Source organism: Salvelinus alpinus, chromosome 21, assembly GCF_045679555.1.
Source record: "Salvelinus alpinus chromosome 21, SLU_Salpinus.1, whole genome shotgun sequence".
Taxonomy (NCBI): domain Eukaryota; kingdom Metazoa; phylum Chordata; class Actinopteri; order Salmoniformes; family Salmonidae; genus Salvelinus; species Salvelinus alpinus.
Window position 1 is genome coordinate 9732690 of NC_092106.1, and position 125166 is coordinate 9857855.

The window sequence follows — 125166 nt, forward strand, 5'->3', positions numbered from 1 at the left end:
AGTTGGTTTAGGTATGGGATGATAGTCTGGTTTAACCAATCATTGGTTTGTTTGGTTATGGGAAGCTTGATTGGGATGGTCTGACAACGCACAGGAAGCAAACCACCTCCCTCATTTGGATAGATAACCAGAGGTGTGTTCCATATTTGCCTCATCAGTGAATCACAGTACATCAGCGGGTCCATCAGAGTCAACATTGTCAAAGAGTCATGTACTCCATTGCTTCCTCCCTGCTCTCGATGAGCACTGAATTCAGATAATAAAAAAGAATAATGCATTCCACCTATTTTCCTCCAGGGCAGAAACTGCAACAAAAAAAGAGGTACCCTGGCCCGTCACGATCTGTTTCAGAGGAGAGTGTGGCTCAAACCTAATTACACAGATTAATGTACTGTGGAAAGTGCCATTACCTAAATGGACCCAAAAAGAGAGTGGAGGACTGCGCACATCAAAACCCAAACAACCCAGACAAAATTGAATCGCAATTCAACAGCTCAGACACAAGGGGTATGTGGCAGGGTCTACAGTCTATCACGGATTACAAAAAGAAAAGCAGCCCCGTCGCGGATCAGGATGTCTTGCTCCCAGACAGGCTAAATACCTTTTTTGCCCGCTTTGAGGATAATACAGTGCCACTGACACGGCCAACTACCAAAACCTGCGGGCTCTCCTTCACTGCAGCCGAGGTGAGTAAAACATTTAAACGTGTTAACCCTCGCAAGGCTGCAGGCCCAGACGGCATTCCCAGCCGCGTCCTCAGAGCATGCGCAGACCAGCTGGCTGGTGTGTTTACGGACATATTCAATCAATCCTTAGCCCAGTCTGCTGTTCCCACATGCTTCAAGTGGGCCACCATTGTTCCTGTTCCCAAGAAAGCTAAGGTAACTGAGCTAAACGACTACCGCCCCGTAGCACTCACTTCCGTCATCATGAAGTGCTTTGAGAGACTAGTCAAGGACCATATCACCTCCACCCTACCGGACACCCTAGACCCACTCCAATTTGCTTACCGACCCAATAGGTCCACAGACGACGCAATCGCAACCACACTGCACACTGCCCTAACCCATCTGGACAAGAGGAATACCTATGTGAGAATGCTGTTCATCGACTACAGCTCAGCATTTAACACCATAGTACCCTCCAAACTCGTCATCAAGCTCGAGACCCTGGGCCTCGACCCCGCCCTGTGCAACTGGGTCCTGGACTTCCTGACGGGCCGCCCCCAGGTGGTGAGGGTAGGTAACAACATCTCCACCCCGCTGATCCTCAACACTGGGGCCCCACAAGGGTGCGTTCTGAGCCCTCTCCTGTACTCCCTGTTCACCCACGACTGCGTGGCCATGCACGCCTCCAACTCAATCATCAAGTTTGCGGACGACACTACAGTGGTAGGCTTGATTACCAACAACGACGAGACGGCCTACAGGGAGGAGGTGAGGGCCCTCGGAGTGTGGTGTCAGGAAAATAACCTCACACTCAACGTCAACAAAACAAAGGAGATGATTGTGGACTTCAGGAAACAGCAGAGGGAGCTCCCCCCTATCCACATCGACGGGTCAGTAGTGGAGAAGGTGGAAAGTTTTAAGTTCCTCGGTGTACACATCACGGACAAACTGAATTGGTCCACCCACACAGACAGCGTTGTGAAGAAGGCGCAGCAGCGCCTCTTCAACCTCAGGAGGCTGAAGAAATTCGGCTTGTCACCAAAAGCACTCACAAACTTCTACAGATGCACAATCGAGAGCATCCTGTCGGGCTGTATCACCGCCTGGTACGGCAACTGCTCCGCACACAACCGTAAGGCTCTCCAGAGGGTAGTGAGGTCGGCAGAACGCATCACCCGGCGCAAACTACCTGCCCTCCAGGACACCTACACCACCCGATGTCACAGGAAGGCCATAAAGATCATCAAGGACAACAACCACCCAAGCCACTACCTGTTCACCCCGCTATCATCCAGAAGGCGAGGTCAGTACAGGTGCATCCAAGCAGGGACCGAGAGACTGAAAAACAGCTTCTATCTCAAGGCCATCAGACTGTTAAACAGCCACCACTAACATTTAGCGGCCGCTGCCAACAAACTGACTCAGCTCCAGCCACCTTAAAAATGGGAATTGATGGAAATTATGTAAAAATGTACCACCTGCCACTTTAAACAATGCCACCTAATATAATGTTTACATACCCTACATTACACATCTCTTATGTATATGTATATACTGTACTCTATATCATCTACTGCATCTTGCCATCTTATGTAATACATGGACCACTAGCCACTTTAAACTATGCCACTTTATGTTTACATACCCTACAGTACTCATCTCATAGGTATATACCGTACTCTATACCATCTACTGCACCTTGCCTATGCCGTCTGTACCATCACTCATTCATATATCTTTATGTACATATTCTTTATCCCTTTACACTTGCGTGTATAAGGTAGTAGTTGCGGAATTGTTAGGTTAGATTACTTGTTGTTATTACTGCATTGTCGGAACTAGAAGCACAAGCATTTCGCTACACTCGCATTAACATCTGCTAACCATGTGTATGTGACTAATAAATTTGATTTGATTTGAAACATTTTCGGTCTAAATGCTAATGGCTGTCTCAAATCGGCCAGATGAAAACACATATCTTTGCACTGCCTTGCTCTCTCCTAAGATGGATACGATTTTGAGCCCTCTTTCATTCCAGTTCCTAGGCTACTTCAGTTGACAATGACTGTTAGCCCAGATAAATTCCCCCTCCCTATCGCCTCCACTCTGTTTTAATTCGTCTGAATGGATGTCTTATGAGAAATACTTGGGGGCGGACCGAGGCATGCATTGAAAAGTACCCCCCCCCTCCTCTTTTTAACCCTGACTCCTCCTCCATGGTCTTCCTATTGTTCGTCATTGTTTCTGCAGTCCACATTGATTAAATGGAAGGCTTAATCCTTCTAACACCATACATTTATAGACAGTGATGTCGGCTTATTGTAAATCTATTTGCAGTAAATGAAGGGGCTGCAGATACAATTCGATTGGCTGCCAGCGCCTCCGAGCCAGTGTGTTTACGGCTGGGTGTCAGAGCACGTGCTGGTCATCAGGCTGCAGAAACCGGCTTCTCAAAATAAGACCTTGTCGCCCTGGACAAGAGAGCGGGAAATGGAGTTGACAGGTAGTGTGAGCCTGACACACATGCACACGCTGTCGCCAGGCGTTAGTGAGGCTTCACTTAAATGTGTTCACACTGAAATCCCTCCGCTTGGGGGACATTTGTTTTTATGTTTCAGTCCCTGTAGGGACTCTGCTGGCTGTGGGATGTCTGGGTCTGAGAGCAGACAGACATCCAATACAGAATTCCAAAAACTAAAGCCATTACTTTTTGACACTGTTCAAAGCTCCCATCCCTTGTAGGTTGGAACTTAATTTGTACTGACTGTTATGGTGACAGGTAGCTTAGCGGTTAAGAGCTTTAGGCCAGTAACCGAAAGGTTGATGGTTCGAATCCCTGAGCTGACTAGGTGAAAAATCTGTCGGTGTGCCCTTGAGTGAGGCACTTAACCCTAATTACTCCTGTAAATCACTCTGGATAAGAGTGTCTGCTAAATGACTGAAATGTAGTGGTGCATCTGAATGGGTGTTATTTATGATCAAGCCCTTGAATGGAAAATATGTCATTACCCTACACACACGTCACCAGAGGCGGCGAGAGCCTCTCCAGGCACAGACAACTTTCCCTCTGCCTGTCTGCGACATCCAAATGACATTGGGATTTGCTCACTCGGATAGCGGCTGAAAATAATGTATTCTCTGATTGGATCAGCCAGTGATGGAGGAATGATGAAATATTTCAGGCACGTTGGCTCCAACCTGCCTAAGCTGGTCAGAGGCATAGGAGAGCCAGCAGTTCTAGTGGGTGATCCCACACAAAAGACAAACACCCCACTCGGGAGATAAATGACCACCCCCAAAAGAACAGCTAACTGTGGGTTACTGGGGAGAGCCCACTGTGTGTTGTTGTTGAGGAAGCAAAGATGGTAGAAACTCCACCTACTGTAACAGAGGTTCCATCCTCCACCCTACCAAGCCATGCCCACCAAATAATTTATTGAGCCAAACTTTGGTAACATTCTATTCTAACATTCTTCAGTTAATGTCTGCACCTTTCTTAAACCCTTTGATGCACCATGCAACATCCCATATAAGGAGAGGATTTCACATGGAGCCATGCATGACACGGGGCTGGCTCGGCTGCACCATGCCCTCCTGTACCCTTAACCATTAAATGGATGCCTTGCTGACTCAAAGCCAGCAGTGTAGCCTAGCCTGCACAGATAGACACTCTGGCATCCTCCACAAGGAAATGAAGGCTCAGGGAACGAAAGAGACCAAGTCCTCGCAGATGTACTGTCTTATAAAATATGAATCACGCAGCAATGCTTTTCCAGTGCAGCGCACAATTTACTCTATCCAGGGGACAAATGTTGTCCAATATTAAAACGGATAGGCACAGACAGATATGATGGCATCCGTACAGACTCCCTGAGCACACGGCACAATGTTCCACTGAATCCTCCCTCTGCTCGGGTGCCCCAGGCCCACTGATGGAATTTCTGTGATTGGCTATTTCTCTCCATACACCTTCGTTTGTCTTCTGTTTTGCAGTCTCACTGTATGGCAAGCAAATGGCCACTTGGTTCTCCAACATGGCTGAACAATGCTGATTGGTGAGGTCGAAGGCTGATACATAGTGTGGAATCAAGAGATGGTTTCCAGAAGAAGAAAAAACATGTAATAAAAGGGCTTTTACTCTGTGTTTCATTGGTGGTGGACATTGTGATTGATTAAATAAATTGACATTTCATCCACTCTAGGTGTCAATTGTGCTTCATGTGCTTGAAGGGCCATTGTTCCCAAGTCACATGAGTTCAAGACGACGATACAAAGCAACGGTTGGCTGCACACCAAAATTATGGGAATGGGAGCACATGGGAGGATAACCTGTCTCAAGATTACGTGATTTTGCGCTTTAAATCGCACAATTTTACATCATATCAAATGCACGTGGCTCTTCGCTCTAACTGGGCAAATTACTGAGGGAAACAAATCCGAACCGTAATCTAACCCTCTTGCCTAGTTAAATAAAGGTTAAATTACTCAAATTAACCCGCTTAGTAGTGGGGGTGGGGTGGGTGATCTCCGTGGTTGCTAAGGGCAACGGGTGAGATAGATGGTCTGTATTTGCGGAGCCGCAGCTGCGCGTCTGTTAATACCAACGCGACCCTCACGTCCCCGCGCAATTCTCCACACTGGGTTGGCTGCTTCAAGGCATGAGGATGCGAGCAGGGATTTAGTGTGTGTCTTTTCCCGTCTGGATCAGTTTATTACCTTTCTCCAGCACACAGAAACGGATTTAGCCACACGAAACAAGGTTTGCAGAGATTATTCGTTTTTTTTTATTGTAGCCTAGCCTCTTTGTTAAATAAGCTATTAAATGCATATGATGATTAACTTATGCGATTTCCATTTACCGTTTAATTAACCTTTTATAGTCATACAATATGGCTATTGATGAAGCTCTTGGATGGGCAGCACAGTTTGGTTTTTGTTGGATGATCTCAACGTTGAGGGACTATGAACAGGCTGTTGGTGGTTGATACGTGCGCGCTCGGTGCATCTCAACTCTGGATAGCCTACATAAAATGAAATGTTTGTCATTTTCTGGCATTGCTTTGGTTCCATAGCCACTTGTTTGGGAAGACAATTGTGCGCTCCAAAACGTACTTTGGTGCCTGAGAACCTGAGGCTCCTCATTAAATCAATTTCCACTCCCATTCGCCAGACTGCCACGTTATAATTTAAAGGCATTCAAGTGTGAATTTAAACGGGGCCAAGTAGGACCTCAATTCCATTTTACAAATGGGATCTCTCACGAGAGGGAAAACATAAGAGAATGTGTAGAGGTTTCGAGAATGTGTAGCCTAGTCTATGAGCTTCACAATAGACAAGCGCTGGATTTGTTGGGAATGTGGCGCTGTTGTTTTTATCAGTGAGGATTTCATATTACTAATCACGCATGTGTTGATTCCAGGATTATATGAATGTAATATTGCCTCATTCATCGAAAAGATGGCTACAAAGCATTTTTTCCCTCGGCATGACTTTTGCCAATGATGTTGCATTTACGCGTTATAACGCGGAACAGCTTTGTCAATAGGCCAGGCCATCTATTGTTCGGAATGCGTCTTGGCTACAACTTGGAAATCATGTCTGTTGTTGTGGTTAAATTAACGGGTTGAATTCCCTTACATAGGCTATAGCCCAAACATTTCAAGAGGAAAACATAAGTAAAAAAATTCGGTAGACGTTTATTTTAGGCTAGCCTACACAAAACTGGGCTTGTGGCTTTGTTACATTAGCAATGCAAATGAGCGTTTGAAAAGCACGGGCACCTGCTGTCTCAAGCATATGCATTGGCTTTTTCAGCAGTGTGTCGTGAAAAACATTAGCGTGAGCAACAACAGTGGAGTCGGCGGTTTTCTTTCAAAATAAAAGTCCCCTAATTGAAATGTATACAAATAGTGGAATCCTGCCACAAATGGACTACATACAACTATTATGCCCTGTACAGCTTAATCTATGGATTGTGCACCCATGAAATGGGGTATCAGCATACCCAGTGACACCCACAGAACATAAATCTGTAGATTTTACACAAATATTATCATCTTAGCTCTTATTGCGGGACTTTGACTGTGGAAAATCAACTCTCAACTTGGCTTGTATTGCGCGTAATAGACTAAGACGCTAATATGTGTGTAAACTCTACAGATTTTTGTTCTGTGGGTGTCACTGAGTAGGCTGAATCATTTTATGGGTGCACAATCCATAGGTTAGGCCAGGGTTTCCCAAACTCGGTCCTCAGGATCTCAATGGGTGCACGTTTTGGTTTTTGCCGTAGCACTACACAGCCGATTCAACTAATCATGAAGCTTTGATAATTTGAATCAGCTGTCTAGTGTTAGGGCCAAAACCAAGAGGTGCACCTTTTGGGTTACTGAGTTTGGGAAACGCTGGGTTAGGCTGTAGAGTGCAATATGAGTTTCAATACGCATGATAGACTAACTGGGGAGGTGATTTTCCCCAGTCAAAGTCCTGCAATAAGAGCAAGACGCTAATATTTGTGTAAACTCTACAGAGTTGTGTTCTGTGTGTGTCACTGGGTAGGCCGATCCCCAATTTCATGGGTGCAGAATCCATAGGTTGTACAGTGCAGTGCATATATAAGTATCAGTGGTGGGAAAACGACAAAATTGTCATACTTGAGTAAAATTCCTTATATCCTGAACAAAAATGTAAATGCAACATGCAACGATTTCAAGTGTTTTACTGAGTTACGGGGCTGTGCATTGGATTTAGGAGCAGGGTTGCTTGTTTTGTACCTAATGAGTAGCCTTGGGTTACATTTAGCTTTTTTGCATTGTTTATGCTTGGGTTACTTTTAGCTTTTTTTGCATTGATTATGCAAGTCAGTCAATTTAAATAAATTCATTAGGCCTTATCGTGAGGATTTCACATGACTGGGAATACAGATATGCATCTGTTGGACGGTGCCTTAAAAAGGTAGGGGGTGTGGATAAAAAATTATTGTGTGACCCCCATTTGCTTCATGCAGCGTAACACATTTGGCTGTGCAAAGTTGATGGATATTGGCTGGAACTGGAACACGCTGTCGTACACGTTGATCCAGAGCATACCAAACCTGCTCAATGGGTGATATGTCTGGTGAGTATGCAGGCTATGGAAGAACTGGGACATTTTCAGCTTCCAGGAATTGTGTATGGATCCTTGTGACATGGGGCCGTGCATTATCATGCTGAAACATGAGGCGGATGAATGGCATGACAATGAGCCTCAGGATCTTGTCGAGGTGTCTCTGTGCATTCAAATTGCCATCGATAAAATGCAATTGTGTTCGTTGTCCTTGGTTTATGCCTGCCCATACCCTAACCCCACCGCCACCATGGGTCACTCTGTTCAAAATGTTGACATCAGCAAACCGCTCATCCACACGAATGCATACACGCTGTCTGCCATCTGCCCAGTACAGTTGAACATGGGATTAATCCGTGAAGAGCGCACTTCTCCAAAGGTGAGATTTGCCCATTGAAGTCAGCCCATTGAGCTTCCCTGAGACGGTTTCTGACAGATCATGCAGAAATTCTTCGGTTGTGCAAACCCACAGTTTCATCAGCTGTCCGGGTGGCTGATCTCAGACGATCCAGCAGATGAAGAAGCCGAATGTGGAGGTCCTGGGCTGGCATGGTTACACTTGGTCTGCTGTTGTGAGGCCGGTTGGGCGTACTGCCAAATTCTCAAAAACAACCTTTGGTAGAGGAATGCACACTTAAATTATCTGGCAACAGCTCTTGAGGACATTACTGCAGTCAGCATGCCAATTGCACGCTCCCTCAACTTGTGGCATTGTGTTGTGTGACAAAACTTCACATTTTAGAGTGGCCTTTTATTGTCCCCCAGCACAAGCTGCAGTTGTGTAATTATCATGCTGTTTAATCAGATTCTTGATATACCACACCTGTCAGGTGGATAGATTATCTTGGCAAATGAGAAATGCTCACTAACAGGGATGTAAACAGATTTGTTCCCAAAATGTGAGAGAAATACGCTTTTTGTGCGTATGGAAAATGTATTCTATCTTATTTCAGCTCATGGAACATGGGACCAACACTTTACATGTTGCGTTTATATTTTTGTTCAGTATATTAAGCAAACCATCCGGCAGAAATGGCTTGTTTTTTATTTTATTTACGGACATACAAGGGCACACTCCAACACTCAGACATCATTTACAAACATAGTATTTGGTGTCAGGGAAAATACATGGGAGTGCAAAGTACATGTTTTCTTTAGGAATATAGTGGACTAAAAGTAAATAGTAGGGATGCATGATATATCGGTGAGCATATCGGAATCGGTCCGATATTCGCTAAAAATGCGAACATCGACATTGGCCAATTGTCTAGTTTAACACCGATGTGCAAAACCGATGTCGATGCTGACGTGCATACCTATATAACGTAGGTAGATGACGTAATGACGCCACGAAAAATACAGAGCTACACAGAACAAAAGCAGAAAATTACTAAGCGCGCACTTCCAACAACTAAATAAGTTCAAGTCGAACAGTCATTTGAAAGAGTAAAAAAATTCAGCGGGACAACTCAAAGGCGAAATCCATTGTCAAGATGATGGATTTTCATTGCCCTTGACAATCAACTGTTCTCCGTCGGGGATGATGTTGGCTTTCGCCGACTGGTCGAGCACCTCTAGCCCCAGTACACACTACCAAGTAGTCACTATTTTTCAGATGTTGTCCTACCGGAGTTACACAGTATTGTTGAAATTAGAGGTCGACGATTATGATTTTTCAAAAACGATACCGATTTATTGGAGGACCAAAAAAAGCCGATACCGATTAATCGGCCGATATTTATATCTATATTTTTGTAATAATGACAATTACAACAATACTGAATGAACGCTTTTATTTTAACTTAATACATCAATAAAATCTAGTCATAAATAATGAAACATGTTCAATTTGGTTTAAATAATGCAAAAACAAAGTGTTGGAGAAGAAAGTAAAAGTGCGATATTTGCCATGTAAAAAAGCTAACGTTTAAGTTCCTTGCTCAGAACATGAGAACATATGAAAGCTGGTGGTTCCTTTTAACATGAGTCTTCAATATTCCCAGGTAAGAAGTTCTAGGTTGTAGTTATTATAGGAATTATAGGACTATTTCTCTCTATACCATTTGTATTTCATATACCTTTGACTATTGGATGTTCTTATAGGCACTATAGTATTGCCAGCCTAATCTCGGGAGTTGATAGGCTTGAAGTCATAAACAGCGCAATGCTTGAAGTACAGTGAAGAGCTGCTGGTTAATGCAGGAAAGTGCTGTTTGAATGAATGCTTATGAGCCTACTGCTGCCTACCACCACTCAGTCAGACTGTTCTATCAAATATCAAATCATAGACCTAATTATAATATAACACACAGAAATACTTAGGTCATTAATATGGTAAAATCCGGAAGCTATCATTTCGAAAACAAAACGTTTATTCTTTCAGTGAAATACGGAAGCGTTCCGTATTTTATCTAACGGGTGGCATCCCGAAGTCTACATATTGCTGTTACATTGTACCATCTTCAACGTTATGTCATAATTATGTACAATTCCGGCAAATTAATTGCGGTCTTTGTTAGGAAGAAATGGTCTTCACACAGTTCGCAACGAGCCAGGCGGCCCAAACTGCTGCATATACCCTGACTCTGCTTGCACAGAACGCAAGAGAAGTGACACAATTTCCCTAGTTAAAAGAAATTCATGTTAGCAGGCAATATTAACTAAATATGCAGGTTTAAAAAATATATACATGTGTATTGATTTTAAGAAAGGCATTGATGTTTATGGGTAGGTACACATTGGTGCAACGACAGTGCTTTTTTCGCGAATGTGCTTGTTAAATCATCACCCGTTTGGCGAAGTAGGCTTTGATTCGAGGATAAATCAACAGGTACCGCATCGATTATATGCAACGCAGGACAAGCTGATAAAGTAGTAATATCATCAACCATGTGTAGTTAACTAGTGATTATGTTAAGATTGATTGTTTTTTATAAGATAAGTTTAATGCTAGCTGGCAACTTACCTTGGCTCTTGCTGCACTCGTGTAAAAGGTAGTCAGCCTGCCAAGCAGTCTCCTCGTGGAGTGCAATATAATCGGCCATAATCGGTGTCCCAAAATGCCGATTACCGATTGTTATGAAAACTTGAAATCGGCCCTAATTAATCGGCCATTCCGATTAATCGGTCGCCCTCTAGTTAAAATGCACATCTGTGTGCTACTTGCCAAAATAACTATATCGGTATCGGCCAAAAAATGTAATATCGGTGCAACTCTAGTAAATAGTAAAGTACAAAGATCTCAACACCTACATGGGGCGGCGGGTGGCCTGGAGGGTAGGAGTGTTGGGCCAGTAACCGAAAGGTTGCTGCATCGAATCCCCGAGCTGATAAGGTAAAAACATTCTGTTCTGCTCCTGAACAGGGCAGTTAACCTAACCCACTGTCACCCAAGCTTCGTGGATGTCGATTTAAGGCAGCCCCTGCACCTCTCTGATTCAGAGGGGTTGGGTTAAATGCGGAAGACACATTTCAGTTGAATGCATTTAGTTGTACAACTGACTAGGTATCCCTCTTTCCCTACTTAAAGTGTCACTATAAAGAAATCGCTCTGCCATTTCCTGGTTGCTAAAACTCTTAACAGTTCACCTAATTTGAGTTTACGTGACAAAATGTTAAGAATCATTGTACCATCTGTGAAATACTTTTTCCATAACAAAAAAAAACATTTTTGTTTGAGCCATTTGAAGCTGGTGTACAAAACCGAAAGTAAAATATGCAAAAACAAAACTTGAAAACGGGAAGCATAGAAATAGCACACATAGAACAAATCTACCGCTTCTTAAACTTGCCTTCAAGTCGAATGATAGATCTATAACTCACATTTCTATGTCAATCCGGTCAGGTCGCCCAAAAAAGTTAAATTCTGCCACTAAGTAGTACCTCAATTTTTTTTTACCTAAGTACTTTACACCATTGATAAGTAGGCTGTGCAGTGCAATTTCAAGATATATATTTTTTGGGGTGGGGGGGTTAAACTAATAATTGTCCTTTATTGACTTTATATAACAACATTCCCCACACAAATATTGTCCAGTTGTGGCATGATTCCACTATTTTGCATTCGTTTCAATGGGGCACTTTTATTTTGAATGCGAACTGCCGAGGCCCCTATTGTTGCTCGCGCTGTTGTTCACGACACACTGATGAACCCGCCCACCCTTCATTTCTCCCGGTCTCTCCCTCATTAAAATGATGTTCTATTTCTGCAGCGCATGATTGGAGCTCACAGCTAAACTCAATCGCAGGGGCATCTTAAACCCCCTCGCTCTCACTGCCGGTTTAACATAACAAAGGGGAATAGAGTACTCTGATGAAAACCTGACAAAAAGGCTAAAGCGCGCGATTGTCCTTGTGGCAGGACATGCAAGCGTGGTCTCCACTCCCTCCACAGGCGCACATTTGAACCTAACCGGGAAATCAGATTAAAATGTGTTATTGGTATCGTGCTCCTTTCTCGAAATAGAAGAAAATTGTATTACAATGTATGTTGCTGTAATCATTTTACGTCACATGCAGTCACAGGGACCGTTTGAATAATCGAATATGCCAAAGTATGACTAGCCTACATCATAAGGTGCACCTCTGGTGTTTTAGATTGGAGAGAGAATTTATTTCAAATTTTCAGATGGATGATTTGGAGAGAACGTGAAATCGGTATTAATCTATAAAGATAGCTTAACCATGGATGACATTGCTACGTTGCAAAATAACCCAATGCCGACTGGAAAACAAGGGCAGTGCTTCACAACACGATAGGAGATAAAGGGGTTGTCTGTGGGTGAAGAGATGTCTATAATAAAGGGGGTCGAGTCTATAGAAAATCATGGCCAGAGAAAATAGTGCATTTGTTAGTTTCTGTTTTGCCTATAACCTTTAATGATGTTATGATGCAATTATAAACATTTCCCCAGATAAAAATTATCAAGGTGGCTTTTGCTTTGGAAGCAGACATTTTATGTCTTAAAGCATAGACATTTTAAAATTAGCTAAGCCTTTTTCTTTGTCATTTTCCATTATGGAGATTTGCTGAAGATTTTAGATTTTCACTCGCCTCTGCTGTCATTGGATGTTATTGTTTAAGCTTACTATCTAGAATGTCAGCTTGTTTTTCCTGGATACTAAAGCCCAGACATAAACCCTTCAAATGGTGCTGAATACTAAACAAAACCACTGATCCACTTTTCTAAACAGCAATGCTCTCTAGCATCTAGGTGACAGGAGTCAGACCCTTGTGGCAACATGAGATTATCTGGAGCATGTTATGCCCTGTGTTTATTTCCTTCTGACTGCTCTGGGCCACACATGTCATTTCCCCATTCTTCAAAATACCCATCACTTCTCACGTAGAATTTGTCACGTTACATTATGTTGGTTTGTGGTTGGATGCATTGGCTTTAAATCGTTTTGAGCAGAGCTTTGCTGTTGTAGAGCTGCAGTGCGTGTTGCATCTGCTGTGTCTGGAGTACCCTAGACTAAGTCATGGACTGTCTGTGTTGTTGATTTATACATTGAATCCTTTCTCATTTCATTTCCACCAGGTTCGTGGCCCCCATTCTCACCGCGGAATATGATGCAGAGGCCCTCCTCTCCGAAGGGAAGTTGAATGGGAATACTGGCATACGTGTCAGCTCGTGATCAATGAACTCAGTCCATTCAAGCACAAAAGGAACTAACCTGAACTACTGAAGAAAAAGAGGGGATATAACGACACAGACACCTTTTTGCGGATATGGCGGCGACAGATGCCTGTGCAGCACCTGTACAGGAAGAAGGCACTACCACCACCGAGACCAAAACAGAGGTGGAGCCCACAAACTCAGAGACTGTCACAGAGGCTGTCACGTCTCCACCCGAAGAGGTACAACCTGCCGGAGAGACCACAGAGAGCACAGAGCAGCCGGCCGATGGCAAAGCTAAACAGGCCTCTGAGAATATTTTCTCTTCCTTCCTGAATAAGAGTGGACTGGGAAAAGTCATGGGAGGGAAGAAGAAGAAGGAGCAGAGCACTGAGGCTGTGGAGGCTAATGGAGAGGGCAACACAGAGCAGAAAAAGGCCTCTGACCAAACAGAAGAGCCGGCAGCCAATGGTACAGAGGCAGCGGCAGAGGACCAGGCCATTGAGAAAGCGCCGGAGAACCAGGTGAAGGTCCGATCCAAGTCCTTGGACAGGTTAGAGGACCCTGAGGCCCTCAGTGCCACAGTGGACACACTGGAAGATGCCCCGGCAGCAGAAGAGTCAGAGAAGCCTGCCTCCAGTGCAGCGACCAAACACATGAAACGCTGGCATTCCTTTAAGAAGCTTATGGCCCAGAAGAGTCACAAGAAGAGCACAGAAGATTCTAAGGAGGCTGAGGGCAGCGAGGGTGCATCTGGGGGAACACCTGGTGACACAAGTACACTGGACTCCAAGGCTTCAGAATCCAGTGGCCAGAAACGGTGGAAACTGAAAAGGTCATGGACATTCCAGGGGCTGAAGAGAGACCCGTCAGTCGTAGGCATCAGCAAAGCCGCTAAGAGCGAGAAGGCGGAAGGGGAGGAAAACGCCGCAGAGAACGATGAAGCGGCTGCGCCTGAAACAGACGAAGCCAAGGCACAGGTAGACGGCGAAACACAGGAGAAGACCAACACAGACGGAGAGGAGGAAAAAGGAGCCACCGCCGCCCCACACAAATCAATGAACCAACACGCAGATGAGATCTGGACCTCCTTCAAGAAACGCGTGATGTCCAAGCGGGCAGCAGACACGGTGGCTGCCAGCGGGGAGGAGGAAGGTGCTGCAGCATCTGAACTGGCCGAGCAGACGGAAGAGGCAGGCAAAGAGCAGGCCAAGTCGGCCAAGACCAAGCGAACGCACTTCAACCGCGCCGTTTCGCTGAAAAACTTCATCATGCGAAAGGGGAAAAGCACCAGCGTGGACCAGGGAGACGGAGCTCCGAAAGAGGGTGAGGAGGCAGAAGACGGGGAGGCGAAGGACACAGAGGGCGTGGCTGCCCCAGCTGGCACGTCTGACAGCCAGCAGGGAGAAGCAGATGCTGCCCAGGGCGAGAGCAACGACAAAGGAGAGGTTCAGGTGGTCAATGAGCACACAGCCGCTGATGGAGAGGCAAAGGAGCCCGCAACGAGCACACTGTCTGGTCCTGAGCCAGAGACGGCCAACACAGCTAAGACCGTAGCACCAGCAGAGCCCGTGGCAGAGGTGAAAATCAACGGTGAGAATGGGTGCTCGAACGGCACGCCCGAAGAAGACGCCATACACAATCATGAAACGACGCCGAAGAAAGACGGACCAACAGACGAGGCCAAACAAGAAAACACCAACTCCACGAAGGACGCGAAGATGCTGAACCTCGGCACAGGAAATGCAGTTGCCCAAATCGGTGAGTTTGCAGTAGAAATAGACTATGGTGATGATGACCTCCAGCAAAATGGAGCTAACATGATGACACAGGTCAAATTAGAACTAGGGACTAGCTTTGAGGGTGGGGTGGGGGGGGCTTCTCAAAATGGAAGGTCCCATTCTGAGTCAGGGGAGGCCAACGCTGAGCCACGTGACCAAGAGGAAGCGCGGTAGAGGATGTTCTATGAGGCTGCTGCATCCATCGTACAGACAATTATGTCAGCGGCCACTGAACAGTTAGAAAATGAGAAGAGCTTTCTGGACAATGGTCAAAAGTGTTCTCATTATGCCAATAGTGGGAACACTTTTGACCGTTGTCCAGAAATGTTCTAACTGTTCAAGAAAAGGTAAGGTGGTATTAACATCAGTTTTTGTCATTGAGGGTTTACAAATATGATGCTGGGTGAAGCTTTAAGTGGAAGCGTAGTGTAGTTATGTGATACTGAAAGCCGTTCACCTACTTTGATGCAGCGCTTTGAAATCCCTTTAAGGACACTCAACGCTGCAGTAGGTAACATGAAACATGTAAATAGTCCGGGAAAGAACCCCTGAACTTAAGGATTACTCATCGGTATCCATGTCACAGCACACAATAGAAAGGTCACTGTGTATAACAGGGCCACTTCATTATTGTAGGGAAAGAGGGTCAAAGGACATCAATAATGTTTAGTCAATCAAAGGATTAGTAGTTAAATCAAAGTGTCACTTGGGCTGTCTAGGAACAAGATTAAGCACCTTTCTCCCTGGGGTACCAGTTTATCGATGAAAGTAGTTTTTCCTGCATGTTTGGTTCACAGTTTTCAGTCAGGGCCCATGTCTACAATATTGTGATTCACCCTAAGGAGTAAGTCGAATGTGCTGTGAATCTGTCCCAATAGTCTTGAGTAATACTAACACTTCACAAAGATCTAAGACTATCAGTCAGCACCATGTCTACTACTAATTAAAATGTTTTCTATGAATGTTCTGATTTTAAATATATATTTAAATATATTTCATTTTTTCTGTTATCATTCACCAGACAAAAAGGCGGGAAACGTGTGACGACACACAAAGAGGATTAGATCAGCATGGGATTCGTTCAGCAAGGAGCTTTGACCCCCCCCCCAAACGGAGTAATCACATGTTTTTCGCCACAATTCTTCATGGTGAGAGCGATGCAATCCATATAGATGAAAAAATACTCAAAAGCAATAATTCAGTCATCAATCAGCGCAGTTCTTGCTTACCATTCCATGATCAATGTAAATGTTTTTCTTGTCCTCTACTAGTGAGATTTTATATTGTCAACAGAAGGGAAGACATTCCATCCTTGTCAAATGTTAATCTCTATGATCTCTCATTCCAGGATCAAAAATACTTAGTTTTATATCAATTGCCATTTTGTTTGTAGTTTTGTCAATAGATATTCCAAAGTGCACATTTGAAATGATTGCCCTAAAGACTGCCCCCCCCCCCTGTGGATTCCTTAAGTAATGTGTTCTAATCTCTTTCTGTGTTAATGTTTTTAGACTGTTGTGTACATGAATGAACCACCATAAAATATGAAGTCAAAATGTTTTTTTTCTAAACACATCTTCTCACTGTAACGCAGATTGATCTGCCGTTGATATGTTTTGTTGATCAATGATGTCACGTGTTCGCTAGGAAATTGTCAAAAACTAGAACAATAAAGATTCAAATCGAACAATTTAAAAAAACATAATTGTGGAGGCTATTTATGCATAAAATGTTGATGTACTGTATGTAGGAAGGCATTATGGAAATGCTATTGGTCATTAATCTCTATTTTGATAATCCTACATCCTTTTACATAATGGCAGATTTGTGCAGTATGCATTAGCTGGAGTACTTCAATTTCACAATGAATTGCATCAAGCGGTGAGCTCATTCAGAGTAAATTACATCATGTTTCAGATAAACATGTCTGCTATAGTCAGTGTCAATGCCTTGGCAGTTGAGGGACATGTCTGTTACCATTCTGGTAAATACGCTTGATACAGCACTATACATGAAATCATCACAATACTGTTGTCTGTTAAAACTAAATCTCTGGGATTAAGTTATTATAGAGATGACAGACAGTAAGAGCATATTATAACAGATATATGTTATGTAAAGTTATAGGCTAGCTAAAAAAAAGACAAAATGGGCATGAAGTGATAACCTGCAGTGACAGACAAATACAGGGCGGCATCACTGAAATGGGATGTTACCCACAAGCCACAGCCATCCCTGGAATGTGGACTTCATTCATCTAAAGGTGTTCATGATCATTACATAGTCATTACATTCCTGTTGTTCTCTGACAAATCAATCAAGTAGGACAAATAAAGGTGATATTGTTTTCGTATGTGTGTTAGCAGTTCATTTTTTTAACAAACAAACGCTCACAATATGACTTAAAGGTATTTTTTTGGGCATAACACAACTATACTACAATATTGTTGGAAATACTAGGTGGTAGCTGTAAGAAAAACACCCCAGGGGTCTCATTGTTGGATGTGTTGACCAGATAGTTGGTGGTTATCGGTGGGAACAGACACAAAGAATCGATTCTGGCCCACGCAGTCCTGCAGTGATGGTGCTCTGCCCTCAGGCAGGTCACTGTATATTGACTATAATGTCTGGAGCGTTTCATCCGCTTAGATAAACAGTCTCTCTTTAAAAGGTGAGTATGATACACAGATCAGTGAAATGTCACTAATGGCCACTTTTGTAGAACACTGAAAGGGGTGAACCGGGGACTGTAGTGCTGTGTGCGTGTATAACAGTGAGTGAGAGAAAGCGAGAGGGACAGTCAGAGATCAAAAGAAAAATAACAAGTCTGTGTGTGGGGAAAGTTGTAGGGGAGTGTGTATGATTGTGCTGGGCCAAGTGCAAGACTGCATACTGGACAAAAAACACATTTAATCACATTCTGCACTTTAGCTATGTAAACAGTGAAAGGCATGATACCATTTGTAGTAAAGAATCTAAAAAAATAAACCAGATATCCACAAAAATATAAATAAGCAGGCATTCTAAAATAAAAGTAGTCAGCTCATTACGTCATAGTTTATCCCATCGTATTTACAACCGCTGTTTACAAAGCTTACAAGGACGGGATAACATCCTTCATGTACAGCCATAGGGTTGTCTGTCTGCAGTGCACATCGTCTCCCTCAGTCTATTCCATTTTAGACATCTCAAAATTGATTGTCGTGGTCTCCTGTGGGGAAATAAAAGCATAGTTGGGATGACTTTCCAAAGGTACGTGGTGGACTGAAAAACAAAGATGGACATTGAAGTCAATCGATCTTTACAAAAGCTTTAATAGAAAAGATACATGCGATCTGATCTACCGACTACCCTTTCCATCCAAGTATATTCACATTTTGAAGTATTACACTTTATCTTCGCCAAAAATGTGAAAGTAATACAAAAATATATATCTTAAAGACATCCCTTGCATTGACAATCCTAATGGCTTTATTTGATGTGGGGTTAAAAAATTTAAAAAGATACACAACCACACCACTCTTCCGCACCCTCTCATTGTTCAAGCCAGCAAGAAAACAGGGAGGGATAAACAGGCTGATGTAAACCTGACTAGCTACTGCTCTTTAATAAGCATGGAGCTGGCACCACCTGCTGTTCACGCCAGGAATAACACCTCGTCTTAACTCGTCAGAGTCCAGTAGGGGCAGTGCACTGGGACAGAAAGGAAAACGTGTTAGATTGATTTACAGCTGTCTTCTCGTCAGAAAAATCAACTATCCTTTCTGTGCTTGTTTCACACATCACAGAGTGTAAACTGATTTAATTAAGTTGAGAGTTTCGATGTTCTTATTACTATGTAATAACCACCCTGTAATACATTTCTAGTCAAAGTGATTATATTATCACTGTCAATCATGGTTAATGTTCCTAACGTTTCTACAACTTCAATTTGTTCGCACTTACACATCTGCCATTGAAGATGGGATATTCTCTTCGACCCATTTCAGATCCTCATCCTGGGAAAAAACAATTTCCTATCACCAAGACAACTTCTCTGAGCCAGAAAATGTAGTTCATAGCCTATATTCTTAGTATGGGTGGTATCGCTGTGCTATGGAGAAGGCTCTCTTGTTCGGTTTGGCTGTTCCATTTGTCTCGGACTTCAGACCCCTCATCTTCACGCCCTCTGGAAGTACACTAAATAGGACACGATCAGAATCACAGATTTGATTACTGTATGTTGGCTGAGTCAATTGCGTTCTATCAAAAATGGCTGCTTGGAGAGAGAACCAAGGTACATTCATCCCATAGACTATCAATACACTATGGACGTGTCACAACTAGGCCAAAGAGGTCTAGCTACCTATCAAGACCGGGTATGATACTGTATTTCATCCTCCAGTGAACCATATGCAGTATCAACCTGTGTTCCTATGACTGAAATACCAAAACAGCAGTGACTCTTACCAAATGTATCATTCATCAGCTGTTCCTTTGCCCCGTCGTCACGCTCCTCGTCCTCTAGGGGGCTGAAGGCGTATCTAAAGGGAACAGGACATGACATCACAGATCAGGGGCACGTTCAACATGACACATTGTTGTGGAACGTTCAGATAGCATATTTCTATGTAGAACTGGATGTCATAAGGTGAATGCACCAATTTGTAAGTCGCTCTGGATAAGAGCGTCTGCTAAATGACTTAAATGTAAATGATAAATGTAAATGTAGAACAAGCAATCTTCTCTGACATACAGACTAAGCGATCACGCCGGCTCTATTCATGGGATTCCTATCGGCAACGGTCGACAACATTTGGCTACTGAACATGGCCCACTTGGGCTCAGCACCATCTCAATTCAATTTGAGTTGACTTGGACATGGGATTTCTCCATACAAGTGCAATTTTATGTTCTGAATTGACCCTAACTTTGCCACAGATTTCTCTGTTGACATACTGAAGGATCCTAGCCAGTAACCCAATCCCTAGATTAAAAATCAAACATGACTTTGGTTGAGAGGGTTTTGGCCTTGTGTTGAACTGTTTAGCCGTGACCTCTTACCTCTGGTTGTTGGCAGACGGCCTCCACAGAAACATGATGACCAGAAGGATGGAGGAGAAGAGGAACCTTCCAGAAAGCATCGTCTATCCACAGCTCCCTCCAGTCCTAGAGAGATACAAAGAGAGTGAATAAGAGAGAGACGGGAGAGGAAGAGAATGTGAAAGATAATATATCTAATGCCAAATACCAGTTCACTAGAGGTCAACTGTGTGTGTGTGTGTGTGTGTGTGTGTGTGTGTGTGTGTGTGTGTGTGTGTGTGTGTGTGTGTGTGTGTGTGTGTGTGTGTGTGTGTGTGTGTGTGTGTGTGTGTGTGTGTGTGTGTGTGTGTGTGCTCAAAATTGGTTATATTTCCTCACCGTCAAAATTGTCAAGAAAATATTATTTTCGATGCTCCCTGACTTTCTAGCTTTCATTTCGGTGATTTCTTAGCGCGCTGGACACAGTCAATAAACTATGAATGTAGGTCCATTATCATTTCTACAGTTTCGATTTGGTTTTAGACATTTTAAAGTATATTGAGTTCGATTATTATTGTTTTTACTCAAACCACCCGCATGTGTTTGGACACCCGTGGCTTAAAAAGTTACGTAACGTAGTAAACAAACACTACTCACCGACTGGCACTTTGAAACCTTGAAGGTCTTTATCATCCAGATAATGAAAATGACTGAGGCTGCAGAGTAGAACAGTGACAGGCCAAATATATTAGATTAGTGAATGCTTGTAATCATGGGCACACCAGTGTGTATAGTACACTATGTATGAAATGTCTCTGTTAAGTGGTTGCAGTAGCACAGCCGCAGACAGCTCCTCACCAATAACGGCGAATATGAGGGTGTTGGTAAAGTGGCGATACAGGGAGAGCTTGACCACGTTTCTTCGTAGGCGAAGGAGCTTCATGGTCTGGGCCAGGCTGATAAAGATGTGATTGGCTGTCAAGGACTCCAACATAACCCCAGCACACACCCGGCTAACAAACAGCCCACCTTTGAAATACAATTCTCAACAGAAACAGTTTACCCAATAATACCAGTCTTCTTCCATTGACTGTCAACATAACCAACACAGAAGAGTTTGCCTACCTTGTCAACTGAGCTGATATACCTGAACGCAAACCCAAGCTAATCAGGGTGTAAGTGTCTAAGGGTTTTTAGCCATTTTCTCATCACTCAGGAGGAGTTGAGCTCCCCTCTGCCCTCCATGGCCAGGTTAAGCACGTCTGGAAAACCTGGTATGGACTTAGTCATCACTATACTAACTGGTTTTCTGGCTAATTGGTTAACTAACTGAATCCACAAAAAATACTGTCCTGTCAAACTGCAGGAGAAAAAAAATGTGTCCGTCCGTGAGAATAAAATAATGCATTTGTCAAAAGTCAGCAGTGCCTCCGAGCTCTTCTAAATGAAGTTATTGATCGCCTTGATATAAGTGTCCCTGTAATTAAACATTTAATTAATCCATGTGACTATGGCTCCCTCTGATGTCTAAATTCATTTTTGTGAGGCCAGAGGATATTTTCTGGAAATATTCCCTTCTGGGTTATTCCCTTCTCTGAGACAAAGGCGAAGGCAGGCGGAAATAGAGGGAGATGTGCCAACACCAACCACCACCAAGGCACTGTCGCACACAGGGATTTCAGGAAGTGAGAGCGTTGGAAGAGGAAGTCGGAGGGGGGGGGGGGGGGGGTACGAGAGGGAGAGAAAGAGAGATGTGAAGGGAGGTACAGTACAGGATATCCACCCGCAGAGGGTAGAGTCGAGCACAGACAAAGGAATGGCAGCAAGCGGCACCAGATCATCTTCAGCCTGAAAGGGACAGAGAGGGGAACGGACACACACACAGGGGGGCAGCAGAAAGGGAGGGAGTGACAGAGGGAGCGAGGGAACACTATCACATACTCTTCAGGCAGCCATGCAGATAGATACACACCAAGAGGACCCGTGTAGAACCAAACTGCCACTCAAAGAGGGTTGGAATCAAACTTGTTGGAGAAGTTATGAGAGACACTGGGAAAAGGGATGAGGAGATCTGAGTAAGCTTTTGAAACACAGCCCAAGACAAACATGCCCAGAGGGAGAAAGAAAAGAGTCTGTAAAAAAAAAGAAGAGGTCTTAATACTGACAGACTAACTGCATACAGTGACTACTAGATTAATACGCTGACTGACAGACAGGCAGACTGACGGCCTCTGGTAATGTCTGACCACTCCAAAAGGATATCCACCACACAATGCACGAGTCAGTGAACGCCAGAATAATGTCACACAGTAGTCTGCTACTGCCCACTTGACCCTGTGAGAAAGACAGGCAAACACTGACTGTGGAATGACAATACTACTACACACACAAGATTCCTGACATCCTTTGACCAAAGATAAAGATATTCAACAAAGGGCATCATGGCATTGTTTGGTTTAGTTCCATATCAAAAACGTATCAACATGTTTTAAAAGTCTAGTTAGGTGGACAATATATTTTGGGGAATACCGAGGTAGTATATTGATCAGAAGGGAGAGGACAGAGAGACCAGACTTACCGAATTGACCCTTAGGATTCCCTCGACAACGGAGAATATACGGTAAAAATAAAGGTAAAAATAAAAATGAAATGAGCAGTTCCACCCCAACCACCCTGTGTAACAATGCGCCGAGCCTTGGCCTACAGTGAGAGAGAGACAGGCAGGCAGCGAGAGACAGGCAGGCAGAGAGAGAGAGAGAGAATTGGAAATAGAGTTTAACACTCTCCACTGTCTTAACAATGTGACCTCTTATGAAGGGACTGACTCACTTGACAATTCCATAACCAAGACTAGCGATGATGACGAGCACACGGGCCAGGGTCCTCTTCACTGCTGAAAGGATCTCCGCAAACACTACTGCCCCCTGGACTTTTGGAGGACACAGCACACAAATAAAGCTTATTTATGGAGTACAACAGCACATTTAGCACCACACTAGGATCAATTATATCTTACCCAATTCCAACCTTGCCCACCAGGAAGATTTAGATAGAAAAACAATATTGGCTAAAAATGTGTGTTTAGGGGTGTCCACCAAGAATGACCACTTCAACCCCATGTTGATTCCCTTAAAAGACCAATTACAGACAAAAACGTGTTTCTCAAGTGATCACGTGAATTTCAAGTGATCACATGTGAAGTGTTCCAAAAACACCTGTTTTCACATGTGAAATTTCATATGTGAAATCAAGTGGCTTTTCTGTAAGGTTCTTGTCTCTCCCCCTCCTGACAGGAGAGGCCGTCGTAGCGGATGCTCTGGAACTCGGCGTAGTACACGGCCTTCTCCAGCATGCTCAGGAAGACGACCCCGCCGATCCAGAACTGGATCCTGAGCAGCTCTCTCCAGTAGCAGGCTGACAGCAACACATAGATGACACACATCACCAGAACTGCAAAAGGGACAGTTTGGTGAGCTGGCAAGGAACTAGAGAGTCTGTATTGTCTGATAAGCTAGAGAGCATGTCCTACAGGACCACACCTTAGAAGCTACTTGTGTTTATTATGCTACATGCAATGAAGCTGTAGTGTAGAGTGTTCTCCATGTAGACAACTTATCATGGCAGAATTGACTTACGATCATAAGAGGTCATTCTGAAGCTGAGATGTAGTCATGGGTTCCTGTTCATACTGACTTCCACTGCAGGGGGTGAAGGACATAACAGTAATATTAGCCTATTAGCTAATGTAGTTTTAATGTATTGGACTCAGGTTTCATGTGATTGGTGGACCTCTTTATGTTGGATGTCCCAGTTCTGTGGTGGGACAGAGTCAGTGGCAGCGCTGCTATTCTCCTTGATCTCTTTGATGTGGATGATGAATATGTAAGGCCATCCTCCCAGGTCTGAGCCATTGCATCAAAGTGATGCTGGGGAGTCTAGGGGCATAGAGCTACATTATAGGATCTCTATGTCTAAGACAGCCAGGCATTAGGAAATAGCTAGCTGAACAAATGTTTTCCCTGCGGTAAAGAAATTAAGAACGGCAAATAAAGAAATAGTGTGTTAGTGTATCTAAATCACACTGTTTGTTTAGCCAATGTGTATGTACACCATACATACAGTTGAAGTCGGAAGTTTACATACACTTAGGTTGGAGTCATTAAAACTTGTTTTTCAACCACTCCGCAAATTTCTTGTTAACAAACTATGGTTTTGGCAAGTCGGTTAGGACATCTACTTTGTGCATGACAAGTATTTTTTCGAACAATTGTTTACAGACAGATTATTTCACTTCTAATTCACTGTATCACAAATCCTAAGTTGACTGTGCCTTTAAACAGCTTGGAAAATTCCAGATAATTATGTCATGGCTTTAGAAGCTTCTGTTAGGCTAATTGACATAATTTGAGTCAATTGGAGGTGTACCTGTGGATGTATTTCAAGGCCTACCTTCAAACTCAGTGCCTCTTTGCTTAACATCATGGGAAAATCAAAAGAAATCAGCCAAGACCTCAGAAAAAAATTGTAGACCTCCACAAGTCTGGTTCATCCTTGGGAGCAATTTCCAAACGCCTGAAGGTACCACGTTCATCTGTACAAACAATTGTATGCAAGCATAAACACCATGGGACCACACAGCCGTCATACCGTTCAGGAAGGAGACGCGTTCTGTCTCCTAGAGATGAACGTACTTTGGTGAGCGAAAAGTGCAAATCAATCCCAGAACAACAGCAAAGGACCTTGTGAAGATGCTGGAGGAAACAGGTACAAAAGTATCTATATCCACAGTAAAACAAGTCCTATATCGACATAACCTGAAAGGCCGCTCAGCAAGGAAGAAGCCACTGCTCCAAAACCGCCATAAAAAAGCCAGACTACGGTTTGCAACTGCACATGGGGACAAAGATCATACTTTTTGGAGAAATGTCCTCTGATCTGATGAAACAAAAATAGAACTGTTTGGCCATTGTGATCATCGTTATGTTTGGAAGAAAAAGGGGGATGCTTGCAAGCTGAAGAACACCATCCCAACAGTGAAGCACGAGGGTGGCTTGTTGTGTGCTTTGCTGCAGGAGGGACTTGTGCACTTCACAAAATAGATGGCATCATGAGGTGGGAAATGATGTGGATATATTGAAGCAACATCTCAAGACATCAGTCAGAAAGTTAAACCTTGGTTGCAAATGGGTCTTCCAAATGGACAATGACCCCAAGCATACTTCCAAAGTTGTAGCAAAATGGCTTAAGGACAACAAAGTCAAGGTATTGGAGTGGCCATCACAAAGCCCTGACCTCAATCCTATAGAAAATTTGTGGGCAGAACTGAAAACGCGTGTGCGAGCAAGGAGGTCTACAAACCTGACCCAGTTACACCAGCTCTGTCAGGAGGAATGGGCCAAAATTCACCCAACTTATTGTGGGAAGCTGGTGGAAGGCTACCCGAAACGTTTGACCCAAGTTAAACAATTTAAAGGCAATGCTACCAAATACTAATTGAGTGTATGTAAACTTCTGACCCACTGGGAATGTGATGAAAGAAATAAAAGCTGAAATAAATCATTCTCTACTATTATTCTGACATTTCACATTCTTAAAATAAAGTGGTGATCCTAACTGACCTAAAACAGGGAATTGTTACTAGGATTAAATATCAGGAATTGTGAAAAACTGAGTTTAAATATATTTGGCTAAGGTGTATGCAAACTTCCGACTTCAACTGTATCTTCATTCTGGCATGGTTCTTAGGGGACAAGGAAACACTCACCACTTCTTTCTTTGCAACGGGGGCTGGAGCTTTGCCTGTGGCCACAGCTGCCTCTGCTTTGACAGCAACTGCCTAAAAGAGAGAAAATATAATGATTAAGCTGATTTCCCTGGCCTGTTGCTAGGCTGGGAATCACAGGACCCAATCGCCTTATTCACATACATCTACATTTCCATACACTTAGCATATATTTGATTATGATATCAGAGGGTGTTTGAGTTGTTGATTTACCTCCTTTGGATCCTCAGCGCTCCTTTTCCTCATCCCTTTGTCCTTGACAGTGACAGGCTAAAACAGGGGGATAAAGAGACAGTCATTCCAATGACACCTAGGTGAATTACTGTGTTACTATTAGGGTTGCAAAGGGTCGCAAATTTTCCGGTACATTTCAGGAATTTTCCATGGGAAGTCAGGCCCGGGAATTCGGAGTATTTTGCTTAAATTTTGCAAAAAAGTTAGCTTATAACAGTGAACCTTTTTTGTTGGATACACATAAGGCGTTCTAGGTCTTGTGGCATATTTTGGTTAAACTATCCCCAATTCAATGGAATTGCAATCCTCTGCATGCACAGTGCACTCTTCCATCACATGTACAGCTGATTCTCAAGATCTTACACACTAATGAGATGCTATTGAGCCCACACTACTACACTGTCTGACCCAAGGACAGTAATCAAGTAATCAAGTTTTGATTACAATACTGGGTGGGGTGAATATATTTTATATGACATACATTATTTTTTGTTAACTAGTAAATAGTAGCCTACTGCAAAGTGTTTCAATCATTTCTAACTTGTTTACAATTTCTGCTAGTTAGTTTTTGCTAACATGTGGGTTTTAGCTTGCTTGAGCCTGCTAACTGAGGAGTGTATTCTCGCTATACACCAAGTCACTTGGCTCTGTCATATCCTCACATGGTCTCTCCTATCATTGCTATGCAGACGACACACAATTAATCTTCTCCTTTCCCCCCTCTGATAACCAGGTGGTGAATCGCATCTCTGCATGTCTGGCAGACATATCAGTGTGGATGACGGATCACCACCTCAAGCTGAACCTCGGCAAGACGGAGCTGCTCTTCCTCCCGGGGAAGGACTGCCCGTTCCATGATCTCGCCATCACGGTTGACAACTCCATTGTGTCCTCCTCCCAGAGTGCTAAGAACCTTGGCGTGATCCTGGACAACACCCTGTCGTTCTCAACTAACATCAAGGCGGTGACCCGTTCCTGTAGGTTCATGCTCTACAACATTCGCAGAGTACGACCCTGCCTCACGCAGGAAGCGGCGCAGGTCCTAATCCAGGCACTTGTCATCTCCCGTCTGGATTACTGCAACTCGCTGTTGGCTGGGCTCCCTGCCTGTGCCATTAAACCCCTACAACTCATCCAGAACGCCGCAGCCCGTCTGGTGTTCAACTTTCCCAAGTTCTCTCACGTCACCCCGCTCCTCCGCTCTCTCCACTGGCTTCCAGTTGAAGCTCGCATCCGCTACAAGACCATGGTGCTTGCCTACGGAGCTGTGAGGGGAACGGCACCTCCGTACCTTCAGGCTCTGATCAGGCCCTACACCCAAACAAGGGCACTGCGTTCATCCACCTCTGGCCTGCTCGCCTCCCTACCTCTGAGGAAGTACAGTTCCCGCTCAGCCCAGTCAAAACTGTTCGCTGCTCTGGCACCCCAATGGTGGAACAAACTCCCTCACGACGCCAGGTCAGCGGAGTCAATCACCACCTTCCGGAGACACCTGAAACCCCACCTCTTTAAGGAATACCTAGGATAGGATAAAGTAATCCTTCTAACCCCCCCCCCCCCTTAAAAGAGTTAGATGCACTATTGTAAAGTGGTTGTTCCACTGGATATCATAAGGTGAATGCACCAATTTGTAAGTCGCTCTGGATAAGAGCGTCTGCTAAATGACTTAAATGTAAATGTAAATGTAAATGTGTACACATCACGGACAAACTGAATTGGTCCACCCACACAGACAGCGTTGTGAAGAAGGCGCAGCAGCGCCTCTTCAACCTCAGGAGGCTGAAGAAATTCGGCTTGTCACCAAAAGCACTCACAAACTTCTACAGATGCACAATCGAGAGCATCCTGTCGGGCTGTATCACCGCCTGGTACGGCAACTGCTCCGCCCACAACCGTAAGGCTCTCCAGAGGGTAGTGAGGTCTGCAGAACGCATCACCGGGGGCAAACTACCTGCCCTCCAGGACACCTACACCACCCGATGTCACAGGAAGGCCATAAAGATCATCAAGGACAACAACCACCCAAGCCACTGCCTGTTCACCCCGCTATCATCCAGAAGGCGAGGTCAGTACAGGTGCATCAAAGCAGGGACCGAGAGACTGAAAAACAGCTTCTATCTCAAGGCCATCAGACTGTTAAACAGCCACCACTAACATTTAGCGGCCGCTGCCAACATACTGACTCAACTCCAGCCACTTTAAAAATGGGAATTGATGGAAATTATGTAAAAATGTACCACTAGCCACTTTAAACTATGCCACTTAATATAATGTTTACATACCCTACATTACCCATCTCATATGTATATGTATATACTGTACTCTATATCATCTACTGCATCTTGCCATCTTTATGTAATACATGTACCACTAGCCACTTTAAACTATGCCACTTTATGTTTACATACCCTACAGTACTCATCTCATATGTATATACCGTACTCTATACCATCTACTGCATCTTGCCTATGCCGTTCTGTACCATCACTCATTCATATATCTTTATGTACATATTCTTTATCCCTTTACACTTGTGTGTATAAGGTAGTAGTTGTGGAATTGTTAGGTTAGATTACTTGTTGTTATTACTGCATTGTCGGAACTAGAAGCACAAGCATTTCGCTACACTCGCATTAACATCTGCTAACCATGTGTATGTGACTAATAAAATTTGATTTGATTTGATTTACTTACATTTCAGCTGAATGACAGTATTGTTAAACATTGTCTTGGTGAAGAGGGGAAAAAGTTTCCAGTAACACAAGCTGTGAAAAAATTAAAAACATGTGAGTATTGCAATAGATTTTGACAACATTTAGATAGTCAATATTCTGATTAAAAACCTGTTGGGTTAAAAATGATCTGAACAAAATAGCTGAATAGTTGGAACGTAGGTAGGCATGATGGTGAGCCAAGATTCAATATTTGCCCAGGGGCAGGAAGTCTATGAATGAATGGATCGGATCACTTACTATTTATTACTTGTATTGACTAGTCGTGAAACAAACCCATATTGACTAACACTGATAGAGTTTTTTTTTAAAGGATAATTTGTCCGGTCCAATCAAGGGAGAATGATAGTGTTACATTGCGTATAATACAGTGGAAGCGGTTACAATGTTACATTGTCGCCAGAATGGTGCACGGTGCGTAAAACGAAGGCAAGTATTGTCTCAATGCCTCCTTCTGTAGATTGCGACAGGATATCAACTGTTGAAATAGATTCATCTGGCTGAACTAAACAATGTTCTTACCAAGATAGCATAGCCTATCTAGGCTACCTATGATGCTTTGATAGCATAATAAAAGTGCTATTTTTATTCATTTGTATTCACTTTACACGCCCGTTAAATGCAGTGTCAGAGCCGGGTAAATGGATCTTAAACGTGAACAGTGTACGTTGTCTTGTCTTGTGCGTTGTCAACAACACTGTTTTCATGGCGCTCGCCATTTGTACCAGGACGAATCCACAGCTACAACATCCCGAGCGCTCCTGCATCCTGCCTGGGTCCTTTGTCTGACATCACAATGTAGGCGGTTTTCCGTGGACACCAAACCGGAGAAAACGTTTTCAACTTGGGAAGGTGAATGTACTTTCTTATTGGACAAGTTCACACAGCGTAGCTTCTTCGTTTTCAAATGTGTCCCCTCGTTTCAGACATCTAACGTTACATTGCATGCAAGTTGTAGGTGATGCAAATAGGTCTGTAGTTCGAAAGGAAAAATGCCATTCTAAAAAAACATTTATTAGGACATGAAATCTTATGCCATTGTTTTGTAAAACAGCATCAGTTAATGCAATGAACATTAGGCCTTGTACCCTCAATTGATCATTATTTTAAATCTATGTGACTCAAACATAATACAAGTGTTGTAAAAGTGTCCTCGGAATTAGTCTCATCGTCCCTAATATCATCATTAGGGAAATGCCAGTTATTCTTGACATAAATCGACGGGTTATAGGACCCAGAGTCATTCCGACCTGTCTCTCCCCTATGGTGCGCACTTCTCTATTGGGCAGGGGTGTGGAGCTCTGATGCATTGAAAAATAACTCCTTGCGGAATTGGGTTTGTACCAAAAAGGAGTGCCGTCACGTCAGTATCTGCCGACTTCAGCAACGCATTTAATCGCTGTAAGTATTAATGTCAATTTAATGGAATCAGATTGCCTTCACAAGTTTATCAGACCGTTTGACGTTGGTTTGTTTTGTCTTCTTCGTCACTTTTGACATCTGCTGCAGAGGTTATAGTGTTTGTGCTACTTACCAATACAGGCCAGGGAGTAAAGTTTTCAGTTGGAGCCTCAACACCAATAACACATTTATTACAGCCGGACATACTGTATTATGGCTTGTTTTCGCTCTTGTCGCCTTTTTGTTTAATCGATCAGATGTTTGATGATCGAACTCTTATCATTTTTTCTCTCTTGACTCCTTTTGTAGATTTTCACCTCTGTCCCTCATCAAGATGTTTCTGGCCAAAAGACTCATTGGTGGCATCCTGGATGTTGTGAGGTAGGCCTGGCTCCTTTTGACACGCACACACACACAAACAAGCACTGTCAGTATACTTACTTCATTCATGACATTTATTACATTTATTAAATAGTAATAGGTCCTTCTTGTTTTCTCCAACAGCAACATCGACCCTGGTCAATTTGTGCCATCCGATCCTGTGAGTAAACCCTTTAGCACCAATTTTCCTTCAGAACAATTTCAGAACATCATCAATCAATCAATCAAATGTATTTATAAAGCCCTTCTTACATCAGCTGATATCTCAAAGTGCTGTACAGAAACCCAGCCTAAAACCCCAAACAGCAAGCAATGCAGGTGTAGAAGCACGGTGGCTAGGAAAAACTCCCTAGAAAGGCCAGAACCCAGGAAGAAACCTAGAGAGGAACCAGGCTATGAGGGGTGGCCAGTCCTCTTCTGGCTATGCCGGGTGGAGATTATAACAGAACATGGCCAAGGTGTTCAAATGTTCATAGATGACCAGCAGGGTCAAATAATAATAGTCACAGTGGTTGTCGAGGGTGCAACAGGTCAGCACCTCAGGAGTAAATGTCAGTAGGCTTTTCATAGCCGATCATTCAGAGTATCTCTACTGCTCCTGCTGTCTCTAGAGAGTTGAAAACAGCAGGTCTGGGACAGGTAGCACATCCGGTGAACAGGTCGGGGTTCCATAGCCGCAGGCAGAACAGTTGAAACTGGAGCAGCAGCACGGCCAGGTGGACTGGGGACAGCAAGGAGTCATCAGGCCAGGTAGTCCTGAGGCATAGTCCTAGGGCTTATGTCCTCCGAGAGAGAAAGAAAGAAAGAGAAAAATAAAGAGAGAATTAGAGAGAGCATACTTAAATTCACACAGGACAAGACAGGAGAAATACTCCAGATTTAACAGACTGACCCTAGCCCACCGACACATAAACTACTGCAGCGTAAATACTGGAGGCTGAGACAGGAGGGGTCGGAGGATACTGTGGCCCCATCCGACGATACCACCGGACAGGTCCAAACAGGCAGGATATAACCCCACCCACTTTGCCAAAGCACAGCCCCCACACCACTAGAGGGATATCTTCAACCACCAACTTACCATCCTGATACAAGGCAGAGTATAGCCCACAAAGATCTCCGCCACGGCACAACCCAAGGGGGTTGTCTTATGTTAGTCTTATGATAGTGCACTCACTGCCGACTGGAAAGTTTTAGAAGTAAACACTACTCTTTTGAGCAAATGAGCCACAACTGTTGCTGTCCTGCATGCCAGACCACAGTGAAGAGGGCTGTGAGTGTTAGTGTTAACAGAACCTGGTCTGTGTTTGTGTCCTAGCCCCCACCACGCAGACCTCTGGCCTACGCGGAGCAGAATGAGAACGACGAGGAGAGACAGTTCCGCAAGGTGTTCCAGCAACTCGCTGGGGATGTAAGTAGTTATTGTTTGTCAACTTATGCACTCCTACTACTATCATATCTTATCCTATTCACCTCCAAACCTACTGTCCTTTCCTATACTATTCAGAGAAGTAAAGAGCCCAGATAAGTCAAGTCAAGAGTGCCTCTTGATTCTCTTGATTCTAGCTATGAGTCATTGAGAGAAGTTCATCTTAGGCTTTCGTCCATCAAATTCAGTTTCCATAAGTATGTCATTGTATAACCAGGCCTGTTGTTGAATGTTTTAAAGTGGCTGTTTCATTATGTGGGTTTCCACAAGGGCAACACACAGTTGTTAAAATGATTTACATTAACCCACTGTTAGTGGTTTATTGTAATATAGTGCAGACCAACGACCAGTGTTAATTAAGTTACAGTATTTGTTTCTGGTGTATTATCTTTTGTAGGTGCAGCCAACTATGCATGGCATGGATGGTATTTCATTTTTGGGCTGATGATACACTGGCACAATCAGTGTAACCCTTTTGTTGCCTCTTGTATCCCAGTTAAGTCTTGTTTGCATTCCAAACCCCTCCCCTCCACTCATTCACCCTGCTTTATCTGGAGCCAGTCTTCAGAATGTGGTTCAACCATCTACCCAGACATGGTGAATTTGAGGCTTCAAATGTGCTGTCCGTCATGCACTGGTGCCAACTAATAGAAGCCTTTTGGAAGAGTACAGTAAAGAGCTCCGGTTGGCTTAAATCATTGATTCCGCCCCATTGGTTATGGTCACTAAGCCCAGGGCTCCACAGACATTTCCTTCCTGTGACGAACACTGCATCATGGAGTTTGACAACTTCATTGGGTGCCTGGTTGCTCACAATGATTCATTGCTGTTGGACCAGGCAGTGGTGGAGTAAGAGTCTGGGGATATGGTTTGCTGACAACCCAACCCTGGTTGATTCCACTGACAAGAAGAGGGACTGGTTCCTCTATGTGCTTCCTACCATTGTCTGACAGGGCGGCTCTCTTGCCTGGTTAGGTTTGTGGGGGTGGGGTTGTAGATTGTGTGAGTCATAGATGGGGGTGGATACATGTTCTACTGGTAAGCTCAGCTGGCAAAGATCGACTTTAAACTGATGACTAGCCCGAACTCATTGAGGCCTTACTCATAAGAGGAGGGAACACAAGATTCATATGGAATGAAACCTGAAGATATACCTGCTGCAAATGTGTCTGCTGAAAGTTGATACAATGACTTAGGTTGTTCTAATATGTCACACACAAATACAGAGAGAACTATGTATTTGGTCCATGATTGTACTCCTAAAACATCTGTTCATTAAAGTATTCTCAGTGTCCTTATCGTTTTATGAGCTGGGTTGTGACCCAAATACATGTAGGCATTTACAACGTATGAGGATTTACTTGTGTATCTATCTGTGTATTATAGGACATGGAGGTGAGCCCCACTGAACTGATGAACATCCTCAACAGGATCATTGCAAAACGTGAGTCCTATTCTTACACAAACACCATGCTTGTGTCTATATTTGTCTATGTACACCTCTTGCACACATAATGGAGTCTAAGCGCAAGACGGGTTCCATGGAATGGTTTTCTGTGTTGTAGTGAAGGAGTGGTCTGTCTGTGTTCATTTCAGGTACTGACCTGAAGACTGATGGCTTTAGCATCGAGTCATGCAGGAGCATGGTGGCTGTCATGGACGTATCCTTCCACATCAGTGTCTGTATTAGGATGGAGGACTATACTACACTATACTATATTATCAGAGTAGTTCATATTAAGTTTTACCTTAACCCTGAGCACACAGAGCGACAGCACAGGAAAGCTAGGTTTCCATGAGTTCAAGTTTTTATGGAACAACATCAAGAAATGGCAGGTGAGTTCAGTCCTCTTGTTACACTTTTGACAATCGGCACTATATTAACAATTGTGTGAAATGATGGACATTTCTGTGAAACGTTTGCCTTGAGCTAGAAATTATTTACATGTCTTTGCAAGAAATTTGTATAAAACCACCTACAACAGTCCTCTTATGCCAATAATGTAAGAATGTTGTTTTATAAATGTTATGTTAATACACTCTTAATAAAAGGTGGTATGGTCACCGGACTATTACATTGACCCCCCCCTTCCATTTGTTTTGTACACTGCTGTTACTCGCTGTTTATTATCTATACATAGTCACTTCACCCCTACCTACATGTACAAATTACCTCGACTAACCTGTACCCACGCACATTGACTTGGTACCGGTACCCCTTGTATATAGCCTCGTTGTTACTTTTTATTATTTAATTTAAAAATATATATTTTTTGTAAATACTTTTTTAACTCTTCTTGAACTGCACTGTTGGTTAAGGGCTTGTAAGTAAGCATTTCACGGTAAGGTCTACACTTGTTGTATTCGGCGCAGGTGACAAATAAAGTTTGATTTGATGAACTTTGACCTCTCGGTGTAACTTTATTTCCGCTATGATTCAGTGCATCTACATATCAAATGACGCAGACCGCTCAGGGCTCATCTCCTCAAACGAGCTTCCCGCTACCTTCAAAGCTGCAGGTGAGCTCAGAGATCATGAGAACTGGAACATGGAATTGCATATCTTTGACATCATAAGGCCCTTATAACAATGACAACAAACAGCCATGACAACTGATGAAAGCTAGCTTGTTCCTGCATATATGTGTTTGGTCTCATTGGTGTCTCTCTCCTGTTATGTCCGTGTTTAGGCTTCCCTCTCAACGACCAGCTCTTCCAGTTGATGGTCCGCAGGTACAGTGATGAACAGGGCAACATGGACTTTGACAACTTCATTGGGTGCCTGGTCAGACTGGACGCTATGTGTCGTAAGTGACTGATCCTCAATGCTCTCCTGCTCAGTCCGATTATGTTCTTGATTTCAGACTATTTCCTTTTCATTGCTCTTCAGTAATAGTGTTTTGTGCATTTTCAGGAGCTTTCAAGACTCTGGACAAAGATGATAATGGAACTATCAAAGTCAACATCCAGGAGGTAAATTAGTTTTCACTATTTGCTCTTTGAATTTAAATGTTGTGTTTAGGATTAGGGACCATTTTTAAGATTAATGACTGGATATAGGAACTGAAATTAGACCTACATAACCACACCTCTTATTGTGTTCTGCTTTCTCCGCAGTGGCTTCAGTTGACCATGTACTCTTAAAACATCAGGGAAAGCCTACAAAAAGCCTTCATTAATCTCTCTCTCTCATTTAAGATTTTTATTTTATATTACCATTGTTATTATTGTTTTACAGATGTTCATACGTCATTGTCATGAATGTTCATTCAAGTTATCACTAGATGGCAGCATTGCAGAAACACCAGGAAGCACACGTTTACTTTACTACCTTTCTATAGTCCAAATATTTTAAAGTTTTTTGTTTTCCTTTTTTCTGGCAACACACTTTTGGTCAAACATTCCATACTGCTATGTAATGTAATATATACATTCTAGTGCTCAATAAAGGGGGCCATATTACCTAATACTTGCAGCTATCTCATTTATTACAATTTCTATGTTCTGCTTTTGCTCATTAAATAAATGTTCTCTCATGTGTTTGTAAATGACTAATATTTTTGTGTTATTGTAGTAATTTCACAGACTTTTACAAACCAATTCATTAATAAAGTTGATTGTTATTCATCAGCCCCTCTCTTAACTTCCACCTCTGCTGACTAATAGCCAGTGGTGGAAAGTACTTAAGTAATACTTTAAAGTATTTTTACTTAAGTCGTTTTTTGGGGTATCTGGTTTGCTTAATATAAGCAATTTGAAATTATTTTAATTTTATACTTTTGATACTTAAGTCTATTTAAAACCAAATACTTTTAGACTTTTACTCAAGTACTATTTTACTGGGTGACTTTCACTTTTATTTTAGTAATTTTCTATTGAGGAATCTTTACTTTTACTCAAGTATGGCAATTGGGTACTTTTTCCACTACTGCTAATAGCCTACGCTTGGCTGCCTATTAATTTTATTTACACACTGCATGGGCAAAAGGAGAAGCACACAAGAACAGCGGCTGATGCCAAGCACAGGTACCCGGGCTGTTTCCAGAGCAAGGAGAAAGCGGCTGTTCAAGGAGGCGTGATCGCGGAGGAACGACTAGAGACAATTAAATGAGACACCACTCGTCAGGGCGTAAGGTCGAAGTCAGCCACCAATTGGGTGAGCGGGTGGTCATCGGGGCGTGTCATCGGACTTACCTTGGGGCAGAGCGGACCTGGAAGGCAGGAACAAAAACCTTCGAGATGATGCTGAGGGACCGGGTAGATCAATGAACAAACAGGTGACGGATGTTCCAGTGGATTGTTGGGCAAAGTCGAGGCAAACACGACCACTCATATACAGTAAGTTAAAGGTAAGTTTATAGGCGATTTAACAGTGTTTATAACTTTATAGACGTAGGTGCTTTTTATATTATAATATAGGCTATGTGGAGGCTAAGCTTGACCCATCGCATCAACACGGTTTATCTATTTATTTATTCGCTTTGACACTGTTTATCTATTTATTTATAGCCTAAAATAGTTACAAAGTATGGCTAAATAAGTAAGCTGTGTACAAAGGCTGAAGAACATACGCACATCCAGGTTCTTTCCTCAGGTGCTGGAGTTGTAGGCGAACTCATGGAAAACAGAAAGGAAAAAGCTGCACACTGCTGCTCATGCTCCCAGATGATATTTATTAACAACGTTTCGACCTTTAGGTCTATGGATGCCTGATGAAGACCTAAGGGTCGAAACGTTAATAAATAAGTAAGCTGACATGGAATTGTTTTAAGATGCTCATACCATGCATCATTTAGCCATTTGGTTTTGAATTTTAGTACCCCTTTAGGTATAAAAAAAAACATTTCAAGAAAGTATTTGAAAAAAATATTACGTTTTTGGCCTTTACTACTAAAGCCCATAGAAACGCATTAAATAACACATTCATAAATGTAAAAAAAGGACAGTAAAAAAATAGATCATAAGAAACAAGGTTTTGAAGTGTCCGTCCTATATCTAGGAGATGTAAAAAAGCTCAGGAAATATATATATATATATATATATATTGTTTCACAAATGTAACCCCTTCTTTCTTTGGGCACAAAATTACAGTACCTCCTTTCCTCCATTTGTTTGTATGGGTTACGTTCAGACGAGTCCTGTGATACTAGCGGGGGTTATAGAGCAAAACGGAGACCACCATCGTGTTCCCTTCCATTGAGTGGAAGTGCGACATCAGTGGATTGATGTGATGTCCTTTGGTGTACGTTACAGGCAGTGGCGATTTTAGCATGTCAATCTTGGTGGGGCAAAGCCACCACACAACACATCACTAAACAATACATTAATTTCACTATAACGGTGACAGACGGTGTCCACAAACTGTTAGGGGGATACATAGCTGTCCTAACAGCAGAGTCCCAACAGCAGTCCCAACACTTTACCACTGCTACACCTGGCTATAAGCGGAGCCTTGCCTGGCAACAAAACAGTTCATTCAGCCTCGTTTACTGCCTTTAAAAAAAACTGAGCTGATGTAACCGATGTGAAATGGCTAGCTAGTTAGCGGTGGTGCGCACTAATAGCGTTTCAATCGGTGACGTCACTCGCTCTGAGGCCTTGAAGTAGTTGTTCCCCTTGCTCTGCAAGGGCCGCGGCTTTTGTGGAGCGATGGGTAACGATGCTTCGTGGGTGTCAGTTGTCTATGTGTGCAGAGGGTCCCTGGTTCAAGCCCGGGGCGAGGGGACGGACGAAAGCTATACTGTTACATTGGTGCCGTGACCCGGATCACTGGTTGCTGCGGAAAAAGGAGGAGGTCAAAAGGGGGGTGAGTGTAACGGATGTGAAATGGCCAGCTAGTTAGCGGTGGTGCGCGCTAATAGCGTTTCAATCGGTGACGTCACTCGCTCTGAGGTCTTGAAGTAGTTGTTCCCCTTGCTCTGCAAGGGCCGCGGCTTTTGTGGAGCGATGGGTAACGATGCTTCGTGGGTGTCAGTTGTCTATGTGTGCAGAGGGTCCCTGGTCGGGGCGAGGGGACGGACGAAAGCTATACTGTTACACTGATATGGCTGACTTGCTTAAAAAAACATGGTTTCTACTGACAATTGAGATGTACAAACTATGGCACAAGGGGACAACAAGCGGATAAGAGGCAATCCATAATTTCGATTAAGACATTAATGAGCGAGCTAGGACGGACATAGTCAATATAACTATTTGTTCAGAACTTTTGAAATGTACAGCAACAGAATTCAGAACATGGGCCGTTCTTACAGTGTTCTCCCTGTACATCAAGTCAGAATCGTAGTATAAATAAAGGAGGCTTAATAAACAGACAATGAAAGCTCTTACAATATTCAATGATTACATTTCTCAAAAACAGGTTATAGGCTACATGTGCACCACCAAATCAGAACAGTAGGCGAAATTAAGAGGGGAAAATAGACCAAATTATTAGGTTGAGGCACATAGGCTACTAACAGCTTACTACACAACATCAAACGGGCAAAAAAAATGCTAAAAATGTGGGGCCCACCTGCCCTGAATGACGGGTCACCACTGGTTACAGGGGGGTTGGTGGGTGGCATGACAGCTTGCACTTCATCAAGCAACTGTGCACTCATGGAAGATAATATTACACCCTACACCACCACTTAATCAGCCTTTTAAAAAGCATCAAAATGTGCCAAACAGGTGCCAATTTTCCTCATGGCTAAGATATGAATCAGCATGCTTGTCTCATTTCAATCCTTCTGTTTTATTCATTCTTCAAACGTGTTATGAGAACACCCTAACTAACTACCTTTGCTTGTCATAAAACTGTTGTTTGTGACTGTGACTTTTATATTATACATTCATTCTGTTCTTCTATTTAAGCATACGAAAACAGGCACATGTTGCACACAATACTTCACAGCAAGTTCTGTGTTTGAAAGATAGGCAACCCTTATGAGTTATGGAAATGGCTGTCATTACCATCAACGATGTGATGCGTAGGTGGGGCAGTAGGAGTGCTACAGGAAGCTTTTGGTTGAGATGTATTGTCTGTCTCATTCTGATCTGTATATCTGGTACAGCAGATACAGTGGTCATTGAATCAAGGGCAGGAGACAGGGAATCTGCATTGAGATAAATCAGCTCTGGTTCAAAGTTCTCAAAGTTTCATTCCAGGTGTGACTCCACAGAAAACCAGCTTTTCCTGTGGGCATCCTTACACAACAACTTCTAACCGTCATCATATATACAGTATGTGTCACAGTCTTTGCAGCCCCCCATTCCCAGAGAAAATACACTGTTGTTAGTTCTGGTTGTCTCTTTTCTTTCCTTCTGTCTTTCTCCCTCCCCTACCTCTCTCCCTCTCTTCCTGGGGTCCAAACACATCAAGGCAATTACATCACACATAAAACAAAAGATAAAACAGTATATCATATAACATTATTATTCCACTACATACACTCCCGGTCAAAAGTTTTAGAAACACCTACTCAAAGGGTTTTTCTTTATTTGTATTATTTTCTACATTGTAAAATAAGATGGAAGACATCAAAACTATGAAATAACACATATGGAATCATGTAGTAACCGAAAAAGTGTTAAACAAATCCAAATATATTTTATATTTGAGATTCTTCAAATAGGCACCATTTGCCTTGATGACAGCTTTGCACATTCTTCTTGGCATGCTCTCAACCAGCTTCATGAGGTAGTCACCTGGTGTGCATTTCAATTAACAGGTGTGCCTTCATAAAAGTTAATTTGTGGAATTTATTTCCTTAATGCGTTTGAGCCATTCAGTTGCGTTGTAACAATGTAGGGGGTATACAGAAGATTGCCCTATTTGGTAAAAGACGACAAGTCTATATTATGGCAAGAACAGCTCAAATAATCAAAGAGGAACAACAGTCCATCATTACTTTAAGACATAAAGGTCAGTCAATATGGAACATTTCAAGAACATTGAAAGTTTCTTCAAGTGCAGTTGCAAAAACTATAAAGTGCAATGATGAAGCTGGCTCTCATGAGGACCAAGTAACAGACACATCTCAACATCAACTGTTCAGAGGAGACTCAGGCCTTCATGGTTGATTTGCTGCAAAGAAACCACGACTAAAGGACACCAATAATAAGAAGAGACTTGCTTGGGCCAAGAAACACGAGCAATGGGCATTAGACTGGTGGAAATGTGTCCTTTGGTCGGGAGTCCAAATTTGAGATTTTTGGTTCCAACCGCCGTGTCTTTGTGAGACGCGGTGTGGGTGAACGGATGATCTCCGCATGTGTATTTCCCACCGTAAAGCATGGAGGAGGAGGTGTTAAGGTGTGGGGGTGCTTGCTGGTGACACTGATTTATTTTGAATTCAAGGCACACTTAACCAGCATGGCTACCACAGAATTCTGCAGCGATACGCCATCCCATCTGGTTTGGGCTTAGTGGGACTATCATTTGTTTTTCTACAGGACAATGACCCAACATACCTCCAGGTTGTGTAAGGGCTATTTTACCAAGAAGGAGAGTGATGGAGTGCTGCATCAGATGAACTGGCCTCCACAATCCCCCGACCTCAACCAAATTGAGATGGTTTGGGATGAGTCGGACCGCAGAGTGAAGGAAAAGCAGCCAACAAGTGCTCAGCATATGTGGGAACTCCTTCAAGACTGTTGGAAAGCATTCCTGTCAAGATCGTCATATGGAATGCACCAAGGTGCAGCGTGGTCAGCGTACATTTCTCTTTATTTGCAAATGTCGCCAACAAAACAATAATACAACAAAAACGACCGTGAAGCTCCGTAAGGCTATACATGCACAAACGAAGACAACTACCCACAACTACCAAAATGAAAAAAAGCTGCCTAAGTATGAATCCCAATCAGAGACAACGTGTAACGTTCTTCGTCGGGCGAAAGAGAGGAGGACCAAACTGCAGCGTGGTGAGTATTCATTTTAATAAGAATATTTAAACAACGAACAAAACAATAAAGTGAACGAACGAAAACGTAACAGTCCCGTATAGTGAACACAAACACAGGAACAATCACCCACAACCCACAAAGACAAAACAGGCTACCTAAATATGGCTCCCAATCAGAGACAACGACTAACACCTGCCTCTGATTGAGAACCATTTCAGGCCAAACACATAGAAACAGACAAACTAGACATACAACATAAAATGCCCACTCATATCACACCCTGACCAAACAAAACATAGAAACATACAACGCAAACTATGGTCAGGGCGTGACACAACGATAGACAGCTGTCCCTGATTGAGAACCATACCCGGCCAAAACATAGAAACAAACAACATAGAATGCCCACCCCAAATCACACCCTGACCTAACCAAATAGAGAAATAAAACAGGTCTCTAAGGTCAGGGCGTGACAATTCCAGGTGAAGCTGGTTGAGATAATGCCAAGAGTGTGCATAGCTGTCATCAAGGCAAAGGGTAACTATTTGAAGAATATCAAATGTAAAATATATTTTGATATGTTTTACACTTTTTTGGTTACTACATGTTTCCATATATGTTATTTCATAGTTCTAATGTTTTCACTATTATTCTACAAGGTAGAAAATAGTTTAAAAAATGAAGATAAACCCTTGAATGAGTAGGTGTTCTAAAACCTTTGACCGGTAGTAGTGTATCTACAATACAAAATGTATAATACCACCATACCATACCACAACGTAAGCGTGTTTAGAGTGTGTGTGCTAGCGTGTGTGCGTATGCGTTTGTCTGTACCTGTGTGTGTTTCTCTTCACAGTACCTGCTGTTCCATGAGGTGTATTTTTTATCTGATTCTACTCTTGCATCAGGTACCTGATGTGGAATAAAGTTCCAAGTAGTCATGGCTCTATGTAGTACTGTGTGCCTCCCTTAGTCTGTTCTGGACTTGGGGATTGTGAAGAGACCAGTGACATGTCTTGTGGGGTATGCATGGGTGTCCGAGCTGTGTGCTAGTAGTTTAAACAGACAGCTCGGTGCATTCAGCTTTTCAACACTTCTTACAAAAACAAGTAGTGATGAAGTCAATCTCTCCTCCACTTTGAGCCATGAGAGATTGATATGCATATTATTAATGTTAGCGCTCTGTGTACATTTAAGGGCCAGCCATGTTGCCCTGTTCTGAACCAATTGTAATTTTCCTATGTCTCTCTTTGTGGCACCTGACCACACAACTGAACAGTAGTCCAGGTGCGACAAAACTAGGGCCTGTAGGACCTGCCTTGTTGATAGTGTTGTTAAGAAGGCAGAACAGCACTTTATTATGGGCAGACTTCTCCCCACCTTTGCTACTGTTGTATCAACATGTTTTGACCATGACAGTTCACAATCCAGGGTTAGTCACCTCAACTTGCTCAATTTCGACATTATTCATTACAAGATTTAGTTGAGGTTTAGGGTTTAGTGAATGATTTATCCCAAACACAATGCTTTCAGTTTTGGAAATATTTAGGACTAACTTATTCTTTGCCACCCATTCTGAAACTAACTGAAGCTCTGCAGCTGTTAAGTTTTGAAGATATTTCAGTCGCTGTTGTAGCTGACGTGCATAGTGTTGAGTCGTCCGCATACATAAACACACTGGCTTTACTCAAAAGACAGCTTCCCTGGGGAATTCCTGATTCTACCTGGATTATGTTGGAGAGGCGTTCATTAAAGAACACCCTCTGTTCTGTTAGACAGGTAAGTTTTTATCCACATTATAGTTGGGGGTGTAAGGCCATAACACATACGTTTTCCAGCAGCAGACTATGATCGATAATGTCAAAAGCCACACTGAAGTCTAACAAGACAGCTTCCACTATCTTTTTATCATCAATTTCTCTCAGCCAATCATCAGTCATTTGTTTAAGTGCTGTGCTTGTTGAATGTCCTTCCATATAAGCGTGCTGAAAGTCTGTTGTCAATTTGTTTACTGTAAAATAGCATTGTATCTGGTCAAACACATTTCCAAATGTTTAATAAGGGTTGGTAACAGGCTGATTGGTTGGCTATTTGAGCCAGTAAAGTGGGCTTTACTATTCTTGGGTAGCAGAATGAATTTTGCTTCACTACAGGCCTGAGGGCACACACTTTCTAGTAGGCTTAGATTAAAGCTAATGCAAATAGGAGTGGTAATATTATCCTTTATTATCCTCAGTTTCCATCCAAGTTGTCAGACCCCGGTGGCTTGTCATTGTTGATAGACAACAATCATTTTTTCACCTCTTCCACACGGAATTCAAAATTACAACGCTTGTCTTTCATAATTTGGTCAGTTACACTTGTCTATTGTCGGCGTTTGTTGCTGCCATGTCATGCCTAAATTTGCTAATCTTGCCAATGAAAAAATAATTAAAGTAGTTGGCAATATCAGTGGGTTTTGTGATGAATGAGCCATCTGATTCAATGAATGGTGGAGCTGAATTTACCTTTTTGCCCAAAATGTAATTTACGGCGCTCCAAAGCTTTTTACTATCATTCTTTATATAATTCATCTTTGTTTCATAGTATAGCTTTTGCTTCTTTTTATTCAGTTTAGTCACATGATTTCTCAATTTGCAGTATGTTTGCCAATCGGTTGTGCAGCCAGACTTATTTGCCATTCCTTTTGCCTCATTCCTCTCAACCATACATTTTTTAAATTCCTCATCAATTCAAGGGGATTTCACCGTTTTTATAGTCATTTTCTTAATGGGTGCATGTTTATTAGTAACTGAAATAAGCAATTTCATAAATGCATCAACTTGCTCTTCATTACACACCACAGACCAGAAAATATTATTTACATCATCAACATATGCGCTCATTGGACTCACCTGGACTCCTTCCCTTTGTTGATTGCCCCGTCTATAACTGTCTACTCCCCCGTTTGTTCCTTGTGTCTGCATTAATGTCATTACGTGTTCATGTTCAGACACTGTCATGAGCCATTCCATGTCCATTGATAGTTAAATGTTCACTCCCTGTACCTGCTTCTCGTCTCTACCAGCATTGATCCTTACAGAAAATGTGTGTTAGCGTCCTCCATTTGAGGCTCCATGCTAGCTAGGCTAGCTAAGCCAGCTGGGCCTCCATGTCTCTCCTCTTGACAGGAAACTCCCAATTTGTCTGAGAGAGAACCACATGGCTATCAAAAATGTCAGGTCAAGATAAGCCTACACCAAACACACAATTAATTTGAATTTTTGTGAAATTCACAATGTGAAAAATGAATGTTGGTGTAGAGTATTATAGCTCAGGCTAGAAAAACAAGTTTAGTCAACAACACACTCAGTGGCGAACTGGACGTGCATTTATCATACTACAAGTAATGAAACTAGAGTATAGAGTGTGTTTTACATATCTACCACACAACATAATTGACTTACGATCATAAGAGGTCATTCTGAAGCTGAGATGTAGTCATGGGTTCCTGTTCATACTGACTTCCACTGCAGGGGGTGAAGGACATAACAGTAATATTAGCCTATTAGCTAATGTAGTTTTAATGTATTGGACTCAGGTTTCATGTGATTGGTGGACCTCTTTATGTTGGATGTCCCAGTTCTGTGGTGGGACAGAGTCAGTGGCAGCGCTGCTATTCTCCTTGATCTCTTTGATGTGGATGATGAATATGTAAGGCCATCCTCCCAGGTCTGAGCCATTGCATCAAAGTGATGCTGGGGAGTTAGGGCTGTGGCGGTCATGACATTTTGTCAGCTAGTTATTGTTATGCAGATTGCTGGTCTCACGGTAATTGACCTTTAGTTAACAAAACAGGTTTAGCATCTCCCCTTTGGAACATCTACATTTACAAAGTCTAATAAATCTTAATATACACCATCACAATAAATCCATGATTTATTTTAGTCAGGTCTAAAGAAACATTTTGATCGAAGAATATGTATTTTAAAAGAACGGAATAAAAGTTGGCCTACTGTCAGCCTATGTTTTTTGGCTATGCCATAGGCTTGTTGATTTAGCTGACAAGACCCATGCCATTATTTTATTTTATATGATTTTATAGTAAGAAGAAAATAATTGAACTTAGCTGTTGGTGGAATTAAATAATTCCTCTAATGTACTCATTAATTAAAATCAATCTGTCTATTTATAAGAATTTGTAAGATACTTATAACATAAAATAGACAGGATACAGTCTTATTAAAATTAGATAATAGTATTTATTCTCGGAGCACGCTACCATTTGACCATAAACAACAGTTTATATACAAGATATGACGTCATAGGTTACAGAATAAATCTCCTCCTCCTGAGAAATATAAAACAGGTTCAAAAGTTCATTCCAACTTCCCAGCGCACACACATGACACACAATATAATCTATTCTCCTGAAGGCTCACTATAATTTATTACCACTTTAGCAGACAACTCAAGATAATGGAAGACCTAAAAAGTTACTCACTGCCTTATCTAAACATCTCAGGGCTAAGTTGGGTCAGTTCAACCATAGTTTAACGACCCTTTCTGCTTACTTTAGGCGTGCAGAGTTCAATTAGTTATAGTTTTATCTAAATCTAGAAATTGTTTTAGTTATTATTAACAAAATTCCTAACATTAGCTGAATAAAATAGAAAGGATATTTTTCCCATTACAGAGCGAATGCGCATTTGAAGTGGCTATGTGGAGCGTACAACTTATCATTTGAGACAGGTCCTATATGCTAGATTTAGAGTTATTTGGCAACTTGAGTTGTGAATGTTACAAACCTTAGAATGTCCTAGAAATCAAAACATATACGGGCTGCATAGTGCGACTATAGGCTATTGATGATTAGAGAAAGTAGCAAAAAAGGCTTACGCTCTGTTCCTTACTTCAGGATTTTTTTTTCACCCATCAGACTATTCTCAATGTATTATTGTCTTTACTAATATCAAATCAAAGTTTATTTGTCACGTGCGCCGAATACAACAGGTGTAGAGCTTACAGTGAAATGCTTACTTACAGGCTCTAACCAATGGTGCGGGGAAAAAAGGTATGTGTGTGTGTGTAGGTAAGTAAAGAAATAAAACAACAGTAAAAAGACATTTGAAAAAAGAGTAGCAAGGCCTATTAGTCAGGCTTATTGAGGTAGTATGTACATTTAGGTATCGTTAAAGTGACTATGCATATATGATGAACAGAGAGTAGCAGAAGCGTAAAAAGAGGGGTTGGCGGGTGGTGAGACACAATGCAGATAGCCCGGTTAGCCAATGTGCGGGAAAACTGGTTGGTCGGGCCAATTTAGGTAGTATGTACATGAATGTATAGTTAAAGTGACTATGCATATAAGATAAACAGAGAGTAGCAGAAGCGTAAAAGAGGGGTTGGAGGGGCACACAATGCAAATAGACCGGGTAACCATTTGATTACCTGTTCAGGAGTCTTATGGCTTGGGGGTAAAAACTGTTGAGAAGCCTTTTTCTCCTAGACTTGGCACTCCGGTACCGCTTGCCATGCGGTAGCAGAGAGAACAGTCTATGACTGGGGTGGCTGGGGTCTTTGACAATTTTTAGCGCCTTCCTCTGACACCGCCTGGTGTAGAGGTCCTGGATGGATGGCAGCTTTGCCCCAGTGATGTACTGGGCCGTAGGCACTACCCTCTGAAGTGCCTTGTGGTCGGAGGCCGAGCAATCTCAGAACCCATGCCAAATCTTTTTAGTTTCCTGAGGGGGAATAGGCTTTGTCGTGCCCTCTTCACGACTGTCTTGGTGTGTTTGGACCAATCTAGTTTGTTGTTGATGTGGACACCAAGGAATTTGAAGCTCTCAACCTGCTCCACTACAGCCCCGTCGATGAGAATGGGGACGTGCTCGGTGCTCCTTTCCCTGTAGTCCACAATCATCTCCTTAGTCTTGATTACATTGAGGGATAGGTTGTTATTCTGGCACCACCCGGCCAGGTCTCTGACCTCCTCCCTATAGGCTGTCTCGTCGTTGTCGGTGATCAGGCCTACCACTGTTGTGTCGTCAGCAAACTTAATGATGGTGTTGGAGTCGTGCCTGGCCAAGCAGTCGTGGGTGAACAGGGAGTACAGGAGGGGACTGAGCATGCACCCCTGGGGAGCTCCAGTGTTGAGGATCAGCGTGGCAGATGTGTTGCTACCTACCCTCACCACCTGGGGGCGGCCTGTCAGGAAGTCCAGGATCCAGTTGCAGAGGGAGGCGTTTAGTCCCAGGTTCCTAAGCTTGGTGATGAGCTTTGAGGGTACTATGGTGTTGAACGCTGAGCTGTAGTCAATGAACACCATTCTCACATAGGTGTTCCTTTTGTCCAGGTGGGAAAGGGCAGTGTGGAGTGCAATAGAGATTGCATCATCTGTGGATCTGTTTGGGCGGTATGCAAATTGGAGTGGGTCTAGGGTTTCTGGGATAATGGTGTTGATGTGAGCCATTACCAGCCTTTCAGAGCACTTCATGGCTACGGACGTGAGTGCTACGGGTCTGTAGTCATTTAGGCAGGTTGCCTTTGTGTTCTTGGGCACAGGGACTATGGTGTCAAATTGGACTAATATGTCAAATTAGTTTAGATTTAGAGTAGCCCATTATCAAATTGTCAGGAAGAGGGGAAAAATGCATGTTATCTGAATGCTGCACGCTTTCCCGCAGGTCCATTATTTATTTTTATTTAACTAGGCAAGTCAGTTAAGAACAAAATCTTATTTACAATGACGGCCTAGGAACAGCGAGTTAACTGCCTTGTTCAAATGCAGAACGACATATTTTTACCTTGGTAGCTCGGGGATTTGATCTAGCAACCTTTTGATCTAGCAACCAACCTCTACGGATCAACCACTGTTTGAGGAGCATGCTCTCGCTGCCTACAGGTGATATTCCGCTCAAACTCTGTATGCCATGGGCTCTCCAACTCTGTTCCTGCATCTACCCAGCAGTGGCGGTTCTAGACCATTTCAACCTGGGGGTTGACCCCCCAGGCTGGGGCCAGTTGTACTGTTAGAGGGGCCAGTTACATTAGACGTTATTGTTGTCATATCGTTTTTTTCACTGCATTGCAGGCATTAACAGGCAAAAGACCATGTTCATAATCATCATCGTTGCCACTGTCTAATAACGGATGTAAAAAAAGAACAATAGCAAAAATTTGTTATGTAAAAAGGGGGTCCAAAATTGTTGTCACTGGCCCCCCTGCCCCCCCAACAAAACATATTTGACTAAACTATTGACAGCTGCCTGCCCGCCCAATAAAGGAATAAAGGGGAGGGAGGAGGAGATGGAAATGCATGGTGGTAAGATATTCTATATAGCTGAAGGTAATGTGTCACTCAATTAATTATTTAAATGCGCTATTACTAGGCTCTTCAAATACAAATTCACTCCTCTGACTTTACTGAGTTCTCCTGTCAATGCGAGGAGCACTGGGCCAGGAGCTACTGATAAAGCCTTTTGTACAGAAGCTCACAGGTCTGTATTACCGCAATATAGGACTGAATAGAAAGTGAAACCATCTGACCCAGTCTACACCAGTAAAATGACAAATATCAAATCGCTTCCTGTGATTGGATGAAGGTCAGACAGTGAGGTCGGAGGTTTCTGGTTGAGTGTCTGATCGTGATTGGCTGCGGATGACCACCTCCGGAGGCGGTTGAGGAACCATTAGAAATATCAGTTGTTAAATGCAAACTGAGAAATTTGCATAGAACTGGATCAGCATGTATTGAAAAAGTAAGAAAAAACATTGGAACCATGACACAGCAAAATGAAGACGTTGAGACATCTGTTTACATCTTGTGTGAAATGACTTCAACGTATAGAGGTTGTTGGTGGTCCTGAGTAAGTAGAATTAAACAAGTTGTTGGGTCACCTAGTTCTAGGAGCTTATTGTGAATATCCACCTCATATTCAAGCAATGCATGTTTACCCTTGAGGAGCCACAACACTTATTAATTTAGATATCTACCACAGAGACTTGGCTTTGAGGAAACAGCTCTGAAAAGTGTCAAATGCCCTTTCCTATAGCCAAAGTGATCAATATAGCTATAGTATTCAGACCCCTTGACTTTTTCCACATTTTGTTAAGTTACAGCCTTATTCATAAATGTATGAAATTATTTTCCCCCCTCATGAATCTACACACAATACCCCATAATGACAAAGTGAAAAGAGGTGTAGACATTTTGCAAATTTATTACAAATAAAAAACAGAAGCACCTTATTTACATATGTATTCAGACCCTTTGCTATGAGACTCGAAATTGAGCTCAGGTGCATCCTGTTTCCATTGATCATCCTTGAGATGTTTCCACAACTTGATTGGAGTCCACCTGTGGTAAATTCAATTGATTGGGCATGATTTGGAAAGGCACACACCTAGGGCTGTGGCGGTCACGGAATTTCATCAGCCGGTGATTGTCACGCAAACAACTGCCGGTCTCACGGTAATTGAACGTTAATTAACATAATAACATTTAGCAGCTCCTTCCTTCCACACATAGCCTACAAGCCACTGATGCAGACCTTTGGAACATCTACATAGCCTACACCTTCATGGCGCAAAAAATTGCTATTCTTTTCCTCGCATAAAATAGTGCAATTAGATATTTGTGATAAAATGAAGATCAGCTTGTATTAATAAAGTCCCAATTTATTGTTACACATTACCATTAGATACTTTTGGCCAAGTAGTGTTCTGGACACACCTTCAAATTAGTGGGCTTTTTTTCAACAGGTGTGGCTATTTCAGCCACACCTGTTGCTGACGGGTGTTTTAAATCGAACACAAAGCCATGCAATCTCCATAGACAAATATTGGCAGTAGAATGGCCTTATTGAAGCGGTCAGTGACTTTCAACATGGCTATGTCATAGGATGCCACCTTTCCAACTAGTTCATTCATAACATTTCTGCCCTGCTAGAGCTGCCCCGGTCAACTGTAAGTGCTGTTATTGTGAAGTGGAAACATCTAGGAGCAACAACGCCTCAGACGCGAAGTTGTAGGCCACACAATCTTACAGAACGGGACCGCCGAGTGCTGAAGCACATAGCGTGTAAAAATTGTCAGTCCTCGGTTGCAACACTCACTATTGAGTTACAAACTGCCTCTGGAAGCAACGTCAGCACAATAACTGTTCATTGAGAACTTCATGAAATGGGTTTCCATGGCCGAGCAATTGCACACAAAAAACCCAAGATCACCATGCACAATGTGAAGCGTTGGCTGGAGTGGTGTAAACGCTCACCTCCATTGGACTCTGGAGCAGTGGAAACGTGTTCTCTGGAGTGATGAATCACTCTTCACCATCTGGCAGTCCTACCGACTAATCTGGGTTTGGCGGATGCCAGGAGAACGCTACCTGCCAACTGTAAAGTTTGGTGGAGGAGGAATAATGATCTGGGGCAGTTTATGGTTCGGGCTAGGCCCCTTGCAATGATTTTCTAGACGATTCTGTGCTTCCAACTTTGTGGCAACAGTTTGGGAAAGGCCCTTTCCTGTTTCAGCACGACAATACCGCTGTGCACAAAGCAAGATCCATACAGAAATTGTTTGTCAGGATCGGTGGGGAAGAACTTGACTGACCTGCACAGAGCCCTGACCTCAACCCCATCGAAAACCTTTGGGATGATTTGGAACGCCGACTGCGAACCAGGCCTAATCGCCCAACATCAGTGCCCAACCTCACTAATGCTCTTGTGGATGAATGAATGGATGAAGTCCCCAATAAAATGCAAATGAATTACTTAAAAATCATACAATGTGAATTTCTGGATTTTTGTTCTCTCACAGTTGAAGTGTACCTATGATAAAAATTACAGACCTCTACATGCTTTGTAAGTAGGAAAACCTGCAAAATCGGCAGTGTATCAAATACTTGTTCTCCCCACTGTAACTATATCTCTGAATGTGAACGTTTCTCAATTATGGTGTTTGCATCTAATTCTTGTATAAAATGAATGAGTAAAGATTTATCTATTTGTGAAATGATGTAATATGATGTTAAAACTTTAATGTGAGAGAATTGTATTCCCTTTAAAGTTTAACTAAGTCATTGGCCCGCCCCCGTGAGCACAGACATTATCTGGTGTCATGGAACCGCCTTTTCTATTGTTACGAATAAAACCCCCTCCTGAGGAAATCCTCTCCAGACCGCGCATACCTTGGTGTAAACTGAGGTGGCACAGGTTTGAGTACCAAGACTAAGCAAAACCACAGCGTGAGCTGTGATTGCGAATAGTTATTGAATTCATAACCATACCACGTGGAGCATTGGCTACACAGCTGGAAATGATTAAAACTCTGAGACTATCTATCCCTACAGAATAAGAGCAAATCCTAGATACTAATTCTAGTCTGCAGCTAGAAATGATGTAAACCTGGGACGAGAATACCAACAACCGCCGAAACATATGTTCTATGAGAACATTTTTGAATGGTACTCTGAAGTATCCATTCTAACCGCGAAATATTTTGATCTTCAGGGAAACAGAAAGAGAGAGAGAGACTCGGATGAACTCTCCAGCAGACGGACCGAATTCCAACAGAAAAGATCACAACGACACATGGGCATAAATATATATTGATTGCAATTATTCCCGAATGAGTGAGCGTTCATGTGCAAAGGACTAGCATTTCAATTAATATAATTATCAACTGTGTGTAGTGATCCCGCTTCTTTCTCAGTCCACACCTTCTTCCCATTGTCCACCAAGCCGTCATATCGGCTTAGCCCACTAGGGAATCTTCCCTATCCTTGTTAGTAACTAATATTTACTGTTTGTTTGTTTATGCATTTCTGTGATTATTTAGTTAGTTAGTACTTAAAGGATTAAGCCAAATGGTGTATGGATTATTTATAGTTAAGGCTGGGTTTGTGCAAATAACCAACAATTTACGACATTCAGATGAGACTGACGTGAGGGAAAGAATAATTCATTAATGGAAGACAAATTGATCAAATACTAAAATATCTGAAGAGTTATATTCGGAAAAGTATAACTTTGTAATTTGAAGATTTCCCGTGGTGCCCCGACTTCCTAGTTAATGAAATTTACATGATTAGTTTAATCACAGAGAATTGATTTGATTAAATAACAGTCTTCACCTTTAATGATGCCAAAGACATGACAATGCCCATGATTTTGGAATGAGATGTTCGTTGAGCAGGTGTCCACATACTTTTGTGTGTGAATCACATTTTTATTTGGCGTACCCCCGACAGCATTGCGCGTACCCCAGTTTGGGAATACCTGTGGTAGACCATTCCATTCTTGTGGGCCGGCTCAGGACTATTGATGTCTGAGAGGTCTTTGGCCTGGTTTGCTAACTAGCTCTCTCTAAGAGTGCAGTGTATAAAGTCAGAACATCTGCTGTTCCAGGCACTGCCTGTCACCAAGGGAGTACCCCAAGGCTCGATCCTAGGCCCCACGCCCTTCTCAATTTACATCAACAACATAGCTCAGGCAGTAGGAAGCTCTCTCCTCCATTTATATGCAGATGATATAGTCTTATACTCAACTGGCCCCTCCCCGGATTTTGTGTTAAACGCTCTACCACAAAGCTTTCTTAGTGTCCAACAAGCTTTCTCTGCCTTTAACCTTGTTCTGAACACTTCCAAAACAAAGGTAATGTAGTTTGGTAAGAAGAATGCCCCTCTCCCCACAGGTGTGATTACTACCTCTGAGGGTTTAGAGCTTAAGGTAGTCACCTCATACAAGTACTTAGAAGTATGGCTAGACGGTACACTGTCCTTCTCTCAGCACATATCAAAGCTGCAGGCTAAAGTTAAATCTAGACTTGGTTTCCTCTATCGTAATCGCTCCTCTTTCACCCCAGCTGCCAAACGAACCCTGATTCAGATGAAAATCCTACAAATGCTAGATTACGGAGACGTAATTTATAGATTGGCAGGTAAGGGTGCTCTCAAGCGGCTAGATGTTCTTTACCATTCGGTCATCAGATTTGCCACCAATGCTCCTTATAGGACACATCACTGCACTCTATACTCTTCTGTAAACTGGTCATCTCTATATACCCGTCGCAAGACCCACTGGTTGATGCTTATTTATAAAACCCTCTCAGGCCTCACTCCCCCCTATCTGAGATATCTACTGCTGACCTCATCCTCCACATACAACACCCGTTCTGCAAGACACATTCTGTAAAAGGTCCCCAAAGCACACACATCCCTGGGTCACATGTCTTAATGTGGAAGACACATTTCAGTTGAACGCATTCAGTTGCACAACTGACTAGGTATCCCCCTTTCCTTTCCCCTTTCAGTTCGCTGCAGCTAGCGACTGGAACGAGCTGCAACAAACACTCAAACTGGATAGTTTTATCTCAATCTCTTCATTCAAAGACTCAATCATGGACACTCTTACTGACAGTTGTGGCTGCTTTGCGTGATGCATTGTTGTCTCTACCTTCTTGCCCTTTGTGCTGTTGTCTGTGCCCAACAATGTTTGTACCCTGTTTTGTGCTGCTACCATATTGTGCTGCTACCATGTTGTATTGCTACCATGTTGTTGTCATGTTGTGTTGCTACCATGCTGTGTTGTCATGTGTTGCTGCCATGCTATGTTGTCATCGTAGGGCTCTCTTTATGTAGTGTTGTGTTGTCTCCCTTGTCGTGATGTGTGTATTGTCCTATATTTCTATTTCATTTATTTTTAATCCCAGCCCCTATCCCCGCAGGAGGCCTTTTGCCTTTTGGTAGGCCGTCATTGTAAATAAGAACATGTTCTTAACTGTCTTTGCTAGTTAAATAAAAGTTAAATTAGAAAATAACGTTAACGTTTTTCTGCCATGCGTAATATGCGGTAGGCTATGTATTGTACAACGACAATAATAATTTTAATTCAGTTTTTTTTGTTGGGCTTGGGCTCATAAGCCTAGGCATATGCATAAGCTCTAATATGCATATGAGTGTTTTGAATGAATCCTCACCTTAGAATGCGCTGTCCGTTTCATTATGTTAGGCTTTGAAACCACATCATCCATGTTTTGCACTGTCATGGCCATCAAAAGGTGGAGACCAAGGCGCAGCGTGGTAAGAGTACATTCTTCTTTATTTAAAAAACGAACACTGAACAAAACGAACACTGAACAAAATAACAAAATGAACCGTGAAGCTAATATGGATGGTGCAGACAGGCAACTAAACATAGATCAAGAACCCACAAAACCAAAAGGGAAAATGGCAACCTAAATATGATCCCCAATCAGAGACAACGATAAACAGCTGCCTCTGATTGGGAACCAATTCAGGCCAACATAGACATACATATACCTAGACTTACCAAAACCCCTAGACATACAAAAACCCTAGACAATACAAAACAATAATACCCACCCTCACCCTGACCTAACCAAAATAATAAAGAAAACATAGATAGTGTATGTCACGCCCTGACCTTAGTTATCATAACCTGCTGTTGAACTTCTTTCTTCAAATGTATCATCATAGTGAGGTGAGTTTTAAAAGTAGAATGGTCTTACTGTTTTGATGATAAGTGTTTGATGAGATTTAATGCATTTGCATTGATGTCAGAGTGATATTTTAGCTCTGAGTACCAGGCCATTAGGACCTGATGGAGGGACAATAGAGCTCTGAGTACCATGCCATTAGGACCTGATGGAGGGACAATAGAGCCTTGAGTACCAGGCCATTAGGACCTGATGGAGGAACAATAAAGCACTGAGTACCATGCCATTAGGACCTGATGGAGGGACAATAGAGCCCTGAGTACCAGGCCATTAGGACCTGATGGAGGAACAATAGAGCACCGAGTACCAGGCCATTAGGTCGCTCTTTTGTGAAAAAGAAACTCAGGAAGACAACATGAAAGAGTGAGGTGGAACATATGAGGTTGTGGAATTTGTTTCACCGTTGTGCTGTTTGCAGTATGCTTTTTCCCGCACTTTATTTCACTGTACTGATCCCACTAGTTCTACTTGCCATTTAATAGGAAGTTAGCTACTATCAAAATTCTCTTATTTAAAAAGAAAGGTCATTCATGTGTTATTAATCTCGCAGAACCAGACGTGTATCTCTGAATATTGCATTATATGGCGTAGCTGTAGAGTCTATCATTACTGTGTAAATAACATTTTACCATGTAAATGCAGGGATATTTCTGAGGTACCGTAAAATAAAGTGCCACCATGCTTTCTTATAAGACCCCCCATTGCCATATACTGTACCTCACTGTGAGTCATGTGCTGTTTGCACTCAAATGGCAGGGTACTGATAAAACACATAGAACCCACTGCCTCTTTCCTGTTTCACAGCTGTCGGTCTGAAGTAGCTCCCTGCCTTCAGAGGCTGCAAATCAAACAGGTATGATAAAGTTAATAAGTAAGTTAATAAGTATTTGCACAAACCACACTGTCTATACAGTCATAAAACATGAATCCTTATCCAGACCCTAAATCTTGCATTTCCTGTTGTTAAACTGAGAACAAGGAACAAGCTGAAAAAAGGAAAAGCTGGAGAGTTTATGGAATACAACAGCCTGAATGAGCACATTCAGAGTGCAGTTAGTTTCTAAATGAGAGAGAGGAACTTACGTCGAAACCGAATACCTCGTCGAAGCAGCGAGAGCTCCTTAGGTACCAGGAGATGTTGAGTTTTACCGGAGGTTCACAGTGTTCCGTCAACCCTGAAGGGCTAGAAGCTACTACTTCCTCCCCCAACAACTTCCTCCCCATGCTCTTACTGTAGACACAATAAAGTAGATTCTTGAATACAGTAATGATATCATTGCCACGTTGTCTAATGATTGGAGACAGGCTCAGGAATACGTAATAGGGTTTTTTATTTTCTACACACAAACAAAAGAGCAAGGTGTAAACTTCGAAATAATACACGGGACAATACCCATAAAGCAAGTGCACAAATACACGTAGCATAGAAGCAACAGCGCAGGTACTCACAGGACCAACGGACATGGTAACAATAACCGACAAGGACAATGGGGAACCAGAGGGCACATATATAACTTACTAATCAGGGGGAATGGGAACCAGGTGTGCATAATGAGACAAGACAGTCCGGGGTTGGTGGAAATGAGCCAAGTTCAGTGATGCCTAGAAGGCCGGTGACGTAGACCTCCGGAGCAGTTGAATGGAATGAGCAGCGTTACCGGGGAATCCCTGACAATCATATAAATATACTGCATTGACAGTATACCATCCTACAATTCTAGTCATAGGAAGGGGCAATCATGTTCTTGCTATATGATATTCTACAAGGTTCGGTAAATAACTGAATTTTATCCTAACTTGCAGAAACATAAGAGAGGTTATACCCTACTGTCGTGGAATTATTCTAATCAAAAGAAGAGACTTTTAGATTTCTTCAAAACAATCAAACTTTATTATTTAATTACTGCAGTAATGGAGCTTGTCAACGACCCACCAATAGGTGATTTGTTGAGAGCCCAATGAGCGGATTTGAGCCACAGTATTTTATAGCAAAGTACATCCTCCTAAATGTTCATGACAAACAACAGATATATGGAATGGACAGTATCTGCTGTAAAGACTGTTCTCATTGTGTAGAAACCAGGGTCTGGCCCCCAAAACAAAGTTCCTCTCATCATTATCCATACCAGAGCCATCTCCACCCTGGTACCTCCCGGCATACAAACACCAACTCATTCTATGGAATGCGGGCTCTGAGAGACAACAAGATGATCATAAATCAGTTGCTAGAGTTCATTCTCAGAAGCTCCTCTCAGTTCACACAGACATAATAGAGTTCCAAGAACCCTATATTGTTGCATAAAACAACCATTTGATTAAATAACAGTATTATTAACATCATCTTGTAATTTCTTCAAGATAGTAACTGCATTTCAGCTGAATGACAGTATTGTTAAACATTGTCTTGGTGAAGAGGAAAAAGCTCTGCTTCTTCAAAGTTTCCTGTAACACAAGCGGTGACAAAATGTCAAAGATATTAGTGCTACGCCAGATTTGGATAACATTTTGGTAGATTAACATATTCTGGTTAAAAAAAACCTGTTTCAAATGATCTGAACAAAATAGCTGAATAGCTAGTAAGGAATGTAGCTAGACGCGAGGGTGAGGGCGGGTAGTCTATGAATGAATGGATCAGATTAATTGTATTGAGTAGTCTTGAAACACAACTCCATTTCCTAATGAAGACAGAATGATACAGTGTTACATTGTTTATAATATAGGGGAAGCTGTTACAATGTTACATTGTTGTAGTTACATTGTAGCAGGACTTACAATGTTACCTTCCCAGAAAGTAAAACTAAAGCAAGGCAAGTGTTGTTTCAATGCCTCCTTCTGTAGATTGCGACAGTATATCAACTATTGAAATATATTAATCTGGCTAAATAGAAAATGTTCTAAACAAGCTCCAAGTGTCTACCAATTATGTTTTGGTAGGACATGATGCTGCGCACAAGAAGACAAGGCAACTACACTGTTGACATTTAAATCAAATCAAATCAAATTTTATTGGTCACATACACGTGTTTAGCAGATGTCATTGCGGGTGTAGTGAAATGCTTGTGTTTCTAGCTCTGACAGTGCAGTAATATCTAACAAGTAATATCTAACAATTTCACAACATATGCCCAATACACACAAATCTATGTAAAGGAATGGAATTAAGAGTATACAATATATGGATGAGCAATGTCAGAGCGGCATAGACTAAGATACAGTAGAATAGTATAGAATACAGTATATACTGTACTTAGGAGATGAGTAATGCAATATATGTAAACATTATTCAAGCGACTAGTGTCACATTTGTTTAAGTGGCCAGTGATTTCAAGTCTATGTATATAGGCAGCAGCATTTATATGCTAGTGATGACTATTTAACAGTTTGATGGCCTTGAGATAGAAGCTGTTTTTCAGTCTCTCGGTCCCAGCTTAAAATCCATTTACCCAGCTCTGACACTGCATTTACCCGGCCCGGACACTTTACACGGGCGTGTAAAGTGAATAAAAATGTATACAAATAGGTTCCCCGTCAATAACCATGTTTTCATGGCGCTCGCCACTTGTACCAAGCGCTCCTGCTTGGTTGTCACTAGTTACCACAGACACAAAGTCAAGATTAGCCATATTGTAAAAATGTATGAAAATAAAAATGTATATTTTGTCTTAATGTAAGATTAGGGTTAGGCATAATGTTAGCAGTGTGTTTAAGGCTAAGGTTAGGTTTCAAATCAGATTAAGATAAATTGTAGTAATAGGCGGGGTTTAGCCATAATTATGACTTTGTGGATGTGGTAACTAGTGACTACCCTCCTGGTTCCATCCTTGGCCTGACGTCACCATGTAGGCGGTCTTCCGTGGACACCAAACGGGAGAAAATATTTTAACTGGCGAACGACAATGAACGTTCTTATTGGACAAATTCACGCAGTATAGCTTCTCCTTTTTCAAACGTTTTCATTAGTTTCAGACATCAACATTCCATGCACTTTGTAGGTTAGGCAAATAGGTCTATATTCCAAATGAAAAAATGCCATTCTAACTAATATTTATTAGGGCATGAAATTATTATTTATTTTTTGTTAAACAGGATCAGAAAATCACTGAACATTAGACCTGTTGTGTAGGTTACTTTATGAAGACACGGACTACTTCTGTGCGTTTATACTGTTTAACATTAAGTTATAAAAGGCTTTTATTGAACACACAGCTTGCTAAAACATCCCTATAGGCTTCTGCCTTCACCCCGTGACCTCCTTGCCCCCTTACGTCACTGCTCAACATTAACATTACACCACAGGGCCGATGTACTCTCATTACCTCTTTATGTTGAATCAGTGTGAATCATGCATAATAAAAGTGTAGTAAATGTGTAATTAAAAGGTTTTTAAAAAGTCTCATCATCCGTAATATAATTATTAGGGAAATGCCAGTCCTTCTGATCATAGCATTACAGATTATAGGACCCAGAGTCATTGACAACCTGTCTTTCTCTAGGTGCTCCCTAGGCAGAGGTGTGAAGCGCTGATCACCGAGGTAGAACACGAACATCTCTGATGCGTTGAAAAATAACTTGTAAAGCTGGTTTTTGTACCTAGTAGGAGTGCCAGCACATCAGTCTTTGTCGACTTCAGCAACGCATTGGTCGCTGTAAGTATTTCCTTAACAAGTTAATCTGACTGTTTCACGTTTGCTTTGCCTTCTTCGTCACTTTTAAAATCTTTTAAAATCTGCTGCAGAGGTTACTATTTGTGCTGCTTACCAATACAGGCGAGGTTGCAGTTTTCTGAGGGAGCCCCACCAATAACACATTTATTACAGGTGGACAAATTGTATATATATTTTATTACAGGTGGACAAATTGTATATATATTTTATTACAGGTGGACAAATTGTATATATATTTTATTACAGGTGGACAAAATGTATATATATTTTATTACAGGTGGACAAATTATATATATATTTTATTACAGGTGGACAAATTGTATATATATTTTATTACAGGTGGACAAATTGTATATATATTTTATTACAGGTGGACAAAATGTATATATATTTTATTACAGGTGGACAAAATGTATATATCTTGCTTTCTCTCTGTTGTTGCCTTTTTGTTTAAGGTGGACAAATAGATTTTCATCAGATGTTGAATGATCAAACTCTTATTCTTTTTTTAAATCTCTAGGCTCCTTTTGTAGATTTTCACCTGTAGTTCCTCTTCAAGATGTTTCTGGCCAAAAAACTAATTGGTGGCATCCTGGATGTTGTGAGGTAGGCCCGGTTCCTTTTGACACACACCCACACACACACACACACACACACACACACACACACACACACACACACACACACACACACACACACACACACACACACACACACACACACACACACCCTGTCAGGTTACTGACTTAATTCATTCATGATGTTGCACACTCAGTAGTTATTATATAGTAATAGACAATGGTCCTTCTGGTTTTCTCCAACAGCAATGTTGACCCCGGTCAATTTGTGCCCTCAGAGCCTGTGAGTTAACCCTTTAACAACCTTTATAACATCTCAGAACACTGTCGTAGTCTTATGAACACTGTGGATTGGAAAGTTTTAGAAGTAAACTCTACTCTTTTGAGCAGATGAGCCACAACTGTTGCTATCCTGCATGCCAGACCGCAGTGAAGAGTTCTGTGAGTGTTAGTGTTAACAGAACCTGGTCTGTGTTTGTGTCCTAGCCCCCACCACGCAGACCTCTGGCCTACGCTAAGCCGAAGGAGAATGACGAGGAGACACAGTTCCGCAAGGTGTTCCAGCAACTCGCTGGGGATGTAAGTAGTTATTGTTTGTCAACTTATGCACTTCTACTACTATCATATCTTATCCTATTCTCCTCCATTATCCAACCGTTAGTGGTTCATTGTAATAGAGAGCAGACCAACGACCAGTGTTAATTAAGTTACAGATTTGTTTGTGGTGTATTATCTTCTGAAGTTGGTGCAGCCAACTATCCATGGCATGAATGTTATTTCATTTTTGGGCTGATTGTACACTGGTACAATAAGTGAAGCCCTGTTGTCGCCTCTTGTATCCAAGTTAAGCCTAGTTTGCATTCCAAACCCCTCCCCTCCACTTATTCACCCTGCTTCATCTGGAGCCAGACCTCAGAATGTGGTTCATCCAGCCACCCAAAGATGTTGGAAATGACGCTTCTAATGTGCTGTCTGTCATTCGCTGCTGCCAACCAATAGAAGCCTTTTAGTAGAGTACAGTAAATACTTTCTGTTGGTTTAAATAATTGATTCCGCCCCCTTTGGTTCTGACCATGTGTAGTAGCCCAGGGCTCCACGGATGTTCCCCTTCTCAACAGCAACTGTATGCTCATATGACTGCTATTGGATCAGGCAGTGGTGGAGTAAGAAGCTGAGGGTGTGGTTGTTGACAAGCCAAAACCCAGGTTTATTCCACAGACAGCAAGAAGAGAGACTGGTTCCTCCTCTCTCTATATCTACCATTGTCTGACTCCTGCCTGGTTAGTTTTGTGTGGGTGGGGGTGGAGGCTGTGTGAGTCATATACTGTTGTTGGGAGTGGATACATGTATTACATGTTCTTCTGGGCACTCGTCTGGCAGTGGTTGACTTTAAACTAATGACTGGACGGCCTCATTAAGGCCTTACTCATAAGTGGAGGGAACACGATATGTGGAATGAAACCTAAAGATATACCTGTTGCAAATGTACCTGCTTAAAGTTTTGAAGTTGTTACCATAATTCTGGTTCTAATATGTCACGCACAAATACAGAGAGAGCTATGTATTTGGCCCATGATTGTACTCGTAAAACATCTGTTCATTAAAGTAGTCTCAGTGTCCTTATCCTTTTGTGAGCTGAGTTGTGACCCAAATACATGTAGGCATTTACAGCGTATGAGGATTTACTTGTGTATCTATCTGTGTATTATAGGACATGGAGGTGAGCCCCAATGAACTGATGAACATCCTCAACAGGATCATTGGAAAACGTGAGTCCTATTCTTACAAAAACACCATGCTTGTGTCTATATTTGTCTTTGTCATTGCATTCTTATAGTATTTATATTTATGTGTGCATGTACCTTATGTTCAAAAGCATGTCTATGCATGCCTTTTTGTATGTATGTACTCTCTGTACAAACACACACACACACACACACACACACACACACACACACACACACACACACACACACACACACACACACACACACACACACACACACACACACACACACACACACACACACACACACACACACACACACACACACACACACACACACACACACACACACACACACACTTTACTCATATCTAGACACCTGCTGCACGCATAATGTAGTTTGTCTAAGCACAATACTGGTTCCATGGAATGGTTTTCTGTGTTGTAGTGAAGGAGTGGTCTGTCTGTGTTCATTTCAGGTACTGACCTGAAGACTGATGGCTTTAGCATCGAGTCATGCAGGAGCATGGTGGCTGTCATGGACGTATCCTTCCACATCAGTGTCTGTATTAGGATGGAGGACTATACTACACTATACTATATTATCAGAGTAGTTGATATTAAGTTTTACCTTAACCACGAGCACACAGAGCGACAGCTCAGGAAAGCTAGGTTTCCATGAGTTCAAGTTTTTATGGAACAACATCAAGAAATGGCAGGTGAGTTCAGTCCTCTTGTTACATTTTGACAATTGGCACTATATTAACAATTGTGTGAAATGATGGACATTTCTGTGAAACGTTTGCCTTGAGCTAGAAATGATTTACATGTCTTTGCAAGAAATGCATATAACACGCCGTACAACTTCCAACAGTCCTCTTATGCCATTAATGTAAGAATGTTGTTTTATAAATGTTATGTTAATACACTCATAATAAAAGGTGCTGTGAACTTTGACCTCTTGTGTAACCTTATTTCCGTTCTGATTCAGTGCATCTACATATCAAATGACACAGACCGCTCAGGGTTCATCTCCTCACAAGAGCTTCCCGCTACCTTCAAAGCTGCAGGTGAGCTCAGAGATCATGAGAACCGGAACATGGAAATGCATATTTCTTTGTCATCATAAGGCCTTTATAACAGTGTCATAACAGTGACAACGAACAGCCATGATAACTGATGAAAGCTAGCTTGTTCCTGCATATACACTACCGTTCAAAAGTTTGGGGTCACTTAGAAATGTCCTTGTTTTTGAAAGAAAAGCAATTTTTTCTGTCCATTAAAAAAACATCAAATTGATTAGAAATACAGTGTAGACATTGTTCATGTTGAAAATGACTATTGTAGCTGGAAACAGCTGATTTCTAATGAAATATCTACATAGGCGTACAGAGGCCCATTATCAGCAACCATCACTCCAGTGTTCCAATGGCACGTTGTGTTAGCTAATCCAAGTTTGTCATTTTAAAAGGCTAATTGATCATTAGAAAACCCTTTTGCAATTATGTTAGCACAGCTGAAAACTGTTGTTCTGATTAAAGAAGCAATAAAACTGGCCTTTAGACTAGTTGAGTATCTGGAGCATCAGCATTTGTGGGTTGGATTACATGTTCAAAATGGCCAGAAACAAAGACCTTTCTTCTGAAATTCGTCAGTCTCTTCTTGTTCTGAGAAATTAAGGCTATTCCATGCGAGAAATTGCCAAGAAACTGAAGATCTCGTACAAAGCTGTGTACTACTCCCTTCACAGAACAGCGCAAACTGGCTCTAACCAGAATAGAAAGAGGAGTGAGAGGCCCCGGTGCACAACTGGGCAAGAGGACAAGCACATTATAGTGTCTAGTGTGAGAAACAGATGCCTCAGAAGTTCTCAACTGGCAGCTTCATTAAATAGTACCCGCAAAACACCAGTCTCAACGTCAACAGTGAAGAGGCGACTCCGGGATGGTGGCCTCCTACTTGTCCTCTTGCTCAGTTGTGCACCGGGGCCTCCCACTCCTCTTTATATTCTGGTTAGAGCCAGTTTGCGCAGTGTATGTGTTTGGTCTCATTGGTGTCTCTCTCCTGTTATGTCCGTGTGCAGGCTTCCCTCTCAACGACCAGCTCTTCCAGTTGATGGTCCGCAGGTACAGTGATGAACAGGGCAACATGGACTTTGACAACTACATTGGGTGCCTGGTCAGACTGGACGCTATGTGTCGTAAGTGACTGATCCTCAATGCTCTCCTGCTCAGTCCGATTATGTTCTTGATTTCAGACTTTTTCCTTTTCATTGCCCTTCAGTAATAGTGTTTTGTGCATTTTCAGGAGCTTTCAAGACTCTGGACAAAGATGATGATGGAATCATCAACGTCAACATCCAGGAGGTAAATTAGGTTTCACTATTTGCACTTTGCATTTGAATGGTGTGTTTAGGATTTGGGACCATTTTTAAGATTAATGACTGGATATAGGAACTGAAATTAGACCTAAATAACCACACCTCTTATTGTGTTCTGCTTTCTCCGCAGTGGCTTCAGTTGACCATGTACTCTTAAAACATCAGGGAAAGCCTACATTCATCTCTTCATTTATCTGTCTCTCTTATTTAAGATTTTTATTTCATATTACCATTGTTATTATTGTTTACAGACGTTCATACGTCATTTAGTCATGAATGTTCATTCAATTCATCACTAGATGGCAGCATTGCAGCAACACCAGGAAAGCACACATCCACTTTCTGTCCAATAGGCCAAACTGAACTACCTTTCTATATTCCAAATATTTTAAAGTTTTGTGTTTTCCTTTTTTCCAGCAACACACTTTTGGTCAAACATTCCATACTGCTATGTAATGTAATATATACATTCTAGTGCTCAATAAAGGGGGCAATATTACCTAATACTTGCAGCTATCTCATTTATTACAATTTCTATGTTCTGCGTTTGCTCATTAAATAAATGTTCTCTCATATGTTTGTAAATAACGTTAATATTTTTGTTTTATTGTAGTTTTTTGACTGACTTTTACAAACCAAGTCAATAATAATGTTGATTGTTATTCAGTTATTCATCACTCTTAACTTCCACCTCTGCCAAATAATAGCCGAATCTTTGCAGCCTATTAATTTTATTTACACACTGCATGGGCAAAAGGAGAAGCACACAGAACAGCGGCTGATGACGTGCCAGGTACCCGGGCAGTTTCCAGAGCAACGAGAGAGCGGCTGTTCAAAGGGGCGTGATCGCGAAGGAAGGACTAGAGACAATAAAACGAGAGACCACTCGCCGGGATGTAACGTCGAAGATAGAGCCACCAATTGGGTGAGCGGGTGGTAATCGAGGCGTGTCATGGGACTTACCTGGGGGCAGAGCGGACCTGGGAGAAAGGAACAAAAACCTTCGAGATGATGCTGAGGGACCGGGTAGATCAATGAACAAACAGGTGACGGATGTTCAAGTTGATTGTTGGGCAAAGTCGAGGCAAACACGACCACTCATATACAGTAAGTTAAAGGTAAGTTTAGAGGCGATTTAACAGTGTTTATAACTTTATAGAAGTAGGTGCTTTTTATATTATAATATAGGCTATGTGGAGGCTAAGCTTGACCCATCGCATCAACACTGTTTATCTATTTATTTACGGCCTAAAAGAGTTACAACAAAGACCGGCTAAATCCACTGTTTGATAAGTTTGTGAAAGTTATATACAAAATCAAAAATATAAGTATCTAGTCTTGATGTAACTTGATACAATGTAAACATTGCAATAATATGTCTCATGAAACGCAATGTGCTGAATCCTCCCATTCCTTGTAGCTGCCCAGTCCTTGATGAGGTTATCAATGCTCTTCTTGAAAACATGTTTTTATAACATCATATTGTCTTATTAGTGTTTTAGTGTAGGGGGTAGATTATTATTCTTGTAGGGGTGTAGAATTAATGGTATTTACTCATCAGTGGTAATTACGGTGGTGGCGGTCCTCTTCAGTGGGTAGCCATGATCCGTGATGTCAGAAACCATGTTATGCAGTGGACACTCATCTCTGTCCTTTTCAGGGGCCATGCAGGTTGACATTTACAGCAGGTTAACGTTAGACGAATATATCGCTCCGAGCGTGTTGGCAAACACACATGTTGTCAAACAAACACACACGTTGTGTTCAGAATCAGACACTGTATGATACTTTCACAAATTCTATTGAATGTGAGGGAAATCAAATATTCAGATATGTCCCTTCAGATAGGTTAGGCATTGGTTATGTAATGTACATAGGCTATTCATCCATAGTGGTCACTCAGTTTATAGAGCATGGCCAGGGGTCTCCTTTAGTGTAGGTTACAGGTGGGTTGGTGGGTGTCATGACAACTTGCACTTCATCAAGCAATTGTGCACACATAGAAGATAATATTACACCCTACACCACAACTTAATCAGCCTTTTAAAAGGCATCAAAAACGCGCCAAAAAGGTGCCATTTTCCCCCATGGCTAAGCTATGAATCAGCACGCTTGTCTCATTTCAATCCTTCTGTTTTATTCATTCCTCAAACGTGTTATGAGAACACCCTAACTAACTACCTCTGCTTGTCATAAAACTGTGTTGATTGGGACTGTGACTTTCTTTTATATTCATTCTGTTCTTCTATTTAAGCATACGAAATCAGGCACGTGTTGCACACAATACTTCACAGCTTTTTTTAATAGAGTAAGTTCTGTGCCTGAAAGATAGGCAACCCTGTTATGTCTCCCTCATGAGTTGTCAAAATGGCTGTCATGACCATCAACGATGTGATGCGTAGGTGGGTCAGTGGGAGTGCAACAGGAAGCCTTTGGTTGAGATGTATTGTCTGTCTCCCTCATCTGTCTATCTGGTATAGCAGATACAGTGGTCATTGAATCAAGGGCAGGAGACAGGAAATCTGCACTGAGATAAAACAGCTCTGGTTCAAAGTTCTCAAAGTCTCATTCCAGGTGAGACTCCACAGGAAACCATTTTTTCATGTGGGCATCCTTTTATTTTTTTATTTCACCTTTATTTAACCAGGTAGTTCAGTTGAGAACTACCAAGATAAAGCAAAGCAGTGCGACACAAACAACACAGTTACACATGGGATAAACAAATGTACTTCCACAAATTCTAACACAATAACACAATAGAAACATCTATATACAGTGTGTGCAAATGTAGTAAGATTAGGGAGGTAAGGCAATAAATGGACCATAGTGGCGAAATAATTACAATTAAACATTGGAGTGATAGATGTGCAGAGGATGAATGTGCAAGTAGAGATACTGGGGTACAAAAGAGCAAAAAAATAAGTAACAATATGGGGATGAGGTAGTTGGATGGGCTATTTACAGTTGGGCTGTGTACAGGTGCAATGATCGGTAAACTGCTCTTACAGCTGATGCTTAAAGTTAGTAAAGGAGATATAAGACTCCAGCTTCAGTGATTTGTGCAATTCGTTCCAGTCATTGGCAGCAGAGAACTGGAAGGAAAGGCGGCCAAAGGAGGAGTTGGCTTTGGGGATAACCAGTGAAATATACCTGCTGGAGTGCGTGGTATGGGTGGGTGCTGCTATGGTGACCAGTGAGCTGAGATAAGGCGGGGCTTTACCCAGCAAAGAGTTATAGATGACCTGGAGCCAGTGGGTTTGGCGACGAATATGAAGCGAGGGCCAGCCAACGAGAGCATACATGCTGCAGTGGTGGGTAGTATATGGGGCTTTGGTGACAAAGCGAATGGCACTGTGATAGACTACATCAAATTTGCTGAGTAGAGTGTTGGAGGCTATTTTGTAAATGACATCGCCGAAGTCAAGGATCGGTAGGATAGTCAGTTTTACGAGGGTATGTTTTGCAGCATGAGTGAAGGAGGCTTTGTTGCGAAATAGGAAGCCGATTCTAGATTTAATTTTGCATTGGAGATGCATAATGTGAGTCTGGAAGGAGAGTTTACAGTCCAGAGTAGTGATGCGAGACGGGCGGGTGCAGGCAGCGATCGGTTGAAGAGCATGCATTTAGTTTTACTTGCATTTAAGAGCAGTTAGAGGCCACGGAAGGAGTGTTGTACGGCATTGAAGCTCGTCTGGAGGTTTGTTAACACAGTGTCCAAAGAGGGGCCAGAAGTATACATGATGGTGTTGTCTGCGTAGAGGTGGATCAGAGAATCACCAGCAGCAAGAGCGACATCATTGATGTATACAGAGAAAAGAATCGGCCCGAGTATTGAACCCTGTGGCACCCCCATAGAGACTGCCAGAGGTCCGGACAACATGCCCTCCGATTTGACACACTGAACTCTATCAGAGAAGTAGTTGGTGAACCAGGCGAGGCAGTCATTTGAGAAACAAAGGCTGTTGAGTCTGTCGATAAGAATGCGGTGATTGACAGAGTCGAAAGCCTTGGCCAGGTCGATGAAGACGGCTGCACAGTATTGTCTTTTATCGATGGCGGTTATGATATCGTTTAGAACCTTGAGCATGGCTGAGGTGCACCCATCCTTACACAACTTCTAACCGTCATCATATATACAGTACTTGTCACAATCTTTGCAGCCCTTCATTCCCAGACAAACATACTGTTAGTTCTGGTTGTCTCTTTTCTTTCTTTCTGTCTTCCTCCCTCCCCCACCTCTCTCCCTCTTTTTCTCTCCATTTCTTTCTCTCCCTCTCCTCCTGTCTCTCAGCATGTTGCCTGGGTGAGGCAGGTGGTGATTAATGGTAATTATAAGGATGCTGCTGCATGGTGCACTGTCACCTCGACTCCCTCACAACAGAATGGAAGGAGTGTAGGTGAGATGCATGTACCGTAGGTGTAAGAGTCTGAGGAACAAGAGAGGTTTTGTGAAATAGGCACCAATTATGTTAAGCAATGAATGGAATATGATCTGAAAGGATAGGCAGTAGAGGCACAGAGTCGAGTGGGGATGGAGAGGGGTGAGGAGAAAACAAGCAGGGTAGAAAACTCAGTCATCAAACTGACATGCCAGGTGCAAATATTCAGGTTTTCAGAACTATGGGGCTCCAATGGCGCCCGAGAGAAAGGCTGTGTAGCCACAGAGTTGAACCAACAGATCATGTTGAAATCATGACTGATCCCATTTGTCCTTAATAGTATTGTTCCATGTCCTCAAGCTCACAAAAAGAGCAATGGGTAATTAGAGGGGACATTTTCTGGTTGATACTGCCTAGATTTTCTAATTACTGTACTCTGTACAAAAACTGCCCATAAAGAGCTCTGCACTGTTGCACTGTTTTCATTGTCTTTACCAGGACTGGTGTCAAAGCCACCTGATGCACTAGCCTTGCTTCTTGGGAAAGAGGCTCCTGAGCAAACCAGACAGACTGTGCTGTCCTTCCGCGGCTTCTGCAGATGTCAGGCAAGATGGCTGCCGACACGCCCGTGAGGACAGAGCAGGAGGAGCTGCAGGGGAGGGCCAACCAGGTGACAGATGAGGTAATGTCACATATCATCTCAAGAGCACTAACTTCTTTAACTTTGAAATATCAACAACAGAAGGTTCAGTTGCACTTTTTAAGATCTATACACAATTTCCCCATAGCCGTTGGCTGTTGACCATTGGCCCCCACGATAAAGGGTAAATCATGCCAGGAGCTATAGATAAGGTTACCTGCCATACCCGGGCATTGTTTTCAGAGTTGCATTATTGAGAGATTACACAGTGACATCACCCTAAGCCACTCTCCCAGAGGGCTTTTCCCTTGGGTAAAGGTTACTTACTGCACATCACATCCAATTCCCAGTCCAATTACTTCAGCATCAGGAAATTCCCTGGAGAAAGGCCCCAGCATTCTGTACAAACACATTCTTGGCACACAGACCACTGAAATGAGTCTGTTTACGTTTTTAGTACTGTATCTAAGGTAACTAAATCCTCTAATTGTGTCCTGTCTCTCTGACCTTCCTCATCCAGTCCCTGGAGAGTACCCGTCGTATGATGCAGCTAGTAGAGGAGGTATGGGAGACTCTGCACCTGCCACTCACTATGTCTCTGTTGACCAAGCCCTAATAATGATACATCATCGTCATTATAATCATAGTATCTCTAGTTGATTTCTTTTGGCAGCCTACCGATAATGAACTTCATTCAGTCCTTTAACTGAAGAGTCTTCATTTTATTCAATGCAAAAATCATGAACATTATAGCTACATTATGGTGAATCTAATCTAATGCCATTTCTGATCTCAACAGAGCAAAGATTCAGGAATCCGGGCCCTGGTCATGCTGGACGAACAAGGAGGTAATGAAATGGACGTTATATAATCATTTTCTCCCATTGGAAGATGTGGACACATCAATGTCAATCTTACAACAGAAACCTTAGATGGTCCTTGTTCTTGTATGTATATCCATAAGTGGGTGCTCATGTTTCTGTCAGTATACTAGATGTGTGTAGACTATGTGTGTGTCTGCTTTTGTGTGTATGTACTGTATGTGTGTGTTCCCTCCTGTGTCTCTCCTATCCACCCTACTCATGCTCCCCACCTGCCCCACATGGGCAGAGCAACTGGACCGCATCGATGAGGGGATGGATCAAATCAACAAGGATATGAAAGAGGCTGAGAAAAACCTCACTGACATGGCCAAGTGTTGTGGCCTGTGCATCTGGCCCCGCATCAAGTAGGTCTGCCCTGCTCTGAGGACACCTGTCATCTGTGTGTCACCTGAGTGCCCGTCAGGCCAACCGGCAACCAGACAGTCTGTCTGTCCATCCATCCGGCCTCTGCTCCAGTCCATGATTAATCTTGTGTCTGTTTTTGTTTTGTCCCATTATGAGATTGGGTGACTAGAAGTCTGCAGCAAAGTTAACTACAAGAAAATGATGGTCATGTCCCAAAACATTGATATTTTACAAACAGCACATCTTCTACTCACACAATACCAGGCATTTTATGGACTTGTGTGTACCATTTATTAAATCATTTGTGTCCTGTTCTCAGTTTTGGGGTTTGCACATACCATATTTGCGCAGTTGCATTATGCTTGACCGCTGGCTTTCCTTTGTCAGTTGGGGGCTTTGGTGATAGAACAGTTTTGTGTTATATTACGTTCTCCCTCATTCTCCCCACTTTCCTCCACCTCTCCCATTCCTACCCTGCCCTCACGTTTTGCATTGTCCAGAGCAACTGGAGCGGATTGAGGAGGGCCTGGACCAGATCAACTCGGATATGAAGGAGGCTGAAAAGAACCTCACAGACCTGGGCAAATGCTGCGGTCTGTGCTCCTGTGATAAGTAGGTGTTGGCAGGTGGGAGGGGTCATGAGTGTCAGGAGCAGATGGGGAAAACATGGTTCCTTCCTCAAGTATTAATGTGCATGTCTGTGTGCCGGTCTTTACAGTTTGTTTGCCAGTTGCTGCGCATAAGACTCCTTCTTGCTTGGCTTGTCTCTTACTTCCTTCTTCAACATGTCAGGGCTTAGATCAGGAGTTTTGTTTATTTCATGCAGGTGACCCTTTGTTGTACTCTTGAGTTAACACAATGTACTGTGATATGAAGATGTGTGTGTATGGCTGTGTGATGTGCTCTGTCCTGTCTGTGCCTCTGCATAGGCTGAAGGACTTTGAGGAGAGTGGGGCCTATAAGAAGGTGTGGGGGAACAACCAGGATGGGGTGGTGTCCGGCCAGCCGTCCTCACGCGTGGTGGATGAAAGAGAGCAGATGATCATGAGCGGAGGCTACATAAGCAAGTAATAATGGTCAATGGCATGACAACCCCAATAGCAAGGCAATAAATCCCAATACTCAAAGACGTGCACATGCCCTCACTATTCCTAAGAGAACGACAGCTTATTATTGTTGTACACACATACAGTAGGCCTATATCACAACATTAAAAAGTCTTGGGCCGCTAATTCCAAACAGTGTAAAAACATTCATGAAATAAAAACTGTATTTTTATTTTATTTTTATTTTTATTTAATGAATTTTAATAGACAAAAATTATGAATTCAGGAGTTTAGATTTCATTGTAATGTTTGAGCATAAGAACACAAAAATTAGCTTAAAACTGCTAAATGTTCACTCAGCTTCATAGCAGAGTGTATAGAATTGCAGGAAATGATCTTTGAAACTGCAACATTTCTCTCAGGTCGATGGAAAAATTTGTAAAATTGCTAGAAATTGGCTTTAAAACACAAAGATCCTTTCCGACACAACAACCACCTAAGCCTTTTTTTGATCCAGCAAAAATACTTGGTTTACAAGTATTTTCTGATGAATTTGGCCATTGCACATACTTGCTCATTTATAGCACCAAAGACTGTGTACCTAACAGAGGCTGTGTGTGGCAGCCGGGGGATATTTGCTCTTGTCTATAACACATTGACATATAGAACCAGTCACCTGTCATGTGCGGTAGGAGCACCTGGCCAAACAGAGGACATTTATACAAACCTATGCCCCTCCCTGGATGCAGGGAAAACACGCCTTCCAAAAACAATGATGTATTGAAACTTTTGTTAAATGTACAAACTGACATCTGCAAATTCTACATTCTGCCGGTGTGTTTTCTCTTTATCTGTATTTCTGTCTTGTCTTACTGTCAGGGTGACAAATGATGCACGCGAAGATGAGATGGAGGAGAATCTGGGACATGTAGGCAGCATTATAGGCAACCTGAAGAGCATGGCACTGGACATGGGCAATGAGATCGACACACAGAATGTCCAGATTGACCGCATTCAGGGCAAGGTCAGTCCTATAGTACCTGCCATACAGCTATTTATTCAATAACAATAGATTACCAATTCTGTGTTGAACATGAATCTAATGTGTTGTTTTTACAGGCCATTCTCAATGTATCCCGCATCGATGCTGCCAATCAGAAAGCTAACAATCTAATGAAGAGATAAAGAGGAAGATTGTCCGTCTCTGCTGTGTGATCTGATCTACTCCCTGTCGTTCTGTGCCAATATGCGTTCAGTGACCGTTCACCCAAATAGAAAATCTGCCAAATGATCGTGTATGCCTTATCCTAAAGCCTGAGCAGCAGGGTACACATCATTATTCATACCTGGCTCTACATTAACCCTAGCCTGTTTGCCAGTCTCTGTTCAGCTATTACATTCCACTCTTTGTACTCCATGTCATATGTCACATGACAAAAAAAGAGTACAAGAAGTGGAACGCTACAGAGACTGGTACCCAGAGACCCAGCCTGTACCACACTGCTGCCATCTGTTGGCTAGATTATTTTCTAGAAACTAGATACACATCCCCTTCGCTCTTTCACCATCCTCCCTCTGGTCCTCTTTCGATGCCCGTCCTCTATGGAGCCAGATACCTGCCATAAGACTGAACGTACAGTACCAGTGAAAAGTTTGGACACACCTACTCATTCAAGGGCTTTTCTTTATTTGTACTATTTACTACATTGTAGAATAATAGTGAAGACATCAAAACTATGAAATAACACATATGGAATCATGTAGTAACCAGAGAATCTTCAAAGTAGCCACCCTTTGCCGTGATGACAGCTTTGCACACTCTTGGCATTCTCTTAACCAGTTTCATGAGGAAAATGCGTTTCCAACAGTCTTGAAGGAGTTCCCACATATGCTGATCACTTGATGGCTGCTTTTCCTTCACTCGGTCCAACTCATCCAAAACCATCTCAATTGGGTTGAGGTTAGGTGATTGTGGAGGCTAGGTCATCTGATGTAGCACTCCATCACTCTCCTTCTTGGTGAAATAGCCATTACACAGCCTGGAGGTGTGTTCAGTCATTGTCCTGTTGAAAAACAAATGATAGTCCCACTAAGCGCAAACCAGATGGGATGGCGTATTACTGCAGAATACTGTGGTAGCCATGCTGGTTAAGTGTGCCTAGAATTCGAAATAAATCACCTACAGTGTCACCAGCAAAGCACCCCCACACCATCACACCTCCATGCTTCACGGTGGGAAACACACATGTAGAGATCATCCACTCACCTACTCCGCGTCTCACAAAGACACAGCGGTTGGAACCAAAAAACTCAAATTTGGACTCATCAGACCAAAGGACAGATTTCCACCAGTCTAATGTCCATTGCTCGTGTTTCTTGGCCCAAGCAAGTCTCTTATTCTTATTGGTGTCCTATAGTAGTGGTTTCTTTGCAGCAATTCGACCATGAACGAAGGTCTGATTCACTCAGTCTCCTCTGAACAGTTGATGTTGATATGTGTCTGTTACTTGAACTCTGTGAAGCATTTATTTGGGCTGCAATTTCTGAGGCTTGTGACTCTAAATAACTTATTCTCTGCAGTAGAGGTAACTCTGGGTCTTCCTTTCCTGTGGCGGTCCTCGTGAGAGCCAGTTTCGTCATAGCGCTTGATGGTTCTTGCAACCGCACTTGAAGAAACTTTCAAAGTTCTTGAAATGTTCTGAATTGACTGACCTTCATGTCTTAATTAAAGCAATGATGGACTGTTGTTTCTCTTTGCTTATTTGAGCTGTCCTTGCCATAATATGGACTTATAGGGCTATCTTCTGTATACCACCCCTACCTTGTCACAACACAACTGATTGGCTCAAACGCATTAAGAAGGAAAGAAATTACACAAATGGACTTTTAGCAAGGCACACTTATTCATTGAAATGCATTCCAGGTGACTACCTCATGAACTTGGTTGACAGAATGCCAAGAGTGTGCAAAGCTGTCATCAAGGCAAGGGATGGCTACTTTGAAGAATCAAAAATATATTTTGATTTGTTTAACACTTTTTTGGATACTACATGATTCCGTATGTGTTATTTCATAGTTTTGATTTCTTCACTATTATTCTACAATGTAGAAAATAGTCAAAATAAAGAAAAACCCTTGAATGAGTAGGTGTGTCCAAACTTTTGACTGGTACTGCACGTATCGTTACAATCGTAAGAAAATCCATACGTAAATTGTTAGGATCGTAAGAAAAGCCATGCGTGAAACAAAATTTAATCTGTGCACATACAAAGCACCATGTTACGATTACGGACTAACATTTTAAGCTTGAACAAATCTTGTGTTGCAATTCTGACATACAATAATACCTTTCAGAGTTTTGGCAGTTTCATCTCACCAACAGCAAACGTCCTGTGAGGAGTCTTACCCGAACAAGCACAACACAGTATAAAAAAAACGGAAGTCAGGGAAACCGGAAAGAGTTATCCTGCACGTTTTCAATTTAAGTCTCCATTTTCTATTACTCCTCAGTTGAATTTACTTCACATTTAGGTAGCTAATGTAATGGATGTGTTTGCCAGTGCAAGTCTAGATAGCACTAGTTGAAATATGCCTACAACAGTGAAGTTTCAGTCCGCTAGGTGCATCTCTACAGCATGGACATATCTCTGGGTGACGTGGACATCCCCATGCCTGCACCTTATCAAAATATGACTAATTCAATATTGCACCATTCCACTCTCTGGGCTCTGTCTGCAATCATAATCAGTAATATATACCAGTGGTGTAAAGTACTTAAGTAAAAATACTTTAAGGTACTACTTAAGTAGTTTTGTGTGGTATCTGTACTTCACTTTATTATTTATATTTTTGAGAACTTTTACTTCACTACATTCCTAAAGAAAATTATGTACTTTTTACTCCATACATTTTCCCTGACACCCAAAAGTGCTCGTTACACTTATCAAGAGAATCCCTGGTCACCTCTACTGCTTCTGATCTGGCGGACTCACTAAACACAAATGCTCTGTTTTTGAATGATGTCTGAGTGTTGGAGTGTGCCCCTGGCTATCCGTAAATATAAAACACGAACAATTGTGCCATATGGTTTGCTTAATATAAGGAATTTGAAATGTATTATTTTACTTTTGATACATAAGTACATTTTTGCAATTACACTTAAGTGTCAAAAGTAAATGTATTTCAAACCAAATACTTTTAGACTTTTACTCAAGTAGTATTTTACTGGGTGACTTTCACTTTTACTTGAGTCATTTTCTATTCAGGTATCTTTACTTTTACTCAAGTATGACAATTGGGTACTTTTTCCACCACTGGTATCTACCAGGAATAATGAAACATAGATTAATATTAGATGTTTGGTGAATCTATGAGTTATATATGACCACTGGAGTCTTTTCCACTCAAAAAATGTTTTTATAGAATATTTCATCACAACATCTTGCCAAAGCATATTCTGTGGAATAACATGATTTATTTATGGACTTTGAAATGAACAAGTGAGAAGTTACATGTAGGCTAAGTCTGGCATAAGCTTATTCCCACACTTTACAATAACTCTGTTGCAGTGGTCTTAGGTAGTCTCAGTATAAGCTATTCCCTCCATCGCGACACTGCTGCCCAGTTGAAGACATTGTGATCTCCACGCAGCACCACAGCACCATGCGCCTTCGGAAAAGCACCCCTCAGCCTCAGAAGATGCCCTTCTGGAGGCATGCAACCATTGTCATAATACCCTAATGTAGGCCTTTTTGCCTACTAGCCAAATAAAGTGCAGAGCATGCATGATAGGTGCAACTCGTCATTCCAACATATTTGAACATTTAATTCATCCTTTCAGTTTTGTCAGTCAGTCAGTATGCCATCAATTCAGTCATTTGTCTGAGCTGCAATATGAACTAAATCAAAAAGAATAGAACAGTCTTATCCATTTGTTTATTGAAATTCATGTGTATTCAAAATTATCCAAAGTTCTTTAGCCTGTCACTATAATAATTCTATGTTTAATTTAGGCCAATCCCCCCCCCAAAAAAAGGACTTGAACTTGTAGGCATTGCAATTTGGGCTATAATTTGGGGTACTGGTGTCTTGCAGAATCATTTTAAAGGGGGAGATCAAGCTGATCCTAACTGTTATAGACTAACTTCTATTTGGCCCTGTTTATCAAGTGTTGGAAAAACTTGTCAATAATCAACTGACTGGCTTTCTTGATGTTTATAGTATTCTCTCTGGTATGCAATCTGGTTTCCGCTCAGGCTATGGATGTGTCACTGCAACCTTATAGGTCCTAAAAGATGTCACAATTGCCCTTGATTCTAAGCAATGGTGTGCTGCTTTTTTTATTGACTTGGCAAAAAGCTTTTGATACGGTAGACCATTACATTCTTGTGGGCTGGGTAAGGAGTATTGGTGTCTCTGAGAGGTCTTTGGCATGTTTTTCTAACTACCTCTCTCAAAGAGTGCAGTGTATAACATCAGAACATCTGTTGTCTCAGCCACTGCCTGTCACCAAGGGAGTACCCCAAAGCTTGATCCTAGGCCCCACAATCTTCTCAATTTACATCAACAACATTGCTTAGGTAGTAGGAAGCTCTCTCATCCATTTATATGCAGATGACACAGTCTTATACTTTGCTGCCCCCCGGATTTTGGATTAAATGATCTACAACAAAGCCTTCTCAGTGTCCAACAAGCTTTCTCTACCCTTAACCTTGTTCTGAACAAAGGTCATGTGATTCGGTAAGAAGAATGCCCCTCTCCCCACAGGTGTTATTACTACCTCTGAGGGTTTAGAGCTTGAGGTAGTCACCTCATACAAGTACTTTGGAGTATGGCTAGACTGTACAGTGTCATTCTCTCAGCACATATCAAAGCTGCAGGCTAAGGTTAAATCTAGACTTGGTTACCAAACTAACTCTGATTCAGATGACCATCCTACCCATGCTAGATTATGGAGACGTAATTTATAGAGAGGATGCTCTCTAGCGGCTAAATGTTCTTTATCATTAGGCCATTAGATTTGCCACCAATGCTCCTTATAGGACACATCACTGCACTCTCTACTCCTCTGTAAACTGGTCATCTCTGTATGTCCGTTGCAAGAGCCACTGGATGATGCTTATTTATAAAACCCTCTCAGGCCTCACTCCACCCTATCTGAGATATCTACTGCAGCCCTCATCCTCCACATACAACACCGTTCTACCAGTCACATTCTGTTAATGGTCCCCAAAGCACAAACATCCCTGGGTCGCTCCTCTTTTCAGTTCACTGCAGCTAGTGACCGGAACGAGCTGCAAAAAACATTCAAACTGGATAGTTTTATCTCAATCTCTTCATTCAAAGTCTCAATCATGGACACTCTTACTGACAGTTGTGGCTGCTTTGCGTGATGTATTGTTGTCTACCTTCTTGCCCTTTGTGCTGTTGTCTTTGTCCAATAATGATCGTACCATGTTTTGTGCTGCTGCCATGTTGTGTTGCTACCATGTTGTTGTCATGTTGTATTGCTACTATGCTGTGTTGTCATGTGTTGCTGCCATGTTATGTTGTTGTCTTACTGTAGGTCTCTCTTTATGTAGTGTTGCTGTGTCTCTCTTGTCATGATGAGTGTTTTGTCCAAAATGTTTATTTAATAAAAACTTGTTTATCTCAGCCCCGCATCTGCAGGAGGCCTTTTGGTAGGCCGTCATTGTAAATAAGAATTTGTTCTTAACTGACTTGCCTAGTTAAATAAAGATTAAATACAATTAAAATAAATAAAAACTTGCATTTTATAACTGTTTTTAGTATAGGGCTCCCCTTAATAAAAATAAACCCTAGCTCGCAGGCCTCTAAATATATTTTAAAATAGTTGAAGCACGTGCAGTGGCTGATAGGGAAAACAGATCCGGCAATAAGAATAAGCTTTAGATAGCCAAGGGGTCCCAAATGGTCAAGACTATTTCAATCAGGACAGGTTATAGCCAAGACTTAATCAATATTTCATTTTGTCTCATTTATTGATATGGATATAGCCTCTGCGTGATGCGGTTGTGCAATGCAAATGGCTATAACAAGCCTAAATACAGAGTGGAATTCACTAATAAAACAGTCAGAATGCCTAATATAAGACCTACAGTCAGTGCTCCCAAATACTGGAAAAAGTTTGATTCATTAGGTTACATAACCACCACAATAGCCCAACGCAGCTATAAAAATAAATGATGCAATTATATGGCCATTAAATAACACACAACAGCATGGCGTATTTAGATAGCGGAATAAGCCTAAATCACATTTACTTTCTATTTTGTAGCTCAGGCGGTTATTCTAGACAAGGCTCTTCTGTGTCTTTATCATTCTCACACAAGTAATTTCCTGAAAGCCCAAGCCTATTCTACGTAATCTACTGGTATTGAATTGAATTTACTTTGGGTAACAGACATATACAACAAACTGTACTATGTGGACTCAGAGGATATCACTTGAAAGTATGAATTAAAACACTTGTTTCCAAAGTGGTTCTCAATGGTAAAAACAATAGCACATATAATGATTAAAAGGCAAGACAAAATTACAAACAACAATAAATACATTAATTTATTCAAACATCCTAAAAAGTGGCCCTATTCACTGCACTTTCCCCCTTACCTTAAAAATCAACCATATTAATTTTGCATTAAAACAATCTATCCATTGCACATCATACCGATCCTTCAAATCAATACACCTGACCAGCAGTAGGGGTCACAAGGGGCAGTGGAGTGGTTTCTCTTACTTAGACAACCTTGTACAAATTAAAACCTTTGCCTGCTTTTTAAAGCAATTCCTACTTTTTCTTTGCTTGATCTCCAGGGGGAAGCTATTCCATAGACAAATTCCTGTATAGAAAAACGTGCTCCTCGCATTACTGTTTACTCTTATGCAGTACTGATTTTACAAGACATAACACTAGCTATGGTATTGTAACTGTGTTGGTTATAGACCATATCAATGTGGTTTTTCATATAACCTGGGGCACGATCATTTAAGATGTCAAACATATGATTGAGTTTAAGTTGGTCCACTCTGGACTCCAAAGGCAACAAGCCCACCTCCCAGAACTCCTGTACCCCTATGTGGTCCTGGGGGGGACATTCAGCAGATACCTGATAACCTTATTTTGCATGACCTGCATTCTCTTTTTCCGCTTTTTTGATAGCCCACTATACCAAGCAGAGCAGACATAATCAAAATGACATGGAATCAAGGTTGAGACAAGCATTTTCTTCACTTTGATGTTAAAATATCTAGTGTTACGATATACAAAATGTCAATTTGTTTGCCATTTTAGAAATAATTTTGGCAGCAATCGGGTCTCCAGAAAGGAATTGATCTAGGGACACACCAAGATAAGTTACACTTGTTTTAGATTAAATCTCCTTGCCTGCACAGTTTACCTTTATCTTGTTAGCCCTAAGCAATCTACAGAACCAGAATAGACTGATGAGTTTCAGAAGAAAGTCTTTGTTTCTGGCCATTTTGAGCCTGTAATCCAACCCACAAATACTGATGCTCCAGATAATCAACTAGTCTAAATGCGGACAGTTTTATTGCTTCTCTAATCAGAACAACAGTTTTCAGCTGCGCTAACATAATTGCAAGAGAGTTTTCTAATGATCAATTAGCCTTTTAAGATGATAAACTTGGATTAGCTATCACAACGTGCCATTGAAACACAGGAGTGATGGTTGCTGATAATGGGCCTCTGTACGCATATGTAGATATTTCATTTAATAAATCAGCCGTTTCCAGCTACAATAGTAATTTACAACATTAACAATGTCTACACTGTATTTCTGATCAATTTGATGTTATTTTAATGGACAAAAATGTTGCTTTTCTTTCAAAAACAAGGACATTTCTAAGTGACCCCACACTTTCGAATGGTATTGTAATGAAACAGTAGGGAGCAGGTCTCGAACCCTCGACCTCCTAGCCCGAGGTCCGGCGCGCTATCGACTGTGCCGCAAAAGCATGCTCCTGTGGCAGAGTCGATTTCCGTGCTTATAAACCCAGGGTCGTTATACTACTCCCTCCCTTCAAAGAGCGCGTCCTCGCGCTAGCTTGCGACTCTACGTCTTACAGGAACGCGCTCACCGGCCAAGCACACACACTGTCGTGGATGCAAGGTCCGATCACTTCTGACACCAATGTAATGAAACAGCAAGGAGCAGGTCTCGAACCCTCAACCTCCTAGCCCGAGGTCTGGCGCGCTATCGACTGTGCCCCAAAAGCATGCTCGTGCGGCAGAGTCGATTTCCACTCTTATAAACCCAGGGTCGTTACAGTATTGTACATTCAACCTTTTGGCAGGTATCTGGCTCCATAGTCCCCTTTCGATGCAGAAGTCAGCATCAGTGGAATTGGGTTGCTATGCTTGTTCAAATCTAATGTTATTGTCACATGCGCTGAATACAACAGGTGTAGTAGACCTTAACCGTGAAATGCTTATTTATTTGTGGTCACCAGGCAGACTAAAGAAATTGGGAAGGAATCAACATTCTGTGTCTGCTTTGCTTTGAACACTTTAATGAAGTTTATCTGTCAATGATGACAATAGTTTTTTAAAATGCACTTTATAGCTCAGTTTTCATTTTTATTTATTTAACTCAACAGTTGCTTAATGGCAGACTGGATTCTCCCATGTAGGTTGTGTTGATATTGTGAACTGGACTTACATCTAAATGTATCTAGCAATTGACAAGACTATATTACCACTTCAATATAGCTGATGTCAAACTTGGTTTCCATTACACAATTTCCTAACTGTCATAACATCAAGTAGGCTAGACCCACATCCTCCCCTTATTACATCCCTCTGATGTTGTGGTGTTAATTTGCTAACTTCAAACTGAATAATTCATATACAAGATACATATGGACTGATATTGTAATTCTGTATAGACATTATTAAATTAATGTCACATTTAAAATATGTATGATTCTTCATGATAATAATGGTAGGTTTTGTTCCATAGCTAGCCTTAAATAGCAAGTGATTGTGGTCTTTTCCATAGACCGCGTGGCCTAATGGATAAGGCGTCTGACTTCGAATCAGAAGATTGAGGGTTCGAGTCCCTTCGTGGTCGTTTAACTTCTCTAGCTTTACTTCTTTAGATATGTTTCCAATGTCACTACATAAGTAACTTGTCATGTCTCTTGTAGCCAAGAACATATAGGTTTATTGACATTGAGCCTATTTTGTTTTAGATTGATTAGCGACCGATTTCCGCTCGTGTATGCTATATTCTTACAATTCGGTAGCCTAATATTTAAGGCCGTCATATGTTTTAGTAGCAACATGATTTGGTTGAGATGTCACCACAGGGTGTGTACTCGTTCAATCAATGACTGTACGTTATTATGTAACAATAGTAGCAGTGATTGATGTACGTTGAACTGTAATGTGGCCATTCCTGGCATCATACCAAATTCGTATTCTGGTAAGATTTCGTAATGTTGCGCTCGTGGCCGCCTGTAGGTCATGGAAAATACGCGATCAGAGTCTGCGCAACTCAGCGTTCTTCTCGTCGTCTGTGCGAAGTTTATGAAGCTGCACTGCAAGAGGAGAAAAAAAAACATTCGTCACTCTATTGGTAATTCCTGCTATATCCAATGAATCACAACTTCACATTTGTTGTTGCTAACTCTTTTGTCAAGGTGATGAATTACTAAGCTAGTTAAAGTTTCTATATCTATAAACAATCTGCAAAAAACGCGGACGACCTACGTTAGCTAGCTAGCGTTAGCTCGCTAGCTAGCCGACATTAGCTAACGTTCCTTCAAAATGGTAGCTAGCTAGGCAGAATGCGTAGGAAAAGCTCGCTATTGGCTTATCAATTTATCCACAACAAATTTGTAAAGATCTCTGTTCGTTTTCAAATTTGTATTTTGTCCCCTTCGTTGCATGGTAGGATGCACGTTTACCGTGGTTGAAAACACTGGCCTTCGAAGTACCGCAAAATAGTCTAGTTGGCTACATTCAGCGTAGAGTACACAAGGGGGGCTCAACAAAGAACCAGGAAGCATAATGCTCATTGGCCTAGCAAGAGAGTGTAAGATTGAAGCTGCTAATTATACGAATGGTTAATTTAAAGACGTACCCACATTTAATTCCCATGCAGAGTTGTTTTATTTTTTTTACAACGAACTATTATGTAAATTGTCAGGTATTATTGGCAATAGTAATGGTGTCCTGACTACTGGAATGTATGCCTAGCCTACAATGTTTTAATAAAGAAGTTGATGCATTTCAGAAGTCATGTTTTAGGCACGACTTAGGGATGGATCCCTGGTCTACCCATTGATTACGGCATATTGTTTTCAAAATCTTACCCAAACATTTTATAAATTCAATGCACTCATTCCTTTATTCTATAATATATGCATAATAATAAATAATATATGCCATTTAGCAGACGCTTTTATCCATAGCAACTTAGACGTGTGCATACATTTTTACGCAGGTATGGTCCCGGTAATCAAACCCACTACCCTGGAGTTGCAAGCACCATGCTCTACGAACTGAGCTACATAGTCTCTTATAACAATAATATATTTGTTTTACACAGGGATTCCTATCAGTGGTGTGTTTTACATTTTGTTCTCTCCTGCAGGCTGGCAGTGCCAGGGGTGGTGCCCTCTCAGGTATAGGTGGTTATCTCTAGGGTGTGTAAACAGGACAGGCCAAGGGCTGTTAGGAGTGCAACATGAATTTTAAATTCACCTATAGCGAAATAGAGGAACTTGGGGGCAACTTGCCCATGAAGAAAAGGAAGTCACGCTTCACCTTCGATGAAGTCCTTCTGCTTTTGACTGAAGTCAAAAGAAACAGGCACATCCTCGTAAGTAAGTACCTCCACTTAGTGTGTACTGTGAGCATAAATGACATGAATTTGATACATTTGCGAAGTTTATGCATGGTAATGTGTGAAGCCTTTGGTCATGATCAGCATGAAGCACTCAAAATAGACATGTTCGCTTTGCATTTGTTTGTCTCTTGTTCTCTGCTTGCCTTTTATTCATTGGTGTGCTATTATCTGCCTTTGTCACCCACCACAGGCAAGTTCAACCAAGGCGCCTCGTCAGACCTGAGGAAGCGAACATGGGCGGACATCGCGATTCGCATCAACAAAATTAGCGAGTGCCAACGGGAGGTCATGGAGATTGTCAAGAAGTGGGCGGACCTAAAGTGCGATGCCAAGCGTAGGATGGTGGCCATGCGAGGGCCTAACGGTGTCCGTATCTCCCAGAACCTGTCGCCGGTGGAGAAAATGGTGCACGAGATACTTTCTATGTCCCCTCCGAACAAGGCCACAATGGGCAGCATGAATGATGAACCTGAGGAGAATGACTTTGGTGACATGTCAGAGATGTCGACTCGCTCCTCTGGCACCTCTAATGGAATGGCTGGTCTTCATCACATGGCTATGCCTGTCACCAGCCCCCACGCGATGGGCTCGTCTATGTCTCCTTTCTCAACTCCGGATAAAGATATTGGCATGTTCTCTCAGATGCCATTTGGCCGTGAGTCTTTCCTGTATTCAGAACAATGTTTCTCATGAACTCTTTCTCCCCAACACTCATGCATTCAACACACTCTATTCACATGTTGTATTGATTATTATTATCTTCTTTGTCATATTTTTCTATTGTCCTTTTAGGGGATCCTTCTCAGTCATCTCATGATTTTTCATTCATGAAACCAGTCGATGAAGGTAAAACTCTTTCATTTTGTTGTTGGTAAAAGTGTTTGCACCTAGGTTTCTGTATAATTATGCATCTATGAATTGTGTGTGTATTCACATCGTGTTTGTGTATTGCCCATAGACGACAGTCTGGGATTTGAGGACCTAGAAGAGGAGCCGCGGCACATGGGCTCCTTCCGCCCTCCTGCTGAGCCTCGTCGCACCTACTCCAGATTCGCCGCCTCTTCCACCGCTGTGTCTTCCTCCATGGCTACCTCCTCGTCATCCCACCCAGCTCCCTCCTCTTCCTTTCTCCCTGCTCTCTCCTCTTCCACCTCTACAGGGTCAGTCATGAGGCAGGGGGCAATCCGGAAGCAGCTAGCACACAGTGCCTCCCTCAGTCTCAAGGAGCAGCAGGCCACTACTGCCCTGCTAGGGGCCGTGTCGGGGTCTCTGGGGGCCCTGGCCCAGTCCGTACAGCAGCTGGTGGAGTCGCAGCAGGAGTTTGTACGCGACTCCCTGCAGATGCAGCGAGAGACTGTGAGCGTCCTGCGAGACTTCTCCACCAATGCCCTGGCTCTCCTGCGGGACAAGGTCAACGGCCACCCACCGCCTTAACTCCCAGTTCACCTACAGAACACAACACACACACGGACCCTACCTGTGAAGTGCTTGCCCGTGGACTGAGATCATGTCATTAATACTATTTGCTGATTCACCTTGAGAATGAGTATGCTGCCACTAGTATAGAGAGTACTGAATAGCAGGAAGCCCAAATAAAATTATGAATATCTTTATATACTGGAGATGAGCTTTCTAACCTGTGACTGGTTTGCTACTTTTGATGATAAAGAGCAATGCATCCACGTGTCATGGTTCCAGAATTATGGTAAATCACATTTTTTGTATTATTTGTTTTTTACTGAATGAAACAAGACTGGACATTGCAAGTATTTTTGTCAGAGAAAAACTTGTGCAATACTCTAAAAACGCTTTCCGAGTGTAAGCGAACTGTTGATCTGCTCCTATTTTGTTCTACATAGCCTCATTTGCAGGCTTCCTCTAACAAGTATGCAATGACCGGTCATCCACACACATTCCAAGCATAACCAGCCACATTTATAGATTAATTTGGGTCAAATTAATTAGATGACTAAGAAAAAGAGCAGCACGTACATGTGGAAAGTATGAGTGAGTTTTGATCTGCCAACCTCTGTCATTACTATCCTAGAGTTAGGTGGTTTGGTTTTCAAACGGGCAATAAATCCCACTACAACTACAAGACGACTAAATAGAAACTGGCCATATTTGTAGCATTTGCACTTCAATTTAATGTATTGAGTTTAAATTATGAGTGTCGAACTTTTTAGAAAAGTTTTGAGTTATATTTTGTCAATGCTGAAGAGTTGTGTTTTTATGAAAAAGTAACTTTTTTCACTGAACTTCAATGAACTTTTTGTTTTTCCAGACTGAATGATTTTTAAAACATACTCTAGACTACTGTACTCTAACATGTAATGTGTGACTCATTCAACCAAATCTTGAGAATAAAACAACCTGTTTTTAACTTATTTGTTCCTGGAGGCAGCGCATGAATGTATGGGATCTGTGATCAGTCATTTCTGAAGCTTAACCAGGCTACAGCTTTAAGACTCAGGTACTGACCACATTGAAACATGATCTTAGGCTTTAATAAATGATAGGACTCCCGGCTCATCATTCAAGGTGCTGGTGCTGTTTGCCCTCTGAAGGACGGAAACACAATGCATCTGTGAAAAGCCAAAGGTAACACAGACGTTCTGTTCGCAGTTGTATTCCTTTTCTTTTACGTTCTGCCCTCTGGATCCAGATATCTGGCCATGAATCCTGAATAGTAAGTAGTTATGAGTTGTGAGTGATAATGTCATTGTAGTATTATTTGTACGGTTGTCGAAGCAGGATGTGGTGTCATGTTTAGGTAGGCTATTGTCTTGGATAACATTGTAGCTACAGTTAAAGGTTTGTGGGAGAAAAAAATGCTCTCTGAACTTGGGACACATTTTTTGTTGCTTTGTATGCAATAACCATAGTGCATGTTAGGTCTATCAATGGTGTGTTTATTTTTTTTAACCTACTTGATATAATCAACCTAAATAATAATGTAATGTCTTCCTCAGTGACTACCTGTTCAAGCTGCTTCTTATAGGAGACTCTGGTGTCGGCAAGTCTTGCCTGCTCTTGCGGTTTGCGGTAGGCATTGTGTTAAAAAAGAATACACACAATCTTTGGTGTTGTTCCATATAGCAATGAGTCTAGTGCAAACAGAAGCGAAGGCTATTTCCTTTGTGGAAAGGACACTGCAAAATGTCATCCAACCCAGTAATTAACCACTGTTTGAAGGTTTGTTCAGCCCATTCTCCCATTGTAAATAATAAAACTGCTCAGTGGTCTCTACTCCTCAGGATGACACCTACACAGAGAGCTACATCAGCACAATCGGGGTCGACTTTAAGATCAGAACGATTGAAATGGAACAGAAGACTGTCAAACTACAAATTGTAAGTACATATTTACAAGACAAACTCTGCATAGTGCCATTTGTACAGTTTGGTGATGGGGATGTGGTAAGGATTGTTTGTAAATTCAAACTGTTTGATCTATCTCTCCTAGTGGGACACAGCTGGACAAGAGAGGTTCCGGACCATCACATCCAGCTACTACAGAGGAGCACATGGGATCATCATTGTATATGATGTCACTGATCAGGTAATACAGTATATTTCAACACTTCGTCGCTATGGGCTGGATTGACCGTCTATTGCATCGCAATGTACCAGAGTTAGAGATAAAACTATATGTACAAGATTTCAACTATTTTGCCAGGAGTCCTTTAACAACGTGAAGCAGTGGTTGGAGGAGATTGACCGCTATGCGTGTGAAAATGTCTCCAAGTTGCTTGTGGGAAACAAGTGTGACTTGGTCTCTAAAAAGGTAGTGGACTCTGCCACTGGTCAAGTAAGTGTCTGTTCTCATTCATAAAATGCTTGTGTCACCAATGCACAATAGATTCCTCATTAACTACAAATTACTGTCAATCATAGGTATTGTGCTTTTGTTCCGTTGTGATAAATGTCCTAAAATTCTGCGCTCTCTTTTTCTTGGTACGATTGCTTCAGGAATTTGCTTCATCCCTAAAGATTCCATTCCTGGAGACCAGTGCGAAAAATGCTGATAATGTAGAGAAATCATTTTTAACCATGGCCTCTGAAATACAGAAGCGTGTTGGAAGTGATGGTGTTCAGAGTGAGGCTGCTAAAGTGGGCGACAAGATAAACAGTGCACCCCTTTGGCCCGGGGGGAAAGATGAGGCTGCCGCAGAGGAGGGGAATTCTTGTTGCTAATGCCATAAACAAAATACAGAATAAGAGAATCAATGAGTTTCGACACTATCTTAATTTCCTTTTGTTTTGTTCAGAGATGGTAATTGATCCTTGTGAGAACAGCTATGCAATAGTTATGCGGTAGCCTGTTCCAACAGTGCATAGAATGTGGCCTGCTGAAAGGCACCCTTTGAATTAGTCTGGGTACCATTCTAATGTAATAGCTGAACACAGACAGCAACCGTGCTACCTTTGAATGGCCTGGGTATCGAACATGTGACAAAAGACAACAGTTGATTTACTCATGTGGTGTAGGTGAATGTTTGCTTGATGCTTTGAACTTGTAAGTTGAATTTGGGGTGTAATTTTATCTGTAATATTTGTGAAGAACTGATTGTTTTGGTTACCACGGGTGGTCAACAAGTAATTTGTTCTTGTGTTAAACACTTTTTGATTAACATTTGTTGTTTAATGAAGACAATAAATTATATATTTGCGGCTTCATTTGTTTTCTTCATTTGTTTTTATGCAACTGATCCCTTAAAATAATGTCCACAAATAGAGTGGTGCACAGGTACAACAGTTGCAAATCATCCCTGGTCCGTAGGTGCAACCATAGAAATAGAATAGTTCTATATCTGTGGATGCAACACACATAACCTGAAGCAGATGCAACTGTGTTGTTGTGGCTGCCCTCTAGTGGTCATGAATATTAGATATAGAAAAGCAAAATAGAAGCAACATGAAAATAAGAAAGTATGGCAATGAACAGGGGACTAAAAGTTGTGCAAACTAAGCCATGTCTTATAACTTACACTGGTCGAAGGGAATAATAGTTGTACAGGAATATAAAATACACTTTGTTGTATTACAGTATATAAACTGCCGTTCTGTAAAAGCCTACAGGTCAGGGATGTATTTTTAACAGACTTTGGGCACTGCCATCAGTAATGATGGACATTTTAGGTTGTATTCGAAGGTCAACAAATCTTTGTTTCGATTGGAGAAAAGGCTGTAAATACCGCCCTATTTTGTTCCACGTGATCTTTAACGATTTTTATTGCACTTTATGGCTGTCGCTCAGAGTAGCATAAGCCAATCAGGCGCGTTTGTCCTTTTCACTCGCGCTATGTTCACCGGCTCTGTCCCATTCAAGATGTCGGCAACGTCGATGTTCCCCATGTGTGTCCGGGCGAGCAGGGGCCTCCTCAGGCTCAGGAACGGAGGGAGAGGGGGTTCCAACTCCACGGGGGTGGACTTGATTCGGGCACTTTCCACGGAGAAGCCGCCAACAGGAGATGGCAGTGCTACAGGTGGACTCGCTCAAGCAATCTTGCAAGAGAGGCTTCAGCAGCAACAGAAGAGTCAGGTGAGTCAAGCTAGCTGACTAACTGATATTCCTCCATGCTTGGTTAGGTAACGTTAGCTAGATATACATAATTTTAACAAGAAATGTTACAGAAAAGCCAAAGAGACACTTAATCAATTAGCTGGTTTGGTTTTCATGAGTTGTCATTTCCAGTTTGTTGAACCTCCGGGTCTCTCACAATACTATTTTTTTCCCATTTACACCTCATTATTTTCTGAACCAATATATTCGCTGATTTAGCATGTTGAGCTAGGCTATCCTGCCATCCATGTCATTCCAATTCGGGATCCTTGACCATAAAACCTAACCTTAACCCATACCCTAACACTTAGCTAAACCATTTACATTTCACCTTCAATTAGGTAGTGACGTCCCAAGGATCCCAGATAACACTGTCATCCCAACTGTCTGTATCCAGTCAGCTAGCTAGCCTACCAACATTGCCTTTGCTACTAGCTGTAATAATTAGCTAGTTAAGCTACATATCTTTGTTTTCAATTGCCAGTGAGTTAACGTTAACTAACTAGCTAGGTAACGTTAGCTAATCACCAGCTTACTTTCACATGTCACACATCCAGGCATATTCCAGGAGATAAACTAGCCTTATAGCATGATACTAGCCAGCTAGCTACCAAGTGGATTCATCACCTAACGTTAGCCAAGTAACGTTAGCTAACTAGCTTTACCTAGATATACAGCTAGCTATGCGCTTATACTCCCATTTTCAGCCACCATCTATTTATTTTTCACACATCAAGGCTTATGTACAAGTCTAACATTACATTAGATATATGGTATCTGTCAAGGTTTTTTTAGAAGATTTTTGAAGGTCAGATATACCCTCCACGCCCCCAATGCATTTCCTGCACGCACACTGATTAATCTTATTGTCACAGTTTAATAACAGTGCAGGATATTTTACTTTAAATTGAATCTCTAAATCTTTCGAATCTATGACCAATGTCTTACGTCACTGAGTTAGTTTGATTTGGCACTAGCAACCGGCATATTTATTTATTTTATTTATTTCACCTTTATTTAACCAGGTAGGCAAGTTGAGATTTACAATTGCGACCTGGCCAAGATAAAGCAAAGCAGTTCGACATACAACAACACAGAGTTACACATGGAGTAAAACAAACATACAGTAGAAAAATAAGTCTATATACAATGTGAGCAAGTGAGGTGAGATAAGGGAGGTAAAGGCAAAAAAAGGCCATGGTGGTGAAGTAAATACAATATAGCAAGTACAACACTGGAATGGTTGATTTGCATTGGAAGAATGTGCAAAGTAGAGATATAAATAATGGGGTGCAAAGGAGCAAAATCAATAAATATAGTAGGGAAAGAGGTAGTTATTTGGGCTAAATTATAGATGGGCTATGTACAGGTGCAGTAATCTATGAGCTGCTCTGACAGCTGGTGCTTAAAGCTAGTGAGGGAGATAAGTGTTTACAGTTTCAGAGATTTTTGTAGTTCGTTCCAGTCATTGGCAGCAGAGAACTGGAAGGAGAGGCGGCCAAAGGAGAAATTGGCTTTGGGGGTGACCAGAGAGATATACCTGCTGGAGCGCGTGCTACAGGTGGGTGCTGCTATGGTGACCAGCGAGCTGAGATAAGGGGGGACTTTACCTAGCAGGGTCTTGTAGATGACCTGGAGCCAGTGGGTTTGGCGACGAGTATGAAGCGAGGGCCAGCCAACGAGAGTGTACAGGTCGCAGTGGTGGGTAGTATATGGGGCTTTGGTGACAAAACGGATGGCACTGTGATCGACTGCATCCAATTTATTGAGTAGGGTATTGGAGGCTATTTTGTAAATGACATCACCGAAGTCGAGGATTGTTAGTTTTACAAGGGTATGTTTGGCAGCATGAGTGAAGGATGCTTTGTTGCGGAATAGGAAGCTAATTCTAGATTTAACTTTGGATTGGAGATGTTTGATGTGAGTCTGGAAGGAGAGTTTACAGTCTAACCAGACACCTAGGTATTTGTAGTTGTTCACATATTCCAAGTCAGAGCCGTCCAGAGTAGTGATGTTGGACAGGCGGTCAGGTACAGGCGGTCAGGTGCAGGCAGCGATCGGTTGAAGAGCATGCATTTAGCTTTACTTGTATTTAAGAGCAATTGGAGGCCACGGAAGCAGAGTTGTGTGGCATTGAAGCTCGCCTGGAGGGTTGTTAACACTGTGTCCAAAGAAGGGCCAGAAGTATACAGAATGGTGTCGTCTGCGTAGAGGTGGATCAGAGACTCACCAGCAGCAAGAGCGACATCATCATGATGTATACAGAGAAGAGAGTCGGTCCAAGAATTGAACCCTGTGGCACCCCCATAGAGACTGCCAGAGGCCCGGACAACAGACCCTCCGATTTGACACACTGAACTCTATCAGAGAAGTAGTTGGTGAACCAGGCGAGGCAATCATTTGAGAAACCAAGGCTGTCGAGTCTGCCGATGAGGATGTGGTGATTGACAGAGTCGAAAGCCTTGGCCAGGTCAATGAATACGGCTGCATAGTATTGTTTCTTATCGATGGCGGTTAAGATATCGTTTAGGACCTTGAGCGTGGCTAAGGTGCACCCATGACCAGCTCTGAAACCAGATTGCATAGCGGAGAAGGTATGGTGGGATTCGAAATGGTCGGTAATCTGTTTGTTGACTTGGCTTTCAAAGACCTTAGAAAGGCAGGATAGGATAGATATAGGTCTGTAGCAGTTTGGGTCAAGAGTGTCCCCCCCCCTTTGAAGAGGGGGATGACCGCAGCTGCTTTCCAATCTTTGGGAATCTCAGACGACACGAAAGAGAGGTTGAACAGGCTAGTAATAGGGGTGACAACAATTTCAGCAGGAAAGGGTCCAGATTATCTAGCCCGGCTGATTTGTAGGGGTCCAGATTTTGCAGCTCTTTCAGAACATCAGCTGACTCTATTTGGGAGAAGGAGAAATGGGGAAGGCTTGGGCGAGTAGCTGTGGGGGGTGCAGTGCTGTTGACCGGGGTAGGGGTAGCCAGGTGGAAAGCATGGCCAGCTGTAGAAAAATGCTTATTGAAATTCTCAATTATAGTGGATTTGTCAGTGACAGTGTTTCCTATCTTCAGTGCAGTGGGCAGCTGGGAAGGGAAGTTCTTATTCTCCATGGACTTTACAGTGTCCCAGAACTTTTGGGGGTTTGTGTTGCAGGAAGCAAATTTCTGCTTGAAAAAGCTAGCCTTGGCTTTTCTAACTGCCTGTGTATATTGGTTTCTAGCTTCCCTGAAAAGTTACATATCACGGGGGCTGTTCGATGCTAATGCAGAACGCCATAGGATGTTTTTGTGTTGGTTAAGGGCAGTCAGGTCTGGAGAGAACCAAGGGCTATATCTGTTCCTGGTTCTAAATTTCTTGAATGGGGCATGCTTATTTAAGATGGTGAGGAAGGCATTTAAAAAAAAATAACCAGGCATCCTCTACTGACGGGATGAGATCAATATCCTTCCAGGATACCCCGGCCAAGGTCGATTTAGAAAGGCCTGCTCGCTGAAGTGTTTCAGGGAGCGTTTGACCACACCCATTACGGATGCAGGCAATGAGGCAGTGGTCGCTGAGATCTTGGTTGAAAACAGCAGAGGTGTATTTAGAGGGCAAGTTGGTAAGGATGATATCTATGAGGGTGCCCGTGTTTACGGCTTTGGGGTGGTACCTGGTAGGTTCATTGATAATTTGTGTGAGATTGAGGGCATCAAGCTTAGATTGTAGGATGGCTGGGGTGTTAAGCATGTTTCAGCACGAGCTCTGAAGATAGATGGGGGGCAATCAGTTCACATATGGTGTCCAGAGCACAGCTGGGGGCAGAGGGTGGTCTATAGCAGGCGGCAACGGTGAGAGACTTGTTTTTAGAGTGGTGGATTTTTAAAAGTAGAAGTTCAAATTGTTTGGGAACAGACCTGGATAGTAGGACAGAACTCTGCAGGCTATCTTTGCAGTAGATTGCAACACCGCCCCCTTTGGCCGTTCTATCTTGTCTGAAAATGTTGTAGTTAGGGATGAAAATGTCTGAATTTTTGGTGGTCTTCCTAAGCCAGGATTCAGACACGGCTAAAACATCCGGGTTGGCAGAGTGTGCTAAAGCAGTGAATAAAACAAACTTAGGGAAGAGGCTTCTAATGTTAACATGCATGAAACCAAGGCTATTACGGTTACAGAAGTCATCAAAAGAGAGCGCCTGGGGAATAGGAGTGGAGCTAGGCACTGCAGGGCCTGGATTCACCTCTACATCACCAGAGGAGGAGTAGGATAAGGGTACGACTAAAAGCTATGAGAATTAGTCGTCTAGAACAGAGAGTAAAAGGAAGTTTCTGGGGGCGATAAAATAGCTTCAAGGAATAATGTACAGACAAAGGTATGGTAGGATGTGAATACAGTGGAGGTAAACCTAGGTATTGAGAGATATTGTCTCTAGAAACATAATTGAAACCAGGTGATGTCATCGCATATGTGGGTGGTGGAACTGAAAGGTTGGATAAGGTATAGTGAGCAGGGCTAGAGGCTCTACAGTGAAATAAGAAATAAACACTAACCAGAACAGCAATGGACAAGGCATATTGACATTAAGGAGAGGCATGTTTAGTCGAGTGATCGTAAGGGTCCAGTGAGTAGAGGTTGGTTGGGGTCACGGCGATTCAGACAGCTAGCCGGGCTATCGGTAGCAAGCTAGCATAGGATGGAGGTCTGTTTTTAGCCGCCTCGTGCGTTTCCGTCAGTAGATTAGTGGGGTTCCGTGTGGTAGAGGGGATCAATCCAATTGGCAAAATAGATATAGTTATAGTGACCCAAGAAAAAATTGTCCGATAAGACAGCTAACGATTAGCGGGCCCCAGATGAGCGTTCAGGTAACGTCGCGACGGAGGTGCCAGTTGGATAACTCCCTCGGGCAGATAACGTCGGTAGTCAGTCGTGAAGGCCCGGTGGGGCTCCGCATTGGCAGTAAAACGGGTCCGGATAGGTGATTGTAGCCCAGGAGTGGCTGATGGAACTCTTCAGCTGGCTAGCTCCGGAATAATTTATGTTTTCTCCGGGATCGACGTAAGCCAATAGACACACGAGTAGCAGCTAGCTAGCTGCGAAATCAAGGTGTAAATGTCCAGAGCTTGCGGTTGAAATCCGGGGATATGGAGAAAAATAGGTCCGGTATGTTCTGGTCTGAGTCGCGTTGTACAAAAGTGGCGATAGATTAACGAGCTAAAGGAATAGCTGATGACCACAAACCGGGGTTAGCTGAAATACTAACGTTAGCCAGTAAACTGGCTAGCTTCTGGTTAGCTTATATTGTCAAATTTTCAGATTTGAGGTAAATAATACTTTTTTTTGTAATTGGTGAGGCGGGTTGCAGGAAAGCGTTTTGAAGTTGAGTTTTTGGGAAATAAAAGATATAAAAGATATGCAAAGAACGGTGTGTGTGTATATATATATATATACTGCTCAAAAAAATAAAGGGTACACTTAAACAACACAATGTAACTCCAAGTCAATCACACTTCTGTGAAATCAAACTGTCCACTTAGGAAGCAACACTGATTGACAATAAACTTCACATGCTGTTGTGCAAATGGAATAGACAAAAGGTGGAAATTATAGGCAATTAGCAAGACACCCCCAATAAAGGAGTGATTCTGCAGGTGGTGACCACAGACCACTTCTCAGTTCCTATGCTTCCTGGCTGATGTTTTGGTCACTTTTGAATGCTGGCGGTGCTCTCACTCTAGTGGTAGCATGAGACGGAGTCTACAACCCACACAAGTGGCTCAGGTAGTGCAGCTCATCCAGGATGGCACATCAATGCGAGCTGTGGCAAGAAGGTTTGCTGTGTCTGTCAGCGTAGCGTCCAGAGCATGGAGGCGCTACCAGGAGACAGGCCAGTACATCAGGAGACGTGGAGGAGGCCGTAGGAGGGCAACAACCCAGCAGCAGGACCGCTATATCCGCCTTTGTGCAAGGAGGAGCACTGCCAGAGCCCTGCAAAATGACCTCCAGCAGGCCATACATACATACATACATACATACGGGACACGACAAGACGAGGACAAAAGGACGTCTGACTGCTATGCCATCTTGGAAGATATACTAGATGTGTAACAGTATAACTTTATGGCGTCCCCTCGCCCCGACCCGGGCGCGAACCAGGGACCCTTTGCACACATCAACAACTGACACCCACGAAGCGTTGTTACCCATCGCTCCACAAAAGCCGCGGCCCTTGCAGAGCAAGGGGAACCACTACTTCAGGGTCTCAAAGCGAGTGACGTAACTGATTTGAAACGCTATTAGCGCGGACCACCGCTAACTAGCTAGCCATTTCACATCCGTTACAGATGCATAATCTCATTTCCCTTTAAATGATAAAAAAAGCCTTCTTTTCCAAGCTATTCTGTATTGTAGCTATGTATTCCCAATATAATGTCTAGTTGGCTTGTGTTAGGAAATATAAAGGAATCTGACCTGGCTGTTTGCATTGACAGGGACAGCCCCCTCCAGAGGGGGATGGGGACTCGGAGCAGAAGCAGGACCAGGGAGAGGACAAGAAACAGAAGGAGAACACAGCTTATGCCAAGAAGATGGTGATGCGTTTAGCAGGCCTGATGGGGATAGGGGGTGCCGTCGGCATGGTGTACGTATTCGGTGAGTCCGCATTTTCCCTCTTTGGTTCCCTCCACTCTGTCAGAGCAGCAGCATGTCAAGGGCTGACACTTAACCAGCAGCACTAGTGAAGGTCATACTGAAGATAGTGGAGTGATTTGGGACACCCTCTCCTTGCTCTGTGGAATATTTCCTTTTAGGAGGGCATTCTTGATAACTTGTTTTGAGCTTTTGGTGAATGGGCATTTTGTATATTACTCGCCTTTCATCTCTCATTTCAATGGTGTAGAAGTTTCATCATCTGTTTCTTTGCACTTGTCTTTCTCAAATGTGTTTTAATATATGTATTTATATGTGTTTTTAAAGCGTGTCTGACTTTTCTGATCAAGTTACTGTTCAATAGCTGTTGTTTATGAATCAAATATTTAAATTCCTTGGCATATTCCAGTGTTATTGTACTTTCTGTCATTACTGTCAGCCTAGATGGATGGTAGAAGACATGACCATACTTGTCAAAAGGAACGGTTGAATGTTTCACGATGTCTGTCTCTTTTCTGAAACACATGACACATTGTGCGGTGCCATGCTTTTCAGAAGTAATTTGATTTGTGGACACATGGCATCTGATGCATGCAATAAATACTCATGTTTCAAACAAATAGATGTATATTACTATCATGAGTAATGTGTTTTTCCTCCCTATCTACAGGTAGCAATTCAGTGGATGAACAAGGAAACGCGGTATGTTTTCATTAACATGTTTAGATGCAGAATGTATGGTGTTTTGCCTTATAGGACCAATTATTGAAAAGTAGAGGTAAAAGATTGCCAGACGAAGTTCTGTAGAACTTCAAGCAGACAGTGGCTTGTTCCAGTGGGTTTTAAAGTGTGCTTAATGGAAGGTGGTGATGTAAAATGACACACTTATCACACTTCTCAGGTAGATCCCATGTAGCTCGTCAATTGGTTCAAGCTAGCGCTTGCGGTGTGTATGGTTTCCCACAAGGCACATCAGGGACTAGAGGTGTGAGTCTGGGCAGGTGGCTACTTCAAAGAGCACACTTTCACCTTTCAGGTGTGGTCCTGTTGTCCACTTCAAAGGGCACTGTTGTCAGCCTACTGTAAATAGTCTGTTAACTGCCAGGGGTTAAAGGTGTGGGGTTAGGAAGGTGGGCATTTTGAAAAGCACACTTGTCAGGCTGCTGTGAGTGGAGTGTGCCAGGCCTCTTAGTGCTGGATCCCACACTTGTCCCTGCAGACTGGAGGAGCTGTGTTTAATTTGAGGTCTTTGGGTGTCACTGTGAGAGAAGTCCAGGGATCCTGTTCTCATCCTCTATTGCTTCCTCTCTGGAACCAGAGGAGCATAAAGTCTGCAACACCTTTCCAAGGCTCAGCTTTTATGATGTGATCGATCCCTGACTGAATTGATGTCCATTTACTCAACAATTTTTGAATGAAAACCTTATCATAGTACATGAGGTGACCAGCTACTTGCCTAATATTAAGGTTCCTTGTGCTTACAGCAATGTATCACCATTTTACTATAAGTTACACCCAATCAGAGGGTAAAATATAATCCAAAAGCCACTGAAGGAGCTTGCCTCAAGATGAACATACTGTAGTTGGTGGAGATGACTCTTGTAATCACTGTTTTCAGAGGCATTAGCTTGGGCAGGATGTGTGGAATGAGAACAGGATGGTGGGCGACGTCCTCCTCAGGGCACATGTCTCAGGTAACTGTGATATGTGGCATGTGCCAGGGGTTAGCGCTGTGGGTTTGGGGACTTTGACATTTCCTAGGGCTCACTTCATCACCAAAGACCCTCATTTGGTGTTTTATAGTTAACCTGTGGCCACTTCAAAGGGCACATTTCTCAGGCTGCTGTGATTTGAGGAATGTGGGCCTTATGTGATGTGGCCTTCTGCCACGGGTTAGAGGTGTGGGATTGGGAAGGTGGGCACTTGAAAGAGCACACTTCTCTTACTTCAAAGGGCACACTTGTCAGGCTGTGAGTGGAGTGTGCCAGACCTATTGGTGCTGGATCCAACACTTCCCCCCTTAGACTGGAGGAGCTGTGTCAATTGGAACCCATTGGGTGTCAGTGCGAGAAGGAGCTGGATCCTGTTGACATCTCTATGGATTCCTCTCCGGAACCGGAAGAGCCTAACGTGAACGTCTGGCCCACATGTCCAATGGAAGAGTCCTAAGGTAGATGAATGCAGTTGCATCCAAGGGCCATCTTGTACAGCAGCATATTTGGGCTTTGCATTCATCAGTAGCCAGAGGTTTTAAGGCTGAACATGCTACTGAAAACATGACTAGTCATCTACACTTATGAGTTTCTGTGGGGAGGAAATTAGGTGTTCATTCTTGTACTGAGGGACATCAGTAGCTCTACAACCAAGTCTTAGGTTAAGTGGTCGATTTGGTCCTGTTTGGCACAAATGTTTGGTCAGATGATATCCTGGTCTGCGGTTCTACACCTCTGGCACACTTCCTCATGAAGTGTTGCCCATCATGTCCTGCCTTAAGTGAGACCAAGCCACCAAAGGCTACACTTCAGGAGATTGTGGCCTGTGTCAGTGGTAAAAGGTTTGGGGCACTTCAAAGAGCACACTTATTTCACTTCTCATGCACTGTTGGTCACTTTACAATTTTAAGCTTGTTCCCACTTCAAAAGGCACACTTGTTAGGTTGCCGTGAGTTGTGGCCCACTTCCAGAGGTTAGAGCTCTGGGTTTGGAACTTTGCTGTAGGTGGGCACTTAAGAGTAAGCTTTTCTCACCTATCACCCACGTCAAAGGGCTCTTGTGGGCACACTTGTCAGGCTGCTGTGAGTGGAGTGTGCCAGGCTTCTGGGTGCTGGATCCCACCCATGTCCCCCTCAGACTGGAGGAGCTGTGTTGGATGTCTTTGTGTGTCACTGTGAGAAAAGGAGCTGGACCCTGTTCTCATCTCTATTGCGTCCTCTCAGGAAGCAGAGGAGACTAATGTCTGGAACACCTGTCTGATGGAAGACTGCAAGGGTAGATTAATGCAGTAACATTTCAAGGCCAATGTACAGCAGCATATCTTTGGCTTTGCATTAATGCAGTTGCCTTAAGGTTCTAAGGCTGAACATGCTAGTGAAAGCATGATGAGTCATCTACACTGAGTCTCTGGGGGGATAAAATAAGGAGGCACTCAATTTTGTACTGAGTGACATCAGTAATTCTACAGCCTTATCGTATGTCAAGTAGCCTTTGGATTGGGTTCTGTTTGGCTCCCATTTTCCCCTGTTTTGCAATCGATTAAAACTATTATCTTGTAATATGAGAAACAATTTTGTCACTTTAGGGCAGCGGTCACCAACCGGTTAATTGCGATTGACTGGTCGATCATCAAGGCATTCCTAGTCGATCGGCAAACATTTCTGTAGAAAAGCTCACGAGAAAGGCTTGTGCTCATTTTAATAAAATGTATTATTCCTATTGCGCTGTTGGTGGTAGGTGCACTTGATTCAGAAGGCAAAGTGTTACCATTTTGAACCAATAAATCGGATAGCTCAAATCACCGTTCCTACAGCTTCCTCGGCCACAGCATACTTGGCTAAGTGAGATTTCATAACTTTTAAGACCATGACCAGGAAGAGACTGTCAAATACAGCAAAGAGTGACTTAATGTCATATTATTTATTAATTCAGCTCTGTCAACACTGTTTTTGTTCAACACTATTACAAAGCTTAAAAGCGCTTCTCCCTACTTCCATTTGCTTCTGCAGATACAATGAGTGAGTAGCCAAGTGTATCGATAGCCCTGCGTTTTTATTATTAGCTGCTCGTCCTGTCTATTTTAATTTCAAGGAATATTTCACTTTCTCAGGTCATAGGAACAACATTAATTTGTGCGTGAGGAAGATGCAGTGCGACTCGAGTTTGGCCTTCAGGTGGACGACTGTCCCCTCCCTCTGGTCAGTCTCGAAGATGGAAGAAGAGAGCATGGACTGTGACTGAAGGTCACTGACGTCATGATTTGACCTCGTTTTTTGTCTTTCTCCAGAGTTCCCGGTTGTCTTGAAAGCACCTTGATCATCAGATGTAGGTACCATCAGTCCTGTAAAATAAAAAAAAGCAAATGTTCAATTTATGCTCAGCTGTGCCTCGCAAGTGCTACACCAACTGATTAATTTTGTTATCAAAGCTCGAGTTTTGAAATATGTGGTCTGAGAAGAACAATATTGGTAGGCCAGGCATATAGCCAATATGCTGTGAATAATATATTAGGCCTACTGCACAAACCTCCATTCCTACAGAACAGTTTTCAGTAGGTTAATGTTCTTTTTAAGTTTAAAAAAATTCTGAGCGATAGATCTCTGCTTGCTTTTTGACTATAAAAGTGATCATGACTCGAAAGATTGACCACTGCTCTAGGTGTTGGACAAGTTTCTGCTGAATTTCCAAAACAGATTTTAAAAAATCCGGCATTGAGCAATTTTCACGTCTGCTGAGCGCAAACTTGAATGTTGTGAAAATTCTGTGCACAATGACGGCCTACCGGGGAACAGTGGGTTAACTGCCTTGTTCAGGGGCAGAACGACAGATTTTTACCTTGTCAGCTCGGGGATTCGAACCAGCAACCGTTCGGTTACTGGGCCAACGCTCTAACCGCTAGGCTACCTGCAGCCCCTATTTGTTCATAATGTAGGCCTACTGGAGTGGCCTACCATTAAAAAATTAAACTATGGGGAAAATGCATTCAATAACATCTTAACATGAAAATAGCTGTTCTATCATTCAGCCTACAGTAGCTGCAAATCAGTGGTGTTCAATGTAAGCCTACATTCCATGAGACTTTTGTGAAAAAAACATGCAGGGCTTGACATTAACCCGTTTATCCACTTGTCCTTCAGACAAGGAGGTGACAATGTTTGATTCAAGAAACCACGACAAAATAAAATGCATTATTATTCCGATAGCATTTATTACAGAGAATCACAGAAATGATGCTACCTTCTTATTCAAGCCTGTCTCAAAATACAATCTCGTTACCAGACTCCCTTTTCAAAGATCTCTAGAAATGCACAGGTTTTGCGCTCTTGTAGGAAGCTTTCACTTCCCCATTGCTGACTACCAATTATCTATAACTTGGCTATTAACTCACTAACTAGCCAAGGATATGAACAAATGTGCGCACTTGGCAACATGCAGCTCTCGCTTTGATCTCAAAACAAGAGCATCTACTCACGACCGCTCATGCTGTAAACAAAGAGAATGGCACAGATCCACGTATGACAATGAGTGAAGTTCAATCTCGTGCTTCTCTGCGCAGGCAGTCCTGGGGAGCTGCAAGCAGCTTAGAGGGAACATTGGTGACAACCAATTCTCATTCCTTTCACTAGCTCAAGCAACATCTCTTATAATGCTCCTTACCAGTTTGTTGCTGTGAGGGTCTATGGTCTCATACATCCATCTTGTACACTCTAGTAGTTTTTCTTGAGCTGCATTGTTGCTCAAGGGCTTGTAAGTAAGGTCTTCACCTGTTGTATTCGGCGCATGTGACCAATAACATTTGATTTGAACTATTTTCATCTCTCAGAGCAATGAGTGGCCACTTCCTGATGTTTGGTGAGTTCCCATGGCCATCCTGTTGCTGTTTCGGGAACATGGCCTGCCCCTGGTCTCCCGGGCCTCTGCCCCAGTGTTGTAACGAGGTGTGAATGGCCCCTAAATGAGCACTCGCACACCTCGTACAATGTCAACCTCCTCTGAAAGTCCAATTTGGCAAACCCAAGTCTTTTCTGAGTTAATTCACTGCTCTGTGTTAGAACTGGTTCTTGAGAGATGCTTTAATGGGCCAGACAAGCTCTAGTCAGAGCAGAGGCAAGGAATATTTATGCTCTAGCAGCATTCTGCTTGTTTTTACAGTTGAAGTTGGAAGTTTACATACACTTAGGTTGCGGTCAATCAAATCAAATATATTTATATAGCCCTTCTTACATCAGCTGATATCTCAAAGTGCTGTACAGAAACCCAGCCTAAAACCCCAAACGGCAAGCAATGCAGGTGTAGAAGCACGGTGGCTAGGAAAAACTCCCTAGAAAGGCCAAAACCTAGGAAAAAATCTAGAGAGGAACCAGGCTAGAGAGGGGCCAGTCCTCTTCTGGCTGTGCCGGGTGGAGATTATAACAGAACATGGCCAAGATGTTCATAAATTACCAGCATGGTCAAATAATAATAATCACAGTAGTTGTCGAGGGTGCAGCAAGTCAGCACCTCAGGAGTAAATGTCAGTTGGCATTTGTGTCAGTTGAGTATTTCTACCACTTCTGCAGTCTCTAGAGAGTTGAAAACAGCAGGTCTGGGACAGGTAGCATGTCCGGTGAACAGGTCAGGGTTCCATAGCCGCAGGCAGAACAGTTGAAACTGGAGCAGTAGCACGGCCAGGTGGACTGGGGACAGCAAGGAGTCATCATGCCAGGTAGTCCTGACACTCCTGGGCCAGACTACACTCAATCATATGACCCACTGAAGAGCTGAGTCTTCAGTAAAGACTTAAAGTTGAGACAGAGTCTGTGTCTCTCACATGGGTAGGCAGACCATTCCATAAAAATTGAGCTCTATAGGAGAGAGCCCTGCCTCCAGCTGTTTGCTTAGAAATTCTAGGGACAATTAGGAGGCCTGCGTCTTGTGACCGTAGCGTACGTGTAGGTATGTACGGCAGGACCAAATCGGAAAGATAGGTAGGCGCAAGCCCATGTAATGCTTTGTAGGTTAGCAGTAAAACCTTGAAATCAGCCCTTGCCTTAACAGGAAGCCAATATATATATATATATTTATTTATTTATTTATTAATTAACTTGTTTTTCAACCACTCCACAAATTTCTTGTGAACTAACTAGTTTTGGCAAGTTGGTTAGGTTGGTTAAGTTTCCCAACAATTGTTTACAGACAGAGTATTTAACTTCTAATTCACTGTATCACAATTCCAGTGGGTCAGAAGTTTACATACGCTAAGTTGACTGCCTTTAAACAGCTTTGAAAATTCCAGAAAATTATGTCATGGCTTTAGAAGCTTCTGACAGGCTAATTGACATCATCTGAGTCATTTGGTGTACCTGTGGAAGTATTTCAAGCCTACCTTCAAACTCAGTGCCTCTTTGCTTGACATCATGGAAAAATAAATCAGCCAAGACCTCCAGAAAAAAAAAATGTAGACCTCAAGTCTGGTTCATCCAATTTCCAAATGCCTGAAGGTACCACGTTCATCTGTACAAACAATAGTACGCAAGTATAAACACCATGGGACCACGCAGCCGTCGTACAGCTCAGGAAGGAGACTCGTTCTGTCTCCTAGAGATGAACGTACTTTGGTGCAAATCAATCCCAGAACAACAGCAAAGGACCTTGTGAAGATTCTGGAGGAAACCGGTACAAAAGTATCTATATCCACAGTAAAACGAGTCCCAATAACGACAACCTGAAAGGCCGCTGAGCAAGGAAGAAGCCATTGCTCCAAACCGCCACTGGTGCACTTCACAAAATATATGGGATCATGAGGCAGGAAAATTGTGGATATATTGAAGCAACATCTCAAGACATCAGTCAGGAAGTTAAAGCTTGGTCGCTAATGGGTCTTCCAAATTGACAATGACCCCAAGCATACTTACAAAGTTGTGGCAAAATGGCTCAAGGACAACAAAGTCAAGGTATTGGAGTGGCCATCACAAAGCCTGGACCTCAATCCTATAGAAAATTTGTGGGCAGAACTGAAAACGCGTGTGCGAGCAAGGAGGCCTACAAACCTGACTCAGTTACACCAGCTCTGTCAGGAGGTATGGGCCAAAATTCACCCAACTTACTGTGGGAAGCTTGTGGAAGGCTACCCAAAACATTTGACCCAAGTTAAACAATTTAAAGGCAATGCTACCAAATACTAATTGAGTGTATGTAAACTTCTGACCCACTGGGAATGTGATGAAAGAAATAAAAGCTGAAATAAATCATTCTCTCTACTATTATTGTGACATTTCACATTCTTAAAATAAAGTGGTGATCCTAACTGACCTAAAACAGGGAATTTTTACTAGTATTGAATGTCAAGAATTGTGAATGTATTTGGCTAAGGTGTATGTAAACTTCAGACTAAAATTGGTAGCTCTTCTTGAGAGTGCATGATATTCAAGGTTAGTTCCATTAATTAGGCTAATTATAAAATCGGGGGCATGGAAATAAGGTAAATTCATTGATAATGATTTGTTTATGAATTTCGACTAATGTCCTGAACAGACTCCAACCCTGACTAGCTTAAGCATACGTTACACTATTGGTTTTGGAAAGGAAGGTGGAAATGCTGGACACTATGTACTAGACATTACCGACATAGGAGTTGATACGACTCAGTCATTTGCCTGCCTTTCCTAAGCTTATCTCTGACTGAGATGTCTAGTCTGAGTGCTTTAAATTCCAAGGTTGGCTGCCAGCAAAGAATCTCTTGGGCGCTACACAGTCTACGCAAACGGAGCCAACAGAGGTTCGTTTGCATGGCTCGCTACGTAGTTCTACGTCCATTTGTGCAGCTGAATATTTGGAACGCAACGCAAACGGACCTCCGATGCCGTTTGCGTAGACTGTGTGGACCTCTTTAGGGCAAGTGTAAAGGATGATTTCTCATTCTCCTTACACAGCCACAAGAGGGCACACTAGGCTGAGTTATCATCATGTGTTTACCTTTTTCCCCATTGGCCCATCACCTTACCTTTGCCCTAATATACAGGTTTACCTGGCACATTATAAAATGAATCGAATATAATTGGGAAATAAGTCACTATAGATAACTGCTTATCTAAATCATGTACAGTGTCAGTGATCAAATGATGTACGTTATATAAGGGAAACTCCTTATGACCATGCACAGGCAGCAGGGGGCGTAGTTGTGTAGTCTGTCTCCAACTACTGCAACCCCCTCAGGGCAGCCTTGTTAGGGTGGAAGGGGTGTTGAAGGGGGATAAAACTGCTACAGCCCACAACCTCTGTTCCCATGGGGTGGCCCCAGCGTGCAGCATGTGGTGGCCCCCGGCTGGTTCTCTCTAGCCGGGCGGGCAGGCAGACCCCCAGGTGGCAGATGCAGCTGAATATTCATCAGCTGGGAGATTTAATTTGTCTGGTAATTGGTGGGCTTGTGTGGAGCGCTGCTGAAAGTGTCACCACGAGGGAGGGGCCAGGGGGAGGGTTACACACAGGCATGACTGCACATAACGCACAGAGACATGCAGCAGCGCCCCGGTTCAATATACTGGATATTATTACACACATGTCTGTCCAGGCGGAGAGTAGAATGTGTGTGGTTTGGACGGTCTTGGTGTCTTTGCTCTCAAGGAGAAAAATGGCTCTTTTAAAAAAAATTGGTACATTAGTCCCTGCCTAAACTGTTAAGAAGACTTTGAAGCATTGGTACAGATTTTCTGTTCTGTTCAGATCAGGGGTCTGCCCCTGGGCCAAAACCGGTCCACCAGTGATTTGGGGTCTGTCAAATCAGCAGGAATTCAACTAATAACTAGTTTATTTTAGGAAAACTGTTCCCAGGTATCCCCACAAACAAAGAGATGTGATCGTGTCTCGACGTAATCAAGGTATGAAATGATTGTTATTTACAAATACAAATCTCTTTTTAGGCATGCAGTGGACAAATGTATTATTTTCTGACCCCCTGACCATTTTTGCTGACAAATCGACCTGTGTCTGAATCTATAGCCTACCCCTGGTTTAGATGCATAGGAGAGATTAAATGCTAACTAGCCTGGATGGCTATCGACTTCAATAAAGGAATATTCAGTAGTATTTGAGAGGTGGTGGTTTGGACCCCGCTGAATTGGCTGACACTGACGTTTGAACATCAACACAACCACAAAATGTCATGTTATTTACCTTATGCATTTGCCATATATTGTAATTCATGTCAAGAGTTTCTGTCAACAGTACCATCTGATTGACACTGACCTGGCAATCACGCAAGTGTGTGTGAAGTGGACCGTTTCTCACTGTCCTCCTGTCTTCTCTTTCAGATTCCAGATCAGTTTGACAATGGTGAGTGTTTCCCCAATGACTGATGCTACCTGTGGTATTCAGTCTAATCCATAAGGTGTTTTGGAGAGGTTTTCTTTTCTCAAAGTTGAGTTAGCTTCGAGATCAGTTTTTTATTTTGGTGTCTGAGGCTTTTGGCACACCTGCATTCCCCAACATCTGCTCCTGGGCTGTAAAAGGATATCACATTACATCAGTTGTGTTTTATAGCTGAAGTAAAGGCTACATAAACATGGAATAACAAGGTTCAAACAGCTGTTGGTGGTTAACTTGTGAAGTCTTAGCCATGTTTACAGTTCCCTTAGATTTGTCAATAAAAAATGAGCGAGCTTGTGGGCTGTGTTTGCTTGACCTCTACCATCTAATACACAAAATATCCATACCATGTTCACAACACCCTCCCCCCATTCATTGACAGTGGTTCAGATAAGCCCCCCCCCCCCCCCCCCCTAACTTGCCTGGTCTGCTGTCAGCCTAAGATTGCAGGCAGGGGGTTGTATGATCGATCAACCCACTGAGAAATGCCACCTTGCAGGGGTCCCACACCCAATGCACAGGCAATGCCAAACACCCCCTTTGTGTGTGACTACCACCCTGTACACCCACCCCCTCATATGCCCCTCAGTCATCCCTATAAACTGCCATAAAATGCTATAAACCTGGTGGGAAGGGCCACATGACAAGACCGACACACAGGAAAATGGAAATGACATTGTGTTTCTCTCCATTTTTAAGTTCTGTTACAACCCATTGGTCTCCCCAATAGATTAGTAGTCCTAGATGTCTGTTTTGTTGGTATTTTCATTGTTGTCCCCCCCCCCCTCCCTCTGAGTGCACGTTTGGTCAGTGTGGAGCTGAGGGAGAATGTGTAACGTTCTCCTGGCTATGCTGTTGAAATGACAGGAGGGCAGAGCAGGGGGACTGAGTCGCGAGGGGCCTCCCTCCCTGCTTCAAAGCTGTGCTAATGCCGGGGACAGCTGCGGTCCTTTCTAAAAATGTTCTATCCGACAGAACATGGGGAAGTCTCCTCTTTAAACGCGTAACAATGTTATACAAATAATTACTTTATTAATTCCTCACGCTGTCACGCTCCCCAAAGTCCACTACGTCTGTCTCTATCTGGGAACGTTGCTGCGTCTCTTTTATTACCTTAATGCCCAGAGTGCTGCTACAGCTGCTGTTATTGGCCAGCCCAAATGCACCCACAGCGTTCAATACCCCTAATGAAGGCCTGAGGAGGAGCCCCCGGAGGAGTGTAGAGGGAGCATTCCAGCCCACTGCCCACGCGCCCCTCCAACCCAAGTTGAAGGCAAATGAGGGGGGGAAGGGGGGCAGCCTGGATGGGTCCTCAGGGACCCGGTGCGTTGTGGTCTGGCCTGCAAACAGGCGTGCTTGTGAGACCCGTGTCGCCATGCCAAGTGATGGTATCCAGAGCACCGGCATTATGCTGAGGAGCGTTGGACGCTGTACTGTGATGAGCTCCCCAAAAAGCACCCTGTTGAGGCCACACTGTGGTGTGTGACATGCAGGACTGCTTTCAAAGTACTCACCGAGGTTGGAAAGTGTTGCTTTCTCCTAATGTGTACTGTGTATCTAAGAAACGGTCTTGATGCAGTATGCAATCAATCGGTACACACACACCAGATGTTTAGGGCGGAGGGGAAAAATGTATTGCTTTAATCTTCAAGCACTATTATTAGGCTTAAATCACTGACTTGTACTTTTCAGAGTCATTTCATGACTTGGAAGACCTCATCTCCTCCGGTCCATTTTATCAGATGGATTCACCCTCTGTGTCCCAGTTAGTATCCCACAGCTAGGATCCTCAGAGCGTGTTTGGCTGTGAGTTGAGGGGCCGTTCTGTACGACCTCCGTGTTTGCTCGCTCTGACAGAGACGTAAAGCCCCTAGGAGGATAAAGACCACCAGGGCTCCAAACAAACTAACCAACCCAGCCTGCCTCCTGTACCTACTGGCCCAACCAACAGCCTGTGTCCCTAAGCCGGGTATTCTAACAGAAGGGCCCCCTGCCCCCCACCTTACCCCCACTGCAAAGAGCGAGGCCGGACGACCGTTTATCATGGCCCAAGAAAGAAGTGATTGACAGCGTGGGCCAAAAGAGAAAAGAAAAGCAAGAGCACCCCCCCTGCCCAAAAAAATAATATGGGGGAGAAGAAAGGCAATTGAGTAATAATGGCCTTAAGCAAACTAGCGGAGCATATGCCACCCCGGTCGAGGATTAAAGGAGGCCTTTGTTGTGTCCGGAGGCCCGACCATCGATCTTCCTCCTTACCTCCCTTGTTCCCTCCCTACTTCTCCCCTGTTTAAATTGACATTCTCTCCCGAGAGCAACATAGCCTTTCCACTGGCCACTATGGCTTGCCTCTATTACACTGGCAAACAAGGTTAGGACGAGGCTGCCTGACCAGAGTGCTGCTGCTTGTTAAAGCCTACTTTTCTGGCCTTCCTTTCAGAGTCAGTCGGTCCCAACTGTGGAAACTGACTGCTTTGTTTTTGCTATAATGCTTTTGACTAGACTGAATTTGATCAGTCGTAATGACAGCCAACAGTTACCAATGGAGAAAATGGAATGCCTATGTCCCTGACTATATGGCCAGAAATTGAGGTAGCTTCCCCACCTCACTCATCGTTGGAGGACCCACGGTGGCCTGGCTGACAGATATTCATCTCCTCACCATCCTTTTCCTGTCATCCTCCTTTCAATCTCACCCCTCCACTACTATCCCCCTTACCCATATTCCACATTTGCGCACACATACTCGCATGCATACACATGCCTCTGCAACCCCCGTCCCTCTGCGGGGGGGGGGGGGGGATGTAACGATCCCCAGCCTGGCTTGGCTCTGCGCTCCCATGGGAGAGGTTTGTCAACGTGGTCGGTCACAGTCCCACGCTCTCTGGAAGAGTATGTACCTCCCAGGCCAGATAAAACAGGCATACGCAGATGGGTTAGGGGGGGGGGGTGTTTAACCAGGTCACCCACTCCCAGGCCTGTTGTTACTGGGCTGGGGGACCCAGAGGGGCCTGCCTGGTTAAACACACTGTGGCTGCAGGCAGGCCGGACACTATAGACCCATAGAGACCTACTCCGTCTCTCTCTCCCTCTCTGTCCCAAATGACTTCACATACCAGGGTCACCTGGCTGCATGGTTTAGCTGAGTGGTAGCATTTTCCATGAATTTACTGAGATGTTATTTGTTGGGACCAATGCTGCAGTCCCCGATGCTTGCGGTCTTAAAGCGGTAATCAGTCATAGAAACAATAAAGCTTTTTAACAAACCAGGGAGACTGCTAAGGGATGGGGCTGGAGAAATGTAATCACTCAAATTCAGCTATGGATGCAAGGACTAACCATTCGTGCTATTCAAATGAGTATTAACCACGTTTTGAGGCTATGTATTGTTTGACATTTTCTGATATGCCACACCTGTCAGGTAAATGGATTAGCTTGGCAAAAGGGAAATGCTGTTGACAGGGATGTAAACAAATTTGTGCACAACGTTTGAGAGAAATAAGCTTTTTGTGCATGTGGAACATTTCTGGGATCTTTTATTTCAGCTCTTGAAACATGGAACCAACACTTTACATGTTGCGTTTTTATTTTTGTTCAGTGTATGTAGCAACTGCTGATTGCTCCTTTTTTAATTTTTTTAATTGTCATTTGTTAGGACTGCGGCTGTGTACATTCCACCACCAGAGTTGGCTTGAGATGCTCAATAACTCCTATGGTCAATACATATATACAGTACCAGTCAAGAGTTTGGACACACCTACTCATTCCAGGGTTATTTTTATTTTTAAAACTTTTTTCTACATTGTAGAAATGATAGTGAAGACATCAAAACTATGAAATAACACATATAGAATCATGTAGTAACCCAAAAAGTGTTAAACAAATCAAAATATATTTGAGATTTTTCAAAGTAGCCACTCTGTGCCTTGACAGCTTTGCACACTTGGCATTCTCTCAACCAGCTTCATGAGGTAGTCACCTGGAATGCATTTCAATTAACAGGTGTGCCTTCTTAAAAGTTAATTTGTGGAATTTCCTTAATGCGTTTGAGCCAATCAGTTGTGTTGTGACAAGGTAGGGGTGGTATACAGAAGATAGCCCTATTTGGTCCAGAGCAGCTCAAATAAGCAAGAGAAATGACAGTCCATTACTTTAAGACATGAAGGTCAATCAATAAGGAAAAATTCAAGAACTTTGAAAGTTTCTTCAAGTGCAGTCGCAACAACCAAGTGCGATGATGAAACATCTGCCACAGGATAGGAAGACCCAGAGTTAGCTCTGCTGCAGCGGATAAGTTCATTAGATTTACCACCCTCAGAAATTGCAGCCTAAATAAATGCTTTACATTGTTCAAGTAACAGACATCTCAACATCAACTGTTCAGAGGAGACTATGTGAATCAGGCCTTCGTGGTTGAATTGCTGCAAAGAAATCACTATTAAAGGACACCAATAAGAAGACACCTGCTTGGGCCAAGAAACACATCCAATGGACATTAGACTGGTGGAAATCTGTCCTTTGGTCTGATGAGTCCAAATTTGAGATTTTTCTTTCGAACCGCTGTGTCTTTGTGAGATGCAGATTAGGTGAACGGATGATCTCCTTGTGTGGTTCCCACCGTGAAGCATGGAGGAGGTGTGGGGTGCTTTGCTTGTGACACTGTCAGTGATTTATTTAGAATTCAAAGCACACTTAACCAGCATGGCTACCACAGCATTCTGCACCAATACGCCATCCCATCTGGTTTGGGCTTAGTGGGACTATCAGGACAATGACCCAACACACCTCCAGTCTGTAAGGGCTATTTTACCAAGAAGGAGAGTGATTTAGCGCTGCATCAGATGACCTGGGCTCCACAATCACCTGACCTCAACCCAATTGAGATGGCTTGGGATTAGTTGGACCGCAGAGTGAAGGAAAAGCAGCCAACAAGTGCTCAGCATATGTGGGAACATTTTCAAGACTGTTGGAAAAGCATACCTCATGAAGCTGGTTGAGAAATGCCAAGCTGTCGTCAAGGCAAAAGGTGGCTGCTTTGAAGAATCTCAAAAATATAATATATTTTGATTTGTTTTTAATGTGTTTTGGGTTACTACATGATTCCAGGTGTTATTTCATAGTTTGGATGTCTTCACTATTATTCTACAATGTAGAAAATAGTCAAAATAATAGTGTACATGGACCAAAACTCCCCTTGGGTTAAGTGTTCCGTCTTGAGTATGGTGTGTTGAGAAATGATGCTCACTCCACAATGTTTATAGCTGACATTTCCTCTCGTTTTATCTCTAACAGACGCCCCGGTTATCCAGCAGTTGAGAAGGACGTTCAAGTACTTCCAAGACTACAGACAGGTGGGTGGCGATAAATAAACACAAAACAGAAGAAACGGTTTCTGACACTACCACTGTTCAATGTAGCCTGATCAATGGATTGTTCCACTCTAGTCAGCCTTTTCCTCCGAGGCCTGTGGTGTTTGGTTCAGGGAGGTAGAATAGAAGGTCCTTGTCCACTAAACTTCTGGGTTAACCTCTGGTTTTGGATATTTATACTTGGTGAGACTGGGAGCCATGTTAGGCCTCATCTGTCTGTCTTTACTGAAGCAGAGGCAGGTGCAGCCACACCGCTTCGAGCAGGAAGGCGCCTCTGCATTAGCCTGCAGCTGCTGTTCCGTTAGACCCCCCCCCCCTCCACACATACACACCAAAATCCATCTCCCTCGTAGGTCTTTGATCTCTTCAATGGAGCGTGATCGGCCCCCTGTCTCCTTCGTGTGTGTATGCACATGCGCGCACCCTTTCCTCCCTGCATCTCGACAACACACCTCCCTCCCTCGTCCTCCCTGGCCTCGGGTCTCCTGAACATGTCAGTTCTCTCTTCCATGCGTCCCATTTCCCTCTTGCAGCTGGTTCTTACAGGATTATGGCTTTATGGGGTTTGCGGTGATGAGGCCAGCAAACGAACTATGGAAGCTCTAATGCTCCTGCATTCCCACATAAGCAGCCAAATACAATCTCCTCCAATTTTACTACGGTGAGCCGGGAGAGGAAAAACATCTTATGAATGATCTGAAGTGTTAAAGGGATAGGCCTCGTTCACCACAAAAAAACAAATTGCATACTTTTTTTTAATGGAGCTTGGCTGTTGTCAATTGACCCACAGATCTGATGTGCCACTTCCTCTTCCCACCGCAGCATTGTTATTGTATAGTTGTGTGATGTCATGTCTGTGCCCCCAGATGATCATTGAGCCCACGAGCCCCAAGCTGCTTCCTGACCCCCTGAGGGAGCCCTACTACCAGCCTCCCTACACCCTGGTCCTAGAGCTCACAGACGTCCTGCTGCACCCCGAGTGGTCGGTACGTACCACCCCTTTCCTCCCCAACACACCTCACCCACCACCTTACCTCCTGGTATCAGGCCCTGGCTGGGTGACCTGGATGCCTTCTCTCAGTACAGCCTTGAACACAACAAGAAAAAACATTTTATCGTTTCATGCCTGGGGTTGGATGGTACATTTATAATTCATAAGTAGACTTGTTTTTATTTGTTTACTTAGGCTTTTACCTCAAGCCCCCCCCCCCCCGTTCCTCTGTGTGTGGCGGGTGGCCATCTGGCCTGTGGGTCGGTGGGGGCCCACCACCTGTCTACCTCCACTATCTGTAAAGACCCCCCTTCCTCTCACCCATTACCTGTGGCTTCCACCTGGCCCTCTCAGAGCCTGTCCCAACCCTTACTCTAACACCACCCTCCACCTGGCCCCCTCAGAGCCTGTCCCAACCCTTATTCTAACAGCACCCTCCACCTGGCCCCCTCAGAGCCTGTCCCAACCCTTACTCTAACACCACCCTCCACCTGCCCCCCTCAGAGCCTGTCCCAACCCTTATTCTAACACCACCCTCCACCTGGCCCCCTCAGAGCCTGTCCCAACCCTTATTCTAACACCACCTTCCACCTGGCCCTCTACCTGAGACCCTCCCTACTCCCCCTTACCTGAGTGGTCTCCATGCCCGCTCCCCCTACGAGTGCCAGACAGGTGGAGCGCGGCCGTAACCCGACACCTGCCCTCAGCAGACAGCCGCTTAGCGGCCCTGCACGCAGAGCCTTTGATTTCTGAAGAAAAGACAAGTGACTTTTTGTGTTAACACAGGCCTGCACCCAGGAGGTCGTCCAAAGGCTTCATCTGCCATGCTCCGTTTAGGCTGTCAAAAAAGCTAAATGTATGCCTGTAAATATACCACTTTATAACCTGACAGACTAATGAATCATTCACTGGTTGTGTGCATTTATGTGGATTGGATAGTGGCTGTCAAAAAAATACAAATGTTACCCTAAATGTAACACTCTATAACATAACTGATGATTTGAAATTGATTATTCACTGACTATTTTTGTGGATAGCTTTCAGTGAGTGTTCTATCCATAAAGAATGTATCCCATTTGCTTTTGGGAGTAGTTAGTATGTCTTTAAGCATGTGAGGTAAACTGGTTTGTTCTCCGGTCCTCCCCACAGCTGGCTACAGGCTGGCGCTTCAAGAAGAGGCCAGGCATTGACTACCTGTTCCAGCAGCTAGCCCCTCTCTACGAGATAGTCATCTTCACTGCTGAAACAGGCATGGTGAGTGACATGACTGAACGCTGTTCTGGCGTGGGCCAATGATGACTTACAAGATCTTGTCACGCCATTATTGTACCGTGATGGTTTCAAGTACAACTTTGCAGTTCTATGTTTACGAATGCTCTTCTTTGAGAGAGAATTTCCCATAAATCCCCACCCATCTTTTTGTCCCTCTTGTGGCAATCAACATTGCAATTCTATAGGTGTTGCAACATAACACATTAACTGCTGAAATAAGTCACATGCCACGTGAAGCATTTTGGATAGGTTAAGGCACAGACCTGCCTGCCTCACTTACCTAACAGTCACCTGCCGCAGCCTCGCTCTGCCACAGCCAATCAGGGCTGCTCTTACCGCCTGGTGTGGCTTAGCTCGTTTGTGAACGCACACTGCACCTGTCACCTCCTTGATTCCCCTGTAGACCTTTTGTTCTAATGGACAATGACCCACCCCCGAAACAAAAATGTGTTTTGTCACTCTAAACTAGCACTGTTGACAATTCTTGATCTCAAACAACATGCCTAGTGTTGTTGCGTTTGACTTTTGTTGTTTTGGTACCAATATGCCTCGCCCCTGTTTGTCCTAATTACTTACGTCTTGGCCAACAGGCGGGCACAGAACGGTATGCCTTTTGGGCTGCAAATCCCCCTTTTTATTTATGCCAACATTTATATGCAAATGAGCCATGCTCCGCTCAGGGTCTAATTGGCTCCTTGTTTAGGGACTGTTTTGTTTTCTCTGAGTGAAGGTCAGCCTTAGTGTTGTGGTGGCCTGCAGCAGTGACTGTGCCAAGTCAAACTGAAGCCTCGTCTGTACCTCCGCTAGCTGCAGATTTCCCTACGGAGTATGGATCATTAACCCATCAAGGTTTCCTGGGCTTCATATTGCACCTGCACACTGCGGTAGTGCTGACTAAGCCATGTAATTCTATGAGAAGCTGTTACTTTACATTTGAAGTGCGATTTTTATTTTTTATTATGAGCAGCAGCCAGGGAACTAGAACCTGACGACACAATCCTAGGTCTGTCCCTATCCTCAGCCCAACTCTAGCCATTTAACCGATGGCCATCATGCATATGCAGAAGCATCTAGCATGTCAATGCTGTGTGACGTTGTGATGTAATGCGGGTTCTCTCTCACCAGACGGCGTACCCTCTGATTGACAGCATTGACCCCCAGGGCTTTGTCATGTACCGCCTCTTCAGGGACGCCACGCGTTACATGGAGGGACATCACGTCAAGGTAAACAAGTCGTCAGGCTGACCTTCCGCCACCGTGTGTGTGTACTGTTGTTTTATATACACTGCGTAAGCCTCCAATAACACAGCATTCCGTGAATTGAATGACCTCCATGTTTCTGAATTTAAAACAGACATGTCATGTTGGTGTATAAAAGCCATCAAATTGTTCAGACAAATGCCCTGTTTGTCAATGTTGTATTTGGTTTGCTTTATTTTGGATATACCTGTCTGTCTGTCTGTTGTTTTCTAAGACATGAGTTGTGTTTAAGACTCAGATGTTAGTGTGCTCCTTTTCAACCCCGCTCCTCCTGGACCAAGCCCCCCAGCCCAGAACCCCAAGTGCGCCCCTCTCCACTGTGACCCGGTCGGCACAATGCCCCCCCCGTGTCTCCGCTCCATAGCCGCCTTCTGTTCCGCATTGATTTTCCTATGCTCCAACTACATCTCTCTTTCTCTCGTCCTCTGCCCCTGACAATAGGGGGGGTTTCTCCCCCCCCCCTTTCTGGGCCTCATTAACCTTATGCCCCCCTCTCGCCAACAGCCGGAGTCCGTCTCCATGCATGGCTGAGGTACAATAGTGTTAACTTTGCTAAACTAAATTGTCATCCGAGAGAACCTCTAAGGCAATACTTTACAAGGTGGATACTGTTGCTTTAATCATGTCGCCTGGCATCTTAAATGGCTGTATATTACGAGCTGTATCAGAGCTGACTGTAACTAACATGCCTAGCCTACATCACCATGTTTCAATGGAGTGCTTTTGTAATGCATGGGAAACTAAATTGGCCTGGTAGTAAATGTGTGGTTATGGTCCCTATGTAGCGGTGTATAGGTATACCTTCGATGTGAAGATGCATGGCCGTGTATTATTCATGGACGTCAGTTCTTTCCATGTTAATCACTCACTACTAAAACTCATATTCATCGGGAAACATGAATAGTTGATGAGGGTAACCTGCTACCTCCTTCTATACAGAACTTGAATGTGTTTATTTGGTGATTAGTCATCCTGAGTCTAACGTTACATACAGTATCTTCCTCTCCTGTGTACTCGCCCGAATTCACGTGTCTCCTGTCCTCCTCCCCTACCGTTGGTAACTTTCTGCCCATCTCTGTCTCTCTCTCTTCACCCCCCCCCCCCCCCCCCCTCTGTCTCCCCTCCCTCGCCTTCCATCTGGCCCTCTGAAAAGCAACCGGGAGGCAGAAAGGGAGTGAGGGAGCGAGAGAAAGGGAGGTCTGAATAGAGAGCCGAGTCCCCCGAGACCTCAGGCGTCTGTCCAATGGTGAATTTCGATGGTGTTTTCCCCCCCCAAAAAAGTTTTTAACAATGTGGAGCCACAGATGCGAGGTGTCAATAAAATGATCGGGCCTATCTGACGACGACACGTTATCGTCTGGTCTGTCTAATTAACTGTAATTAGAACCAGGCTGTGGTAGAATCAGCCATTGATGTTGATGACAAGTCCAACTTTTGAAGGGTGAGATGTGGCCTAGCTTAGACCCCCCCCCCCCCGAAGACATAGGGCAGTTAGTGGAGTGCACGACCTTCTGTCACAGGTGGACCGACTGGATGGAGTTGAACAAGACTGAGTGCTCGACTGCTCCACCAAATTTGCGTTTCAGAGATCAGTTTTATTTTCGTTTTTTTTTCAGTTTAAGTTGTTTCATTCTCTATGGGAGTGTCAGATTTAAGTAGTCATACTAGTACATTGTTTGTTTACCTGCTCACCAAACGTGTGTGTGTGTAACCCTATGAGAGGGGGTGTGTGGGTTGGACACATTCCTACTCCGGCTCGCAGCCTGTTGCTTTGTGAGGAGCACTGCTGCCTTGTGAAACCGGAGCCCTACTGTGCCCTTAGAAAGTGTTCTTACCCCTTGACTTATTCCGAATGTTGTTTTACAGCCTGAATTCAACATGAATTCTACACACAATAGCCCATAATGACAAAATGAAAACATGTTTTTAGATATTTATTGAAAATGGAATACAGATACCTAATTTACATAAGTATTCATTAGCACTTCACTTGACGCCTAGCACCGTTGCATGTGGTGACGCCTAGCACTGTTGCATGTGTTTTTTTTCCCCTGCCAAGAAGTTTCCTTTCATTTGTAAAATAATTTTGTTGTAGTACTGAATTCTTAAGTCATTTTTTCCCATCATATTTTAAGTAATTTAGTAAATACACTGACACTGTGAAGAAGCATTAATAAGGCCGTCCTGCGTCACTTTACTTGGACTAAGAAAATGCACTTTATGACACTGTCAAGAAGCATTATCGCCATCATAATCATATACGCCAGATAGGCCTATCACATACATGACCTTATCAGTCAAAAAGATGGTGTCTGGTCCTGCTCCTGAAATATGCTCTGGCCATCTTCCCAGTCATCAGCAACAGAGTATTTGGGTAGGTGCATGTCTGACATCAGTTAATTAATGGCTGATTTTATAACACCTACATAAGTTTCCAGCTATAAAATAACGCAATATGTCACAACAGGTCTAAATATGTGTCATGATCGTGTTATGTCAGCTATTATAAACTGAGGGGTTTGAGCCCAGAATGCTGATTGGCTGACAGCTGTGGTATATCAGACCGTATACCACGGGTATGACACATTTTATTTGTACTGCTCTAATTACGTTGATAACGAATTTATATTAGCAATAAGGCACCTTGGAGGTTGGTAGTATATGGCCAATATACCACGGCTAAGGGCTGTATCCAGGCACTCTGCGTTGCGGTATATTGACCATATACCACACCCCCTCTGGCCTTATTGCTTAATTATGACATGGCTTTGACCGTGTCATAACATGTTATAACATTAGGTTTTAAGTGTTACCAAATATTCACAACCCTGAGTCAATAATTTGAAGAAGCACTTATTGACAGTGATCACAGCTTTCAGTCGTCTTGGGTATGTCTATCAGCTTTGGGGATTTTCTCAAGCTCTGTAAAGGTAGATGGGAATGGCTGTTAACATCAATCTTCAAGTCTTTCCACAGATTTTTAATGGGATTCAAGTCTGGGCCACTCAAGGACTTTCACATTCTTGTTCTAAAGCCATTCCAGCGTTACTTTGGCTGTGTGCCTGGAGTCATTGTCCTGTTGGAACAAATCTTCACCCCTGTCTAAGGTTGTTTGCACTCTGAAGCAGGTCCTCATCAAAAATGTGCCTGTATTTGTCTCCGTTCATTGTTCCCACTATCCTTACCAGTCTCCCAGTACCTGCTGCTGAAAATAATCCCCATATCAGGATGCTGCCGCCACCATGCTTCACAGTAGGGATGGTGTTAGTTGGGTGATGAGCTGTGCATTTTTGTCTCATCAGACCATAGTCTTTTGCCTTATGAGCTTTTCTTTCACGTTCCTTTTTTGCAAACTCCAGGTATGTTGTGTGCCTTTTTCTCAGGATTGACTTCCATCTAGTCACGCTTCCAGATTGGTGAAGAGACTTGTCCTTCCATCTTAGCCAATGGACTCTAGTTCTGTCAGAGTAGTCATTGGGTTCTTGGTCATCTCCCTGACCACGGTCCTTCTTGCCCGGTTGCTCAGTTTGGTTGGACGGCCAGCTCTAGGCAGAGGTCTGGGTAGATCCATTTTTTATATTTTTTCAATGATGGAGACCACTGTGCTCTTGGAAACTTTCGACACTAGAACTTGTTTTATACCCTTCCCCAGATGTATGCCTCATCACAATTCTCTCTCTCAGATCTACAGACAGTTCCTTGGACTTCATGGTATAGTTTCTGCTCTGACATGCACTGTCAACTGTGGGACTTTATATAGACCGGTGTGTTTCATTCTAAATCGTGTACAAACAATAGCATTTTTTTTGTTGTTGCTCAATTTGGAGTATCGTAGCAAAGGGGTGTGAACACTTCTGTAAATTAGATTTCTGTATTTCATTATCAAGGCATTTGCAAAAATGTCTAAACATGTTTTTACTTTGTCATTATGGGGTATTGTGTTTCAGATGGGTGAGAATCTATTTCATCCATTTAGAATGTGGGGTGTAAGTCGAGGGGTATGAATACTTTCTGAAGCACTAGGCATCGCACGGCCAACTCAACTACACGTGTGCCAAACACATACTGTATTTATCTAACTGAAATAATAAGCTATCATATAGGCTGACCAACTCTAAGCACAGACATCAATACATCACTCACAAACTCATTACAGCATCTAGGCTAATGTAGAAATGCACATCCGTCAATGCACACACACACATTCTCTTGGCTATTGGGCCCCGTCTCAAAAAGAAGGCTGATTATTTATTGGGGGTAAGGCGAAAGAGATGGTTCTTTCCTATACCCCTACACACACACTGTGGTCCCCTCCCCCTGCTCTGCCAGGCTAGTCAGCAGCATCTCGGCGGGGGGGGGGGATCCAGATGACAGTGATAAGGAGAACTCGGCGTCCCTCATCTGCTCCCCAGGCCCACCACTGAGACTCAATGCACAGGGCAGGCCAGGGGAAAGTGTGTGTTCTCCCCTCTACATGTGTGTGTATATATGCAAACATTACATTTGTTGGGGATCTAAGACGATTGCAAGGCATTTTGTGTATTTCTTCGATTTGTCACAATTACCTTTTCAAACAATGAAAGGGATAGATTTTATTTTTAACTCAACTTTCTTTAGATTAATTCCTCGTCAGAGAGTCTTGTAACTCAACTCTTTTCCACCCTCCCCTGTAGGACGTGTCGTGTCTGAACCGGGATACCTCCAAGGTGATAGTGGTGGACTGTAAGAGGGAAGCCTTCAGCCTGCAGCCTTTCAACGGCATGGCTCTGACGAAGTGGGACGGCAACTCAGAAGACCGAACACTCTACGACCTAGCTCATTTCCTCAAGAGTAAGTGTGTGTGCAATTGCGTGAGTGTCGACCAACCTGTTCCTTCCCAGACACGCTATTCACTCGTGTTTTTCTCCGGCAGCCATTGCTCTCAGTGGAGTGGATGACGTGCGTTCTGTGCTGGAGAACTACGCACTGGAAGATGACCCCATAGAGGCCTTCAAACGCAGACAGGCACAGTTAGCACAGGTACAGTCCAAACAAACCCCATGCTCAGGAGCAATGGATGACAACTAACAAATACACTAACATTACCAACCAAGAGAAGTGTCCTCATTCTCAAGAAACATTACATTTTCTGTAGGAAAAATATTTTCCCTTTATCCATCTGTTTTGTGAGAGCTTTTGAGCTATAGTCCGTTAGATACTGATGTAACTGTAGATACTGGTTTGTGTGGGGACAGGAGGAGGAGCAGAGGTTGGCTGAGCTGGCCCAGCCGAAGAAGCAGGGCATCTCCTTGGGCTCCATCGCCGGACGGTTCTGGCGCTCCAAACCACAGTGAGTGGCCCTCTCTCTCGCACCCACCAATCGCAGCCCACCCCTCCACAGTGTCCGGCCAAAAGGATGGCGGGCTGCAGTCACTCGGCGGGGTGGGTGGCGGGCGTCTCTCGACGTGTGGGGGAGGAGACAAGGAGAGACCATCCAATCAGCTGAACTTTTGACTGTCACAATCATGTCGAGGGGGAGGGGGGGGGGTGTGAGCTGGAAAGGAGCAAGGGTCCAAAAGAACATTCTGGTACCTCTGTCATCAGCAAAGTCACTTCCTGGATCGCAGATGCTCGGGTATAGGGCGGGCATGCGCCGCCTATCTGCTTCCGTTGGTCCTCTGTTGGCACTGACGTATACAAAATGGTGCTGAGTGGTTACAGACATTATTGATTAAACCATTTCAGTCCACATTAGTTCGTCCACTTCTACTGCCCACCGGCCGGTCATACTGGGAACTGACCAGAGACCAGTGCTCTTATCTGCATCTCCATGCACTTGGATCTGGTGCTCCGGAATGATGAAGTTTGATCAGCTTTGTGAAACAGTTTCCTTGTTTTTTTTTAATGTATATCTAAGACTAAGCTGGTCAGGGTTTAGGATATGAATATTATTAAACCTGTTGCACTCTGAGACTCTAAGCTTATCTCCACCAACAAGAAGTCCTTGCTTGGACCGGTGCTGTTGACGCCAACGAGACTGTGTGCAACAGAGGCTGGAGCTTGAGCTGTAGGAATGAGTGGGAGAGACATTTTCAGCTAATCAAGCCAAGGCAAGCCATGTGAAATTGGGCTGGTGGCACGCATACCAAGTGAGAAGTGGATCCTGATGTCTTAACATGTGCTTGTTGAATGTTCTGTGAGATTCAGTTTGTGAACCATTCACAAAGTCCCAAATAAATAAAAAATTGAACAACTCTTAGATCTAGCATCTTGTGTGATTTGGCACAACCATGTAATGTGAACTAGCATCAATCCGGTGTTTTCATGGCAACATGTTGAATCTCCTCTAAATACCCTGGTATCTATACTGAACAAAAATATAAATGCAACATGTAAAGTCTTGGTTTCATGAGCTGAAATAAAACATTGGTGAAATGTTGTCAGCCATCCAAGAGGTAACTTTTTGTATGGCTCAATCGGTTTACATGTTATCAAGGAGGGAAGTCACGTGTGTTTCGAACCAGAGGATCACTGGTTCGAGCCCTGTTTGGGGCAGTTGGACAGTGGAGGAAGCTCAACTGTTAGCAGCACACAGACGCCTGTTACATTGGCAGATATAATCTAAATCTGAGATTTAATACATTAACAACTGGTAGAAGACATTTCCAATCTGACTTTTTTGTGGAAGTGGTCATCATGGAAATGTTTGCAGCCCATTTCAATACAGCTATATGGCTCTGGTAAATTGGTAGGATACTTCTCCACAACATCGACTGTTTTTCAGCCATAAGCCTGACTGAGTGTGCCTCCAACTCCTATTTACAGTTTTGGTTTAGACAATGGGCTGGAGGTAGTCAATGGCCATGTGCCAGAGCATCTCAAGTAGGACTTTAGTAAATGACAAATAAGATTGTAATTAAGTATTGTGACGATTAATACCTGACAAACACTGAGCCTCTTCAGTATTTGGCACTAGGGAATTTGTAGTTTAAGGCAGCTGATCTCCAGCACAAATATTAAGGTTTAGGGTCGATCAATGTGCCTCATCCTCTGGGGGATATTTGTTAGGTTTTAAGGTGTCTAAAATTCTTTAATTCTCAATTAGATAATGATTATTTTAAATCCTTGCTTTAACAATTTCTATTTGTTTTAGGGATTGGACATTCATTTGTGAAGTCACTAAGCTTGAAGTCCCTGTTTTGATTTTGCACAAACTAGGAGAAAATGGGTTTATTTGACCACGTGTATTGTATTATCAATGCATCTTTGTAGCCTATTATTGTAAAATAGTATTGCGCATGGAGTGGGCCATTAATTGAAAATTCATCGAGAGGAAATCCCCCAGCGGTCGCAATAATTAGTTTGATTGTAAAGAAATAGACTTTCTTTACAGAAACGCGTGACTTTGTAACGTCAATTGGAATACAACTAGATAATGCCACCGTTTGAGAGAAAGGTGTGAAGGGAGCATGTGATGGCTCAATTCACAAATACATGCAAGGTGTGGGGTGTCGAGGCTTTTTGGTTTACCACCTAGACAGATGCACACGTGCCAAAATACAAATGGCCACGGGATTTCTTGGGAAAATGAGTGGGGGTTAATCTTTCTTTTAATACCATGGTTATTTAGTTTATTTTGACGAATTGTTGATTTAATCTGCATATCTTAATAATTAGTGCAATTGTCAGCAGTAGGCATACTGGGTTGGAAGAAAACGAAAATCGATTGTCATATTTTTTTAATTGAATTACCTTTTCCTTTTGGTTAAAGTAGTACTACCACTCAAGTGACTATATAGTGACATAGGTTTCTGTTGTTTACGGAGCATGTGACATACTATTTTATTTGAAGTGACAATAATGCACTGGTCCAGGTAATTTACAGAGATCTGGACAAAAGTTATTATTATTTTTTTTTTTCTGTCTGCTTTAGTGACGTAATTTCATTACCAGCATAGTTTGAGTAGGCTAGGACAAGTTGGGGTCAGAAATGAGTAGGCCTACAAAGGGCAATGTGCCATTTCATTTGAACCAAGCAAAATCTGCTCGTGGAAAGGTGCGACCTAACTCAACCGACATAGTGTCACCTTAAACTGCTATAAATGAACGTGCACGCGACAGAAAGCCTGGGCATCGGCCTGTCTCTGGCTCATGGTGTTGCACTTGACACCTCTGCAGAATGTGCAAATTCACATTTATAGGCGCCCTATGCCTTCTGCCACCGAGTAACACCTCTCCAAATGTTCTCGCAGTGCGTCTTTCCGCTCCTGGTTGTTCCCCCTTTTTCTCCTCCCAGTTTAAGCACCACTGGTGAGACACACGCCACGCCACGGCAAAAGCGATGATTCCTACACCATTTGGACATTGGGCACGTGTGGAGATTTGAGTGGCAAGTGCTAGAACATTTGCCCAAAGCTATTCCATAAGGGCTGAAGAAATGGCACAACCTTTTAGATGCAAATCGACCAAATATTTTTCATTCAAAAAAATATCACAACTCCGACGAGCTATTTCCATGGACATTACGCATGCTAAATACTTGTTAAACGCCTGCTGTGTCATGTCCTGTCGAATATCTGCCTCTGCAAACACAGGCATTACAATTTTGCACGTATTCGATCGTGTCATCTGGTCATCGACTTGTTTTAGCATTCTTTTCCCTTAGGCCTAACAATTGTCTCTGATATTCATTTGCATAATACTAGTGCTTGACTTGGGATGGAAGAAGTGCAGGATCTATCCTTTTCTGTCGGTCCATTTGTTCACCGAAATTCACAAATGACGTTATGCTATAGAGACTTCCTGATTATTCTTTGTTAACGATTTATACACATTTTCCAGGACTTCTCCATGGCTTTTAACCAAATTTCCATGACTTATTATTATAGCCTACATGGAAAAAGTAAGCATTACTGACACTGGAAAACTGCTGTGTCTGATCCCATGTAGACCTACCACCTCCTGCCGTTGTTCCCTTGATCAAGGCACTTAGCCCCCCACATAGAAATGCACTGTTATAGTCACATGTGGCCAACCCTCCATCTGCAGAGCTTCTGGGTGTGCAGGCTTGGCCTTTTCAACATTACAACCAAATACTTTGTCTTTATAAAATCATTCAATAACTCGGATCAAATGGATAAGGTAGGTTACTTCAAAGGAAGGTTTCTCACTTGACATGTTTAAGGCTCAAATACTCATGTTTCGTGGAAGATCTATGCACGGCAAGTTTTGTCAATTAGGCTATTAGAATACGTTTAACGTTGTCGCAATTACATGGCTACTGTTTTAATATGGGCATTCCCAGCTTTCCAACGATGCAGATTTATTTAGGCTCTACAGTGCCGGTGGGAAGGCAACAACGAAAGCAATGTTTAATTCGCTATAGTTAACTAGCGAGAACTTGTAGCAGTTATGTTTTGAATTGGTGATCTAGTTCGTCTGGCTGTCATTATTTTATACCTGCTGCTGAAATCGGGCAACCGCTCACTCGCACTCGTAGCACCACAGACATGCACTGAATAAGGTTTTATTTGATTTTGAAGGGTCATTTCGATAATGGCTGATTATGTAGGTTTTTAATTGATTGATCATATTTTTAAATATGACCAATCAATTATGAATTTCATGAATTACATTAACAACAATTATTAAACTTATTTCCATGACTTCATGACCTTACAACCCCTCAATTGAGGGCAGGGTAGCCTGTCGTTCTGCACCTGAACAAGGCAGTTAACCCACTGTTCCTAGGCCGTCATTGTAAATACGAGTTTGTTCTTAACTGACTTGCCTAGTTAAATAAAAGTAAAATAAATAAATAAAAATGTGACAACTTGGAACAGCGCATCATGCCGTTCAGCTGGCACATTTTCAATCTGCACTATCTCGAACAGCCTATAGTCAATCAGTCACAGATTCAGAGACTAGCGGCAAAAAACTTGAACAAAGCTGAATCAGGAAGTGAATATCCACCCTCCATCGCTATTCATTGAAGATCCCGCCTTCATTCCGCTTTGATCAACCTTTTTTTGCCTCTCTGTGTGAATCTAGGTCAGCAATAGGCTACTTTGTTTTTATAGAAGAGCTAGTACTCAATAACCCCTAAAATTAGAAGTGCCGTTACGGCGTTCGGGACAGCTCCGGCCCAAGTCAAGCACTGCATAATACCATGCTTCCACGCACACACACCGCACAAAATCAATGAGAGTCAAGAATTTTCGAAATGTTTCTGACTTTAAATGCGCAAAACAAAATGTTCATAGGATGTTACATATTTTGTCGTCGTTTCAGGCAATTACCTGCTTTCACTGACTTCAATGTGGTATTGGATAGAAGGCTTAGTGCCATGGACCTAATTAAAAACGTAATTGTTGCCATTCATATCCTATCAAGTGTCATACCACAACATGCTGTCGTATTAAAACCGCACAACTTGCATTGTTTTGGTTAAATCAATCCCATACAAAGGATGCGTTCCGTCCGGTTGTGGATGCGCATGATGGCAACTTTTATTGGTTACAGAGAACAGTTCATATTTATTTATCCAGTCTTTTGTCCCGAGTTGGAACTCAAACCGCGAAAGCACCCGGTCCGGATAATTATCTGTGCCCTGTTTTTTTGTGACGCGCTTCAGCCGAAGCGTGCCAGGGGTAGTCAGGGCCAGCGGAGGCACGCGCTGCCCTCATTAGAATTACAATAGATGAGCGCAAAGGATGAGCAACAGTTTGCAAATCTGCCCATTGTCCCTGTAGACCCCCGCAACAGCAAGCACACCCAGTCTACTGACACACGCGCCCCATTGAAGCATTAGATTGTAGGCTACAGATAATGTCGCTGTTGTATGGAATTTATGGTTCTTGTTTTTCCTTTACGTTTTTAATTACGCATTTAAATTATCATTTTAATACTGCATGAATAAGGAAATGTTCTACGCTAATGTTATTAAACTACACTCCCCTCGTCTGATTTATTTAGTTAGTCATTCCATTGCAATAGCCTGCATTC

General features: G+C 42.9%; 7 protein-coding genes, 2 long non-coding RNA genes, 1 other non-coding gene and 1 pseudogene across 15 annotated transcripts; 8 read left to right on the top strand and 3 right to left on the bottom strand.

Annotated features, from left to right (window-relative positions):
- Window positions 1-4973: 4973 nt before the first annotated feature.
- Window positions 4974-17519, top strand: LOC139547775 (myristoylated alanine-rich C-kinase substrate-like). Its single transcript, XM_071356839.1, has 3 exons — window positions 4974-5427; window positions 13310-15148; window positions 16190-17519. The coding sequence occupies exons 2-3, from the start codon at window positions 13501-13503 to the stop codon at window positions 16210-16212; spliced, it is 1671 nt and encodes a 556-aa protein (XP_071212940.1). The 5' UTR covers window positions 4974-5427; window positions 13310-13500; the 3' UTR covers window positions 16213-17519.
- Window positions 17520-18058: 539 nt separating this feature from the next.
- On the bottom strand, window positions 18059-55738 carry LOC139547488 (transmembrane protein 87A-like; annotated as a pseudogene).
- Window positions 23962-29578, bottom strand: LOC139547778 (uncharacterized). 2 transcript variants are annotated; one of them, XR_011669603.1, is made up of 5 exons: window positions 29440-29578; window positions 28880-28950; window positions 26165-26221; window positions 25934-26005; window positions 23962-24104 (listed from the first exon to the last, which is right to left on the bottom strand). It is a non-coding gene; the product is annotated as an uncharacterized lncRNA (long non-coding RNA). The 2 variants fall into 2 exon arrangements; XR_011669604.1 differs by having other exon boundaries at window positions 29158-29527.
- Window positions 29664-35595, top strand: LOC139547776 (calpain small subunit 1-like). Of its 2 annotated transcripts, none has more exons than XM_071356841.1 (11): window positions 29664-29769; window positions 30628-30699; window positions 30823-30859; window positions 32018-32110; window positions 33515-33572; window positions 33725-33789; window positions 33896-33964; window positions 34570-34648; window positions 34819-34935; window positions 35043-35101; window positions 35246-35595. In XM_071356841.1, exons 2-11 carry the CDS (start codon window positions 30653-30655, stop codon window positions 35270-35272), a joined length of 651 nt encoding a protein of 216 aa, XP_071212942.1. In that variant the 5' UTR covers window positions 29664-29769; window positions 30628-30652; the 3' UTR covers window positions 35273-35595. The 2 variants fall into 2 exon arrangements, with proteins under 2 accessions (XP_071212942.1, XP_071212941.1); XM_071356840.1 differs by lacking the exon at window positions 29664-29769 and adding an exon at window positions 30188-30318.
- Window positions 42628-64366, top strand: LOC139547777 (calpain small subunit 1-like). 2 transcript variants are annotated; one of them, XM_071356843.1, is made up of 12 exons: window positions 42628-42796; window positions 59008-59160; window positions 59699-59784; window positions 60003-60039; window positions 60243-60335; window positions 61468-61525; window positions 61962-62026; window positions 62133-62201; window positions 62474-62552; window positions 63566-63682; window positions 63790-63848; window positions 63993-64366. In XM_071356843.1, the coding sequence occupies exons 3-12, from the start codon at window positions 59738-59740 to the stop codon at window positions 64017-64019; spliced, it is 651 nt and encodes a 216-aa protein (XP_071212944.1). In that variant the 5' UTR covers window positions 42628-42796; window positions 59008-59160; window positions 59699-59737; the 3' UTR covers window positions 64020-64366. The 2 variants fall into 2 exon arrangements, with proteins under 2 accessions (XP_071212944.1, XP_071212945.1); XM_071356844.1 differs by lacking the exons at window positions 42628-42796; window positions 59008-59160 and adding an exon at window positions 59190-59331.
- Window positions 64367-64763: 397 nt separating this feature from the next.
- Window positions 64764-73902, top strand: LOC139547780 (synaptosomal-associated protein 25-like). Of its 2 annotated transcripts, none has more exons than XM_071356846.1 (8): window positions 64764-64980; window positions 68740-68923; window positions 69402-69443; window positions 69681-69729; window positions 70611-70722; window positions 71040-71177; window positions 72036-72180; window positions 72276-73902. In XM_071356846.1, exons 2-8 carry the CDS (start codon window positions 68840-68842, stop codon window positions 72339-72341), a joined length of 636 nt encoding a protein of 211 aa, XP_071212947.1. In that variant the 5' UTR covers window positions 64764-64980; window positions 68740-68839; the 3' UTR covers window positions 72342-73902. The 2 variants fall into 2 exon arrangements, with proteins under 2 accessions (XP_071212947.1, XP_071212948.1); XM_071356847.1 differs by having other exon boundaries at window positions 64764-64969.
- A 4230-nt stretch (window positions 73903-78132) lies between these two features.
- Window positions 78133-82208, bottom strand: LOC139547782 (uncharacterized). The gene is made up of 2 exons (XR_011669605.1): window positions 82107-82208; window positions 78133-81737 (listed from the first exon to the last, which is right to left on the bottom strand). It is a non-coding gene; the product is annotated as an uncharacterized lncRNA (long non-coding RNA).
- trnar-ucg (transfer RNA arginine (anticodon UCG)) lies at window positions 81196-81268 on the top strand. The gene has a single exon. It is a non-coding gene; the product is annotated as a tRNA-Arg (tRNA).
- On the top strand, window positions 81644-85437 carry LOC139547779 (uncharacterized). The gene is made up of 5 exons (XM_071356845.1): window positions 81644-81775; window positions 82796-83027; window positions 83241-83705; window positions 83843-83896; window positions 84009-85437. Exons 2-5 carry the CDS (start codon window positions 82889-82891, stop codon window positions 84482-84484), a joined length of 1134 nt encoding a protein of 377 aa, XP_071212946.1. The 5' UTR covers window positions 81644-81775; window positions 82796-82888; the 3' UTR covers window positions 84485-85437.
- An 87-nt stretch (window positions 85438-85524) lies between these two features.
- On the top strand, window positions 85525-87729 carry LOC139547781 (ras-related protein Rab-1A-like). Its single transcript, XM_071356848.1, has 6 exons — window positions 85525-85739; window positions 86023-86095; window positions 86308-86403; window positions 86516-86611; window positions 86729-86860; window positions 87022-87729. The coding sequence occupies exons 1-6, from the start codon at window positions 85726-85728 to the stop codon at window positions 87244-87246; spliced, it is 636 nt and encodes a 211-aa protein (XP_071212949.1). The 5' UTR covers window positions 85525-85725; the 3' UTR covers window positions 87247-87729.
- Window positions 87730-88315: 586 nt separating this feature from the next.
- On the top strand, window positions 88316-120421 carry LOC139547783 (mitochondrial import inner membrane translocase subunit TIM50). 2 transcript variants are annotated; one of them, XM_071356850.1, is made up of 11 exons: window positions 88316-88594; window positions 95083-95242; window positions 95910-95941; window positions 105240-105261; window positions 110584-110642; window positions 111527-111646; window positions 112801-112905; window positions 114049-114147; window positions 118857-119013; window positions 119096-119202; window positions 119418-120421. In XM_071356850.1, the coding sequence occupies exons 1-11, from the start codon at window positions 88355-88357 to the stop codon at window positions 119514-119516; spliced, it is 1200 nt and encodes a 399-aa protein (XP_071212951.1). In that variant the 5' UTR covers window positions 88316-88354; the 3' UTR covers window positions 119517-120421. The 2 variants fall into 2 exon arrangements, with proteins under 2 accessions (XP_071212951.1, XP_071212952.1); XM_071356851.1 differs by lacking the exons at window positions 88316-88594; window positions 95083-95242; window positions 95910-95941 and adding an exon at window positions 104448-104807.
- Window positions 120422-125166: the final 4745 nt, after the last annotated feature.

What these genes read in the sequence shown, in the direction of transcription:
- LOC139547775 (XM_071356839.1), top strand. Translation starts at nt 13,501, where the DNA reads ATGGCGGCGACAGATGCCTGTGCAGCACCTGTACAGGAAGAAGGCACT. An exon ending in AAATGCAGTTGCCCAAATCG is followed by an intron (nt 15,149 to 16,189) that starts GTGAGTTTGCAG and finishes ATCATTCACCAG; the next exon opens with ACAAAAAGGCGGGAAACGTG.
- LOC139547776 (XM_071356841.1), top strand. Translation starts at nt 30,653, where the DNA reads ATGTTTCTGGCCAAAAGACTCATTGGTGGCATCCTGGATGTTGTGAG. An exon ending in TCCAGCAACTCGCTGGGGAT is followed by an intron (nt 32,111 to 33,514) that starts GTAAGTAGTTAT and finishes TGTGTATTATAG; the next exon opens with GACATGGAGGTGAGCCCCAC. An exon ending in GCATGGTGGCTGTCATGGAC is followed by an intron (nt 33,790 to 33,895) that starts GTATCCTTCCAC and finishes CTGAGCACACAG; the next exon opens with AGCGACAGCACAGGAAAGCT.
- LOC139547777 (XM_071356843.1), top strand. Translation starts at nt 59,738, where the DNA reads ATGTTTCTGGCCAAAAAACTAATTGGTGGCATCCTGGATGTTGTGAG. An exon ending in AATTTGTGCCCTCAGAGCCT is followed by an intron (nt 60,040 to 60,242) that starts GTGAGTTAACCC and finishes TTTGTGTCCTAG; the next exon opens with CCCCCACCACGCAGACCTCT. An exon ending in CAACAGGATCATTGGAAAAC is followed by an intron (nt 61,526 to 61,961) that starts GTGAGTCCTATT and finishes TGTTCATTTCAG; the next exon opens with GTACTGACCTGAAGACTGAT.
- LOC139547780 (XM_071356846.1), top strand. Translation starts at nt 68,840, where the DNA reads ATGTCAGGCAAGATGGCTGCCGACACGCCCGTGAGGACAGAGCAGGAG. An exon ending in AGCGGAGGCTACATAAGCAA is followed by an intron (nt 71,178 to 72,035) that starts GTAATAATGGTC and finishes TCTTACTGTCAG; the next exon opens with GGTGACAAATGATGCACGCG. An exon ending in TTGACCGCATTCAGGGCAAG is followed by an intron (nt 72,181 to 72,275) that starts GTCAGTCCTATA and finishes TTGTTTTTACAG; the next exon opens with GCCATTCTCAATGTATCCCG.
- LOC139547779 (XM_071356845.1), top strand. Translation starts at nt 82,889, where the DNA reads ATGAATTTTAAATTCACCTATAGCGAAATAGAGGAACTTGGGGGCAAC. An exon ending in CTCTCAGATGCCATTTGGCC is followed by an intron (nt 83,706 to 83,842) that starts GTGAGTCTTTCC and finishes TTGTCCTTTTAG; the next exon opens with GGGATCCTTCTCAGTCATCT. An exon ending in CATGAAACCAGTCGATGAAG is followed by an intron (nt 83,897 to 84,008) that starts GTAAAACTCTTT and finishes TATTGCCCATAG; the next exon opens with ACGACAGTCTGGGATTTGAG.
- LOC139547781 (XM_071356848.1), top strand. An exon ending in TATATGATGTCACTGATCAG is followed by an intron (nt 86,612 to 86,728) that starts GTAATACAGTAT and finishes CTATTTTGCCAG; the next exon opens with GAGTCCTTTAACAACGTGAA. An exon ending in TGGACTCTGCCACTGGTCAA is followed by an intron (nt 86,861 to 87,021) that starts GTAAGTGTCTGT and finishes CGATTGCTTCAG; the next exon opens with GAATTTGCTTCATCCCTAAA.
- LOC139547783 (XM_071356850.1), top strand. Translation starts at nt 88,355, where the DNA reads ATGTTCACCGGCTCTGTCCCATTCAAGATGTCGGCAACGTCGATGTTC. An exon ending in TGGAGGGACATCACGTCAAG is followed by an intron (nt 114,148 to 118,856) that starts GTAAACAAGTCG and finishes CCTCCCCTGTAG; the next exon opens with GACGTGTCGTGTCTGAACCG. An exon ending in CCTAGCTCATTTCCTCAAGA is followed by an intron (nt 119,014 to 119,095) that starts GTAAGTGTGTGT and finishes TTTCTCCGGCAG; the next exon opens with CCATTGCTCTCAGTGGAGTG.